Source organism: Protopterus annectens, chromosome 4.part0 (genome assembly GCF_019279795.1).
Source record: "Protopterus annectens isolate FY-2018-M chromosome 4.part0, PAN1.0, whole genome shotgun sequence".
NCBI lineage: Eukaryota > Metazoa > Chordata > Ceratodontiformes > Protopteridae > Protopterus > Protopterus annectens.
The window spans coordinates 1,934,356,718-1,934,500,896 of record NC_056733.1 but is presented as its reverse complement, the minus strand read 5'-3'; positions in this window follow the sequence as shown (position 1 = coordinate 1,934,500,896).

Genomic DNA, 144,179 nt, shown 5'->3' with positions numbered 1-144,179 from the left:
TTTGCATATACTACATGGTGTAAATGCTGTTTAGCACTACCTTACATTGCTTAACACAACAGCAATCATGCCTCAGGTGGTGCTGCAGGGCTGCCTATGTCGGATACACATACTACACTCCCTGCACATGTTTGAAAGCAGGTTGTGTCAACTTAGGCATCCCTTTCACTATATGTGGGAGTCAGAGAGAGGTATAATTTCCAGGGTTCCTACTGAGCCAGTGTATGTGCTATGTATTGCCTCTTTGCCAAGGCCAAGGCATACTGGGCACGCCTCCTTCTGCATACTGGGGCAGGCTCAGGTTGTTCCTCCTCCGAGTCACGCTCTGCCTGTGATGGCCTTGGCAATGGTGGGGGGGGCTGTTTGGCCCAGGCCTATGCTTGTCCTGCTGCAGCTGTTTTCGCAGAATCATATTATGTAGCATAGCACATACCATGACAATTTGGGTACATGTAGTTGGTGAGTATTGCAAGGCTCCACCAGATGTGTCCAGGCACCGGAACCGTGACTTGAGCAACCCAAACACATGCTCAATTACATTTCGTGTGTGTGCATGTGCCTCATTATGGCGTTCCTGTTCAGGTGTGTGCGGGTTTCTGATGGGTGTCATCAGCCACAGCTCCAATGCATAGCCAGCATCCCCCACTAAGTGACCATGTGGGATGTCCCCATTGGCAAATGTCTGGTACAGCTGTGTCCGATGCCAGCTATGAGAATCATGGTAGCTTCCAGGGCAACCAGCACACACATTCATTATTATGCCCTGGGCATCACACACGACCTGGCAGTTGATGGAGGGGAAGCTCTTGCAGTTAATGTAGGCCCTACCCCACTCACCGACTGGTGCTTTGATCCATTTATGCGTGCAGTCTATTGCACCCACTACCTCAGGGTATTCTGCCATTTGCTGGAAAAGACACATATTGCTGGCCAATACCTCACGGGAATTGGGGAAATACACATGATCACCGACATGTGCTGACATGGCATCCAGGAACTGGTGCAGTACCCTGGATGCTGATGCCTGTGATATCCCCATCATATCACCAGTTGGCCTCTGGAAGGTACCTGTTGCTAGTATTCTTAGGCCAACACATACCTTGGTTTCCACTGGGATGGGTTCTCCTCTGTTGGTTCTGTGTGTGAGGCGTGGCCTGCACAACTCAACAATTTGCTGCATGAGGTCTCTGTCCACTCAATAGCGCTCCACTATCTCCAGCTCATGTAACCCCTGGTAGGTGATCCTGGGCCTGTAAACTCTTCTCTGTCTCCTCACTGTGGGTTGTCCAGCAGCATTTACATTGTCACCACCCTCAGCATGTTGCATATGTTGCCTTATAACAGCAATGGCAGCCCCTAACATTTTTTGTCTGAGTGTAGCTTTTTCAGTTTTCACTTCTAGTAGCTTACTCCAGTGTTGCAGTGTCTCTTGAGAGTAACAAACTGCACTGTTGTTTGCAGAGTTTTAAGTGCTGGGCTGGGCTAGTGTTCTGCCTGTGTAATTGCCTGATTCTGATTGTTTTCACCTGCTAGCTCTACTAGTATTCCCTGGTAGCTTCACACAATTGTTGTGCTTCCTTTTTCCTTTCTGTTTCCTCAGGGGGGAGCAACGCGCATACAAGCGCAGACACACTCACAGCAGCTCACATGCATGCACACATGCTTAGACAGACTACAACTTGCTTATTTGGGTTAAAATGCACGCACACCAGTGCAAACGCACTTACAGGTCTTTAAACAGCCTTATACATGCTTACTCTGGCTTAAACACATGCACTCATGCTTTCACGCGTGCACTCTGTCTTACTCGGGTTTACAGGCACGCGCATACCTGCTCAGCAAGAAACATTGGTGTTATTCACAGTATACACCTTCCATTTCTTGGCTTTCCCTGGCCTACCTGTTGACACACCTTTTTCCATGATGTCTAACTGACAGCTGACACATGCCACTCTGCTCCTATGAGCTTCACTACTTTCATACATACCCCCCTTGCAATATCACCTATCTCCTACTCCATTACTCCCCATATCTTACTCCTACATTCCACTGACTGTGCTCTTTTTCTATGTAAAAGTGCGATTCACTATCCTAACACTCATTTACATAGGATTGCTTACTATTGCTTGGTTACATGTCTTAGACTGGGCTTCTCCCCTTAGCAACCCCTACTCGTTGGCCATGTTGTCTTCAGCCTGCTATTCCCTTACATTGTAATTTAACAGTTTTCATAGATTCTACATTTGTGGCTTTTATTTTCTTATTCCATGATTTTTTTTTGTGCACCCCATTTGCGCGGCGCTGCGCTATGCTTAAACATTGGAAATCGCTGAAAAAAAAAGTATTTTTATTTTAATTTTGCATCTGGGAACTGTTCCAATGGCCGTATATTTGGCCATTGGCATGCTTCCTCAACCATATGCAACCTTTATTTGGAGCTGACAAGGCTCCATTGTGCTATTTGCAGAACGGTACTCAGTTGTCAACTGAGTACATTTCTGCAGCTAACACGGCTCCTACTCGGACAGGTTTGTTCTTCCTGGATAGCAAATTTACCTCATTTGCATGCCTTTCGGCTGCAAGTGAGGTAATTTGCATATCCCAGCCCTGTCCGTGTAGGAGACGTTTTAGGAGCTCTCTTACATGCCCCTACAAGCTCTTCCTGGATCGCTCGTTGGACATGATGGCTGCATGGAGTCTTACTCTACTCGTACTCTCCATGCAAGCCATCGTGAATCTGGCAGAGAGTCTTTTTTTCCTCACATATATAAAAATATTTCAACAAAAATACACATAAAATCTCATCATTCCTATACTTGATTTATTATTTATCAGTCTGTGAACTGCTGTTTTACTTAAATCTGTGGTTTATCTATATATACAGGCAACACACAGATGTTCATATTGGCATATACTTTTACATATTTATACCTGCAGGCACATATAAACACTCAGTCACATATATGCTTTCATACATGCCACACATATGAACATGTATATGCAAGTACCTTAATACATGCACATATACCTACATACATGTATATATATGTGTGTGTATGTATGTATATATATATATATATATATATATATATATATATATATATATATATATATATATATATATATATACCCAGTGGTGTGAACATTGGCTCTAGTTAATTGTCATTGTTGGAAGTTGCCCCATGTGATGTGCAAAAATTGGAAAAGGGATTGTGGATGGATAGATAAATACACACGCACACGCGTGCTCTCACACACACACACACACACACACACACACACACACACACACACACACACACACACACACACAAAACCACATCTATACTCATACACTCGCTGATACACATATTTACTTAGATGTACTGTACATCAATACATGAATACCACATACAGGGCAAACATTTACACATGCATGTAATTATGCCTCCTTACATATGTATGCAAATATGCACTCACAGAAAGCATATGAAAAAGTTTGTGATAACATTGTTTATCATAGCAAGTGTCAGCATTCACCATATCAGGCAATAAAGCTATTGAAACTAGTGAAATGTAGTGAAGCAATGAGCAGTGCATACAATATGACTTACACACATACACAAGTGTACAGTTATTGGAATACATAAATGAGCCAAAACAATGAAGAGGACTGTTGTCCCTCCAATTCTGTAGGATATTGTCTTCCTCATCTTGACTAAAATCAGAGCAGATATTATCCCCATACTCATTATGCGACTTTAGATCTTCAAGTATAGTTATATTCTCATAATGTAAACTAAAGAAATGTTTATAAAGTGTCAAAATGCCACACAAAAGACCAAAAAAGGGTTATTAGTGTTCATATAATTCATATAGGTTCATAGGTTCATAGGTAGGTACTAGGCTACTGACCCTAGGGCCTATACAAGCCTAGCCAAAAAGGTACCCTGGCTTTCACCACCATTAGGATTATTATCTCATGTGGAGACCACTGGTGAGTGAATGGCAGGTCCAAATGTGAGCAGATTGTAAGTAGTTTAATTTCAACAGGTTATTCCCTTCTGCAACCTCCATGTCATCTTGTAATTATTGTATGTCTTTTGTCTTTAGAAACAAACAAACAAATAAATAAATTATTTGATTTTGTTTTTATTGGACAGTTTGGAGACTTATTCCATTTTTCCACCACCATATCAGTGAAACTGTTTTCTATAATATACACAATGAAGGTAAAGTGTTTTCCATAATATACATAATGAAGCTTAGCGCCTCAGTTTTAATCTCACAGCATGTCCTCCATACCTATCCCCTACTTTTCTGTTCTTTTTGCAATTCCTTTGCCCCAGGTATTTGAAAATTTCATTTAGTGACATCCCTCCTTTCCATTTTACCATCATAGTAGTTTCACTCTATATGTTGTTTAACATCATTTTTCATTATTTGAAATCAAAATGTTTAGTTTTATTTATTTTTATTTTTGTTAATGAGGTTGGTAGCTTGAACAGAACCAGCTTTCAGTAGATGTATAGGAAGAAAGGGTACTCAACAGTGCTCCAGCTTTTTAAACATAACGTTACATTTCAACACATGTAACAATAATTTCTATGGTAGATGTTACACATGAAATTATACAGCAATAACCCACAACTAGGTATGGGTAAATCCAGCATTACCCACTCCCAGCCATGGGTTATTGCTATTAAACAATGACATTATTTAAGGAAGAAATTACTTAGGTTTCTTAAATAATGTCTTTGTATAAGGACATTATGGTGTTCTTCACATTGTTTCCTGATTGTGCTGCTTTGTTGATGTATTCCACATGCGTAATGGTCTTCCATTCCCAGGTTTACAAAGTACATCAGTGCTTTGGAAAGCAAGCAACGGAGACAATAAGTTCTTAATTGTTTTTTTTTTGTTTGTTTGTTTGTTTTGTTCTGCAAAAGAAAAAAAGCTGTAACCTCCAGACAGTTTAACGTTACGAGAGATGAAGAAAATACAAGGAAATTCTGTTTCTTTAGTACCCGATTTGTATTGTGATTTCTCTGCTCTTGTAAGTACCTCTCCACCTCTTATTTTAAGAGATGTGGACTAAGTAAAGTAGGGGATTGATAATGTTGCTCTTATAAACTTTAATCATTTTGAGAAAGATTTACATTGTCTCAAGAAAAGAAAGTCTGAAACTGAAATGCAAGTCATTATTTAGTGACTTTGTTCTTCACTGATTTGTCGGAAAACCACAAATTTTATAATTAACAAGTCACTAAATAATGACACACATTTCAGTTTCAGACTTTATTTCCTTCAGACTAATGCATATCTACCACATAACAAGAGAAAAAAAAAGTCTGGCCACTCAATGATACTGTAGTGGCCGGACTTTTACTGTTGGTATATTTTCGATTTACAATGGGCATGCTGTTTGGGCTGACCAATAAACAAGCTCATTTTGAAATTCTAATGGTCAGTCATTGTATAATATTTGTTTTACACCTATACAAACTTGTGGCTTAATTTGTTGAAAGAAAATCTATCAACACATAAAATATCATATCAATTACTGAAAATTATTTAATAGCCTAAATGTTTGTGCTGAAATGTGCAACATGATAAACCTTACATTATAACTTAACATCTGAGTTAAATATTTTGGTTTTAAGTTATCTTATATTATCTTTTCCCAAACAAAGATCCCTAGCTAGTGAAACTAATAAGAAATATGTTGAGATAACATTGTTTATCATATCAAGTGTCAGCATTCACCATATCAGGCAATAAAGTTATTAAACTAGTGAAAGATAAGGAAGCAATGAGGAGTGGTATCTTCAGCAACACTTCGTAAGAAGATGCCAGAATATACATGGTGGGAGACTAAGGGACAATGTCTAACATGATATAGAAACCAGAATGCCAAGAATTTCAACATTAAGATTTAAGGTTTTCATTTCTGGCAGAGCATAGTGCTGCAGCAGTTAACATGGCAGCTTTACCGAGCTTGGTCCTTTTGTCTGCTTCACTGATGGAGTACTTGCTTTAAAGAGTCTACACATTCCTACTTTCTCTGTGTGGGTGTTTACCTGATTTACTATCAGCCTTAATCACCACAAACACACAATGTTAGAAAAGCAAATTTTCCTCCAAATTTTCTATAAGTGTGTGTGCAGTAGGGGTGTGAGTATATTTGTTTTACAAGGGACTGATGTCCTATCAAAGACTGGTTTCCTGTCTTGCATCCACTGCTCTGCTTGAAAAAGTAAGCACCAATTCTAAAGCACTTATTCAAAAGTGAACAAATAAATACATTAATAATTTATGCCACTTATTGGGTTTAGTGTCCATCTGCCTGAGAAAAGATTTGTGGTTTTATGAAGTGCTTTCCTTCTGACAGCCTAATTCTCTCTTTAATATACAAAAAATGCATGTTTTTATTTATTTTCGACAAAATCAGATTTTGTTGCTGACATCTTTCATAATTATGGGAGAATAATATGGTACCGGTAAAAGTGGCAATCATCAATATATGTAGCCTGAATGTGTAATGGTGTAAGTCTGAATCTTTGCTGTTGCTGGAGGATCTAGGAGAACATGTTGGAGCCTAGCCCAGCTCACAATTGTCCCAGAACACTGTCTGGTTGAGTGACTTATTCAGAGTCAAAGAACAGGTAAATGGAGGCTGGGGAAATCAAACCCTGGCCTTCAAGAAGCGACTTGTTAACAGCTCATAGCCTTAATTTTTTGCAGTAAGTGCTAAGCAGTGATAAAGAAAAGAAAAAAAAATGGTTCAAACAAACAGGTACAGTACCTCACATCATGTCATGCCTGACAGGTAGTTGGATTTCCATGCATGTGTGGGATGACAATATTTTGCAGCTAACTGATAATTAGGTAAAGGAAGGCAATGGGTACTAATTAGCATCACTGTAACTCTCACAGTATACTGTAACATAGATTGTTATAGTGGCCTGCCGTGTCACTTTAAACTCTTTTCTTGAAATTACTGTTATCATGGTTGATTTCATCTACACTGTTGTCAAGTAGGATAGGTAGAGTACTAACAAATTATATGCCAAGAAATTCATAGGCTGTAGCAATAAAAACAATTGAAACATGCTCAAGAATCTAGCCAATGAAACAGTATTTTCTGATTGTCTTTTTAACCAAAGTGGGCCTTGCCACATCTTATCCTTTTCCTTGTAAATCATGATACCTTCAAATTCAGATTTACTTGTAGAACTGAAACTAGCTTTGTTAAAATGAAATGACTTCTCCAGCCTTCTCAGTGACTGTGCAGGCCATGTGATAATGCCATTACCAAATAAGGAGAACAGCTAGGAGTTCATTACCCATGACAACACTATGACACACATAGTGAACTTGGATGACTTAAGCACGACGTGTGGTTTCTTACAGTCTGGAATCTACGTAGCAGATAACAAGACAGTCAGATTATGCATTGTGACTACAGTTCGAGATAGTGCAGACTGCTATGGACATACATTGAGACACATATCGGAGTAATGCTGCAAATCACATTACACCCCCCTGTAAACTTCTGTGGGTTGGTTGGTTGAAAAGTATTAGCTATTTGGAATTTATTTGGTTTAAAAAATGGACTATATAACATGTTACTGAAATCTGGCCAAAGGGCACAAAAGGGCAAATGGCATTAAGTTTGCAAGTGCTACCAATATCTCACTTCTGTAGATTGGAAAAACCGCCATCATCTTTCATTGCTGAACATAGCCATGCTGCTGTTTACCACTATTGTTACATATAAGCTTGAATGCTGAGGACAAGATACTAAAATTGTAGAAGAACACAGTAGGTTGTTGATGATGCCTTATAGGGTTTTACTTCTGCATGTGCCTTTGTGAACAGACTGTATACTTACTGCTTCCAGTTCAAAACCATAGAACCATTAAGATATGAGTCTCTGATGTATCAGAATTTTAGCTTGGGGTGCCCTTTGAAATTATCCTATCAAAGAAATCCTTAGACTTTTTTTGAAACCTTTATTTTTAGCCTCTTCTAAAGAGAACAAAAGCAGAAGGGTATTTCCATAACTGTGGTGTGAAAATTAACCAAGTTCTATTTTGTGATGGAATATTAGGATTATAGTATTCAATTCTGGTGAGTCACTGATCTACCTCACTGAATGTTTTGTATCTGATGTGATCCATCTGGTAATTTCTTCATATTGTCCCGAGCAGATCACTTGGATTTTTTTGCTGGAATTTGGAAGCCCATACCACAGGCTGAGTGACCATCCGTATGCTGCCCCTGAGGTTTTGTAAATGATGAAAATACCAATTTATACTTTTTTTGTAAAGTATTTTTTTTTTATTTTAGCATAATACTGGGAGTTGCTGTTAAAGTAAGCATGAACAAAAATCAGAAAAATATCCTTTCATTTGTACATATGCTCCATGTAAGGCTTGTTTTAATCCCAAGTTATTCTTTTTTCTCATAACAGTACAGTTTTGTTTCATAAAAGTCTGTGAGATATAGGACTGTAAACTATGTGGTCATAGCTATTACAGTAAGTGGTGCTGTATATATTAAACTCATGCTGATGATAGAATAATATTCCAATAAAAAGATGGCATATGTAATCAAAGCTAGGCAAGAGCAGAGTGAAAAGTTTAGTGAATAAGGCTTTCAGCCTCTGACCACCCAAGGCAGTTATTCTTAAATGGTGTGAGCATTTTTTTCAAGGATGGCCTTTTCTGCCACCTAGAGTATACATTTAGAGGAGAAAAAAAGTCTCTACATTTGGTAAGGATCGAAATAACTAAATATCTTTTAAACCATGTACATTATCTTAATAATGATATGCAAGTAAAGAAAAAGGCTCAGGTGTGACCTGAATTGCTAATAAAGGTTTATACTATGTTTTGTACTTTAATGGCTACACTACTTTAATGTAACCTACCCATGAGGTATAGAAGAGCCATTTTTAAATGGGACTAAAAATAAGGTATCACAAGCTCATTAGTTTGGAATCTCAGGCATTAAATCAGTCTATGAAGTTTGTTAGTGCTGGCAGGGGAAATGTAGAGGATTAGGTTTCTATGCATACTGATGAGTAATGAACCAGAAACCAGATGTTCTGTTACATGCAAATTAAAATAGGCTTCATGTAGCCAAACAAAACAAAGACATTATTGACATTTGTTCACTGATGAAGCATTTACATTTTTATAGTGAACCAACACATTGAAATAAATGTTTTTTTTAATAGGATTCAGCATTCTGTGGCATGATTTCTCAAATAATTGCATATTTAACACTTAAGCACAAAGTACATCTTGGAAATGATGACGTAAGTCTTTTCCATCTAGTATAAATTTTTAATGATCCATTAGATATTTCTTTATAGTATGCACTGCATTTCATTGCTGGTCTTTGGTTCCCTTTGTGTTCCACATGCTTGTACTGATTCAAGTATGTGGTGTCCTGCATCTGATATGCATGTATGGGAGCATCATGCTTCCAGACATAAAACATAATTTGTTTCATCAGTTACATCTTTCTTTTCTAGGCCTCTGGTAAAAAAAAAAAAAAAAAAAGTGGCTCTGTGTAGTTACAGAACTCACTCCGCAGCAAACTATAAATGTTTTCATTCATTCATGTATTCATGAATGGTTGCATAGCCTGTTCTCTACACTTGAAATATCGGTGTTGGATAGAGCTGTGTTACTCATAACATGTTGGTTACATTTTTCCGGCATACCATTCTAAAGTATGTCTCTTTGGATGCCAAGATGAAAGCAGCATATCTGAATAAAATAATATGATAGGGTCTCATTAGAAATAACCCAAAGCTTAACAGGCATAACTCCTTTAGCTTCAGTATACTGTTGAGGGGTTTGCTAGGAACATCTAACAAGGATATTTTATTAACAACACATCTCTTAGGATGTATGTCATTTCATCTAAAACTCAACGTGTCACGGTCCTAATAAAACACAAGCACCCAAAGACATTTGACGACCTTTATTGTAATGAAAATGAATAACAAACATCAAACTTTGAGGCATACAGAATCCAACATTGCAACAAATAAGATAGTAAACATAAGGGCAGTGCACCCGCTCACCCTGGATAAGCAGCATCGCCCACTTGCTCACTTATCCTAGTAATCCTGAAGGCAGTGTCCCTGCTCACCTTAAGATCATCATCAATTCCGTATTTCCATTCCAAGTCCTCTCCTTAATATCATCATCAATTCCATATTTCCATTCCAGTTAACCCACTATCAAATAAACAGCCCTTGCAGGTCTTGAACCCAGGACCCTACACACTATAGTCACCGCAGTTAACCAATAAGCCATCACAGCTGTACCACCATCTCAATTCCAAATATCCTACTGAGGGGGACAGAAGAGGGTCAATCCTGACCCTCTTTTCTGCCCTTCAAGCCATCACAAAAAATGGGAGGGCTGGGAGGGCAACAAGACCACACCAAAATGTGCTTAATCATACCAATTTCCCCTACAAAACCACTTAAGACCCACCCCCTTAACCTTACCTCACTTCCTCCCTCAGCTCCCACCTTAATTAACTCTTTCCTACCCGCTCCCTACCCAAACAGAACTAACTTACCTATCACCCTACTTCCAGCCCCTACCCCCCACTTTACTCATCCCAGGTTATCCCGTGACAAATTTGTCTGTTCCAAACTTCACTTGTTAAGGTCCTAATAAAACACAAACACCCAAAGACATTTGACAACCTTTATTGTAATGAAAATGAATAACAAACATCAAACTTTGAGGCACACAGAATCCAACATTGCAACAAATAAGATAGTAAACATTACGGCAGTGCACCTGCTCACCCTGGATAAGCAGCGTCCCCTACTTGCTCACTTATCCTAGTAATCCTGAAGGCAGCATCCCCACTCACCTTAACATCATCATCAATTCCAATTTCCATTCCAAGTCATATTATTCCTGAAGGCAACATCCCCACTCACCTTAATATCTTCATCAATTCCATATTTCCATTCCAAGTCATAATAATCCTGAAGGCAGCATCCCCATCAATTCCATATTTCCATTCCAATTCACTGACCATCAAATAAAGCCTCCCCTTGCAGGTCTTGAACCCAGGACCCTGTACAGTATAGTCACTACAGGTAACCACTAAGCCCTGCATCACCATTTCAATTCCAAATATCCTACTGAGGGGGACAGAAGAGGGTCACTCCTAACCCTCTTCTCTGCCCACCAGCCCAAAGGGCTGTTCCCTCTCAGACCATACTACCTTCCAATAGATCCTCCACCTTCAAACCCAGTTAAGGTTAAATAAATCCAGCCCATATTCTTTGAAATGAACTGCATCTGATCTGTACCATACAGGATCCCTGCCTTCAAACTCCACATGCCGCATTGTATGCACCCCAAATTCCTTCAAGTATTTCACCAAAGTAAAATTAACATACAACCAAGGTCACTCCACCACTACCAAAGACCTTGCCCCTCTCCAAACCAAACAGGAAATAAACTCAAGCCACCTTAAAACCCAAGGACAGATACATCCTCCTCAACACTAACACATCCTCCCAAATGTGATAACCCCAAATTTCATTCCGTTGCATCTAATTGCTGCATGCCTGGCTAACTAAAGATGAAAGAATGACCGAAGATGATGATCCTTCTAAGTATCAATTACCTGTAGCCTCATTGTGCACCACTCCACTGACTAGAACTTCCCCCCATCAGAATTCATTACCTTAGAATCCACTTCCTTTGAGCCAGTAGCTAACGCCCACTTAGTGTTTACCCAGGAATGACCACATCACTCATCTCTGTAGCAACTCAGACATCCAGTACTAACATACTTCCCCCATCTGCGACCTTGCTGAGTAACACTATTCAACTGAAACACCTATCAACACACCACCACCTGCACAGGGACAAAAGCAGAATGCATTAGCGAGTATACCAACTTTACCCATGTGGTACACATTATGGCAGTGGAGTACCACATCTTGGTAATGAAAAGAAAAACAGTCAGTTCAAAGAAAATTCTAAACCATTTCATACCCTAGCAGTATAGTAAATCATGGACCCTGTTGCAACATCTAAGAAAAGAAGAGGCCTACCTAAAGTCCCTCCCATAACTTTATCGTTCCTCCCACAGAACTCAGTATATACCCCACTGCAATTATTTAAACAAACTTAATCCAAACACACCCTCATGCATACAGTGCTTCATAAAACCCTACCTATGAAATTCCCTTAAGCATAAATGAAATGGCTCTTGAGAAACTCCCTCTCAACCTTAACCTAGTATATAACATTACCAATAGATACTCGAAGGACAAAATTGTCCCAAAATTACCACGCTTTATGAACAGTTACCATTTCCTATCACCAGAGCACTTCATGGCCCTCTACCAACACCATAAGGTAAATAGGTAACTGTACCCCAGACTTCCTCCCCTTCTGACATGCCTAACTTTATATTTACCAAATAAAAATTACCTGAAACTTCCTTACCAACTAATCCAGTGGTGAAATCAATTCCATCATAGCTACATCCCCCACTTTCACTGTATGGATCAATGTGACTTCAACAAGTACTAACCAACAACCTTGTGCACTCATCTACCCAAGTTAACCTAATAACAGAGTACCTATGCCTGTGGCAGAATTTAAAACGTAGGCAGTTTGTATGTACCTGCAATAACCTTATGGTGCTTAAAACAGGTAAAACACCACTTTAGGGAGAACCTCATCAGTACTAACTTTCACCAAACCAAACCCTTCATCCTTACCAGCTCTGTGGCCCCCTCCCATAAAAACTCGTATACCTATGCCCAATTCCTAATAATGACAGTAACAAAAAAAAAATAGTAATGTTCTGTTTCGGAAACTTAAGTGAAACCCATACAGTATGTACGACTGCATAACCTTTGCATGCAGTAGGTGATTAAAATGCAGCCTCTCTCTAAAAAGAACTCCAAACAGAGCACTGTCAGTCCTTCCCACTACAGCATAACCAAACCCAACCTCCCAGCTCCCCATGTATACGCAAACTACCTGCATACCTACCGTGCTCCTTTAAAGTCTACCACTCTTTTAAAAAGTCACACGTAAGGAACCACTTCCTATGAGTCTGAAAAGCCACTCAAGTGTACCCATGCACACCCACTGTAAACCCATAACCTGGTATGTAGCATTAAATAACACCTGCTTAAGAAACAGATTAGTCACCTGGAAAATACCACCTCTGGATCAACCCCCCTCCCCTTCATAAAAACTTCACTTGTTCTCTTCTAAACTATTGGAACAACTAGCTGGTTAACAGTAAATTCACCCCAGGGGTTCTCCCCATATCCCCCTTTCAACTAGGCGTAGGATATCAGGTGCTGCCCTTGCAATAAATAATGGCTAACTTGCCAAGCCTTAAACCATTAGTCTAGTCATTTTTTCTTTTGAGCATCCTTGTTAAAATTGTCAGTAACCCATGAAAAGTGATCCATCTTACCTAATTGCTCCACATTACATGATAGTTGATCATATTCCAATGAAATGTACCACCTTTGTTCAGCCAACTCCTGATCACCTTGGGCTCCCCTGCTGCTGGGCCGTACGTCTCTGTTGCCTTCTCTGCAAAGGAATAGAAGCTTCTTTTTTTATATAGATTCCCACCTACAAAAGAAAGAAACACTGTAAATTATATGCGCACAGTGGACCAAAAATTTTAATGACAGCATTAAACACTGTCTGAGGCTTACCATGTTTATCAACTGCCCAGCCACCAGACTGATCCACAGCTGCTTCCCCTTTGAGTTACTTTGCTCTACAATCCTATTTAACACAACCTGCACACAACAGCCACTGCTAAAATACCTAAATGTAAGTCAAACACCCCCATAACAGACCCATACCTCTCATATTTTACTATTGCTCTTCGGCACCTGGAACACAACAGAACACATCAAACTGCAGATCCTACTATTACCCTACCCCTATGACCATTACCCCACCCCATGCATGGACGAGGAACGACCATTACTCACAGTGCCCCATAACCCTTGACAACACCGAGACCATCAAAAGCCAGATCACCAGAATAAAAGAGCTCCCTAATAGCATGGTTACCTCTTCCCTGCAGGTCACAAGGGATTATGTCACCCAAAGTGCCCGAAGATGAAAGGAACTGACCTGTAAAAGAACTAACCACAAGTCCCCTACTGAACAAAGACTGGGACCTCTCAAATAAAACAAAAGAAGTTATTCATTCTGGCAATGCCTTTACAAAAACACATAGAGTACTGTCTGTCCTTAGGACCAATATCCTTGCCAAGTCTCAAACTCAGGGCCCTATCTACCACAGCACAATGCATTATCCCACTAAGCCACTCAACTCTGATTCCATATGCAAAAGAACAGTGTCCCACCAATCATAAATTAGAACTAATTTTCAGACATCATGACTGCTCTGCAAGTCTCCATAAAATGCACAACACTACCCCATACCAGAAAGGGGACATTCCTTCCCTAATCACTCATTCACTTTCAGCTTTGTCCTCGAGGACATTCAAAGCACAATCTCCTTGTTTCACTGTATAAATGTAAGCCAGGAACTTAGAAAAGAAAATCGCACCCAGCCATGCACAGTGACTGCAAACATTACATGCGGGTAACTGCAAGCCAGCAAATTAACATAACTGCTCTTCACATTGCTGTCCAAAATCTACTTCTAAACCATTATCTACCGACTGTAATTCAAAATTCAAGAGAATCACTGATGACCACTGGCTCCACAACACACAAGTCAAAACATGAGGCGAGTCACAAACCTCTGGTCAATAAAACAACAAAATTTCATGAACCACTCATGTTAAGCTACCCATTTTTTTTTTTTTGGAAGGATACCCTACTGTCCAGAGCGAAACGTGTGCACAGAAAAACTCAGCCTACACACAATCGTGTATTCTGCAGCTAACCAGCAAGTTTGGATTAAAAAATCCTGCACTATCCGTAACATCTAAATGATGTTAAACCCCTTCAGACTGCCGTAATATGTTCGTGCACTATCCATCACAGCTAAATTGCATGTCATTATTTCAGGACTTTAGTCTTCAGCTTATCCCAGTGATTTACCCTAAAATCTCAAAATGTTTGTGAGGAAACAGACCATACACATGCAATAGAAAATGGTTCCATTAGCACAAGTTTCCACAAGTCAAAACATGAGGCAAAGAATAAGCAGTCTGAACTGAATGTGCACCTCACAACAATCTTAGCTGATTTGGCCATCTCTTCAACAACAAACGGTGAGACATACATAATATGCGGCTGATATGAGATAAGACGTGGACATATCATGAACATCTATGCAGCCGAGAGGCCTGCTCCTTCTAATCTCGCTTCCCTGCTTGAAAAGCTTTACAAGTAAGTCACTCCACTGACAATTAGCCAACAAGGCTGCATGACAGGAAGCATACAAAGCCCCCAAGGTTAACACCATGAAAGCGACTCAGGTAATGAACAATCTGGCTCCACTCACCACTCTCACTGCAAACGTACCATCTAACTCATCTGAGCTGTTAATTAGACAGCCCTGAACAACCTTCCCAACCATGCATTGAGTATTTGCCTTTTTTTTTTTTTTTTTTTATAAGAAAGCAGTCTTACCTGCTGAACTGAGCATGCACCGAGTCTTCACAGCTGAGGAGCACTCAGTACCGGCTCCTCAGTCAGTAGCTGCATTTTTATATATATATATATATATATATATATATATATATATATATATATATATATATTTTTCTTTTTTTTCTTTATTTGCCCATAGCCCCAGGGATACCCACTAACCCCACCAGCGAAAGAAAACTAAAACCTCAGCCCGAATAAAAGACTTGTACCTTTAATTTATTTATTTATTTTTTGTGATCTTTAACGGCCAAACTCACTAGCAGGCAGGCGCGAATGACAACACCTGCCCAGTCAGCCAGCCCATGAAAACACCACTACTACCAATGGGCCTCCACCAAAGGACAAGGAAACAGTTGGACACTGTAAACCCATACTATCCCACCAATGAACCACTTCTCTGGACTGAGCCACACAAACCACACTAAATTCATCCTACCTACAGAAAAAGGCTTACTGCATGGACTGACCACCAGCTCGCCATCAATCCTATACCATGCAGCAGTCGACCAACCAGACATCAAGCCTCCAGGCTACTACCAGAAAGAAACAACCCCAGTAAGTAACTTAACTAATATCCTACCTCTAATGCTGACAGTAGCTACAGAAGCCACTTACTTCCATCACATTAACACCGTCCCCAACAGCCAACCTCACCTGACTGCTTCCCCCACTCTCAACCATCTCCCCTTCCTTCACTGCAAAAATGGGGTCAGCAAGGGAGAGAAAAAAATTCTCTTGCAGTTATGACCCCTTGCATGCCCACCCAAGAAGAAGTTGTACTTACTTGTATGTCAGGGAAACCACCCAAGGCCTACCTTTACCCACCTCAGGTCATCAGGACGTGATCTTGCTTCAACAACAAGACCACACCAAAATGTGCTTACTCATACCAATTTCCCTTACAAAACCCTTTAAGACCCACCCCTTAACCTTACCTCACTTCCTCCTTCAGCTCCCACCTTAATTAACTCTTTCCTACCCGCTCCCTATCCAAACAGACCTAACCTACCTATCACACTAAATACACCCCCCCCCCCCTTACTCAACCCAGGTCGTCCCATGACAAAATTGTCTGTTCCAAACTTTACTTATCAAAACACAACTTATCTAAACTAATTTCATCTCAACTAGCAAATCTAAAAAAAATTAATTTTTTTTCCAAGGTGCAGGCCCACTGCATCCCACATGTGGTAGGGTATGCACCTCCACACCTCCAACCTATAAATAATAACTCCATGGCCAAGCTACACTGGAGGTATGGGGAAAGACACTAGAAGTACAGCATCAGGTCACACAATCCTGCACACTGTAATAAAGCAAACTCCAGTTGTACTTATAAAGTTTTTATGAAAACTCATACCAGTGTTCAAAAAAATCATACATTTTCCTTATTTTCAGAGTTATAACAAGAAACATTTACTGAAAACTATCATTAGTTAAAATGTGAATAGGTATGTTTTTCTTTGACTTGTGTTTTGATAAAGTACCACATAAGTTGAATGACACCCATTTCTTAATATTGCAAATGACAAACTACAAACCAGAGTAGCAGCTACATTACCTGCAGTGCACAGTATGTGTGTGTGTGTGGGATTGCCTGATGCTATGATGCATAGTCTCACTTCAAAAGAGGTACTTCTGAATACAGAAGTTGTGATTTCTCAGTGCTAACAGCATCCAATATTCAATTTCTTCTGAACTTCATTTTATAAGATGTGCACAAAACAGATTATTCATAATTATTTATAATTCATTCAAAAGATTCACATACACATACTTATAAAATGCACTTTTAGCCCTACTGCCTGAGTCATAGTCTAGTTTTATAGCCCACTGACATATGGAAGTCTGTTCATAACATTTTGTTGCTTACATTTTCTAGCCCTTTCTAATTAATTTGTCTGCCAAGCTTATCCCACTTGTTGCTTGAGTTGAAATTCCTCAAGTGTCAGTAGCAGAAAGAAAAAAATGATGAAAAACATAAAGCCAAACACAGCTTTCCAAAGGAAATCATTGCTGGTGCAGTTTTTAAATATACTCGGGCAATGATTTATTTGTTTTAGGAGATTTCTCCCTTTATGGAGTTTTGTGTGTGTGTGTATATATATATATATATATATATATATATATAATGTGTGTGTGTGTGGGGGGGATGCTAGAAGCCCCCCCCCCACCCAAAAAAAAGAAAAAAAAAATGAAAATTGAATTTTGTTTACCTTTCTATGTTTGGGGCATCTTTTTTTCTCTCTTTTTTTTTTTGTCCATTTAGTTTGTTGGCCTTCAGGAAGTTGGCATTTCATAGAAAAAACGACTTTTGCTGATCACCCTTAAATTTCCTTTCAGGGACTGGAATTTTCCTTTTCAATCATTCTTTACCTTACTTGTTTGTGGGGCACATGTCTCTTGATTTATGAGACTGTTACTCTCCTTGCAGCTAATGGCTCTGGATTACAAATTCAAATCTAATCACTTTTGTTTCTCTTTAAGACAATGAATTTATTCTGGTCACAAATCCTCTTAAGCTTCTTATTTTCATTCTTTATTCTCTGTCCTTGATTGTTATGTTTTCAGAATGCTATTTTGAAAAGAATAACACCAAACGTAAAAACTAGGAGCAAAACAATGAAGGGTGAACACTCTTCTTTTTCAAGTAGCATAAATTCTGAGACAGCAAAAGATTCAGTCCGTAGTTCTTAAAATAGAACCAATTTTATTGCGTGCACATAAAACAACGGTGGTTAGCGCTTTCGCTTGTAGCTTCATCAGACCAATTGCATACACTCCATATAGCGTTTAAATATGATAAAAGGTGGGAACCAACATTGAAAGCTAAGAATCTTAAAGATATATGCAGAATTAATATCATTAAAACTTTAAAATATTGGAACCATGTATGTAAATGGATTAAGCACTCTACAGCATTGATTGTGAAAAAATGTGCCAATAGCTACGCCAACCTAGTGATAGCAGAGTGGGAAGTTAGAGAAATGTTTCGTAACCAATTATACAATAGGCACGTCCGCTTTTATAGGCGATTTGTGGATGATCTATTTTTTCTGTGGGATGGCCCTGCTATGGAGTTGGAGAAATTTGTTAGAGAGGTCAACGACACCACTGACTTCCTAATTTTTACAATGGAGTCATCAGTGACTAAAATTCCATTTTTGGATGTTTTTGTAGAAAAGTTAGAAGGAGGGATCATTAATACAGGGTTATACAGGAAACCCTGTTATAGGAATACCCTGCTCCACAGAACTAGTATGCACCCAGGTTATGTCTATAAGAACATTGTGCGAGGTCAAGTAATGCGTGCTTCTAGATATAATTCTGATAATTTATGTTTTAAGAACGAATATGAAGATTTATCAGTGAGGTTGAAAGAACGTGGTTACACTGACAATGACCTGGCCACTGTGTCACAAAATGTGGATGAGATTAGGAGCGGTAGAGCGGCTCCATACTTCTCTGAGAGACCTGGACACAAAGGTGACAACAATATAGGAGTGAAGGGTATGTTAGGCAGTGTAGCGTGTCCAATCTTCTACACTAGAGATGTAGGTTCCATCAAAGACATCATCAGAGCCCACTGGCATATTTTATCTGTAGATCCTGGTATGAAGAGAGTAGTAGGTGAGAAACCTAAGTTCTTATATAAGAACAAGATGTGTTTGAAAAAGCTACTATGTTACCCTAAGATCCCTGGGAACAATGGACCAGATGTAAGTAATCATACATCCCCTTGTGGCCGTTGTAATTTTTGCTCCTACATAGAATCCAATCCAATATTTGTACATCCAAGTGGTTATGGTTGTTTCAGAGCCAAGGCATGTGGAGATTGTATGTCGACCAATGTGGTCTATCTGGCCACATGTGATGTGTGTCCCGCATTCTATATAGGGAAGACGAACAGGAGTCTTAGGGATAGAATGCGGGAACACATATACCATATTAGAATGGGCAGTCCACACAATGCTCTGGCCAAACATGTAGGTGAGACGAGTCAGGCACACAGCTTCAAGTTTAGGATTCTTGAGAGATTATTTAGTACACATAGCGGAGGGGACATTTGTAATCTTACTGAAACTAAAGAAAGTAACTGGATCATTAAATTCAGATCCGATATGCCACCTGGTCTGAATGGGAAAGTACCCATCAGACCATATTTGAAAATGAGAAGACTGAGAACATAGATATATAATCACATATGTTAATACATATGTTTACAGATCTATATTCTAGAACAACAAAAAGATTTTTTGCATCTGTTTTTGTTCTGACATGGTTTGAGAAGTTGGTTTTTCCCCCTCTATGGTAGAGTGAGTATTTTGTATTATATATTTTAGTTTTGATTTTTAGTACATATCCATGTTTGTATTAACAATATACCTTTTGAAATAACAAAGTTTAGGGTTAGGTAAATTGCATACATGATGCTCTGAAGTTTGACAAAAAACCTCTCTTTTTACTGTTGACACGTCATGAACAATAGCGCAAGTGTTTATGTTTAGTTTAAGTGGTAGGAACTCAGAGGTATAAACACTATGATACAGTAGAGATTTGCTGTGACCAGATGTATTTTAAATATCTCTTTATATCTATGCCACAGAGAGTCATGTACGCTATCTGACATGTATTTTTTCACAATCAATGCTGTAGAGTGCTTAATCCATTTACATACATGGTTCCAATATTTTAAAGTTTTAATGATATTAATTCTGCATATATCTTTAAGATTCTTAGCTTTCAATGTTGGTTCCCGCCTTTTATCATATTTAAACGCTGTATGGAGTGTATGCAATTGGTCTGATGAAGCTACAAGCGAAAGCGCTAACCACCGTTGTTTTATGTGCACGCAATAAAATTGGTTCTATTTTAAGAACTATGGACTGAATCTTTTGCTGTCTCAGAATTTATGCTACTTGAAAAAGAAGAGTGTTTACCCTTCATTGTTTTGCTCCTAGTTTTTACGTTTGGTGTTATTCTACGGTGCTTGTTACTAGGGGCATTCACCCCACGTGGATCTAATTCGATATTTGTTATTTTAAAAAGAAGTTCAAAGTCCCTTCTGATCTCTGGACAGAAAATTTTATTCTGAGTGGAACTGAAGATGAAATTAATCCTTTTAGTCATATAATTCATAGTGAACATATGATGTATTTTGCTGTATGGAAAGCTGAGGACATCAAAAGGATGGCTTTGCTGGGCTTACTGAATATTGCAGTGAACTATTCAAATTCTCAATATGGTGTTGATATGGTTCAATTCCATGGTTGTTTAAAGTATTACCTTGTCTCATTCATTCCAAGGAGCTATTGAAAATAAATTTACTACAGCTGAATCCAGTTTGGCTTGATCAAGTATAATAAACACCTGCTTCAGCTTACGATGTTCTCGATTACACTTATTATATAATCTTATCACAGTAACAATGGTCGATGTTGCATCATATAATTAATTAGTGGTATTTAATGTGGTTTGTTTTTGAAACTGTCATTAAAGCTGTTATTCATTTTATATGGCGATGGTGTGATAAGTGACAGTTACATAAGAAGAAGAAAATGTGTTATGTTCTAATGATTACAAATTAAAGATGATATTCCAACTCAGGAATTCTAAGTATCATCCCTTTTAGTATTATCACAAATTTATGGTGCAAACGACCAAGGTGACAGAAAATTATTGATTTTTCCTAGGGAAATGGTTCTTAATGCTATTTTTTTCCACACTTTGTGTCCTGCTATATCATAACGTTCTGAAGATATTTGATTGCATTGCTCACACTTTGTACTGGGAAATTTTAACATAAAATAGGTCCAAGGATAAGGTTATTTGTTTCTTTCTGTAAATCTGTCCCTACTCAGACCACTCATTTTGCTTTGGTTAAAGTTATTTCACTGGATCCCGATCAGTTGATCAAGTTTTCAGAAATGCAAAGTTCATATCATTGAGACAATATGATCGAATTTCTGAAAACTCAAAACTTTTGAATGGAGATCGCAGTACAAGGAGGATCTGGAAATTTACCATTTTCCTGAATGTTGTACAATCTTGGAGTTTGCATATATAATTTGCAGGGAGTGAGGGGGTGCAAGGGGTGCTTGACCCTTGCAAAAACGTAAAGTAATGATAGATTTGTGAGGTTTTTTTTTTAATGTTCGACTTTTTAGAAATTCAATCATATTGTCTCGCCAACATGAATTTCGAGTTTATGAAAATTTGATCAACTGACGTAGATCCATTTCACTATAGTTGTCCCTCAGTGGCTTTTCCTTGAATTATGTACACCATCCTTTCTTAAGATACTGTTGCCTACTTATTTCTCTCTCATGAGGAAGATGCCATTCTGCTGATGAAAGATGTTGGAGGGGAGTCAATAAAGCCTACATGATAATTTTGACTCTGTGTATGTAGTGGTATAATGCACACTCATCCCCGAAATGTTTTAGATCCACTAAGCTTTGCATAGTGGCATGCACTCATGCACAAACATGGAAACTTCTGTGACATACAAATTACAGCATAAGGTGCTGATTTGTATGCTAATGAAGGAAATTGATACTGTAGAGCGATTCAATAAGCTGCAAAGTAATTGTGTAGACTTCGTACTCATGTTGACCATGTATTTGAAAGTTTTCCAAATACAACCACTCAAGGGAGTCTACACGGAAACAAGAACAAGTAAATGTCAGTACATTTGTACAGAACAGACCCTAATTTGTAACCCCAAACACATTATGACATTCTCAGACATGTTGGATGGTAGAAAATTATATTATCAATATCCACAATTCCTTATTAAGAGCCATAAATGCAGCTTTGTACCACCAACCCCAAATGAACAATGTACTCCTAACTAATGTAGACAGCTAAAAGTGTAAACACCATGAAACATAGAATCCAAAACCTGTATTTCTCTGTGCAGATATATACATGAGTAATAAACACTTGACACACTGGATACTGATAAAAACAAACACCGAATAGCTCCAGGGAAGTTTTAAGGCTTGATTGTATATGAAACAAAACTGTTTAACAAAACACTTAGCACTTTCACCCATTCAACATATCGGGCATCATCAGAGTGTTAACTCCGATGATGCCCGATATGTTGAACGGGTGAAAGCGCTAAGTGTTTTGTTAACCAGTTTTGTTTCGTATCCAATAAAGCCTTAAAACTTCCCTGGAGCTGGTCGGTGTTTGTTTTATCAATATACCTGAGTAATGCCCTCCCTTGACTGTACAACACTGGGCTCCCCTTCATTTTCCCTGCCTACACGGTTACCAGCTGTGTAGATTCAAGGCTGTCAGCATGGTGAAGATGCAAATTAGGTCAAAACTCATTAGAATTGCTGAATCCAAAAATCTTGTAACCATGTAGGGATTTTCACTTCATGTAGGCACTTCCACAGTGTCCATGTTAAATGCATGGTAAAAGTGAATGATGACATCAAAGGGGGTGTGTCAGGTTACACTTACAGAAGTGTACATGTAGCTCTGTGAAGTGTAAAAGTACATGTAACCAGTGCACAGTTCACAAATTTGGTGTCATCCTCTTTATTGTTTGCTATAATGTATTATATCTGTCTGCATTAATTTAATTTTCTTTTTAAATTTTCATGCTTTTTTGTGAAATGTGAAGCTTAGTGCAACCATGGGAAATAGAGCAATAAATGGCAAGTTTTTTGGTGCTTGTCATATAACTATTCCTATGGCAGCATGTGCATGTGTAGGGCTCGGGTATAGAAAGTCCTGGATTCTACTACAGGGTCTGCAATTGTTTGAGCTGCATGCTTCCATGATATCACAGGCATGGACAAAAGTAATAAGATCCATTGAGTTCACCTTATTTCAGCATTGGAGTGCACAGTGTTGGTGCACACAATGGCATGTAGGTGTGCAATATGCACTAATGGGCAGTAACAGAGTTCATATATTCAGTAAAGTAGCAGATGTTTTTCATTGCTGCTAATTACAGCATAAGCAGGTGATTTCCAGTATGGTGGAGCAATTCAACAAGCTATAAAGCATCCATGTAGCCTACATTATTTTTTTTTTTTTGCTGTTCTTTTGTCCTGTATACTTCCATACCAATACAATTGTCTCAACTGCTGCACTTGCAAGGTAAGTCCTAAACCTAGAATGCATTCTGTAATAATATTATGGAATATCCTTGTATATCTAAACTTGGTGTAGTAATGAAGTAAATAGTGTTGGATTTGTACATAAAGTTCCTTAACATGTGATAGCAGACACTTATTTTACTTATAAGTGTCCACTACTAAGGATTTATTTCTTATTCCTCTCATTTTTCATTTCACTTTTGTGTGATGCTCCACATAGAGCAACTAGTGCTAGCAGGTAATGGCTGTGTTTATTGGGTTTGTGCTAAGTGAGGTGGACCACCTTTGAAGCAGATGGCTAAAAATAGTAACTGGATACTTTCAATTAATTACCTTGGCCATCGTGAAAACCTGGTATAAATGTCAATGGGTCTCTTACTGAGTGTGCAACTTTTGTTTTACTGCTGTGACATTGCAGTTCACAACAATGAAGTGCAACACTGACATCTGGTTCCTCAACATTCTTGTGGCAGGGCTGGCATACACATGGTCCTGTGTTCGAATACACTATATGACATATAGTGTTATTTTTACTGATGTTAGCAATGTGGTTCATGTTTGTGTACCACTTACCAATGTGCAAACAGGCATAACACGCATCTGCATACACTTCATTAACCATCACCCAGATCTGCTGCTTACTGCACTATGGAACTGTATATCTGATGCTTTCTTATTTGTGTTTATTGTCCGTTTCCTTTCTATGACATAAAACTACATGTTTAAATGTTACAAATTCAGGGCACATTCAAAGTATATATCATATATTCACAATACATACATGTGTTGCCCCCCCCCCCACAACCAGTATAAACCTGGGGGCTCAGTATTTTTTACACACATATATCAACCACATTAAAAAGTGTAATCAGTAATGCTGTGTGCTCCCTTATGGACAAGGCCAGTTGGTGGTGTTGACAACCTTGCTTTGCTAAACTCAAACATCCAACTATGTTCAATAAGGGTACTTGTGTTTTTACACAGCTAGAATTCGACACACCTACGTTAGTAGCCTCATATAAATCTATGATTCTATGTGCCTATGCAGGCCTCCCAGCCTGTTGTTCCCCACATGGCCTGCTGATTTCATCTACCATAAGTTAACGTGCAGCCACTCAAAAATCAGACTTGTTCCTTGGCGCTTGTGTAAATTACCAAGTTCTGTAATCTGTATACTTAGGTAGGAGTTCTGTTCTCCCTACAGTCAACTGTGAATGTGTGGGTGTGTGTGTGTGTGTGTACAGCCAGAAGAGAAAGTGTGTATCCTGCAGTTACTGCCCCAATCCTATAAACTGGCAGTGTGTTGATACTTCTACCTGCCTACACATCCATTTCAGGCAGGCCTCCCAACTTCTTCTCTCCAACATGCACTGCTGATGTCATCCACTATAAGTTGACCTGCAGACATGTAAAAGTCAGACTTGCACTATGTTCTATAGTCTATGTACTTAGGGTCTCTGTTCTCACTGAAGTTAAGTGTGTGTGTGTGTGTGTGCGTGTGTGTCCATCAGCTTTTCCCCAATTACATACATTGACAGTATTTTGATACTTTCACTGCCTACACATCCATTTCAGGCAGGCCTCCAAACTTCTTATCTCCAACGTGCACTGCTGATGTCATCCAGTATAAGTAGACCTGCAGACATGTAAAAATCAGACTTGTACCATGGTGCTTGTGTAGAGTACTGTGTTCAATAGTCTGTGTACTAAGCTAGGTAGGGGGTCTGTTCTCACTGCAGTCCACTATTTGTGTGTGTGTGTGTGTGTGTGTGTGTGTGTGTGTGTGTGTGTGTGTGTGTGTGTGTGTGTGTGCGTGCATGTGTGTGCGTATGTGTGTCTGTATGTATGTGTGTGTGTGTGTGTGTGTGTGTGTGTGTGTGTGTGTGTGTGTGTGTCTGTGTGTGTGTGTCTCTACTTAGAAGAGTAGACAGGCTATGCTATGGCTACCTCTCCAATGGCATGACTTGCCAGTATTTTGATACCTGCATCTGCCTACATATCTATTTCTGGCAGGGCTTCCACCTTCTTCTCTCCAACATGCACAGCTGATGTCATCTACTATAATTGGACCTGCAAAGATGTAAAAGTCAGACTTGTACTGTGGCGCTTGTGTAGAAGACTGTGTTTTATGGTCTCTGCCCTTAGATGGGTAGGGGTTCTGTTCTCACTGCAGTCAACTAGGTATCTATGTCTCTACTCAGCAGAGTAGATGTGCTATCATATAGTTACTTCTCCAGTGGCATGACTTATTAGTCTTTTGATACTTGCACAAGCCTACACATACATTTCATGCAGCCCTCCCAATCTCTTCTCTCCCACATGGTCTGCTGATGAAATCAATTATAAGTTGACCTACAGAAATTTAAAAGTCAGACTGTGCTGTGGCGCTTGCCTATAGTACTGTGTTCTGTAGTCTGTGTACTTGGATAGGTAGAGGTTCTGTTTTCACTACAGTCAAGTGTGTGTGTGAGCTGTTACTTGATGTTACAGAGATCCTTTTACACCAGCATGTGGGATCACTGTTATCACCATATGCTTCTTAGACAATGCTGATATATCACCATATGCTCAACAGACAATACTGATGTAATCAGATATATCAGATTATTGCATATACAACCGTCCACTGAGGTAGGATCAAACACTTACCTGAAGCCCAGGCAGGCATCAGCTTAGGTTCATAGGAAGTTATTAGGCTATTGACACTAGGGCATTTAAACTCCTAGCCATGTTACACTGTTGTTCCCTTATTGACCATCTTGTATGGTCTACATTTGCAGTGTAAATGTATGATCAGCACTGACTGCCCTTATTCAAGAGGGACATGGTTGACACATCCAGGGTAAATTTATGGTCTCCCATCCAGTTGAGTAAGTTATGCTTAAATAGGGTCATTGAGGAGCTCTGTTTTATGGGATACATATCTGTCTCTCCAGCATGTCCTATTAATATGGCAAGCTAGATTAAGATCCCTGGGGTGAGTCAAGCATGTCCTATGTGATTTTTGGATGTGCAGCATTTTTATTAGGCCAGGGACTAAGACTGCTCTGTAGGCCAGGCACAGGTCACATCTCAGCAGCCTATAAGATACAGAGTACAGTGACAGGAACTTCAGTCTGTCCATGCAGGTCATGTGTTGCAGGCCCTAAATTGTCTTGGTGAGAAACCTCTGAGGTCTCTCCAGCTACTGCAGGTGTCTGGTGAGATATATAGAGAAAGGAGCATTGTACTCTATTAGTGGTCTGATGAGGGATGAGTACAGAGGAGTTATAACATCCTTAGCTATGGATGTGATTCCCCTATTTATGAGATGTTTAACACAGAAGGCCTTCCTTACCCCTGTGGTCGCATGGTGATCAAAGCTTAGGATGCTATCAACCTGTATTCTCAAATCTCTCACCTCAGGGTTTCAGCAAAGGGGGGTACTGTTAATATTGTAATGTGCATAGACATACCCTTGGCTGAAAGGAATGATAACACATTACTTTGCTTCTATGTTGAGTCCGTGGCTTTGGCACCAATCATTTGTCTGCGTAAGGCCTTTTATAGTATGTCAACAACATTGGGAGATTCAGGGATTGCACCCAGTTTGCAGTCATTGGAGAAGATGGTAAGGCACAGGCCATAGATTTTCCCCTGGACATCTGAGAAATGCATTCCAAATAGTAGGGAGCCCAGCACAGCACCTTGTGGTACACCACTGGTACCTGGTCTGCTGCTAGAGGTGCAATCCCCAAGTTTGACTGCATGTGTTTTGTTGGTGATCCAGTTGGATACCTATCTAGTGAGGTATGGGTTAATTCCCAGCTGTGTGAGTTTATCAATAATGCCTGAGTGGGTGATTCTGTCAAATGTCTTGGCTAAGTTCAGATAGGGGTGTTTGTTGTGTTTTTTCCATCGTCCAGGACTTTGGTGACATTCTCAAAGAAGTCCGCCAGACTTTAATAAGCATGATCTACCCTTAATGAAGCCAGATTGTGTAAGGACAAAACTTTGGAGGTCACCTATGTCTTTGTTGATAAGGTCCAGGATTATTCTCTGTATGGCCTGGCAGATATGGCTGGTTAGGCTTAGGAGTCTGTAGTTCCTAGTGTTGGTTGATAGACCCCTATTGTGCAAGAAAATTATTGTTTCTGAATTCAACTCTTCTGGGACAAAGCCATTATTTACTCTCTGTCGAAGAGAGTGTCAACTGGTTCTGCTAGGTCCTGTTTCAGTCATTTAGTAGGCAGCTTGGGATGTTATCCAGTCTCATAGAGGTTATGTTGTTGGCCATGAAGAGTGTGGTTATGAACAGGGGAGAGAGTGGAGTTTGCCCCAAACTGTCTAGTAGCAGGTTGGCGATGTCCTCAGGATCAGTATTAGTACCATCCACTACTAGTTCGGCTCACATCTGGTCCTTCAATTTTAGAATTCTGATGTAGTTAAAGAATGCCTCCTAATTGTCTTTAGCTAGGGATGGAAATTAGGTTCTTAGGCAGCTTTTCAGGACATTACAAGATAGCTAATTTGTATTCAAGCTGAGGAGTGTGTCCTTCCTTTGTTGAGTCAATTCCCTCTAGTTCTTAGACATTACTTTCTTCCACTTGTTGTATAACCCATTTATGCTTGAAGCTCACCAGGGTGGCTTGTTCTCTGTGAGGACCTAGTTTTGATCCATTCATGATCAGCTGACTCTATACATTTGTATAGGTGTTTATACAGGCCATTGGTGTACACCTCTGTATAGCAGGCATTGTTTACAGTGATAGCAGGAGGGGTTACAACTATTCATGGCATTGCTTAGGTGGCTATAGTTTGTTTTGGAGAAATGGTTTGTACTTCTTGTGCTTCTGAAGGGGTGTCAGGTATGATCATGAATATGAATGCAACTGACTCCTGATCCTACCTGACTGGGAGAAAACACACAGAAAGCTGAGTAGCCTAGTGAGCTAATACACTATGCTGTAGGGGTTCATGCGGAGACCCACTACATTGTTGAGTACTAACTCCCTTTGTGGTAATGCAGACTATCTGTTACAGAGCATGTGTATTAACAAAGTCCAGGAGCCTTATGGTGAGCATGTTTGTGCTCCTATATGACTCCAAATCAATGGAAGTATAGTTGAAACCACACATGACTAAATTGTTTGACTGTATAGTGAATGACTCAAGTAGGTTCAAGTAGGCAGAGTGGTACTCATGGTTCATGGTGGGGGACCTCTAGCTAACAATGGTATGGATGGGGGTTTTACTTACAATTTGTTGAATTTGGAGTAATGCTACGTAGTCATACTCTTTGACCAGTGTTGAGGAGTAGTTGTCTTTAATGAAGATGTATACACCACAGCCTTTGGTTCTTTCATGCTCATTTTGATGTCAGAACATGAAGAAGACATTATAGCTGTGCATGGCCAGGATGCTCTCATGGCCTTGAACTATGTCTGTGTGACTGCACAGACATGGGCATCTTCCAAAGTAAGGAGTGTTTCCAGTGAGTGCAATTGCTGATTTAAACTCCTTGCATTAAGCAGCATCACAATCAATTTGTCTCTAGTGTGTTCATTTACATTTTGAATTTAGTTGTTCTGACACTGCCTAAAATGGCCAGTATGTGGAGGCAATGACCTTTGCCAGTAACAGAAAGCCAAGAGGTGACAGGTGAAAACCATCTCTGGCAAAGCAGCAAGGTCTGCCAACTATATCTTTTCAGTCTGACAGATACTGGATCCCCCTGGACTGATCCCCCTGGACAGGCAACTGAAGTTAAGACAATTGTTGAAGTCAATCATGTTTTGTGTATATTGAGGCATCATCCTGGGTGAAGGTGCAATGCTGCTTAGGGTTAGGGACATACCTATCTGTGACAGATAATCTAAAAGTTCAGAGAGGTACGTCTCCAGTCATTCACTGCAACATGGACTATGACAGAGTCATAACAGTACTTGTTAAGAGACATGAGTGTGTGCATGATCTGATGGACCCTGGCACCTGACTGGCAACTGTCCATGACCTTCTCCTTGTCCAGCCTGGTGAGGGGGACATCTGTGTGTCTTAGTATGGAGACTCTTATGAGCAAGACATTTGGTTTTGAGGTGTTTTGCCTGAGGGGCTTATTGGCTGAGACAGTTTTATGAATATTATTATGTGTAGTGGATTCTGTTGGATCTGCAGTGTGTGCAGTAGGTTTGCACTCGGGAGGCCTCTGATCTTTAGTTAGGTTTCTAGCGAGTACCTATGTGTATGTGGGTTTATATGTTGTGAGCTTCTTATGTGCAAGAGGTGAAATGTGTGTTCTGACAACATGTTTAATATCTGGTTTGTTATTATGTGAGAGAATTGATTCCAAATTCACAGTACGGGTACAGCTCTGACATATTGTATTAGTTTGTTTTAGCAGTAACTGGTTGTCAGCATACATGAGGTAATTGCTATATTGCCGCAGGATGCCCATGTAAATCAGGCTGCCTGGACAATTTGTGGGAAACTGTTAGTCTGTTATGGAAGGTATACACTGTAGTAACTAGTGGGCTAGATGGACCAGATTTTGGTGTAAGACTAACAAAATGTGTCTATTCTATGGAGGGCTAGGGGTGGAAAAATGTGGCAGTGTTTCACTATACACAACTTAGTTGCTCCCAGGCCAGCAGTGCAAGCTGTGAGCAGCTCTGGTAAAATGAGCACAAACCTGGGCAAACACAACACTGGAATACAAGTGAAATTAAATGATTTTTAAAAAGTAAACAAAGGGAAAGGACAAGAGTGAGCCTTATTTAAGCAATCCCTGACTCAGATGGGTTCTTGGCTGCACCGTTCTACCACGAGGGTGCAGAGTGCCTTCTTACTGTAAAAGGGCTGTTTTTGTGCTCAAATGCTACCAAAAAGTCTAGATTCAGCAAGCCTGAATCAAGCCTGTCCTATAAAATGCAAAAGTACTAAAAATTCAAAATGCAGAAAATTTCAATAACAACAGAAGAAAAAAACAGTTTAAATAAAGCAGCAGTTTAGTAGAATACTCCAAGTGTGTAAACAACAAACCTTCTTAGGGTGAAATAAGTGGTCTGTAACTCAAGTGCTTAAACCATAACTAAGACACTTTCAGAATAACATACACAATAATCCTACAACCAGCAATTCCCAGCTCAGAAGGGTTAAGGCTATCCTCTACTGCCACAAGAGTATACACCGCAAACCTTCCTAATGTAAAATAACTGGTATGGAGGCCAAGTGCTTAATCCATAACAAAAGCACATAGAACAACAGGCACAATAAATATTCAACCAGCAAATCCCAGCTCAGAAGGACAGAGGCTACCATCTCCTCCAACAAGAGTGTAGACTACAAACCTTCTTAATGTAAGACAAGTGGCCTGAAACCCAAGTGCTTAAACCAAAAGTAATGGGCTTAGAATAACAGTAACAATTTAATGTGATAACAGACAGATGACAGTGACACATCTTTTAATTTATCCACTTACATCATGTCATGGTTAGGAGGCCCTGTGTTATCTTGATGAGAAAGCCCTGTGGTCTGTCCAGTTGCATTATGTTCAATAATAGCCTCGCATCAGGCTTTGTGCCCACTGAATGGCGCACAGCAACAGTTATCCCACTCCACAAAGGGGGAGCCACCACTGATCCTGGGAACTATTGACCTATTAGCCTGACGAGCCTGGTCTGCAAGGCCATGGAACGTATCATCATGGAACTCATAAACAAAGACATTGGTAATCTCCAAACTCTGGATCCTACCCAGTTCGGGTTTGTGAAAGGCAGATCATGCCTCCAGAACCTGATCGACTTCTTTGAGGCAGTCACCAAAGCCGTGGATGAGGGTAAGGTGGTTCACACAGCCTATCTTGACCTTGCCAAGGCATTCAACACCATCCCCCATTCTGGAATTATAGCTAAACTCACTAAACTAGGTATAAATCCCTATGTCACAAGATGGGTTGCCAACTGGCTCACTGACAGAACCCACACTGTAAAAGTTGCAGACTCCAAATCTGACCTCAATGCAGTGACAAGTGGGGTACCACAGGGTTCTGTCCTGGGACCTCTCCTGTTTGGTATCTACTTCTCTGAAGTACAAGCTAACACAGAAGGCTTCTGGCTAATGAAGTTTGCAGATGACTGCAAACTAGGAGCCATAATCAAGTCCCCAAATTATGCGGACATCCTACAGAAGGGCCTCACTGAGACAGATGCCTGGTGTCAGAGCCATGGCCTCAAGCTCATTGCCAAAAAGTGCAGTGTCATCCCCTTTAGTAAAAACTCTGTACCCATGAACTACCACATAGGCAGCAATCTACTTAGCACCAAATGCATGATAAGAGACCTTGGGACCCAGGTGGACAGTAGTCTCTCCTTTGATAGTCACATCGCCACAGTAGTCAGGAAGTCCTTCTACATGGCACACCTCATCATAAAAGGGTTCTCATCCAGGAAAAAAGAGGTCATTGTTTCCCTCTACTCGTCATTCATTAGACCCATTATAGAGTACAATGCCCCTTTTGGAATGTACCTCAGAAGACATCTGCAGTAGCTGGAAAGGCCAAAGTAGTACCTCACAAAGAGGATTACTGGCCTCAAACAAATGCCCTGCACTGACCGCCTCAAAAAACTCCAGCTTTACTCTGTAGCATATCGCCTACTCCAAGGTGATCTCTGCCTAACATATAAAGCTATGTCAAACCCAGAGCTGTTGGACATGCTACACCTAAAGAAATCCCAATACCTCCAAGTTACATGCTCTAGGGACCTAAACCTTGTCACCACAATAAACAGGACATGCTGGAGGGATAGATTCCTGTCCCAGAGACTTCCTATACTCTGGAACAAGCTACCCATCTATGTCAAGCAAAGTTCTTCATTAGCTCTCTTCAACAAAAATCTTGATGAGTGGATGGGAAATGGGAAATAGGAAATACACCCCGGGGATCACTTCTGTGTCTCTGCTGGACAGTGGCACAGGAAAATAACTTTCTTGGGTGGCGTAAGCTATGGAACCTTGCTGGCTAGGTTTACATAGGCCCTTGGGCCGATAGCCTAGTACCTACCTATGAACCTATGAGGTTCATGCAAAAGAGAGCATTATACTGTATTACTGTTCTGATGCCTTTGACTACAGTTCTATCATACAATCCTGAGATCTGAATGTGATGACATGTCTTATGATGTGTACAATACATATGTACTGGAAAACATTAAATACAAAAGTAACAAATATTGTAGTTACTGACTTCACAACCCTTACAAGATAATACACTAGAGAGTACTGACATGATGATGTTACCCACTGCGTATTTTGGCAAGGCAAATATAACTTACAGGTACAATCATCAGTTCAACTACACAGATGCAGATATACTAGGCACTAATGTAGCTATGTACCCTGTGCATCAGACAAAAAGCTTTTGTATCCCTGAATCCAAAAGAGAGAAAACAGGGACATGGCACAGTTATCATCACTTGCCCAGAATGATTGGGGGGCAGGAGGCCTAGGCTGACCCAAAAGGTTGGTGAGTGTGTTTTAGGGAGAAAGAGAAGCATGCAGGCTGTGTGTGTGTCTGTAGGGGTCCTCCATATGAAAGTGGTGTGTAAGAGTCTGCATGAACACAGCCAAGCTCAATGCTACTTCAATGTCTTGGTATGTTGTACAGGTGTGAGCCATGCATGGTAGAGGTGGCAGTTTATTGTTATCACCCACAACCATGAGAATGGCTCTGCCAGGAGTTGCACTGGAACCTCCACACCCAATGTCAAATGCAGTGCTGCTACCTGAGCATAACCAATGTCTGTTGAACATACTCCCTTCACAGGAACACCCAGGACCACAACCCCATGGCCTGCTATGTCTGGGTGTGAACTGCACACTTATAGATGGACCAGCGGAAAGCACTGCCACTATGGGAGAACGATTGAGCATAGCCACTTTGGCAATCTGCAGATGTTGTAGCTGACCTAGGTCCACAAGAATGCTGTTCCCCTACCAGCAGATGTTCCATGACATACACCCATCCATCCATCACAGACACTCCCAATTCCAATGTGTCATTCATCCGTTCAGGGAATTGGCGACATGCTGGAGGCAGTCATGCATTTCAGACCATGCTACATCCACAACCCTGAGCATTTGTCTGCAGTGACTTTCTGAATGTGCCTGGGCCTCCATGATGGCCCTAAACAAACAATGAGTAGCATGGGAAGAGACAGCTGCACCAGGTGGAGGAGGGACAGTAGGCCCCCTGTGAGCACCTCATCAATCCTCTTTTGTGGCACCTCACCAACACTTTGGCTATGGCCAGACTCAACAGGCACTGATGCCACAGTAGCCACACTTCCCTCCTCAACATCCTCACCCTCTACCTGTTGTATATCTGTTGGGTCATTCAACTGAGTCGACATAGGCCTACTGGCTGTATCTGGGGAAAAAGATGGAGGTAGCTGTATGAGAACCTCTGCGTCAGATTCAACCTCTGCACCTCTGGACTGTGCCTCATTTTCACTACCATCTTCAGTGTCTGATGAGACACTGCCATCAGGTAGCACATGACCCACACTCCCACTGCCATGATCACTTGTGATAAAAAGGGAGAAACACTGGCAAACAATGCCTACATGACTATGGTGTGATATATGCTAAACAACTAACAGTGCAGCTACTCTTACAGATACTACAGCAATACACACAAGGCTTAAAAATGGCACATTATGATATTTATATACATTGATCTGCAGTACTGAAATAACTTTATTTGGCTTACCATCTGCAGGAGGCATACGTCACTGGATTCCTGATGGTCTTGAAATAAGAGGTAAGGCCAACATCATCACATTTAACAGTAAGACAGGGGATACTACATGTCCTCCTCTCTATCTGCATGAAGTGTAAGTTCAACAAGAACATGGCTGACAACTCTAAACTGAGCTTATTACTTTACCAATCTTCAATCCACCACCACCCAAAATAAAGAAATGTGACACAGAACTAACTTTTATTTCAGTTGTTTTACTATACAACAGTATTCAACTGGTCATATAACAAAGCCTACCTGGAAGCTCTTCCCGGGACTAAGAAGGAGTGGCACCCACATCAATCACATGTTATGGGCCACTCTGCTGTGAGTTGTCCTGTTGTAGAAAATTTGCTAGGAATTCCTTATCGGGATGAGAGATGGTTCTGCGGCAGGCCCACCCCTGGCTACCCTCTGGTCTTGGGCAACAGCAGTTGCACACCTCTGTGCAGACGTTATGTCAGTGGCCTTGTGGTGCAACTGCTCATAAGTCTGGCTGTGGCTGCCCATAGAATTTATGTTTGCAATGACCTGCTGTCATACTCTCAGCCACTCTCACATATTGGGACGACCCCTTCTGAAAAGAAACTCCCCATGTTGATGAAGCTCGTCAACAAATATTGTATTCTCAGCTTCACCGACTGGGGGTTCTGTGCCTCATAGACATTTTCGGTGCTAAAAGACAAAAGAATAATAATACACATAAGTATCACTGTTACCAGATAAAACAGTTAAGGGAGGCAGTCAGTAGTACCCACTGGAACAACATAAAACCTTCTACAAATGTGAAATACTAACAACAGGCAGGATGCAAAACAAGGAGAGTAGCAAGAGCAACATATCCTTGTATGTGCCATAGCAGTAACTCAGCTGTGCTCCCCCAAAAGAACAGTTGATTCTAGTTTGTGACATAGCAGTAACTTTTCTTTGCTCCCCCCACCTACAAAAGAATAGGCACATGAAACATTTTGCTAATAAAACATATTTGAAATGCTAGCCATGCTTTCAAAGGACCTGTTCCTGAAACATCTGTACATATATATCACACAGCTTTCTATTTTCATGTATTGTCAATCATTTGTACCACTGAAATGGCTTGACAAACATAGCCATGCCATCAGTACACTTCTAATTAATGCATAGAGATAACAGTGCAAAAGGCTTTGCTTCACATTATTCACTAATATATTCCAGCATATGCATTTTGTAGGTAACAAAATGAGAGCATACCTGCTGGAGTTCAATACTCATCTGTAAAGATAGCTTGGGAAATATTTTGCTTTTCTGAACATGTAGTAAGTATACTCACAATCATTTTGGCTAGCTACACATTTTGCTTTTTATAATGGAGTAGATTATTAATGGATTGCATCTGTCTGAGGTGTGTACCAGAGATGCTAATTAAATCATAAGCCAATGAATTTCATGCTAATCAACCAATCTGGTGAAGCTATTCAACAAGTTATAAAGCAACCATGTAGACCCCATGCTGATTTTTCCTGAGGATTTCAAAAGTAGAGGAGTACAGATGCAATGTTTACACAGACAGAATGTTAGGAGCTGCTGCTGCTCAACTTCATTTGTTTGTGCTACAGGCTGCAGGCAATGCTGCTGCTGCCAATAGGCCTAGGCTGAGATGGAGAAGAGTTTTCAGGCCACATTTAATTAAATGACAACATACATGACATGTATATTGAAGAGTGCTACAAGGTGGACAGGGAAACAATACAGGAACCCTGTGACCTCTGCCGGGTTCAACTCAGAGCCATACCCTTTACCTCCACATGTATTGGCTGTGTACTGCATGCACCACAGTCAGCCCTGAACTAACACTATGACCACTGTCCTGAACATATACTGTATTGTATAATATTATTATGACTTGTCCTTGTATTTCATCACTTGGTACAGTAAGCAACTATATTGTGGGATATTTGTACAGAAATGAATGTAATGTGACAGAAGAGAGTTATTTGACTTGTATGTGCCCATTAGGAAGTAGTAGGCCTAAGGCCTCAAAGATTTAGACATTGATACCTCCCCAAAGTACTGATGATCACTGCATGCCCTCAGTTTAGCACCATGTGTTTTTAATGGGAAATCATAACAGAGAGAAGTTAGAAAGTAATGAGATACATAGTTTATGGCTTCACCACACTCACAACATCAAATAGGCAGGATGCAAAACAAGGAGAATAACAAGACCAATATATCTTTCTTTGTGTCATAAGAGTAGCTCAGCCTGGAGGGGGGGATCTTTATCACATCATCAAAAGTACTATTTATTGAACCCTTATTAGTCGAACACTAATAAGCAAAAACAGTAAATAGTGAACATTCATTTAAGTGAAATGTTTTACTGGGTTAAAAACCAGTTGGCCAACCCAGAAATCCAGAGAAAAACATCACCAAACAAAAGCCATCATAGTGGGAGGCTATGACCCCCAAACCCCTTTAACTAAATATACCAACTCCAAGATCACACTACAGTGGAGAAGAGGGCAAATCTCTGATGATGAATGACCAGTTGTTTTCCCAGCAAAATGTTTTGCTTAGATAAATGTTTGCTATTTAGTGTTTTCGCTTATTAGTGTTAAACTAATAAGCGTTCGCCAAACAGTATGTTCGATGATATGATATAGACCCCAATCTGGGTCCACCCCCTCGAAAGAACATTATACTCTTGCATGTGCCATGGCAGGAACCCATCTTTGCCCCCCACCTGCAAAACAGCAGTCTACGGTTGTTTGTGACATCCAACCTTCCCTTACTTTGATGGTAACGGCATATCAAAGTGTTCCCAGTTAATATTCTCACGCATTTTAAGGTAAATGATATAGACTGGCTTACACACTGCATGTTTCTGAGTACTGGTCAGATAATTTATGAATGACCAAGAAACATAGAAAGTAGGACACGGCTGTATATTTGCAAGCAATAACCATAACAGGATGTGTGATCTCTAAGTGCACTACATTCAAATATGTAAAATATAATCCATTTACAAATAACACATCATACCTTGATGTCAGTATACATTCAGTTGCACTTGGTTGTGTGAGAAACTACAGCCTGTATTTGCTGCAAAGCTGTTTGTGGGGCAAAGTTGGATAAGCCACCCTTATGTTTTCTGACAGTGCTTTGCAGTGAGTATTGGGATCTAGACCTATGTAGTCATATCTCAAGTGTACTAACATTTTCTACTGTGTATATCATAGATTGATTTTCTGCATTTCAACTAATTCTCAATTTGTTATACCTTTTTTACATTTTTTTGGGGGACGGCTGTTTCGGTGATGAGCTGCTTAGCACAAACAGCTTTAACTATGCTCTTCTCATTTGGATGTAGAGCAGCAGTGCGCAAACCAGATGAATGGGACACCCAGGTGGTAGACAGGACCCAGACAGCCACAAACATATACCAGATGCATCCAATTAATAAAATTGGCCATTGCTCAAATACATTTCCCAGCAGTCTGCACTCTCACACAATGTATTTACGCAGTGGTAAGCGATGCACAACACTTTCAAATGTTGCAAAATCAGAAAGTGTGCAGTCCCAGTAAATGTGATGCCTGCAGTTGGTGGGAAACATCATTCTACATTGGTGTTGATCCATGATTGGCATGGCAGGTGCTCCTGGAGAGGTTCTGAGATTTTGTGCTCAAAGATGGGGTGTCCAGGAGTCCAAAGTGTTTGTTGGACTCCTAGTGAATGAACATGGGTCCATGCTTTTGCAGAGTGACTATCGCGGTTCAGATTACAAAGCAGAAGCATGGAATAGTCTGGACTAGGCTATGACCAATGTTACTGGTATCCTCTGCACTGGGTAGCAATGTAGGAATCACTACAGAGACATCAGGATTAGGAAGAGAGATACCTTCTACTGTTGGATCGAGGAAGGTAGGATGGACACACCTCACAGATGTGTAAGTATGACTTACAGATAATACTTGTAAGAGATAAAAGCTGGATATAGTCAGGATTGGTATGCTTAATGGCATTCTGTTCTGTTTTATTTTTCTGCAGCCATCACAGACAGAGAACTGAATGTGTGAACCTATGCCTCTAGATTGGCTTGAGTGTGAAAAGGATGTGGTATGTATACATCAGAACAGTACTGTTATTTTAGAATTAAAGGGAAAGGTGCCTTTATTGGTTTATTATAAAGTTGTATCAAATTGAGCAATCATCTCTCAACTGTAACAGGCAAGTATTCATGCATTAGTTTGGAGGATAAAACAACAGTTCACTATTACAGAGTAGTTATAGGTTGTGCCTTCAAAATCCACACTACCCAAATATACAGTACTGTTTTCATCGATATAGCAATGTAATGTCAGAAATCTAAAGCAGTGTCATAATTGGCCTGCTGTAAACTGTAATCAGTCCAACTGGAACATGCATATTTGCAATATATATGCACACATCAAGGATTGCTTGCTGAAATCCGTAGTATATTGTTACACTGTTAAGACCTGGGTAGTCTTAACAGTAAACAAGCTATGTTATGTGTTAGTAGTATTAAAAACAAAGGTAACAGAACAGAGTCAAATAATTGTATCAATACTTTGTATGTCACATATGAAGTTGCTAATGTTCTCCCTTTTTTTCTCTTATCCCAACCCTTTTCTCTCTTTTTTTTTTTTAATTTATTTTTGTTTTCCCCAAAGCACAGTGGGGTAGCCTATCACATAGGATCCTCCTGCCCCCACTCTATCAGCTGCAGCACTGCTGCATGACCTGGTAGCACCCCCTCTGCTGCCCCTGCACTACCTGGCCCCTTAAAACTGCTGAAAACAGCCACTAAGAACCAAATACACCAAACTCCACAACAATGGCAATAACAGCACAGACTGAGAATAAATAAAATTTAATTGTGATTCTGGTACCTCGGCCTTCACCTTCAAATGGAATAGTTTACTAACTCAAAAACAAGCCTATAAGAACCACCTTGTATTTCATTAATTGAAATCAATTAACATTGTTTCAAAAATTTAAAGCCACATTTACAAAACTTCTACTACACACTTTTAACTATATTTATTACATGTTAAATACTTTTACATTAAATAGTAAATAACACAATAATTTCCATTAAACATCCACCAATATTATCCATATTTCCAAATTCATATCATTAGGATAGAGAGTATTGAAGTTAATAATATATTTAGAGTTCATATTTAATAACCTCCTGTGAAAACTATGGTTTGCCCCCCCATCCCATAAGGTTTGGCTATAACACTAAAAATTAAATCTCTCACCGAACCTCCATGTTCTTCATGAAAATGAGTAGCCACTGGACTATCAAGCCTTATATTTCTAATGTCTCCTAGATGTTCTAGTATTCTTAATTTTACTTTACGCTTGGTTTGTCCCAAATACCATTTTTGTACAGGACAATTACACCCAATAGCATAAATAACCCCAAATGAGTTACAATCAAAATGATCTATGGCATTATATAAAATGCCACTGATCCTAGTACCATCTAAATTTCTAATCTTATCACATACCTTACATCTACCACATGCATATGCACCTGCGTTGGCCAACTTTTTCCTTCTGCCTTTGTTTCTTACTAGCTCCTTTAAATTTTGAAACCTACCATATATATATATATAAAACAAATGGGAGATTGTCCAGATTTTTGCAGAATGTCCAGATGTTTCTACATATTTTTGGCCTGTTCCTTGTAAAATGTGTGGTTTACTGGGAAATCACAGAATATTGAAGTTACTACATAATGACATACATTTCAGTTTCATACTTCATATCCTTCAGAACATGCATGCTAACACAAATCCTATTATTCTACCTACCTTCTATGATTAACAGACAAATATAGTAAATCTGTCCATATTTTTGGCCATTTGTTCCCCCATTATTTTAGTCTTTGCCTGGATTTCTTGAACAAAAGGTTGGGTGATTTGATCCACATTCTCATTCTAGAGGTGCTGCGGCCAGCAACACTGGTGCAGGCCTCAAAACCTTACTTACGCTTGCCAAGCAGCAGTAATATTCATGGTGCTATGCCATGTGATGAGCAGTATCTCATACACAAAAACACTTTGTGTAGGCTCTGAGTGCATCCTACGCAGAGTTTATTGAATTCTGCAGGTTGTCTAAACATTGAATGCAATTCACAGTATATGCGATTGCTAGAACTCCAGATTAATCTAATGAAAGGTATTGGATTTGGTCAATCATGTGCTATTCAAGGTATTTTTTTTTTTCTTTATACACATTTTTATTCTTGCTATGCAGTTTGGTTTGTATGATGATTATCTTTTGTTAAAAATTCCAAACGGAACTCTGTGACAGAATTGATAAGAAATGGAGCTTACCTAGATTCTTTTTTGAGAAGAATCTTTATCCTTTTATCACATGATTAAGGAATAATTTTTGATTATTTACCTGATGCAGTTTGTTCACCTACTTGTTAAAAGTGGTCTGTCATTATGTTTTTCTTAAATTTGGGGTCTGACATTAACCCCATAAAATAGTATTATTTATAATTCTATATGCAGATTTTAATTTGGTGTGAAAGGGTAGGCTGTGTCTTTTGAAATCTTTTGACTATCCGGCTTCTTAATTTATTTTTTTATGTTTTCAACACTATTTCTTCTAATGCCACATATTTTCTGGAGTGTGTTTTGATGTTTTTTACTTTCTTTTTAGGTCTCCAGCACTTCTCTAAAGCTTAAGAGAGCAGTGGACTTAGTTTTAGTTCTGATTATATTTGGTTGCTATAGCTTTACATAATATATATCACAATAAGTGTGATGGCTAGGGGAGCATGCATAGTATGTTCCTGTAATGAAGATTTTTCTTTGATCATGGGAGAAAACTGCCTCATGAGTTTTGTCAGATTTCATTGACAGCAAATTAGATTTCATGCACTCCTTGAAGTTCCTGAATGGAATGACTCCCTTTGGAGACTTATGTTGGAAAACATCTGTTAAGTTGGTCTTAAAATTGCAAACAGCATAACATTTTTGATCAGTGACATGACAGACTATGATGTTGCAGGGATCTTGTCCCTTTTTTTAATAATAGGGTGCAAGGTTTTTAGGCTCTAGTTCATTTTTACATATTAGGTGATAGTACTTTAATTAGAAAGTTGAACATGATTATGTATAATTACTAATGTATTATATAACATCCCCACTGAAAATAATCTTGATAAATATTTTTTCTTTTTTATTATTTGGAATGGACAATATAGATATCTTCCATGGAATCAAAAATAGGATTATAATATAACATTGAACACATTTTTCTATTATTTTTGACATTATTTGGGGGTTGATGTTCAACTATTTCAACTTATTTCTTATTGTTTCTTTTGTGCTAAATGTGTTTTAAATGCTTGTGCTTTTTTGTATTTTCTGTAATTTAATACATCTGTGTGATCTACTATAACCACCTGAACTATCACCAGGTCAAGTAGGTGAGATTTGGGTTAAACATCTCATGTAAAGCAAACTCAAGTGTATAGCATGCTTTATATACTCCACTTTAGTGTTAGTACAGGAAAAAATATAAACTAAGCAGCTGGGGGTAGGAATAGAACTACAGGTTTTCTGATTTTGCTACATCAAATGAATGGGTATTATCTGTTAAGTAGGTAACTTTTTTTTTCTTTTAGTTACTGGAGAATAGGGAATGGAAAAAGTTTCACATGTTTCATTAGGCTACCTAGACATATTTGACACTATCAGAGAAATTTAATTACAACTTTAATATTAGGAGGTGTGCCTGAAATTCTACGATAAGTATTGTTTATTAAGTCTTTTTTTTTTTTTGCTTGTTTTGTTGAATGGGCAACATTGTATACATATAGTACCTTTGTGAATCATAGCAGTAGTCAATAAACCGGCAACTCCATTACGTACTGAAGTGTATAATAACCAAATAATTTTATGTGAAGTGAATCAAATTACATCATAACTATGTAATGAGTAGCTTCAAAAGACAGCAACACAGACAACTATAGAGGTCATAGTTTATATTCACAATAATAAGCCTGTTTATACTCACTCTACATAGTAGGTATTTTCCTGTTTATTTTTCTTTTTGTTTTGGGACTTCCTTTTGAAACCAAGCTCAGAGGATAGTCAATGCATGAAACCAATAATGTAGTTTATCTTTTGGAAAAGCATTTAACTCTTCTCCAAATGTTTGTGTGAGTTAATATATAACAAGAAAACATTTTATTCTTTCTAAATTAACTTCTATCCTTTTTTCTACTTGTCTTTCTTCTTCAGAAATTAAAAGTACCTGTGCTCTCCACCATCCTAGGTATAAATTATGATGTTTATTCCAACAATAATGTGACTTTCATATTATATGAAATGTTTTCATTAAATTTCAGTGGAATAATCAATATAAGGTCATGAAATTTTTGCAAAATGAAGGAATCCAATTTTGCTCCTCGTGAAGACATATTCAACTGATGCACAGTTGGTACAAGTAAAGCATAAATACTCCTGGATGTCTGCATTCTTTCATAATCCAACTAATAATATAATTGTAGACATTGCAATTATTTTAAACATAACATTTGCCTTGATATATTGTGGTATTTTACAGGCATACAAGGCAGAATTGTTTTACTTCTTATAAAGACTCAGATTAAGGTGTTCGTTGTTGGATTTGTATATACACCATTTACTTCCTATGATTACTTTTTTATTATCTTTGTTATGGTTTACATTACTTTGACTGTCTAATTCATTGATGTGGTTACTGGAATCTTATACTTGTTTCTTCCTGAAACAAACATAGAATAACTTCTCAATCGACATATTACATAAGGCATGAAAAATGTTTACAGGTCTTTAAGGGTCACAGATTCTACTTCCACATTTGCTAATTATAGCATCATATTATTTAAGAATTTACAGCTATTTCACATGAACAGAAACTTTCTACATGAATACCCTTTTCTCTTTTTATGTTTGGTAAAAATATTCATAACTATGCATATTATTTTGTATAAGACAAGTCCACATTTAGATCATTTTTCAATCATTTTATCTTTATAAAATAATTTCTAACAGTACAAGATCTGAAAAACATTGTGCTATGACTAGAGAAGCATAAATTTATAAAATATTTTAGTAAAGTAATTAATAATTTTTGGGTAACATATCACTCAGATGTTCTCTCTTTCAGTAATAAATAAGATTCTCGTAAAGCTTACTTAAGTTATTGCATTAACACTTATAAAGTTTTTAAGCATACATTTCTTTCTAAGCTAATTTAAGAATGAGAAGAAGTTCTGGAAATAAACTGTTAATCTTAGCAGATAGGTAGATAGCTAGATAGATAGATAGATAGATAGATAGATAGATAGATAGATAGATAGATAGTAACACAAAAACTGTGCAGCACCGAAATAATAGCTGTAATTAACTTTTTAATATACAAATCATGTTTTGTGGAACACAAAGACACAAACCAGGTTTCCTTCCTCAAAGAAGAGCATTTTCAGTGTTAAATTACAGTCTATGACATCATTAACTTATGTAGCTTTTCTGGTGGGAAATTCTAATTTTTTTCAAATGAAATTCAGTTTATAAACAGCAATAAATCAGCAGAATCCATAGATAACCACTAAACATATGGCCAATAAATATAAAATAATAAAAATAAGGCATTTATATACAAACACATTTTTTTTAAATACAGTGACACTAAGTGGTAAAACAGCACTGCATGCAACTATAACATACAAAGTAGTGCATATATGCTTAGTGACATTAAGTTGTAAAGAACAGAATCACTTGTCTTTATTTACTGCAAATTTTGAATAGGAAACATAATATTACCTATACATAACACCACTAATGGCAAAGTATTTGCACATGCATAATTATTTTTTAAGTTTTTGCAACAGAAAGATAACTACCTGTAGGATTTGCTGCCCAGTACAGACTATCATGAAATGAGGAGTACAAACAAACAGATTTCTGTTTATAAGCCAGTTCTGGTCATATGCATGACGTGCACATTTTATTTTTTGACAAGATCAAAAGTGTGAAATGTTTTTTAAGACTGCTAAAATGGGGAGGAAGAAGACATTATAAAACTGGTGGGTTAATTGAAAAATAAGCATGGTAGTGTTGGGAGAGGGCCATATCTATCCACATATTCATGGGTAAGATTGTATATCTAAAAAATAATTCAACATTTGTGCACAATGCTGGATTCAAACACCTGCCTACCTCACTCCACATTGTGTGGACTGGTGTACTAGCTGCTTATACCACTGACAAGTCATAGCCCACTAATCAGAAATCACACATTTGAACAAGACCATGACTAATGGATGGAGGAATGGATAATGTGCTTTGTGAAACAGACACCATCAATGTGTGGATCAGACTTCACAATAATGTATGGAGTATATATCTATTTGTTTGCCAGTTTAAAAATGTGAAATGGGATTGATAGACCTGTGGTGAAAATGGTTTGCAAGCAGATGATAGAGCAGTGGGGAAATAATTAAGGAATGTGCAGGATGGTGTTGGGAGAGTACCATAGCTGTCCAGTTCTTTACAAGTTAAAATTCCATTTGTACAAAGAAGCCATATCATAAAATCTGTATAACAACAATATAACAATTTTATTTGGCCAGAACTACACACATATGTGAAGTGGAGAGTTATGTATGGCATGTAGTTTTTTTTTTGGGTGCGGGGGCAGATGCCATTTTCATTTTTTTAATAGAGAGGGATATTTGGGAAGGTATTTAGGAATAAGAGGGGTAGGCATATAAGGCAGGTTAGGTAGCAGGTGTAGACATACATGACATACATGGTAAAGGTTCGCTGCTCTAGTGTTGGAGTAAGAACTCACTGGTTCTTTTGAGCTTTTTTAAAGTTGTTTCAGGTTGTACCTTCTGGTATTTAAGCCCTACCTTTGAGAGGATTTCCATCTATACACACTGAGCTGAGCAGAGGAGGGGCACTGTCCACAACTCTGATCTGTGACATATAACAAAAGTATCCTTTTTTTTGCTTATTTTTACTAGTTATTGCTCATTCTAGCCATTTATAGCACTTTTTATTGTCTGCTGCATATGTTTTACTGTATTGTGTTGCTATAAACTAATCTGCATGGCTGTACTAAAATTGTTTGCCTTACAGGCCCTCTTAAATCATGTTTGTTAATGTCACACTATTTGTAAAGCTTTTTTAGCTAGTTTCACTGTGTGAAAGGTATTGATTGAAACTTTTCTCCATTTGTTAAGCATCTGTTTATTTGTTTTGGTTTCCTGTCAAGGAGTGGATCATATAACTGATATGTTTGCAGTTAAAAGCATTCTCTAGAGTCTCTTTCCTCCTTTATCTGTTTAAAACTTTCATTTAGTGGCTCACTGCTGTTTTTTTCTGCTGTGTTAAACATTTCTGTAGTGTTTTCTGTCTAAAATGGTATAGCAAGTAGAGGTAGCACCGCCCATTTCAGGTTTGCTTTCTCTGGGCCCTGGTTATTTGTTTGAAGTGCTTGTTCTGAGCACATGGTCCAGGCCATCTTGGCTTAACAGAAGCCTTCACTTTAGTGAGAGTAATTGTTGTTGATTGGCTACTGGCTGGTAAAGATTTGCTGGTCTAGGGCTTGGAGTAAGCACTTGTTCTTTCTTTTGAGATTTATTTAAGTTATTTCAGGTTGCACCTTCTGGTAAATAAGCCCTACCTTTAAGAGGATTTCTGTCTATACACACTGAGCTGAGCAGAGGAGGGGCACTGACCACAACTCTGATCTGTGATATATAACAATAAGTATCCTCTTCTTGCTTATTTTACTAGTTATTGCTTATTCTAACAATTTATAACAATTTTTATTGTCTGCTGCATACTTTATACTATATTTTATTGCCTTAAACTAATCTGCATGGTTGTACTAAAATCGTCTGCCTTACAGGCCCTGTTAAATCACTCTTGTTACTGTCACACTCTTGGTAAAGCCTTTTTAGCTAGTTTCACTGTGTGAAAGGTATTAACTGGAAATTTTCTCTATTTGTTAAGCATCTGTTTGTTCTAATTTTTTGCAAAGGAGTGTATCATATAACTGATTTGTTTGCAGTTAAAAGCATTCTCTAGAGTCTCCTTGCTCCTTTCTCTGTTTCAAACTTTCATTTAGTGGCTCACTGATGTTTTTCTGCTGTGATAAACATTCCTGTAGTATTTCTGCCTAAAATAGTGTAGCTAGTAGTTGTAGCATAGTTCTATACCCCTAGATGGGTGTTATTTACATAGTAACACACACCATGGAGGGAAGTATTGCAATTAGAGAATAGGCTATCTGTCAAATTGTATTGTATTTGTCTTTTTTTTCTTAATATGTATGTATGCATGTGTGTGTGTGTGTATATATATATCTATATATATATATATATATATATATATATATATATATATATATACATACATATACATATAACACATTTTTGATGTAAAATAGTTTCTCTGCCTACTGTTTCAATCTTGCTGTAGTATATCCTGGTAAATCATTGGGGGATTGAAGTCACTGAATAATGAGTTACACTTGAGTTTAAAACTTTTTCATAGCTCTTAACTAATCAGGGACAAATCTCAACAGAATCAGGGACAAATCCAGAAGTAATACACTTGAGATTAAGACTTTTTCATAGCTCTTAACTAATCAGGGACAAACCTCAGCAGAATTAGGGACAAATCCAGAAGTAATCAGGGACACTTTTAAAATATTAGCACTGCTAGCTTGAGGCATTGACAGAGTAAGAGAATGTGAATTAATATACATTTTCTGAAGTAAAAAAACATCTACAACTCTATTTATTGTCATCATTTATTACTAGTAACTCATCACCTTTTCTCCGAAAGTCACCAGTTTTAGCAGGGATTAAAAGAGGCAGAACTAAAATTGAGTCAAAATAAGGGGTGTCCCTGAGGTGACAAGTATGGATTTCATATCCTGCAAAAAATGCATAATAAAATAAATGCTGCCATTATAGCAACTTTGTAATTTTGTAAAAGCAATATTTAAAATCTGTCTCTATTTCAGACTTTTTCCCCACGCTATTTTAGGATTCATCTGCTTTTATTGAGCTAAGAGGTTCAGATGTAATCATACCTTTTAATTTTAAATGAGTTGTGGCCACTGCTCGATCGATTTCTCTCTCTCTCTCACACACATACACACATACACACTCACACACACACACACACACACACACACACACACACACACACACACACACACACACACACACACACACACTCTCTTCTGCTTTCATGTTGCAAGTACACATATACTCACTCATGACAATAATATAAACAAACTCGTACACATACACACACACACACACACACACACACACACACACACACACACACTCACACACACATGGGTCTATATCATTTCATCAAACATACACGTCATCAAATGTAATTTCATCAGAAATGCCAACATTCATCAAACCTCTCTCATGTGGGTGTCTGTGGCCCCCACATCTATCGCTAATTATATATGAACTCTGAGATCACACTACAGTGGGAAAAGGACACATTTCCTGATCCCCATAATTCGATCTCATTCAGAACTGTTTGATGAATGGCATGTTCAACAAAATGTTCTGCATTAATAAAGGCTCTTCGGGCTGAAACTGGTCTGTTTCTAGTCTTGATAAAGGCTTGGATTCCTCTATTTGTGCTGGTTGTTTCATTTTGGCTAATGGATTATTTTGGCCTCTGCACTTGCTGTCCGTGCATGGATCTTTTGGACTGAAGCATGTTCAACAAAATGCCATCTGATGATGTAAAGTTTCGATAAAATAATAGGGAATCACACACACACACACACACACACACACACACACACACACACACACACACACACACACAAACATTTTCTATTTTTTTTAATTATTGATTTGTTTTATTTTGTAATCGCTAAACAGCAAAACTGCAGTTTAGCAAGTGTAAAATAAAGGCTCATTCAATCTCTCTCTCTCTCTCTCACTTTCATGCAGGCATACACATGCACAATGACATAAATAGACATGCACTTTTCTTTCTTTTTTCTTTCTAATTTATTGTTTGTTTTAATTTTACACTCATTAAACATCAAAAGAACTGCTTACTGAGCGTAAAATAATGGCTGACATTACCTCTGTTACAGTCTGAAGCTGTTGTGAAATTGGGGGGGTTGTTCATTTTTCAGTGGGCATTACATGTACATTAACACCCTGCTGGAGAATAAGAAGTTATGTACCTACCATAATGTTCCATGTTAGTTGTCTTCTTCTCACCTTCTTTCTTGCTGGTTGGGTATGGAGCCGATCTTCAGCTCTTACTTGGCCATTTTCTAAAGCTCAAGAGCTACTTACTGGCTTGAGGCCTCCTTATATCCCACAATGCCTGGCGCTAGATCCGCAGATCTCATTTGGAAGACCTAACACCATCACAATACAAGAGGACAACCATCCCAATAGCAAGACTTCAGCTATAGAGCTAAAGAAAAGGTAGAGGACATAAATCGGTTAAGGCTCAGCCAGTGACAAGACTCGTAGGAGACCTCTTCTCGGTCCTTCTAGGCTAGGGGGATAGAGGGTGGGACGCAAGAAAGAAGGCGAGAAGAAGACAACTAACATGGAACGTTATGGTAGGTACATAACTTCTTAATGTTAAGTTGTCTCTCTCGCCTTCATTCTTGCTGGTTGGGACAGCATCCCTAGCACCTTAGTCCTGGGTGGCTCATCGGAACAGACTTTTGAGGACAGTGGAACCAAAACCAGCTCTACTCCTAGAGGCCACATCCAATTTATAATGTGAAATGAAGGTATGAGGGGTGGCCCATGTGGCCGCCGCACAAATGGCTTCCACTGGTAGTCTTGCTTGAAAGGCTACCGACGTAGCTAAAGCCCTAGTAGAGTGGCCTTTAGGTTTAGCAGGGAGTTCTTTATTTCTCAACTGATAAACAAGGGTAATAATAGAGGACAACCACCTGGATAAGGTTACTTTAGACACTGGTCGACCCTGCTTACCCTACGCATAGGACAAGAAGAGTTGGTCTGATTTCCTTATTTGCTCAGTCCTATGCAAATAGAAACATCCAACTGGTGTAATTTGTGTTCAGCCTTGTTGGAATAATTTGGAAAAAAAATCTGGCAGATCAATGGATTGATTCAAATTATTTTGGGAAGGGACCTTAGGAAGGAATGAAGGATTAGTAAAGAGTGAAACCCTATCCTTATGGAAAATTAGGTAAGGAGGATGAACACATAGGGTTTGAAGTTCAGAAACTCTCCTCGCTGAAGTAATGGCCACCAAAAAGAGGGTTTTCCAAGAAAGCAATTTCAAGGAACAGGAAGCTGCTGGTTCAAAAGGAGGCAGTATCAAGGAAGCTAGGATCAAATTCAAGTCCCACAGAGGCGGGGGATCTCTCACTGGAGGCCTGAGCAAGATTGTTCCTTTAAGAAAGGCTTTGCAAAGCTTATGGGACATGATGCTGGTTTCTGAAAGGCCCGTATGGAAATTAGAGATTGCCGCTAATTGAGCTTTAATGGTGGCAGAAGAGTAGCCCGCTTGAAAAAGTTCTGCTAAAAGTCTAGAACGTTATGGACAGGGGCCGTGAAGGGATCTATATTTCTAGCCTCTGCCCAGAAAGAGAAACATTTCCACTTGCTAGCATAAGTCTTCCTGGTTGTAGGTTTGTGCGAAGAAAGGATAATCTCACGCACTGAACTGGAAATACTGGGAAGCCTGGCTAAGGTTGGAAGTGGAGCAACCAAGCAGTGAGATTGAGAGACTGAAGAGATTGATGCAGCCTGCCCAACTGATGGATCAGGAGGTCCAGAACTGGGTCCAGATTCCAAGGCTGCTCTAGAAGGTGATGATGCAGGAATGGGAACCAGATTTGTTGAGGCCAGTAGGGGACAATGAGGATCATCCTGCAACCCAGCATGGTAGCTTTCTGAATTAGTTTGGGAATTAGGGGAACGGGTGGGAATGCATACAGAAGTCCCTGGGGCCAATCGTGAACTAGAGCATCTCTGGGGGAGTGTCTGAGAAGAGGGAAGAGAGTGAAGAAATTGTCGCACTTGCTGTTGAGAGGAGTTGCGAAAAGATCGCAGCAAGTCTGACCCCATTTGCGGAAGATTTTGTCCGCTACTGTCCTATTGAGAGACCACTCATGAGGCATGAGAATAGCTCTGCTTAGCCTGTCCGCTATGATGTTGGACTTCTCAGGGATGTGCGTTGCTGTCAGAAACCATTGAGAGGAGATCACCCACTGCCATAGTCTGAGTGCTTCTCGACATAAGGGATATGACTTGGTTCCGCCCTGCTTGTTGATGTACCATACTACAGACATATTGTCTGTCTGAATTGCAATGGTCCCAGTGGGTAGAGAGTTCTGAAGAGCTTGCAACGCTAAAAGCACCGCCCTCATCTCCAAGACATTTATGTGCAAGTGATACTCGTGGGGTTGCCAGGTGCCCTGGACAGTCTTGCCCTGAAAATGCCCCCCCACCCGATCAGGGAGGCATCCGTAGTCACCTTGGCAACTGGAGGAGGAAGGACAAATGGTCTGCCCTGGGGTACTGATGAGGAGACCATCCACCAAGCTAAGTGGTCTTTGCACGACTGTGTGATTAATATCTTGTGAGACAAAGGGAGTTGTTGAAAGGACCATTGGGTGAAAAGCATCCACTGGAGAATCCTCATGTGAAAGCGAGCCAGAGGAACTAATATGATTGCTGCTGCCATGAGACCCAAGGTTTTTAGGATGAATCTGGCCTGAATCTTTCTGCATCCTAATAATACCTGTACGTGTTGGCGAATGTCTGCCACTCTGTCTATTGGAAGTCTTGCAGACAGATCTTTCATATTTAATCTTGCGCCTATAAAGGTTAAAGACTGACAAGGAGACAATGCAGACTTTTTTAAATTTATTGAGATACCTAGGTTGGAGCATGTTTGGATGGTATAATCCCTGGCTCTCAGCAATTGATGCCTGGTAGTAGCAGTAAGGAGCCAGTCGTCTAGATATGGAAACACTTGGAATCCTTGCCATCTCAGGTGAGCGGTAACCACTGCCATGCATTTGGTGAACACCCTGGGGGCTGTGGTGAGACCAAAGGGCAGGGCTCTGAACTGGTAATGACTGGCTCCCAGCCGGAAGTGGAGAAACCTTCTGGAACGCCTGTCCATTTTGATGTGGTAGTACGCATCCTAAAGATCTATAGAGCACATCCAATTGTGCGGACCCAAAAAGGGTAGAATGGACTGAAGCATGACCATCCGGAACTTCGTTCTTTGAACAGACTTGTTTAGTCTGCTGAGATCCAAAATGGGTCTCCAGTCCCCTGTCTTTTTTGGTACCAAAAAGAACTTTGAGTAAATTCCGGATCCTTGCTGGTCTGCTGGGACTTGTTGGATGGCCCTTTTTTTAGCAGTTTTGAAATTTCTTGTACTGCCTGTTCCCTTAGACTGGGTGGAACATCTGGGATGGGGTTGTTTGATTGTAAGGCGGTGTGGACAAAAGGGATATTGTAACCTCCGGATATGATAGACCATACCCATCTGTCTCGAGTGATGAGACGCCAGGCTTCTGGGTACAGAGACAACCTTCCCTCAACTGCCTTTGAAGGCGGGCAGCTGGGCATTCCCTCATGGGTGCTGGAAGGGCTTGTCAGAGAAGGATTCTCTGCTGCCCTGATTCTGCGGACCCCTTCTGCCCAGCGGGCGGCATCTATTGTTGTTCCCTCCTCTGCCTCTGGAGGGAAACTCACCATGTGTGTCAGGCATGGCTCCTTGGGGTTTCTGGAACCACATCTTTCCACTCTTCTGACCTTTAGGGTATGGTCTAGAGGGAGTGGAAAAACGGACTCCCACCTCAGAGAGAGTCTTGCCTTCCTCCTCACACCTGGTAAGGGTATCTTTCACCTGAGGTCCAAACAGAGCTGAACCATCAAAAGGGGTGTTGGTGAAGGACACCTTGAAGGGATCAGTGAAGTTACATAACCGCATCCAAGTATGTCTTCTCAAAGCCACGCCTGTGCCTGCGGCCCTACTCGCCCCATCAGCCGCATATGAAATGAGCCACATGGAGGAGTTGACAATTGAATTAAGAGTCGCCAGCTGGGAGTTAATCTTGTCTTGAGCCCTTGCAGCTGTTGGATCTTGTAGGGTATCTCCTAGCTCCTTGAGGAGATCCCTCTGAAGTCGGGTGAAGTGGCACAAGTAATTCAGCGACCGCATGGAGAAGGTCGCTGAGGAAAACATCTACTTCCCATATCTGTCCATCGTCCTAGACTCTTTATTAGGGGGATGGACAGGTACAGAAGTGTCAGCCAACTCCTTTTTCGTGGCAGCTGCTACCACCATGGCATCAACAGGGTCACCCTTTGTCAAAAACTGTTTATCTTGAGGGGCCGTAATAAACTTAGTGGGCCTGTGGGGGGTTGGTTCCAGTGTGTCCGGGGCTGACCACACCTTCTGTGCCACTACTTCCATCAATGGATCGAAAGGCGGAGACACCCAGGAGGTGGAGGGGCAAGAACCAAACGCATCCAAGTATAGCGACTCGTCTTCAGAAGGGTTAAGGGCAGTCCAGTTCCCCCTCTGCTTAAGGATCTCAAGGATGTCTGAAAAAGATACATCCTCAGAGGGGGATCTTGGGGACCCTTCCGAATCTTTGAAGTCAGTATCAGATGTGACAAACTCGGGGGAGTCGACATGTTTCCTCTTACATTTCCTCTTTTGAAGGGGCTCCTCTGAAATCTCAGGGGAGGCCTCGGAAGAGGAAGATACACCAAGTGGGGTGACCTGGAGCATTTGATCCCCTCACTTGGGGTCTGGAGGAGGGGCAGAGACTGAAGCAGGCACCCTGGGGGGAGGAGCTGAAGGGTCTGATCGAGGTGCAGACTCAGAAGTCAGCACGCTCCTCATGACCTCAAAGGCACCCCTGTCCAGCAGAGAAGAGAGCCTCCACTCTGAAGAGACAGGAATCCTCTCCGGCACCGAAAGGGATGGATCCGAGGCCGATGTAGGAGCCAAGCTTACCTGCGCCGAGGCTCCGAGAGGGAGAATGGTGTCGGACAAGGGTCCGATGCCACTCACCCCCTCGGAGCCGACGAGGAAGTCCCGGCGCCCAGATCCCTCCAAGGATGAAACCATTGAAGAAATTGGAGCAGATGACGGAGCCAAAAGGGGAAGCATCGGCACCGACGTTTCCAAGATCCGAGCCCCAACAAGCTCAGGCTCTGAACTGACAGGAGGAGTCAGAGGAGGAACTACTTCAGAAACAGGAACAGCCACAGCCTGATGAGGAGGGCTAGCTAACATTTTAGCCAGGGCCTGCAATTTGAGGAGTCTACTAACCACTCTCTCCAAGTCATGAGGACCGAGAAGAGTGGGACCGATGTCTCCGTTCAGACTGTAGCAAAGGTGACCCCGGAGCTGAGTGAATTGACTCTAGGGATGGTGACCTAGATTGCTTACGGCTCCCTGATGGCTCTGAAACCAAGGTCAGAGCCGAGTGAGATTTAGATACTTCAGTTCCGGCTGGAACTGAAATGGAACCAGACACTCCACCTGGCGACGGCTCCGTGCTGGGAGCCGACGGCTTGGTAGGCTTAGGGGTTTTTGCTAGCTGAGTATTCACCGGAGACCCCTCGGGTTTTAGTAACCCCCTGAGAATCAGCTTGTTCATACGCTCCTGCAGGGCTCTCGGACTAAAGGTATAACATACCGAGCAAGAGTCCTGCAGGTGTAGGGCACCCAAACAATAAACACAAGAAGTGTGACCGTCTGTCAGAGACATTTTCTGACAGCACGAGTCACTCTTCTTGAACCCTGATACCTTGGTATCCTTTGACATGGCAAAGAAAAAGGGATACCAGTAGAGGAATGTTAGACTAGTGCAAAACACACACAGTCACACACACACACACTAGTCCCACACCTTCACACAAAAAATTAACAAAACTAAGAGAATTTTATCTTAAACTACAAAGGCTAAACACTACTTCCTACTGGAAAAGGGATTAAAAAGGGAAGGGGATAGCCTCTAATTTAAACAGCCTACTTAGGGAGATAGAGGGGGGAGGGGAGAAACTCTCTAAGTAAAACAAGTTTCCTAAAGGGCAGAAACACAGGAATACTAAGACTAATCTAACAGTACTACTCTACTTAAACAAAAAAAAAAGGTTTGAAATATACACTAGGGAAGCTAGTAGCTGAAGCGGCAAACGAGATCTGGGGATCTAGCTCCAGGCATTGTGGGATATAGGGAGGCCTCGAGCCAGTAAGTAGCTCTCGAGCTTTAGAAAATGGCTGAGTCGGAGCCGAAGATCGGCTCCGAACCCAACCAGCAAGAATGAAGGAGAGAGAGACAACTTAACATCTTTTGTTCTCCAATCAGAGTGGTGATGTACAGGTTGTTTATTCTCTAAGTATATTTAAAGGTAGAACCTGATAACACTGGTGATCTCTGTTCATCATTTCAAAAGCTGGATGATTTTCTTACCATTATTATTAAGAAATCTAGACTTACCAATGGCAATTGTCCTTGTGCAATTGGCATAGCTTGGAGAACTGTTGCAACATATATTAACACCTGGACAGATGAGATAAATAATGATCTGATGTTGTCAATCTTCATTTATTCTTGATGTATGGGACTTGATTCCGATTCTCGGAACCAGCTTGACCATTATACAGCTTTCATCAGCCAAAAAAAAATTCTTGAGCTATGACTCTGCCCACAATGCCCCTCTCTCTATTACCTCAGATCTCATTTGCCACTGTCAGCAAGATGCTTCAGCCATTATTTTCCAGCTAAGTTAAAATTGTACTTGTTTCTAAGTGATTTCTTATAAGATTCCTCTCATTATTATTATTGTTATTCTTGCTATTATTGTAATTGCTTTTATTACAGTTTTTCTGTCATAACTTTGAGTATATTAATTTTTTCTTCCCCATTACTTCTTGGTATACTTTCATTACCATCATTGGTAGCCCCCCTCCCTTTTCGTACCTGGTAAGGTAGCCCTAATTACCAGTGCTGGTATGTTTTTTTCTATTCTTTTACCATTTTTGTATCATTCTACCTACCATCATTGGTAGTATTTCTTACTTTTTTTTAACTGCGTGTAAGTGTGTGTGAGTGCTGAGCGATTCCTTTTCATTTTTATCTTGATTCCATTATGGCAGAAAAACACAAAGGCATTTCAGGGTTTAAACAGTGCCAAGATGGTGGACAAAAGATGCCCAATTCAGATGGGCATCTTTCTTGTGTTTGTTGTTTAGGTTCCTCTCATTTAGACCAAACCTGTGTGATTTACCAGGCCTTTAATAACAGGGCCTTGGTAAAACATTCAAATAAGTTGATTTTAAAAGGAATGTTGAAATCACTTTTTGGAGAAGCCTTGTCCAAGTCTGACTACTCATCTTCAAATCTGAACAGCCCAAAGAGAGAAGCCACTTTGTGCTAGTTTCCCTGTGGCACAGGTGGGTATCAGTTCCATCTGTTTCTTTGGAACTCAAAAGAAAGATGCCAAAGCTATCAGAACAAGAGTCTTCAGCACTGACCACACTAACCATGGCACCATTGGCATAGGCACTGGCTTCTTTAGTTTCCAGATTGGTGGACACCTCACCATCTGCACCACAGTAGGCTCTGTCCACCACTTCAATGCCAAAGTCTGAAATTATATACATTCCCAGGACACATTATTCCACTTCCATAAAACCCTTTGTGGGTTGACTACCCAGTCATTTTTTATACAGGCCAGGGTCTCCCTAGAGGTTATCTGCTCAATCCCCCAGAAGTCTCTCTGAGGTAGACATTGTGAGGTTGGATCAGCTTTTGCAGCCAGAGGTATCTCTGCCCCTTTTCAGGCCCCTTTCCCTTCTGGAGTTGGGGTATCTTCTCCTAGGACTCCTCCAGATTTTCCTCCTCTGACCTCCTTGGGATGTCTGGAGCCTACCACTTCAATTTCCCCAGTTCCGGTTGTCCCAATGCCATCAGGCACTGCCTCCTAGGCAACAGGCTCTACTCTGACATTTTTAGTTCCCTTGGGACTGAGAGATTCATGGGACTGTGGCTCAGCTGTTGGTTCCGAGGGTTTAGGATCAGCTCCTGTTTTTTATTCGGAAATTACCTGAGCTCTGGGAGCCCTGACAGTTGTGTGTTCTACCCCGGCTCCTGCTTCAGAGGGCAGTCTCTCGGAACGGGCTATGACCTCTTTTCTGAGGTTGTCTTTCTCCGTTCTGGGCTCACATTCCTCTTTGGGTGACCTGCCTTTCAAGTCATGGAGAGTTTACTAGCCTCAGCAGGCTCTCAGCTGGCCCCTTCTATATTAGAGTGTCAGATATATGTACATTCTGGTCCAGAGATACAACCATCCTCCACATCTGGACAGCAAGCACCAAAGCTGCAAGTTACCCCTGTACAGGGCCCCTCTTCTTCAAAGTATTCCTCAGAGATCCCCACTGAGGAAGCACACTGAAAAAAAGAAGTGCAAGAGGAAGCATCTAGATCCTCGGAAGAATCTGTCACTGAAGACATGGACTTCGATGAAGGGCAAGGTTCCCCCCAGTCTCCCCCTGAAGATGTCTCCTTTGGAGACATGCTGGAGATTCTCAAGCAGAGGGGTAAGTGGAAGCCCCAAGGTCCAAACTCTGAAGAATCTGTGTACTTGCAAGCTTTTGGTGCTTGCAAATCTACTTCCTGGGTGGCCCTGCCCATTGACAATCTTATTAAACTGATTGCACAGTGGGAGTGGAAGGCCCCTGATTCTATAGAGCCAATCCCCTGGAGACCAGACAAAATCTTATCAGCTCCTGAAGGCCACCAATATTGGGACAAAGGTTTAGCAGTAGATGGCATGATGGTGGCTGCTGCCACTAAAAAGGAATTCACCAATGAGTGTCTCACTGTCCATCCTCCTAGCTGAAAGTCTAGAATGATGGACAGATTTGGAAATCGGGTATATGTTTCATCAAACTTCACTCTAAGGTCCTTGAACTTCATGGCACATTTTACTAGACTCCAGAGGGATCTGATTAAGGAGTTGTCAAATACTCTTGCTGGAACATTATCTGATGAGGTGCAGGATAAGGTCCCACTCTCAACTAGCCACCCTGAAGTCTATATCAACCTCCATGCAGCTCATTGCACATGCAGCCAAAGGTATGACCAGAGCAGAGGGTTCAGGCATTACCATTAGGCATCAAACCTGGGTATGTTTATGTGACTTCGTGGAGCCCTTTAAGTCTTCCTTTGTCAATTCCCCCTTTGAAGGTTCATCCTTATTTGGTCCCAAAGTTAAGGCCACAATAGCCAGGTGTGAGAAAGATGGAAAGACCCTTGCTGCTGCGGGCATTTATTTTTCTACCCCGTGGAAAGATGTGGTTCAAGAAGTCCCAAGGGCCTTTCCAGGACACATGTGATGGTAGCTCCCCTTGGGGCAGAATGGGGACCTCAAATAGAAGACAATGACCCCGCAGTAGAGGTGGCACATGAAAACAGGTCTCCAGAGACTCCTTTTCTGGACAATTCTACTAGTGCTCCTGAAAGGAGGCCTGATTGCTTACCTATGGAAGCAGCTGTGGGAAGACTTTCACAACACTTGACAGCATGTTGGCAAATAACCTCTGATACATAGGTACAGAGCGTCATTACCAGAGGCTACCATATCTCCTTTACTCTTTTCAAGATCACTAAGAAAAATCCCCAGTGTTCCACCCAATTAGAGAGATCAAGCAGCTGTGGAGATTCCAAAGCTGCTAGAAAAAAAGAGTGATCCAAGAAGTCTCATCAGACCAGATAGGATCTGGATTCTACTCTAGGATTGTTTTAGTGCCAAAAAAGACAGGGGACTGGAGACCAATTATGGACCTCAGTCTTTTGAACAAGTTTGTTCAGCAAATTAAATTCTGGATGGTCCTGGTTCAGTCTATACTTCCCTTCCTAGATGAAAATGGTTGGATGTACACTATAGACCTTCAAGATATGTATTACCACATAAAAATGGACAAGAGTTCCAGAAGGTATCTCTTCTTTTGCTTGGGAACAAGTCTCACCGCAGGTCCCAGGGTGTTCATCAAATGCATGGCAGCAGTTATGATCCAAGTGACACTAAACAGATTTTAGGTGTTTCCTTATATAGATGACTGGCTCCTCACCCCACCCATCCCCAACACCAGGCATCTACTGCTTCAAATATTATCATGCATCTATTCAATTATTTGTGCATCACAGTCAACAAAGAAAAGTCACAGCTGACTCCCACTCAAGACCTAGAATTTATATGAGCCCACCTAAACACAATTTCCTGTCTAGCTTCTCTTTCACTTCACAGACTACAAAAGATAAGGTCTGAAGAACATCTCATTTTATCCAAAGACAATGTTCCTGCTCTTCTTGCTCTACAAGCCCTGGCATCCATGACAGTGGCCATCACCTTCGTACTTTTGGCAAGATTTCACATGAGGATACTTTAATGGTTTTTGGCTTCCCAATGGTCCATTCTAACTCATCTGATGGCTTACCCAAGCCTAATAACAGGTTGTTGAAAAAAGGATATATCTAGGTTGATGCAATCAGAGGAAACTATCCTTGTACTCCCCTTCAGTCCTCTTTAGCACAAGGCCATAGTGACAGCAGACACTTCCTAATCTGGGGGGGGGGGCATTATCTGGGAAGAACAGTCCAAAACACTTGGTCCCCGCAAGAGGACAATTTACACATCAATGTACTGGAATTGAGAGCAGTGCTCTTAGCATTGCAAGCATTTCAATCTCCCCTCCCTCTGGGGACAGTCACAGTACAATCAGACAACATGTCAGTGGTATGGTTCATCAACAAACAGGATGGAACCAGATTGTACGCTCTGTTCCAGGAAACTCTCAGAGTTTGGCAATGGGTGATACCTCCAATTGATTTCTAGTGGCAATGCATATCCCAGGGAGCTCCAACGCAATAGCGGACAAGCTGAGTAAATGCGTTCTACTGCCTTATGAGTGATCTCTTAATCCCAAAATGGTGAAGGACATTTTTCGTCAATGGGGCCAGCCTTGCTGTGGCCTCTTTACTTCCCCAAATAGCAATAGATGCAACAACTATATTGCTCTAATCTCCTCCAGGGTTAGTCCTCGAGTGATGGTCTCCTTCTCAATTGGCCTCCGCGTTTTCTCTACTCATTTCCCCTCATTCCCCTCTTCCTGAAGAAAGCCCAAAGGTTGAGAAGCAAAGCAATCCTCATTGCACCCTTCTGCCCCTGGCAAATCTGGTTTCCCTTTCTTTGGGCTCATCTGATTCACCATCCATGGATTTGGGATCCAGGTCCGAACCTGCTGTCTCTCCTGCAGGGATTTGTGCATCCCAGCTTTCATACTATCAATCTGATGGTTTGGTATCTCCAGTTCCATTAGTCACCAGGCAGAATAACATAACTTCCCAGGTGCAACAGATTCTTCTAGCTTCCCATAGACCATCCACCATGAAACGTTATCTTAATAAATGGAAGAGATTTTCAATTTGGGCCTGTAAAAAAACAATTTATACCACTTCTTGGTACCTGTGGAGAAAGTGTTGGAATTTTAGCTTCCTTTTTGATCAAGGAGCTTCTCCCTCCATCATTAAAGTTCAGTTAGTGACCATTTCAAATTTCCACAATGGCTACAATGACCATTCTTTAATTTTCCATCGCTTTTGGAAAGTTTTTCTTAAAGGTGCCTTACGTCTAAAGCCCCCATTCAAGAATCCCATAGCTCTGTAGGATCTGACATTGGTTTTGCAGTCTTTAGTATTTCCTCTCTTTGAACCAGGTGTGACTTGCCATCTCAACTTTTATTGTGGAAAACTCTCTGTCTAGTAGTCATCACTTCTGCCAGGAGAGTCTCTGAAATTGAAGCATTATGTGGGAATCACCCATTTCTTATTTTTCATAAAGATAGGGTTCCACTGAGGACTAACTCTTCCTTTCTTCCTAAGGTGGTCTCACAATCTAATCTTTTCTTTCCCATGTTTTCCAAAAAAGGTGAATATTGTTTGCACTTACAGGATGTTCATAGACAATTGCTTTTATACCTCAACAGTACTAAAGAGTGTAGAAAATCGAACCAGTTATTTGTTTCCTTTTCTGGCTCAACATTGGAGATATCTGCCTCAAACGTTACCTTGTCAAGATGGCTAAGAGATTGTGTTGCCTTCATTTATAATCATAACCAAAAGTTATCTGCACCTGTAAGAGCACAGTCTACCAGATCAATTACCACATCAGCTCTTTTTCATTCAAAAATTTCCATGGATGATATATGCACAGCTGCAACATAGGTTATGCCTCATACCTTTATCACTCATTACAAATTGGATACGGTCTCCAGGAGAAGAGCATCCTTTGGCTCTATCATTCTCAGAAATATCCTTCCATAAAGCTTCCCAGGACTTAAAGAAGCTGGTGCCTCTGTGTCCCATTCATTAGGAATGATTGAAGATTGGCAACACCATAATGTTCCATCTGGGTTGTCGATCTTTATTCATTCTTGACATCCCACCCTCCTTCCCCATCCTGTAGATTTCCTGGGGTATCGAACCCTTGTCCTGGGTTCTTATAGGTTTGACCTTTGACATTGTTCTTCCTTGGTTTATATCTATTATAATTTTGCCTTTGGCGGCAAACTCAATCTGAGGAGCATTGTGAATAGACTCTTAGCTGAAGAGTTTTTTTTGGCTGACGTGAGCTGTATAATGGCTGAGCCGGTTCCTAGGATTGGAACCAAGTCCCATACATCAAGAATGAATGAAGATCGACAGCACAGATGGAATGTTATGGTGATTATATGACTTCTTTTTAGTCAAAGAGCAAGTAGAATGCATTTAGGAAATGAAGTGTCTATTATCAGTAAATATCTCTCAACCCCTATTGAACAAGATAATGCCGATAACATTTTTGAAATTCTGGATACAAGCACTTAGCAGTCTGAAGACTGAAAGCATACAGAAGAAGAAAAAACAAAGGACAAAGTTCACAACAAATAACAGGGAAGAAAAATGAATTAACTGATGTCTATAAAGCAAAGAGAATACATACTGAAAAGGATGCTGCTTTGTTATATAACACACTGATCACAGGGAATGAATTTATTTTCTACCAGAAAACCTTCCATCTTCAGAAAAAGGCATCATTTTCCAAAATAGAATGTAGAAAAAGAGGCAAGGTGCAGGTGAAAAGGAAGAAAGCAAACCTCATTGTGGCAAGATTGAAGAACATTACTATAAGACAACATGAGGAGAAAAATAATATTTGGCAACATGGCTCAAGCTGTGGATATGCATAGCCAGCTGGATGAGAATGGTATGTCTGCAAATTTGATAAGCAATGAAAATGCTGGGATCTGTAAGACTAACAGTGATGAAGGCAACTGCTTTGTAATGATTGACTGAACAGATATTATGAACTGGAAGTTGAAGTTTCTTATTTTTCAGATCTGGTTAGAAAATATATTCTTGTAATTGTAAATGCAATTATTAGAGGAACTGATACTTACACTTGCAAAAAAGACTATTAACATAGTGTTATGCTTGCCATGAGCAAAAGTAGAGGATGTGAAAAAGGCCTTAGAATGCCCTAATGTTAGGAAGTATAGATATGTGTTTGTTTGTGTTGGTACAAATGATCTCATTCACAAGGACTGTCTGACTGCTAGTAGGGAACTTACAGTCCTCTTATGTAGCATAGCATAGCTTGTACAGGTGTTAGGAACATACTTTTCACAAATCATACATAGACAGGTCACTGTGAATGAAAAGATTTTTGGGTAAATATCTACATGAAAAAAATGTCCCGTTTTAAAAATGGAAATGTGTAAAATATCCAAGCCTAATTTTGGGCACATTTGTTTAGCCAGGGTGGTGTGCACTTGTCATAGGATCATAGGAGGTTACTAGGCTATTGGCCCTGAGGCCCTTATAAGCCTTGTCAAGAGTTTATCCCATGTTTAGATAAGTCAGCACCCAAAGCCCCTGTCAAGATCAGGCAAGAGAATTTTTGCAACATATATTTTGCATCATTTGACAAACACATGCCGTGATTTTTGCCTCGTCCAAAATTTAACAGCTCACAGAAATCAACACGTGATGCATCTCGGATGGCTGTTAATACTAGGAGCATAAATATGTTATTTTTTTATTGGAAGATTTGCTACATTATCACTAGATTGATGTTGTTATTGTTTGTGAAACATGGTAAAAGAGCAATAACTAAAACCAGTACTGTTAGCATAAATATGTTTTACTATAACTGACATTCTAACAAAAATCAGGTGGAGGTTTTTATGAAAGATATTAAATATTGTTATGAGACCTGTGATTATTATATGTTCAGTGATAACACCAATACTGTAGATTGTGTAACTGTGACAATAAAGACATCCCTAGAATATATAACAAATGCTGGCTTGTACAGACCACAAAAGTCAAGTGCTGATGACATAGATGAATTCATGCATTTCTTGCTTGAAACAACAGAGAATAATAGTAGTGGCTGAGGACTCAAATTTACCTGAAACAGACTGGAATAATATTGATTCAACAACATTAGTAAGGAAATTGTTTACAGCATATGTTCAGGAACAGCAATCACATCAGATTGTAAAAAAGCCTGCCATTAAGAAATTACTGTTACTTCATGCCAGGTTTTACCACTGTAATGTGCATTTATCAGGGGTTTACAAAAGTTAATTTGTCACTGATAATTCTTCCAAACTGAAATCTGAACCAGTGCATAGTCGTTTTGTAACAGATTGCATGGAAACAAAATGATCACTGTATAAAACTAATTGGAGTGATGCAATCAGTGGAAAAACTGCCGAAAGAATGTGAAAATATTTAAAAGCGAAATTGTTTGAATACAAGAAAAATCATAAAAAAATGCTTAACATCAGAATCTAGTTACAGAACTTCAGGATGTATTTCCATAAGAACAAGATACTTGATTAACTTGTGAGACAAAAAATATAACAAATGGAAAAGAGATCAAGTTACGACTTGTAAAGTAAAATAATTAAGCTGGACAGTCAAATTCAACATAGTGTGATACAAAATCAAGAAAATTTTGAAAACAATTAATATAACGATATTGAACATAATAGGAAACAATTTATATAACGATGTTGAGTATAATAGAAAACCATTTTATATATATATAAGGTGGTAGAAGTAAAGGCACACAAACTGAATTGATAAACTGTGTAGATTTAAAATTTATCTCAGACACAACAGATTATAGATATATTTACAAAATCATATGCAAAGCAGTTTGGCTCAACATGGGGTATGATAAGTTGTTTTAATGGCATCCAGGTAACCTCAAATACCAAAACCAAATTAGATTATGTTGCAAAGAACTATGCAAGTTGGATCCAAACAAAGCACAAGGAGGAGTTGGAATTAATAATTCTGGCCTGAGAACACTTTGGCATGAACTTATATTAGGGTCCAAATGGAGAGATAATACTTATGCAAGCAAAGGAGAGTATACTATATTGCTGGAACTGAATTCATCTTCAAGTCTCGGTGAGTACCTTCAAAGGGTGGACCCTTTCCTTCAGAAAATCTCACCAAGACAACACTGATATATAGACTGTATTTTATATAGCATATATCATGGACTGAAGTAGGTTAAAAATAAAAAAAAGATAGCTGGGTGCACATGATAAAAACTGCCCAATCCTGGTAGGTGCGTTGGTGCCAGGAATGGAATAAATGACAGTGTAGAATCCTCAAGACATGGAAACATTCCTACAATGGGGCTAGGCCAGGCCCAGGGAGAGAATGGCTCCACTTTTGTAGAAGGAAGTAGCAGCCTACAAGAATCACAAAAGCTGATAGGCCAATACAGAGCTATAAAGGCAATAGAGTGGACTATTGAGGATAAGTAAGAAATGATGTACTGTTATAACTATGCAAGAAGGCCAGAATTTCCAGACAGAAGATATACAAAAAGATTAAGAGAAAAATTAGAGGAAAGAAAAATACTTCCATAAGAAAAACTGTCAGAAGCTTCAAATAAAAAGTATGTTCATTAATCCAACAGATTTATGAAAAACATTATATAAACCAGGAAACCTTGGGATGTTTAGAAAAAGAAGCAACTGATGAAGTGTGAAAATATAAAGAACAAAATCTAGAGACTTTTGAAAGGTATAATAAAGGAATATGGACATTGGAAAGAAAGAGATATCTGATATGGGACAATATTTATGTAAAGGTGAAAGATAAATTAATCAACAGAAACAAAGCATCCTCAAAGCTAATCAAAGCGAAATACAGACAAAGGCATCCAGATATGGACAGATTCACAATAAAAAAATAAGATCACAAAGAGAGAACATAGAACAGAAGATTAGTAAAATAGAAGTTAAAAAATAGAAGATGAAGTTCTGGAATATTTGAGAAGCAAAATATTTAGTGCAGAACGTCTAACACAAATGGCCTCACAGCACAATGAAAAAATGAGCCCCCAAAATAAAGAGAAAGAGGAGAAGCAGGAGACATCTGAAGAAGAAATATGGACATGGGAAAGAAATAAATTTAATATGGTACAATATCTATGCAAAGGAGAAAGCAAAACTAATCAATACAAAAAGAGCAGTGTCAAAGATATTTGAAGAGAAATATATGCAAGGGCATCTGGGCATGGAAATTTCTAACAAACAAAAAATAAGAAAACAAAGAGGAAAAGTAGCAAAGAGGATAAGTAATGGAGAATTTAAAGAAACAGAAACTGAGGTTATGGATTCCCTGAGAAGTGAAAGATTTGGTGGCTGGTGACTTCAAATCAAAGGGGAACTGCAAGAGAGAGTTAAATGGGTGGGGCCAACAGGAAGGGGTGTGACCAACTAGAAAGGTGCGAAACTATGCTCAAAACCACAAAAACTGGGACTTTAATTAAATATGCTAACCTGGGTACCAAACCATCATTATGAAAGTTCAATCAAGACAAAATGAAGTGTAGATGAAAAAAATATTTCAATGCATTGGCTACATGACAGCTTACTTAATATCTAGATGGAAACACAAAGGTTGTGAGGCATGAAAAAATAAATTACTTTTTAAATACATTACTGGAATGCCAGTCAAAATCAAGTATAAGAAAACAAGCAACACTCAGCTCAAACCACTTCTCCTTGCACTGCAGTTCTAATTATAATTTATATTCAGCTTTATATAAGTACCAAGTAATGTGCTGAAAGTAGCAATAATCCCACTTGTAAAAATGTTTCTTATCCACAAAAGACCTGTTGCCTGACAACTATCTACTTGTTTCATGTAAAAAATGAAAAGCAAACAAGAAATATGCTCAAGATAAATTCCTTAAAGGATTACTGCACAGGTTATGGACCAGACATGATAGACTGGCATTCTGTTTAGTTTACGGATAAAGCCTGCAAAGATGACTGCAAGTCTCCAACAAATGTAATGAGATTCTAAACATACTGTAATCATGTCCTTTATTACAAATACTGTCATATACATTTCAATAACTAAGGCTTATATGTAAACATTCTCTGCATGGCAACAACAACAAGGTTTTCACTGTTGGTAATTCTTTAATAGTATGCTTATTAAAGCTTACTTGCATCTTACAATCTCAGTTAAGCTTACCTGGTGGTCATTAAAACATTGCTACTTAAACACAGAGCAGCAGATATTGCAACAACATGCATTTTCTGACTAATAAGAAGCATAAATCAACAGTATAAAAATATGACAGAAAAACAGAACATTCTGCAAAATCAAGGACAGATGAAAAGCCACTGTAGTACTTGTGTTTACCTTCGATGGGGGATACTCTGGATACTTACATTGCATAACTGCTCCTTGCCTTGCTTGGACACATCCAGAGTCATTACATGGGGGAGTGGGGTGCAACAAGTATGTCACAATTTGAAATGTCTCTGACTGACGGTGATGGCCCTGACACATTTGTCATACCTCTCAACCTCAGAGCAAGAAATCTGGACAAAGCCATAAAAATAAGTGGGACAAATGCCCAAAAATCAGGATAATTTTTAAATATTGCTCTTTTAAATTTGAAAGATAATAGAATACTAGGTCTTGCATTAGTATGAAATTTCTGAAGGGTATGAAATCTGAAACTCAAATGTCAGTCATTATTTTCTAACTTCAATCTTTAAAGATTTGTCACTAATTTACTAGAAAACCAAAATTGTATGAAAAATGGAAAGAAAATGAGATGAAAAAATATAAAATAACCACCCAATACAGCTGGGAACCTGTCAAAGAAGGGACACTTTTAATATTAGTACTGTTAAGATGAGCAGCTGACAAAATAAGAGAATCTGCATGCATTTCTGAAATTAAAGTAATCTATAACTCTGATCATTACAATTATTTATCAATTGTAAACCCTCCACATTTTCTTCCATAATTGCCATTTGCAGACGGATTATTAGGGGAAGAGCAACATTTTGAGCAAAAGTCATGGACAGTTGAGATGTTTGGATATACCTTATTCTATAAAGTGATTTATTTGCATGTACCTCTCAATCTCTTAATACAGAAAATCTGGACATGGCCAAATATATTGGGGGAACATACAGACAGTACTAAAAATTGTTCTTGCATAGACTTAGACAATTGACAGAATAACAGGTCTTGTTTTAGCATGCGTTTTTCTGAAGGGTATGAAAGTTGAAACTCAATGTCTGTCATTATTTAGTGACTTCATTCCTAAATGATTTGCCAGAAAACCACACATTTTGAGAGGAACAAAGCAAAAATAAGAAGCAAAAATCTATTAATTCTGTGAAAATCTGAACAGGGGAGAGGTATAGTTCAGCCGGGGCTGTCTTTGTGTTTGCCGCCCTTCCCTCCCTCACAAAATCATGGTTGAATGGGGCGTCCCCCCTGCAGCCATTCCAATGTTCCATTACTTGGCTATGTCATGCCATATACCATAAACACTGTAATGTGCATACTGCTTTACTTCTGTGATGATTTGGATTTCATTTAAAAGTTTTATTTTACATTTTACAGCAAACACTAATAGACATCTGCTAAACAAAGCAATGCAGTCTCAAAATGAAAAAAAAAAAAAGACTTAGCATTAAAACTTCCCTGCCCTTGAAACTCACATTCACTGAAACAGCATTGAAACCCACATTCAAAGAAAATACATCTGGCCAGTGGCAGATAAAGATTAACTATAGGCTGCTTTCAAATCATAGGCCTCTTGCACATAAAACATGCATGTGATTTTTGATACACCTTCCTGATTGTATTAAATTATTTTCTTTGTATAATACAGTACAGTTGTTAGAGGGAGTTTTAAATTTATAGTTTTTAACATTTTTCCTGTAAACAGCGAATCAAAATTCATGCACCAATAATGACAATATGCCTACTTTAGAACATTTCCATCATAAAAGTCTACTTAAACTTCTACAATCCACCAGTATCAGTAAATATGCACAATCTCTGCAGAAGTAAAAGTCATTTAAATAATTCCACATTAATGAGATCTGTAACTAATTAAGAGGTTGTTGCTAGCAAACAACTTTATATTTCATTGTTTCATCTACATATAAAGTGCCTGTTGCCCTTGAGGAATAAATTACCCATGTTACATTAAAAAATGATAAGCTAGTAATATTGCAATAGGGAATGGATAGCAAACTGATAACAGGTTGATAGTTACTAGGTATCTCTGCCAATGAGGACATTCTCAGGACTGTAGCATCCACCCCCTTTAAAACTACAACACAGTACAGTATCAGCAATGCATCTACATACTGTGGGAGTAGAGCCCACAGCTTTCTGCATCAAATCAAGTACACTACCTGCTGTGCTATTAACAATGCAAGCAGACTCAGCATAAGCAACACTAAACTTCTCTTCCCCTGAAGCTCTTAGCTCCTTGTAATATCCACTTGACACTCAACTGTATCTCTCAACTTTGCAGCACATGAGCACAAGAAATCTGGAAAAAGCCAAACTTTATTGGGGGGGGGGGCAAAAGCCCAAAAACCAGGGACACATTTAAACATTGCTTGTATAACCTTGGAAAGTTGCTAGAATAAAATGCTATGCTACCACCATGCATTTCACTGCCAAGTCTTGAATCCAGGACCCTGTGCACTACAGTCAGAGCAACATGCCACTATACCAAATTGGCTGTTTCTGGAAAGACAGGAAGACTGAAACTTAAATGGCTAACATTTAATGAATTCATTTCTCACCATAGCTCTCCACGTCTTAGCACAAAACACAGGGATAAAGCCAATAATGGGGGAATACAGCCTCCAAACATATTCAGTGAATTCAGTTCTCATCATAGCTCTCAACCTTTTAGCACAAAAAAATGCACAAAGCCAATAATGGAAGAATACAGTCCCAAAAAATAGGGACAAATTTCAAATATTGATCTTATAAACTTAGAAAATTGCTAGAATAAAATGTTTTGTGTTACCATGTACTTTCTGAAGAATATGAAGTCTGAAATTCAAATGTGTGTCATTATTTAGTGAATTCAAAATGAGGAACAGAACAGAAGAAAAATATGAGGCAAACATCTAAATGCTTTTCATAAGTGGTGGTGGGTAGGGAATTCACGCTGTTGCTACCTGTACCTAAGGTTGTGGGTTTGAGCCTGGGTTACTCTCTCTAGCCACCAGTTATATTTAACTGGGCCATTACACACACACAGACACACACACAAAAAAAAAAAATCCTCCACACACCAGAATACATAAAATCCTCCAGACACCAGAATAGATAAAATCATCCACACACCTGAGTAAATACAGAATGCATGCCCATGGACCAAAACATCAAGTTTCCCGGTGCTGACATCTGGGTCCTGTTCATCCACAGCTCCCTCCCTTAATAAGCTAAGATAGCCAAAATAAATCCTCCATGGAATAGTTCAGCCTCTATTCAAAACAAAAGCAGCAGCTATTGTTTCTCGGCGCCCGAATGCCATGAGCTTGTTCATTTTTAACATGCACAGACTTCAGACCTTGCAGTCCAATCCCCTTCCACTCTATGAGGTTCTAACCGCATAGACTTCTGAGGCATTTATAGCCTGCTGGCTTCTTTCTGAATCTGGACTGGTTAAACAGCAGTCTGGATTCAAGTTTCCCAAGCAGGCATGCATGAGTTCTGGGATTTTTGGTTACAGCTGGGGATTTGGTTTACAGCTGGGGTGGCTGCAGTCCTGCAGTCTAATATCACGAGCCGCCACTGCAGCTGGATAGAGCAATGGATCCCCAAATTAAGGAGAAATCAGTGGAGCGGGAAACATCTGATAAGTTGCCATATGAAGATATTTTGGTGCCTTTCATACGAAACCAGTACAAATGTTCAGCTGAAGCTGCACAGCAAGAGAAGGAACAGGAAACTGTGGCAACTCTGACACAGTCAATGTTGTGGAGTGGTAGGCCAGTGATCTCAGATATTAAAGAGCAATGGATGACACAGGGTGAAACTGAAGAGAATGTGATGCAGGAAGATGCTCTGGAACTTTCTTTAGAATGCCCAAAGGAAATGCAGAACAAAGAATGCACCAACAGTTTAGAAGAAAAGGATGTAAGGGAAGAGCTACTTGATTTAATAGAAATGGACAGACATAATTATTTATTTATTTATTTTTATTTAACATTTGTTTACCGGGAAAGTCCAAATACGACAGATCCCGTTTTCAGCTGAAGTTGTCTAATTAACAGATTAGGTCATGAATATAATTTGGCTCCCAGAAAACAACAAAGTGTAAAGACGTCTCATCTTCTTTTTCCAGATGATTTAAAACTCTATAGGTCATCAGATGAGGAACTGAATATATAATTGCAAGTTGTTAAACTTTGTCAGATGATATACGAATATCATTTGGTCTTGATAAATGTGCCTAAGCAACCTTTAAAGCAGGAAAGCTGCAGCCCTAAGAAAACATCAGTTTGGGACAGGAATGTGATATTAACGAACTTGAGCAAGAGGGAGTGTATAGATATTTGGGAATTGATGAAGGATCAATAATAAAGTATGAACAAATGCAAACAAAACTTAGGAATATTTTAGAACACTTAAATTAATACTGAAAACAGTGTTAACATCTAGGAACAAAGTCCAAGCTATAAATCAATTTGCTCTTCCTGTCCTAACTTACAGTTTTGGAGTGATTGACTGGCCGTAAAAGGTGTTTGATAGGCTGGACTGGAAAACAAGAAGAATGTTTCATACTTATTAAATGATTTATAAAAATCAAGGCACACCAAGATTATTTATTCCCCATTCTGAAGGAGGTATAGGCCTCCTCAAAATTGAGTACATGCATAGATCTGCATTTATGGGACTACATAAATGTCTGCTGATCTCACAAGATCCAAATGTAGTGTAAGTTTTGAAACATGAGGAGAATAAGTCTAAGATGACTTTCCTAGCAGAAGCATGTTGGCATCAAGCAGGAATGGAAATCAAACTAGACATAGATAAAAATCATGCAGGAACTGAATGTACCAAAAAAGAATATAAGGTGAAGGATCAGATGAGAAGGCAAGAAATGTGAGTGGGAAGCACATAAATATAGTTGCAAGTATAGAAAACTCTTGGAGCAACCTCATGTTTATCACAATCGAATGCAGGAATAGTTAAGGAGAGGTGAATTTAAACCAAAAGACGAAAGGTTAATATTGGCGGCCCAAGATAGCGGACTACGTACACATTGGTTTACAAAGTCCATTGAACATGTGGGAGAAACAGACAAATATAGGTTTTGTAAAACAGAATTAGAAATAGTTACACAGCTTATTGCTGGTTGTGATAAACTACTGGCAGAAGGAGTATATACTGAAATATTGAAGTAGCTGAAAAACACTGGAAAAATGAGCCACAAAGCATCATAGAAAATGATGACATTTATATCACATGGGATCAATCATTACCAACAGTTCAAAAAATAGATGCAAGAAAACCAGATATAGTAGTCCATGAAAAGAAGACAAAAGAAGCATTGACCACTGAAACTGCTACAACCAGTGACTGCAGTGTCTTATCTACAGAGAGACACAAAGTCATAAAATACCAGGATTTGTAGGCAGAAGCGAGTGCAATGTGGAAGAAACATATCCAGACAGTTCCAGTAGTAGTAAGAGAAATGAGTATTATTAAAAGAATTTACAGTCATACTTAGAAATGTTACAGATACATTTAACTCTGTACGATTTGCAGAATTAGTCAGTACTGGGCACTTTGCGGGTGCTGCAAAGAATACTTTTGGCTAACATCAAAGATTGAAACAACAAGTCTATATTAAATTCTCGAAAGCCAACAATGTCGAATCTGACATTGTCAACACGAGAATAGCGAAACTGCAGAACATTGAACAAGTAAATGGAAATCTCTGTAAGGGGAGATTTCCATTTACTTCAATGTAGTGCGGTCTCGGAGTTGGTATATTTAAGTAGCAGGGGGTGTAGGGGGGATTGTCCCCCTGCCTACACCATTTAGATTTTTTTTTTTGTTTTATTTTTTTTTTGAACATTCGATGTTTTAACAGTTCGATCACTAAAGGTCGACCTTTTGTGATTCAAACTGTTAAATATTAGATGTTCTAAAATAGACCCAAAATAACACTAATTTCATGAACTTTAATCATACTTTGACTTAGGAGCGGAGTCAATTTCCATCATAGTATTAGAAACCGAAAAGACTTGGAAAAATTAAAAACAGGAGTAGATCATTATATATGTTATTTACAAGGTCATATTCATATGGGGAGATTCCTCAAGACTGGAGACATGCACTTGTTAAACTTGCATTTAAAGGAAAGTGGCAGGACAAACCTAGAGTCATACAGACCCATAAGTTAACATTCCTATTGTGGAAAAATAATGTACAAGGTTATGTTGGATAAATATTTGTCATACCTGGAAAGGTTGGAATTTAAACCATATATCAACATGCATATGTTGAAAAAAGATCTGTTACCACCTGGAACATGACGTTCTATAATAATATAATAACAGCTATGAATGAAAAATGTACTGTGATATGAATTATATAGATTTAATGTAAGCATTTGATAGGGTTATGTGCAAAACATTGTTTAATAAATTGGAACAACTAGGTACTGATGTACTCTTCATAAGGTGGATAGCTGCATGGCTTGCAAATAGGACATGGCAAGTATCATGCAACAAATGATCAGATGAAGTTCAAGGTTACAGTCAGGGTATCCCACAGGGCTATATAGCAGGCCAGTACTTGTGCAGATTGTTTTTTTTCAGATCTTTTTCATCTGAGGAATTCTGCAGTCTGTATGTAGATTGACTAGAAAATGAGTAAACTAATTACATGTGTTACAGATAGGGCATGCCTGCAAAAGAACTTGACTAAATTCACCATTTGGGCAAAGAAGAATAATTTGCTGATAAATGCATCAAAAATTAAGCATATGAAATGTGGGTGACATAAGACAGAATATATGTGTGTGAATGAGAGGGAGGATAGAGGAATGGTGAGGATGCAGGGAGTAGAGGTGGCGAAGGTGGATGAGTTTAAGTACTTGGGATCAACAGTTCAGAGTAATGGTGAGTGTGGAAGAGAGGTGAAGAAGAGAGTACAGGCAGGATAGAGTGGGTGGAGAAGAGTGTCAGGAGTGATTTGTGACAGACGAGTACCAGTAAGAGTGAAAGGGAAGGTCTACAAGAGGGTAGTGAGACCAGCTATGTTATATGGGTTGGAGACAGTGGCATTGACAAAAAGGCAGGAGTCAGAGCTTGACGTTGCAGAGCTGAAGATGTTAAAATTTGCACTGGGTGTGACGAGGATGGACAGGATTAGGAATAAGTATATTAGATGGTCAGCCCAGGTTGGAAGGTTTGAAGACAAAGCCAGAGAGGCAAGATTACTTTGGTTTGGACATGTGCTGAGGAGGGATGCAGAGGATATTGGGAAAAAGATGATAAGGATGAAGCTGCCAGGTAACAGGAAAAGAGTGAGGCCTAAGATAAGGTTTATGGATGTAGTGAGAGAGGACATGCAGGTGGTTGGTGTGACAGAGCAAGATGCAGAGGACAGGAAGAAATGGAAACAGTTGATCTGCTGTGGTGACCCCCTTTTCAACACAGTACACTGTGATTAAAACTGTAGATTAGTTTAAGGATGAGGGTATATGGGTAGATACAGCTTTGATTTTCTCTAATCATGTTAACCAACTGGTTAATGGCAGTTATAGAACTATGGGATATATAAAAAGTTATATAAAGTCATCAGAAATAATGCAATCACTGTTTGTTAGTTACATTAGACACAAACTTGAGTATAGAGTAACAATATGGGAACCTTATAAGGAAACAAGTATGAATAAACTGGAAAAAGTACAGCGAAAATGTACCAAGGTCACCCATAGGTATGAAATTATAAGTTATTCTGAAAGACTAAAATATTAAAAATTTTAGAGTTTGTCATATAAATATTTAAGAGGAGACCTTATTCAAGTATGTAGAGCATTTAGAAACAACTATCACTAAGAGTGTTTGAGGTTATCAAAAAGTAGTAGAGAATCATCAGACAACCTATGTAGGAGATTCTATAGGAATGAGAAGTGTAGTAATTGGTTTTCTGAGACAGTAGCTGATACATGGAATAGACTATCAAATTACATTAAGGTGAGCACTAGTTTCGATATTTTTAAGAACACCCTGGGCAGTTATTATGGTAACAACTGTTTTTTTTTTTAAATTGGCAGGCTAGAAGGTCATTATTGTCCATGCTTGAAATACTTGTATGTATGTATATCTAAGTATTCAAGAAAAAACAGAATCACCACTCCAAGTAGCCAAGAACCAGACTTGGTAGTATCAAATAAAAATGTTTAATTCCACAAAAAGAAAGACTCAGTAGTAACACAGTAAGTCAAGCGCTTTTGTCATCCAAGACTTCCTCAGAACTGTGTAATACATCATTGACACTCCTTAAATAAGCAGTCCCCCTGCCCCACTTAACAGATGAATTAAACTTTAAAAAAGTACATCCTAAAAAAAAATTGTAAAACAGCAATACATAATAAATAAATAAACTTTTGAACTAGTACAAAGTGTTTGACAAGTATGGTGTATAATAACACCCATACTATAACTTAATAGCCCTATGTTTCAACTCTGGCTTGATACAAATGTGGTCATTAATACCAGGGGTTACAGTGGCATTCAAACAAATTTGCCATCGTATTTCAGCCCTGTCCAGTTTGTTGGTCCAATCACCCCCTCTAATGTCCGTACCTACCACCTTCAGAATACCAAAATGGATAAAGTGGTCAGGATTGAGGTTAATATGCCTGAATAGTGCATTATTGTCATCCCTTTTCCTACTACTATATAGGTGTTCATAAATTATTCTCCAAAACCTCCTTTCTGTTTTACCTCTATAAAAATTGTGACAATCTTGGCATACAGCAATATAGACTACACCATTGGTGTTACAAGTTCCTGTGGCCAACCTAACTTCAAAGTCATTGGAACCTAAGTAAACAGTAGGGCATGGGATAATATATTTACAATACTCGCATGCCACACATTTGGTAGTTCCCTTAATATTCTTGTTCTTACCCGTCGGACACTGTGGTTACCATTAGCAAGCAAGTCACAAGTGAATGGGGTAATAGGTATAGACCTCTACTTGGGGTTAGCCAGAATAAGGAAGTTGAAGTCACTCACCAACAAAATAATAACTTCTCTTATTCTATGGTTCTGACTTTTGGGGACACTTCAAACCTCATTAGAGAGATAATAAAGAAAAATTGGGTTTTACTTAAAGTGAACCAAGAATTGATGGCTGTTTTAGGCGAGGTACCCATTTTCTCCTATAGAACCAATAGGAATTTGAAAAACTTGTTAGAACATCCTATTGAGAGTAAGAACAAGACTATTAAGGGAACTACTAAATGTGGGGCATGCGAGTATTGTAAATATATTATCTCATGCTCTACTGTTTACTTAGGTTCCAATGACTTTGAAGTTAGGTTGGCCACAGGAACTTGTAACACCAACAGTGTAGTCTATATTGATGTATACCAGGGTTGTCATAATTTCTATATAGGTAAAATGGAAAGGAGGTTTCGGAGAAGAATTTATGAACACCTATATAGTATTAGGAAAAGATATGACAATAATGCACTATTCAGGCATATTAACCTTAATCCTGACCACTTTTTCCATTTTGGTATTTTGGAGAAGGTAGGTATGGACATTAGAGGAGGTGAATGGACCAACAAATTGGACAGGGCTGAAATGCGATCTCAAATGTGTTTGAATGCCACTGTAACCCCTGGTATTAATGACCACATTTGTAACAAGCCAGAGTTGAAACATAGGGCTACTAAGATATAGTATGGGTGTTATTATACACCATACTTGTCAAACACTTTGTACTAGTTCAACATTTTATTTATTTATTATGTATTGCTGTTTTACAATGATTTTTTAGGGTGTATGTTTTTAAAGTTTAATTAGTGTGTTAAGTGGGGCAGGGGGGGTGCTTATTTAAGGAGTGTCAATGATGTATTACACAGTTCTGAAGAAGTCTTGGATGATGAAAGCACTTGACTGACTGTGTTACTACTTAGTCTTTCTTGTTGTGGAATTAAACATTTTTATTTGATACTACCGAGTCTGGTTCCTGGCTACTTGGAGTGATTATTCTGTTTTTTTCTTGGTGCATTTTTTCCACTCCATACACCATTTTGTTGTTCTATATCTAAGTATTCCCTATAGGGCATTTCTAACCGGCACCGATATGCAATGCCAACTGTCGCACAAAGGCTGAAGACAAGAAAGAAACTTATTCACATATTAGTGTAATAATTTCTCAGATTTGTGGGTTTATATAATTAAAATGCTTACAGAAAGGATCTGTAATTTCACAAACATGACACCTTCACAAGATTTGAACAATGCACAAATGTCATTACTGACAAGATTGACATATTGCACTATGTGAACATTTAAATAAAAAAGGAGAAATGCAAGCACAAATGCTGAGCATTATATTTCTGCAATGTGCATTTGTTTTGCACTAAAGCTATGTTATCAGATTGTTATTATTTTTCCTTTCACAGTACAATTGTGTGACAGTGATAACTGAAAACTTGAGGATGATAAAGGGTGTGATGGTTGAAATAGCTGTCTGTAAAGCAAGAGTTACTGATAACAGTTATACGTTTGTGCAAGGAACGTCTTAAAGGCTGTAATAAGTATAACTGATATTTTTTTCAGCTTACATATACTGTAGGTTTCATCCATACTGTTAGCAATCTTCATTCCATGTGTGAGATGTAGGTACAGGCACCTCACCATACCTCTCAACCTCTTAACACAAGAAATCTGGACAATGCCTGATATAAGGCCCAAAAATAAAAATAGATTTTAAATATTGCTCTTATAAATTCAGAAAGTTGGTAGAATGACAAGATTTGTCTTAGCATGAATTATTCTGAATGTTATGAAGTCTGAAACTCACACGTATGCCATTATTTAGTGACTTCAATCCTCAGATCATCCCAGTGATTTGAGAGAAAACTACAGATTTTATGAGAAACAGACCAAAAATATAAACCAAAAATGTGGACATTCTGCAAAATTATGAACAGTTGAGAGGTATACACCTCACATATATTTTTAAATGTTGACAAATATGTGCATCAAGGTTCAGTCATAAGTAAATAAATATGACTTAAAATGTGTAAGTCTTTTCTGTGTGATACACCCTATCTGAGTGTGCTTCTCATTAACAGGGATGCTTAACACATCGTAGACTGACCGGTACTGCCAATGAGACACAGTTAGGAGGCTTTAGCTAGCCAAAACTCTTAATCCCTTCTCTTTTTGCTCAGGCATACATACATCATTGTGTAAGAATCAGTAACATGTTTATGTCTTCAGCACTTCAAGCAAATTGAGCAATTCAGAAATGATAATGAGTTGAGAACTAGTTAACATATTCCACACGCCCAGGGGGAGTTAATCTATACCTAAAAAACAGGATGTGAGTCTATAAAACTTCCATTATGCTATCGCAGACTGCCTTGGTTTTCCAAGTACTGCTTAACAAATAACTGACAACAGTTTCAAACAGAAATACATAGGGAAGTGATGTCTTTCAATGTATATATTCTTCCATTCATTTTATGTTGATAGATTTTTGCAATGAGTGCAGGTACCTGCAGTGTTTTTGAAAACTCTGTTCAGGTCATTTGAATTGCATTTCATGAGGGTCATACAGCTCACATAATCATGAGTTAAGAGTTTTTTAATACTATTTTAACATCCTTAAAAGTTACATTTTTCCTGAGTTGAATGAGTTCTGTAGGTTTTTGTTACATAAACTACTGTTTCACTGCTTATGATGTTTTCTCTGCTTATTAGTTGCACATGCTTGCATCTGCTGTTGTTTGTTGCTTACTATAGTTTATAACTGTCTTATTTGTATGGGGGTGAATGCATATGGCATACTACAATGCTTGCATTATTGTTTAGATTGTTCTTTCTAGAATGCTAATCACTAACTGCATATTGTTATATTATGCTGCATAAGTATAACAGCCAATGCTACTCTCCAGGTGTGTGTGTTTGAGAAATATAATTTTTTTCTCCCGTCACAAGAGGGATATGGCTCCAAAATCTAAAAATAAGTTGGGGTTACTGTCACAGAAGCCTCCTTTCTCAGATGCTGAGAATGAATTTATAATACAGGCCCTCCATCTTGATGAAAGATGCCTCCTTGATACACATATTGCTTAAAAACCCTTCTGTGACCATGTCTGGTGGCAGGTGATTGACAGTGTCAATGCTGTTACTGGGCAGGGCCTGGTATACCATATGGTCTGATGTAGGGCCAATAATATAATAAAAAGATTACTAACAGAGCAAAGGCTGTGCAACAGGAGTGAAGGGCTACTGGAGGTGGATTGTTTACAGAACCAACACTCACTAAGACAAAAGAGTTCCTGTCAGCTATTAGGGAATCTGGCAACTCAGAAGATTTTCATAGGGCAAGGGTTGACCAACCCCAGAGGATTTCTACTGATGATGCCACAAGTATGCCATTCAAATGTTTTTTCACATTAACCTTTAGTTTAATAGTAACAGTACTAGATCTAGGTGTAGTAATAGTAGTGGTAGTAGTACTAATAATAGTAACAGTACTAGTAATAATACTAGTGCAAGTATTACTAGTAGTAAAAGCAATAGTAGTAGTAGCAGCAGTAGTACTAGTAGTAGTTGTAGTAGTAGTAGAGTTAGTGGTAGTAGCAGTAGTAGTAGTAATGCTAGTAATAATAGTAGTTGTAGTCATAGTAGTAGTAGAAGCAGCAGTAGTAGACTTTGTAGAAGTAGTAGTAATAGCAGTAGTTGTATTAGTAGAAATTAATGTTGTGTAGCAAAGCATGCTGACTCCCTTGTGCAGATAATGCTGGCAGTGCCTTGCCTTCTTGGGGGGGGGGGGTGGTTCTGTCTTTGACTGCTAATGTTTTATGCACATAGTAAGCAGGCAATGAAAGGTTTAGGCAAAAGTGTTTCTTTATACCATACAAATGAAGGTTGTTATTTGTGTCTTAGTTTATTTGCTTACATTGCATACTTGTAAAGTTGAATGGATATCTTTCTCATCCACCTTTACAGATGTTACTGATATTGCTCTACTACCCTGTGGGATTGTTTGATATGTCTAATGCATAGGGTGACTATAAACTGCATAGGGAATTAATAGTCTATCATGTTTGAATGCATCATTGATGGGGGTCTGTATTTGCCGGATATATCACTTACTGTTATGATATTCCTGTATACGTATCATTAGTTTTACTTACTTCTGTTTAAGTATTGTAGAATTTCTTTAGAACAGATTCATCACACTTCTGCTACTTCTACTGAGAACATCCTAACCTGGTGTTGTATATGTCTGATACTATCCAGCCAATCCATGGTTAGCAAAGTTTGGTTTGTTTGTATGTAACAGTGTTACTTTCTGTATCTGCCTAGCTATTCATTTAATTAAGTGGTGTGTGTGTGTGTGTGTGTGTGTGTGTGTGTGTGTGTGTGTGTGTGTGTGTGTGTGTGTGTGTGTGTGTGTGTGTGTGTGTGCAGTTTGCTGCACCTTAGCCAGTACCATGACATATTGTGCCCACTTCCATCTGCAAGATCATCCCCTGCAGCTAGTTTTGCATCTGACCCCACATCTGTGTCAGTTGCCCCTACCAGCAGTGATGCTGGGAACTACAGTCCCTGTCTTGGGTACCCTGCTACAACTGTTTTCTAAGTATAATGTTACTTAAGATAACACACACCATCATAATCTTGGCTGACGTTGCAGGGTCATATTGCAGGGCCAATCCATATGTATCCAGACAGAAGAACCGTGATTTGAGCAGCCCAAATACATACTCTGTGACATCTCTGTTCTGTGCATGTGCAGTGCTATAATCTTATTCAGAGGGATTGTGTAGGTTCATATAGGAGTCATGAGCCAATGTTCTAGTGCATATCTTGCATCTCCCATTAGATGTCCTTGTGGGATATTGGTCACAGGTGAGCTTCATGATTGAATCATGGAAACTGTCTGGGGGGCATGCACACACATTACAGATGATACCTTGGGCTTTACCGACCACCTGACAGTTTATGGAAAGATGTCCATTTCTCTTCGCATACCTCCTTCCCAGTTCACCAGGTGGGTCTTTTACTTCAATGTGGGTGCAGTCTATTGCCCAAAGTACCTCAGGGAAATGAGCTTTCATAATGGTAACATTCTCCTCTGGAGTATGTGGAAACCAGATATGGTCTCCCAGCTTTGCTTTCAGGAACTGGTGGATTATCCTTAAGGCAGTGTTCTGTAAAACTCCAACTACGTTCTCTGTAGATCACTAAAATGTTCCTGTGGCTAAAATAGATAACAACACACATTTCTTAGTAGCCACTGGTGTGGGTTCTCCACAATTTTCATGTGTCCTCAGATGGGACCAGCAGATGTCTACAATTTCCTTCCATGGTGTTCTCTTCCACCCTGTAGCAGTCAATTATTTCATTTTAATGTAGCCTGTGGTAGGTCAAACATAGTTTAAAACCCTCTGACTTTGAAGGCAATGTCTAGTAGCAGCACCTTATATGACAGCCTGCTGCAGATAAAGGTCTACTATGGCTGTGGAAACTGCTAACATTTTTTTTTTTTATAATTTTTCTGTGGATGTATTGCTGCATTTGTTGGAGTTCAGAGCTAAAGCGAGCACATCATATCTGTGCAAGTTTATATGATCACTAGCACATTCTGCTGCTAATCCTTGTTTTGCAGCTAAGTGTAATGTGTTCTATTCTTTTCTGAATTGCAAACTGCTTAGCACAATAAGACGAATTTCATGAATCCAAGCACCAGCTTTATTATATTTAGGGAATATCTCCCAAAGTTTGCCTGCATATACAGTATTTTAAAATCTCATTATTAGCCTGTAGTCCATTTAATTTTATTTTAAAAATATTTAAACATCCTCTCCAATTGCCAGGTATGTATTTGTTGAAATGTAATCAATCATGGGTTTTCAGAAATTATCTCATTGTATTCTCTATTTTTCTGCAAGCATTTCTTTTTAACAGGACTATAGGTGTTATTCAGAATTTTATATTTTCCAGTTTATTTTATCTCATTGTTTGAGTACGCAAAACATGCATGTAATACACATTCTGCAGAAAAGTTTATTTATTTATTTATTTGATATTTAATAAAGTTTATTCAGGTCAATATTTTCTCTGATTTGTAGAGTTGATATTTTATTGTCTGTTTTAGAATAGATTCATTTACATACACTGAATTTTTTTTTTTTTTTTTTTTTTTAGGAGATGGACTTACATTGTATACCATTCTATACCATTAAAGATAAATGTGCAGGGGTTGGAAGAAATCAAGTCCATGGCAGCATATTGCAGCATAGTGTTTTTTTATTCTAAATGTGATATGCACAATATAGCTCAACCTTTTCATACACACATGAAAAAAATATGGTTTACATAACATTATTCCTTTTGAATGGAGATTGATTTGAGGGCATTCCCTGTCTACACTCATACACGCACACACACACACACACACATATATATATATATATATATATATATATATATATATATATATATATATATATATTTATATATATATATATAAATATATAGTCTAGTATATGAACATCTTCTATTGTGAAAAAATATAAGAAAATGCAGCTCTTTCAGGCCGCTTGCTAAGATTTTTTTTTAAAGCAGTACTTTCAATTTTAATGTGTGAGGGTGAAACCCTTCAGTGTCTGAAATGTAGAAAATTTGAAGTAATTATCACCAACAGTATCACATATGTTAGAAATGTTTACGACTTATTGAGAATTCCTGGCAGAATTCCATGAGTTGTAAAGAACTGTTAGTGAAGCTAATACTTGGTCAAAATAAACTGTATAAAGCACCAGAGAGAGAAAAAAAAACACAGTGATACCCTTTAAAGTGTTCATGTTAAGCAAAAATACAAAATGATATTATACAACAAAGCACGCAACATAACATGGCTTCTCATCATGAGATCAACTGAAAAAGGCAGCAGAAAACTGCTGATATGTAAGCTCATCAACCACCATGAGGAGTGGTAACACCAAAATGAATGGTTTGACTGAGATGCCTTAGTACCCTATTTGATGTTTGTTACAAGGGAGGTACACTGGTTATCCCCAAGAGTCAGCTGTTTTGAGTTATTTAACAGCAGACATCCCAGAGTTGTTTGAGGAGCATTTACGTTTTTTGTAGGCATCCAACACAATTTTTTTTTAATAAACAATAATTAGCAGCAGCTGAGGACAACCCACACTCTGCAGGAGGATTTCAAGGCTTTTACTGAATGAACAGAATGAGTAAATGCTCCAAAGTTGGAGGACCCAGGCGATTATACCAAATTGCTTCCAGCAGAAAATTAACCTTTTTTATGTATATCCTATTGGTTAGCTTTTGAGACAGCACCCAAATGTGAAGTATGGCCATTTAACAAATGGAGACGGTTGGTGGCTTCATTCCTGACTGCTGAGTCTCAAAAAGTATACTTTTATTTAAAGACAGGGCAGTTATTACAAATTTTAAAGAAATGGATTACTGCCTACTCTGAATTCCTGACTAAGCTATGGAACCAAAAGATGGATTTGAACTTACACCTCAGACAAATCAGTCTGTTCCCAAATATTTGATCTGACATATCATGAGATGAAATAGAAAATCATATCTCTGGATGTTAAAAAACTGCTATTTTTAATTTCTCCAAGTCTTTTGGGTTTCTAATACCATGACGGGAAACAGCCAAAAGTGCTGTTCGCAGCACCCACAACGTGCCCAGTAATGACTCCTTCTGCAATTTGTACGGTGTTACATGAATTGGTAACATATCTAAATACGATTGTAAATTCTTTTTTATAAGACCTGTTGCCACTGTAATGGATTTTCAATGGCTTTTCATGACACTTATCATAACTGATACTACTATTAACATAACAGTCATATTCTTTTAATTAAGATTTCCAAGGGATGCTGTCATATCCAGCTGCACTTGTCCTTTTCCAAGGCTGAAGCACAATTCATAACTATAGCGAAAACCATTGAAAAAGAAAGAATGCTTATGTTTATTCGGGTAGGTATGGCAAAGGAAATCTAACACTATTCTAATAGAAACTTTTGTGAAGCTTGTGATTCATACTGTGCACTCTAGTTTCTGCAACTAGTTAGGTTGGCGGTTCAGCTCTTTCAGTCCTGAACTTGTTTGTGTATTGTTTAGTGCCAGGTAAATAAAGCTTCAACAACAGATGTTCTGTGTCCACTTCCACTTTGGAGAAAACTTTAACTGTGGGGACATATCCCTCTGCATGTTAGACTTCAGCTGTGGCATTTGCAATTTATACTGTGTACTCTAGATTGTGTAACTAGTTAAGTAGGTGGTTTGAATCTGGCAGTGGTGAACTTGTGTGTGTGTGTGTGTGTGTGTGTGTGTGTGTGTGTGTGTGTGTGTGTGTGTGTGTGTGTGTGTGTGTGTGTGTGTGTGTGTGTGTCTGTGTATGGTTCTAGTGTCATGTAACTAAAATGTCAACAACAGATTTGATGTGTCCATTTCAGCTCAGGAGAAAACTTTAACTATGGGGATTGGCATAATGGTTAAACTGTTACCTCCCACCAAGAGGCATAAGGTTTGACTCACACCAATGGAAGAATGGAAGTTGGCTAAGCTTAAAATGACCTACAATGGCAGCTAGCCTAATACAGGGAATGTCCTTTCACATCCAAGCTTATATACATATATATATATATATATATATATATATATATATATATATATATATATATATAAAACTATCACAGACTAAACAAATCATCATTTCAATGGTTCACACCAAAATGAATGGTTTTGACTGAGACACTTTAGTACCCTATGTGGTTTGTTACAAGGGAGGTGCACTGGTTATCACCAAGAGTCAGCTGTTTTGAGTTATTTAACAGGGGACATCCCAGAGTTTTTTTTCAGACATAAAAGAAACATGGCAGTAAGATACTATTCCCTTCCCAGGGTGCCCTTGACCATGTGACTCAGATGAAGGAAAGACTGCCTTTTGTGAGGGAGGATATGAAATGGTACCGGAGATCACAATAGGTGACAGCAAATTCACTCCTGGGGTGGTGCCCATGTCCCTCCAGGACAGAGGATGTAAGTATTAACTACCATATACAGTTACTTCTGTGAACTTCACCCACCTAACCACTGACATGTGGGGCAACTCAGGATAAATATGGCTAGGTCTTTAAGTGCTTTAGGGCCATTAGCATAGTAACCTCCTATGATCTTATGAATCTATGAACAAAGCTACAATAGAAAAGCTAATATGAGGCTCCATCAACGTACAGATAAGGTCTTAATCCTTATACCTACAATATTGAACACATTTTTGCAACTTTGTAAGAGCCATACAGAATAAATGAGACAGGGTATATGTAGGCAATACAAGAGAAAATTTGAACAAATATATTACGGAAATAATTTGAAGACATAGGAAGACTGAGAGATTCTGAAAACCTTCCTGAAGACATGATTGATACAAACCTGGAAATCTGACTTGGATGCTTTGATAACCAACACCATATTTGTTAACAGTAAGAAATGAAGATATTTGAGTTAAAAAAACTAAGTAGTTTTTCAAGCATTCCTCTGAGAACTAACTTGATTAAACATGCTAATTACGAAACCAGAAGAAGTTTAGTATAAAGCACACATATAATGATACAAGGCTTAAACAGCATGTTCTACATGGACTGACTCAAAGCCCTGTCACTATACTTGGTATCCTACATACTGCTAAAGGATGATCTGTGTCTGGCACACAAAGCATCCTCTGACAGGCTATTGATTGATTTACTGCACATCAGACAGTCAAATGACATATTCAAGTGCAACTTGGACCTATTGATCGGAAACCAGAAAATCTACCCCAGGACTGTCCCTTGTACTACAAGTGGACAGAGGCATCTCCTTAATGCTTGGGTCCCCTCACATTATCTATGGTATGATTCAATTAATATATAATTATCAACCATGCAATGGGTAAGACCAATGTCTAACCATATGGGTTAGGTTAATTTAAGAACAAAAATGGAAATCGGTTACAATTAAAATGGTCCACAAGGACCACAATGCTAATACTTACCTATGAACCTATAAAACTTATGGGATTCCTGAAGGAAGGTTATCAGTAAAAAAAGGCAAAAATGTCGGAGCTGGGAGGTAGTTATTAATATGATAGTGTCTGTAATAGCATTGCATTGCAGTGCTGGCACATGCACTGAAAGACATAATTCAGTTTTGTAATAATTGTGATAAACTTAAGAAAATGTCAAAATGTGGTGCCCACTTTGAGCTTTGAGTAGATAAATATAGAGAATGACTAGAAAATTCTGCTACTTCAGTACCGTAGACCTAAAGCTGAGATACTGACAGAAGTTCATTTATCTATGCCAGATTGGCTGTTTCAATGCAAGGTATTACTTTCTTGTGTAAATTAATCCCTAGCCATGTTCCAAAGACTAATCGACAGAACCATGTTACTACTGCTGCTGTATATTTTGACAATGACATGATCTGCAAAGAAGATTGGAAAATATACCTTTTTTAGGGTTCAAGCCATCATGGATTCTATCTGAATAGCACATTTGAAATGTAACCTCACCAAATTAGAACATAGGAAGACAAATATTAAAGTTAATACATAGGATGGGGCATTCGCATTGAGGAAACTTTAAGGCCATGTAGACTGCATGCAAAAATGATGTCAGTGTGTTCCTATATCTTGCCAATTATTTTATATAATTCATTCCAGAATTTGCAAAGCATAGCATACCCACTGACAGACCTAACTAAATAAGCATTCCCATACAGGCTCAGTGGTCTGATGTATTTAAGAAGGCTTTCAAAAATTCAAAAAGTGCTTTGTGTGCACAACCTATATTAGCCAACTATGATTTTAGTTAGGAATTCATAGTGAAGGCTTATGACACTGAGGTTGGAAGTGCGGTGGTGTTGTTTCAAGGATCTCTTACTTGAGGGAAAAGCTCTTGCCATAAAATGGGACATCACTCCAGCTTGATACTATCTTCTACCAGGCACTTTACATATATAATAGATCATACCATCCTAATGTGAATGAGGCAAAATAAAGAGAACTCCAGAGTCACATGTTTTCTTAGTCTGCAGCTTTTCTTCTTTTGTTTTTGGAACACTAACTGAGTTCTACACATAGTAATGCAGACGGCTTCATCAGAAAATGAACTTTTGTTGCACAAGTTGAACATTGGGTTTTATCTGGGGGTAGGGTTTGGAATGAATAACACAGAGCATAGCCGGTGGTCTCTCTGGTATGTGTAACTCTGAGTGCATGCACCCCCCTCATACCCCCCTTCTTATCTTACTCCCCCCATGCCAGCACAGCTAATCAAACCCATTCACCTGGGACACAGTCAGGGCTTTATCCCCCTGCACCATGGAGCATAGCTAACTTACCCATTCTATGACACTGAGCACAAAAAAAAATGTCACTATGTTGCTTAACATACATGGACTTGTGCCTTACCTGCTGTATTTACACTGATGGAAATTAAAGATTATAGCAGCACCTGTCTCACACTATACACAATAATATTTAAACCTCTTTGAACATGGGCTGTCAAACGCAAGTCTGAGGTTCCTCTTCCCTATTTACTTTTTTTATATTTTCTTTATGTCATTTCTGCTCTGTCCTCCCCTTTTATTTCCCTTTTACTTTTGTTTTGTTGTTGATGTTTTGTCAGTTTGTAGAGTATAATTGTTTTGTATTCTTCTTTCACCCATGACAATTATAACTGTTTTATATTAATCTATATTCATCCTTTTTCTAAGCCACATCTGATTGAAAAGTAGGTACATCCAGCCAAAATCTAGACATCTAAGTAGCATAAAATACTAAATAACACAGCTCTTTCGAATTCAAGTAGCAATGTGGATTAATACTAAGAAACACTTAAAAAAGAGTGACAAAACTGATGAAAAATATAAATGCATTATCAAAGAGAAGGTGTAAAACCTGTAGATTTTATTGAACAGTATCTTCTGAAATAGGTGGATGTAAAATGTGCATCTTCTTTCTTTAAATAATTGAATCCACTAGTATGTTGGCCACACAGTTTGGATTTGTGTGTATTAGACACAGTTGATGAGGGGGATTCAGAAAATTGTGTGAAGGTATAATCAATCCCTGAAATTGGGGCATACCTCCAAAAATAGCTACATCATATGCAGGGGTAAATCAGGCCTGATAATTGGGACATTCCTCCAAAACAGGGATAGATAAAAGGTCTGAGATAGAGTAATCATCAGAACAACTTCTCTGTGCATTACCACCATAGTCCAGCAAAGTGTCTGCAGTATTGTTACCACTGCAACCATCTGGTGTCAGTCTCCCCAGCCACCATAGCTTCACTCAAAAATAAAATTGCAGATGTTTAATCTGATTGAGACAGCTGCTTTTCTTTACATGCAGAAAACAGTGTACTTTCACTAGAAAATAACCTTCCCATCTAAGTCTGTAGATCACAATCATAGATATTTATTTATTTATTTATTTATTGACATTTGTTAACCGGGTTTGTCCAACTGGGCGTGTGGCCCATTTTCAGTGGAGACCCGAGGACAAAAGCTCCAGTAGTACATTTTAAACAAGTACAATTTTAAACAATATTGATATAATAGCAGTTATAGCAAACAGATTCACATATGTTGGGTTACATGCATAAAGTTAAAGTTGCATTAAAAAGAACCTAACAATTTTACATTGATATAGTTCAATAGGTCAACAATAAACATTTTTTTGTTTGTATAAAATTATGCAAATGCATAGTAGACACATTGGAGAGAGAGGTGTAATGAGGTACTAAGCACGGTCCTTTTGAGGGTACATAAAGGGAAGGAAGACTAGGAAGGGTCATGGCAAGGACAGGTTTTGGAATTGAGAAAATAAGATTTTAGTTAATTTTTAAAGTGTGAGGTGTGGGAGATTGAACGTAAGTCAAGAGGAAGTTTGTTCCAAGCATGGGCAAGGGAGTGTTTTTACAGTGGTTTGCCTACTGACCTTTTTGGGTGATAGATCTCAAGTAATTGTTGGTTAGAAGTACGGAAGATCCGGGATAGGATGTAGATGGAGACTAAGGAAGATAGAGATGGACAGAAGAAGGGTTTATAAAGAATAGAGTGTAGCATATGAAATTGATAAGATAGTAGAAATTGGGGAAATTCGAGCCATTGAAGAGAGTTTAAAGAAATGCAGTGGTGTGAGTTGTATGGGGAGTTAGTAATGAATCTGGCTATTTTATGGTAAGTCTGTTGGAGTTTGTTTAGAGTGGAGGCCTGGATATTGGGAAGAACTGGGGCGGCGTATAAGAGGGAGGAGAGGAGGAGTGCCTGGCCCAGGGTAAGTCTAGATTCAGGGGGTAGGAATTTTTTGTTACGATATAGCAGACCTAGTTTCTGGTTTGTTTTTTTTTTATACATTGGAGTATGTGTAGGTTGAACTTTAGTTCATCATCGATAATGACCCCTAGGAGTTTTGTGTGGGTGTCATGTTGGATAGTTGTACTGTTAGAAGATGTAATAAAAAGGAAGTTTTGTGATGAGAAAGAGAACAGGGAAGGAAAAGTAGGAGTTTGGTCTTTTTGGGATTTAGGATCAATAGGTTGTGAGAGAACCATTGTTCAGTGGACAGTAGGGCCTGTTGGGTCAGGGAGTGTAGTTCAGGAATGTTATTTGAGATGGATATAAGTGTGGAGTCGGCATACTGAATAAGGGAGGATTCTTTGCATGAGATGTAAAGATCATTGGTGAAGATGTTAAACAAAAGAGGTCCCAAGAGGGAGCCTTGGGGAACACCAGTGGAGATGGGAAGGAATGGTGAGGAGGATGAGAGCCATTTGACAGATTGTTCCCTGCCAGATAGGTAACTATTAAACCAGGCAAATGTGGAGGGGGATATGTGGAGATTTGCGAGTTTGGATAGTAGTAGAGGATGAGAGACAGTGTTGAAGGCTTTGGGGAGATCTAGGAAGAGACAGGAAATGAGTTTATTGTTGTCTATTGCCTCTGCAATGATATGAGTGAAGGAGAAGAGGGCAGTGGTGGTGCTGTGGTGAAGACGAAATACATGTTGGGTAGGGGTAAGTAAGTGGTGTGTGAGGAGGTGATTGAGAAGCTGTGAGTGAATACATTTGTCTAATATCTTGGAGAGGGGGGACAGAAAGGCAATGGGTCGGTAGTTTGAAAGGTCAGTAGAGTTTCCACCTTTATGAAGACCGATAGTGAAGAAAGACTTCCAAAGGGTGGGGACAGTTGATTCCAGAATAGATTGATTAATTAGTATAGATATAGGATAGGCAATTGAGTCAGCAGCAAGTTTGAGGAATGTAGGAGATAGTTTGTCAGTGGAAGGAGAGCAAGGTGTTAGCTTGAGTAGTAGAGATTTGATGTAAGTAATGGGAACTGGCTCAAAAGAAAACAAAGTTGTGTTAGTGGGACTTGGAGGGGTGGGTGTTGAAGTAGAGTTTGGCTTAGAAGTTACCAGATTTTGGATGGAAGAGATAAAGTGTTTATTCAGGAGGGTAGCTGTTTCCTGAAAGGAAGAGTTAGGGTATGGGGAGGGATTAGAGGGCTTTCCAGGATAGAGGATGTTATTGAGAGTTGACCAAAATGTTTGAGGATTGGATTTGTTGTTAAGCTGACCAGAGCTATAGTATAACTTTTTGTCATTAGTTGTATGTTTTTTTGCAAGGTTCCTCAGTTGCCTGTATTTTTGAAGAAAAGGTGGTTGTTTAGTTTTAGTCCAGGTTTTCCAAGCATGATCTCTTTGTTTCATAAGGGACCTAGTCTCTTTGGAGAGCCATGGAGCATGATTTGATTTTACTCTGATCTTCCTAGAGGGAGCTAAGAAGTTTAGAGTATTTGTGAAGATGCTATTGTAAGTGCTTACAGCATCGTTTATGGGGAGGTGTTTTAGGATGGACCAATCTATGTTGTGGAGAATGGAGATAAATTGGGATGGATTGAACGTCCATAGTTTTTGACAGTCTTTGATAAGGTGGGGTTTAGGAATATGGGAGTAGTGTCTTAAGATGGTGGTAGGGAGATGATCACTGAGGGAGTCAGGTAAGGGGGTGGGATTGTGGTATTGGTGGAGGGAATTGGTAAGGATCCAGTCTATGATGGAGCTGGAAGTAGAATTTTTATGGAAGCAAGTGGGAGATGTTATAATATGGTGGAAGCCGTGTAGGTGGATACTGAGATGGGGGGAGTCAGTTGTGAGTTTGGACCAATCAATGTTGACATCACCAAGGATAAGTGCCTCATATGGTATGTTGTGGGAGAACCAGGATAGGATATTTTCAAGATTCAGATTGTTACCTGGAGGAAGGTAGATAGAGGCAATTGCAAGTATGTTGTGGGGATTCAGATGGAAGTTAAGGATGATGATTTCAGCTGGGAGGAAGTCAGGAATTGGGGAAGGGTATGGTGAGAGGTTAAGGTTGTTTGAGTAGAGGATGGACATGCACCACCTTTTTTTACAGGTCTATTAGATCAGAAGATATTATAACCTGGTGGGAGTATTTCACTATTTGAGATTTGTAGCCTGAGCCAGGTTTCAGACGGGGAGAGGATGTGAGGGGTATTGAGAGCTATCCATGAGTGCAGCTCAGTGACTTTATTTGCTAGACTCTGAATATTCAATGAGTAAATAGTTAAGTATTTGGATGGAGATGATTGTTGTGACTAAGGTTGGTGACTGTTAGAGGAGTAAGATGGGGGCAGTGTGGAGGTAGTTTTGGGGAGAGAAGAGGGGCCAGGGTTGGGATGGATATCTCCAGAACAAAGTAGGTTTTTAGTGAGGAGAGAGTGTGTAGTAGATGCTAGATAGAGTTTGTATAGTTTTGAATTAGCTTTGTGGGAAGGTTTAAAAACCTGTATTATGGATAGTTTATATAGACTTGAGGAAGAGGTAGTAAAGAGATTAGAGGGGATAGTTAAATATGAAGTAGTTGGATATATGTTGTATGAGTGAGAAGCTGATAAACATAGGAGTGGGTCAGAGAGATTGGAGTGGTAAGAGGTGAAGGTAGAGAGAATAAGGAGTGGTGTAGAAGATATTAGAAAATAATATATGCTGGAATAAAATATGGTCAGATAGAGTAGGTAGAGACAGTGGTATAGAGGAAGTGGTGTTGACAAGACTGATAGATTAGTAAGATGGCTGTGGCAATAGGCAGGAAGTGGAATTGTAGTGGCTAGTGGGACAGGAAGGGGAGGGACAGTTAGGTATAAAGGTAATTGTAATGGGGTGGGTGGAAATGGGGGTAGGGTAAGGGAGTGAATGGAGTGGGGCCAGCACCCTGGTCAAGATGAAGTCATAGAAACAATCAGAAAAAGATAGTGAAACACTAGCTTGAGAGACAAGGATATAAAGTTTCTAAAGGTATAGTCACCAGAAATAAAATAAAAAGAAATAAAATATGAGCAGAAGTAAGCTTACAAAAGGACACTGGCCTCAAGCTACACAAGTAGATTTACTTGAAGCAAACCCAGTGCTGTATGGTTAAAATAAGCTACAATAGAGAGGGGCTTTGGAGGGGGAGAGAGAGGTATTACTAGCAGCTAAAAGCAGGGCAAAAAATTAAAAAAAACATTAATATATAAGAGTCTGAAGTCAGTAAAATAGGGCAGGTGCACTAGGAAAAGCAGTTATGAGGGACGCTAGAAATGAATTCAGGGAAGGGTAAAGTACAGAACAGGAGAATATACACAGAAACAGTATGAGGATAGTGGGTAACCAACGAGAAAGGATATGAGCAGCTGGCATCTGCTTTTCGTGGTGACTAGCAAAAAAAAAAAAACACTGTAAATTCTTGTTGTGCTTATAACATCTAGCATTGATTAAAAGATTAGCTTATGCAGTAGTTATTTACTGGGACACATACTTCAGTGGTATTATTTTAAGCTTTAAAATAGTGACTTCCAGACCGATGGTTAGAGTTGCAGGGTATCTGTTAGGGTACTCAAACCTGTGTTGCCTGTACTGTGGCCGGGAGAGAACTGCAGGGAAAAATCCACTAGGGCTATAAAAATAGAGAGAAGGGGGATTAGTTATGAACAAGTAATTCAGGAAAAGAAGAGACAAAAATACCATGGGTAGAGATAAAAAAATTAATACAGGTAGGCAGAGGCAGTATACCTAGCATTAATTTCCATTGAATGAGTGTCTTACACACATAGCTAGCTAAGAACACAGCAGTGTTTACACCTATGCATAAAGTAATGCAGAACAACAGTAGTTAACAACAGCACAGTGTAGACATACACAAGGCAATAATTCACAAAGCAGGAAAACAGAAATTCAGGCTACTGAGGACAAGAACAATTGGTACACTTTAAGACAATAGTTCTTCCTTTTACTTTAGTACTACACCAAGAAATTACAGTGAAATACTACAGATACATCTAAATGTGAAGTTAATGTACTGGTGCTCCTTGCAGCAAGTAATTTATTTGGTAAATATTCACATTTACAGTTTTCTTTTATGCAAAAACAAGAAATAAGATAAGTACAATTCAAATGCTGAGCTGCCTGTGATCGTAAGGTGCTGGAGCTCCTTGTGACAGGGAAAATAGACATTAAATATTCACAAAACTGGAGCCGCGAGAAAAAGTACACCAGAGACTGCATATGCAAGCAATATTCATCTCAATATAATCACAAAATACTATATGACCTAAAGCAGATAAAGCAACAGAATAATCACCAAATATTGTATGATTTAAAGTAGTTAAGGCAACAGAAAGGACATCACAAAACAGTTAATGCCAAATAATCAAAATTTTACCTTACACAGAGCAGCAGATGTTCAGCAGCATGAAGGGGAAAAAAGGTTTCAAAATGGCTCCTGCTGTTGTGAGGCACCTATGAAGACTAGGAAGAGGAAGTGAGGTGAGGGGGAGCTAGCACCCTGATCAAGATGATGTCATAGAAACAATCAGAAAAATATAGTGAAAAACTAGCTTGAGAGCCAAGGATATAATGTTTCTAAAGGTATAGTCACCAGAAATAAAATAAAAACAAATAAAATATGAGCAGATAGTTTCATAGATAGGTTCATAGGTTCATAGATTAATACTAGGCATTGAAGCTAAGAGGGCAAAATCATTTACAAACAACCAAGATGTAATTCTAACATTACTAAATGGATACTGTCCAGATTTTGTCTATATGTTGAAATTTCCTCCATGAAAATCATGAACGGGAGAGAAAATACCATACACCTTTGGTTATAGTTCTACTCTCATCTTGAATGCATTTGCTTTGATGCTGAGAATTTATAAGTGCTTCTCAAGTAATGATAGGGTCCCAGTATTCCAAATATAGGTAGACCAATTTCTATGTCTTAGGTGAGGAAAAGGAGTCTTTGTCTTATATGCAAACCACTGACATAGAAATAGAAATTCAAATTCCATAATTATCATGAACTCCCATTTTCCAATTTTCTACATGGTGTTGGGGTGTTGTGCCACCTGTCATCATTTCTCCCTTCAGTACCCCTTTTCTAACTTTTTCGACACAACTGTCTGACTGTCACAGGTCTTCTCTTACACAATCCATCCACCTCTTTCCTGGATGATGTAATTTCCTCTTGCCTTCTTCCTATCTGTCCCAAATCTTCTTCACCAGATTGATCTTCTGCTTTTCTACACATGTACTTGAATCAACATAATCTATTCTGTTTTAATATCTCTGTAATTGACTCAACGTTGGCCTCTGTTCTGATATCTTCATTTCTTCATTTGTCCAACAGTGTACATCCTACTACTTATCTCAGGCACTTCATCTACATGACTTCTAACCTCCTCAACTATTGTGCCTTCATTTGTACTGGTCGCACCGCTGTTTTGTACACCTTACTTTTCAGTATATATGGCATTCTTCTGTAATATACTGTCCTGACACTCTGCACCAGTTGGATGCAACTCTTCATTCAAACTTCCCTTCTCCTCAACCACCCCTCACAGATAGCTGTTAACCAATTCCACTGTTTTTCCTTCTATCTCAATCTTCGTCTTCTTCTTATTTTCTTCATTTGCTGCCATTATAGCTGTTCTATCTCTATCCAGTCTCATCCCATGTACTTTCAGTTTGCATTCTAGTCCTCTACCCTTTGTTGCATTTCTTGCTCAAAGTCTGCCTCTCTGCATACTGCAACTTTGTTGGCCTTTTTTCTCCACGCTGTTTTCCATCACCAGTATGACAACCGTTGGATCAACTACTGCCAGTTGGTCCTTGTACAGCTTGCACTAATTCTGCCACTGTTTCTGAGGCATAAAACAACTACATGTCCCAGCTTTCTTGGGACCTTGTCATATGCTAGTCTAACTTGCATGTTATCAACTTTTGATTATGACTGCCTCTCTTTCTGAACCATTTCTTCTTTTTTATTCCTGTTATGTTCTAGTATTAACACCACCTCATGTTGTTCTGTTTTATCTAGTAGGTTTTGCAGTTGCTGTCTGAATGCACTCTTTTCATCACAGCCCTGCTGTGGGGCATACTAGGCTTTATAGCAGGGGTGCACACTTGCCAAAGGGGGCACACCTTGGTGTATCATCTGCCCACTTATCACCAGTCACCAACACATACCAAGGTTGATTTTGGGGACAGTAGTCAATAGGAGTAGATCACCTAGAGCCATATTTTCACACCATCATGTGGCTATCCCTGCCAGAGCAAATGCTCACTTGTTTTGTAGATATTACACACTACAGTAGATGGCCAAAGCAATTGGTCCATACAACTTCCCCCCTATAGGACACCATCTAGTGTCTGTGCTGCTACTCAAATCTCCATTCTTAAGTGAGTTCATGTTTTACAGCAGTGGGAGGTGCAGGAAGAATATGCAAACTCCAAACAGGCACTGGTCAGAGATCAGGATCAAATCTTGTACATTGTGCATGGGAGACACAGACCTTAACCATTATGCCAACTGCTCTCTCTCTCTCTCTCTCTCTCTCTCTCTCTCTCACTCTCTCTCTCTCTGTCAAATGCAATCCATACACTAGAACAGTTGTTTGACTCTTTCCCTGGACAGATAATGGAAATGCTATAAAAGATCACTGATACTATGTTTATATACTTTGTGGAGCTATAGAAGGTATGTGATTGTATATACAATAATATCTTGTGCAATGTAATACAAGAATAAAGAGTTCTATGGCCACTGTTGCTTGCCATTCACTCCTTGTGTTTGACGAACAAGAGTTGCGTTTACATTCTCAGTGTCAGATGAATATGTTTAAAGTGGAAATGCTATTTAAGGTGGACATACAACTTAAAAAACACACCAGTAAATACATACATGCAACTTCACCAAGGGGTATTCTTGTCTTCACTCTTGTATTTGGTTTTCATCTACAAACAATTACAGTGCAGCTAACATCACCAATGTATACAGGCATATGAACTGCATCTTTATTGTTTATAACTATTTTCCTCTCAGCTTCAAGTAACCATGAACCTCATCATGCAGTAGAGCAGTTTAGAGTGAAAAACTGTTGGATGAAAAACAGCACCTGCAAATCAGAAATCATGGCTTATTTTATTTTAATTTATTTTATACATTTGTTAACCTTGCTTAAGCTGACCAGAGGTGTCCTGATTCAGGAGTGATGTAGGAACACTCTCTGGCTAAATAACCTGCTTACAGTCCCAAAGAGTAGAAATGGAGGCAGAAGGAATTTAACCCTAAACCTTGAGTATAGAACGCATATTGTTAATACCTCAGAGCATTGTAACTCCATGGTAACTGCCAGACATTTCTGTTTGAGTATTGCTTGTAGGTTCATAGGTGGTTACAAGACTATGGCATAAGACTCATTTTAATCCTAGCCAAGCTTTGACCAAGTTTACCAAAATATTGCTAACTTGTCAATACCCCGAGGAATTTTATGATTATGATATATGCTTAAACACATCAAGCATTCACAGAATGACCCTCTCTATAGGTGTCAAACTAGGGGTAAATTAGTGATTTCCCATCCCTTGGTCCAGTTTGCTTTTAAATAGGGTAAGACTTGAGCTTTGCTTCACATGGATGGGAAGCCTGTTCCAGAGTACGGGTAATCTTTGAGACACATACTTTTCCTCCAACATGTCCTGTTCATGTCTCAGATGAAGTTTGTGTCTTAGATTAGTTATTTTTTATGCTAATTGTTTTAGCACCTTGAAAAGAGTGGATTGCTTGTTGTAGACAATGAGGTGGAGGCATGTCATGCAGAAGAGCTTAAGTATCTTGAGATTTTATATAGCTGTTCAAATGCATGGGGGGATGCAGAGATTGCTCAGTGGCTGGCTGCACTTCTCTGGCTTGGAATTGAAGCAATAAGTTATAGTAAAGGTCTTAGTTTATCTGTCTGTTTGTGTCTCCATCTGCACCTGTAGAAATGAGCTTTGAGTTAATCACTGAAAGGATTAGAAAACAGACAAAATTAGCTGAACTGAATCTCCTTGCATGATAGATAGACTCACTCACTGTCTCAGATTGAAAAGATTAGCAACCAAGAAGGATCACACTGCTTCTCCAAACTAATATGAATCAGTTGATGTAGTTGTAGTCATTAGTATGGATACACTTCAGGTGTCTCTCTCATGAGGTTCTCCAAGTACATCCATCTTGGCAAAAGCCCCAGGTGATATCCTGGACATGATAAAAGGATTATACATGTCTTGGGTTATGGATATGATAGGAGAGTTTGGGGACTGTTGCTGGAAATCTGATGAACATTACTCAGCTTGCAATCATCAGGATGAAAAGTTGGTGGTGTAAACATAAAGGGATGTGAGCAAGAGGTGTGGGTAGAGTGACATTTAAGAATTATAAAGGGCATGGGTAATGGCAACAGAATGAGGCATGATGGTGAGGAAAAAGGATGTAAGTGAATACTGAAGAAAAATCAAAGAAATAGAAAAGAAGAAGTGAAGGACAGGGTGTTTGAAAGGTCTAAGAGACATGGGGTAGAAGTTCAAAGAAAGCGGGTGCACAAACACTCACACACACACACACACACACACACACACACACACACACACACACACACACACACACACACACACACACTGGAAAGGGAAGTAGGGCTTGTTACTTTCTACCTACTTTAATTAATATCATCTAATACAATGTCACTGGGAAACTGAAAAAAATACCAACCATTATGCCTTGTTTCTCCATGAGCTGAATGCTGTTATAGAACTTTCATGAATCTGAACCCGAAGCTGCAAAACACCACAACAGATGCATTTCTATTTTCAGCAACTTTTATTTAGTACACAATTTTTTAGTTGCAAATCATGTAAAAATATAATATATTTAAATACAGACAAAGAAACTGCAAGTCAGTATGCATGCATTAAGTAAATATGTAAGAGTATTCATTGTTCACAGGGTTGCACTACAGAGAGTTTTGGCATTATGTTGGAAGAACTAACTTGGGTAGCAAGGTTTCTGTTGTATGATTTTTCCTCAAAACTTGATGACCGGGTGGTTTCAGAATGCATACCCCTCAACCTCTTGGCCCGAGAAATCTGGACAAAGCCAAAAATAATGGTGGGACAAAGGCTGAAAAATAGGGACAGATTTTAACTATTGTTATTAACTTAGAAAGTTGATAGGATAAAATGTTTTGTGTTAATGTGCATTTTATAAAGGATATGACATCTGAAACTCAAATTTCTGTCATTATTTAATGACTTCTGTACCTCACTGATTTGCAGAAAACCACAAATCTTGTTACGAACAGAGCAAAAATGTCAGGCAAAAATGTAGACATTCTGTGAAAATCTGGGCAACTGATAAGTATGTCAGAATGCTCTCTTTTCACTCTGTAGCATTTACATGTTTTTCCCATATGGATTTACTCTGCTCACCTTCCAGAGATGCTCATGTAGACTGATTACTCGAAACTGCTATTTCTGTATTGTATTTGCCCATGCTCTTGGGCACATGTTGTGACTTAAAGTGCGATACACAATCCACTTAAAAAAATAATAAATTAAATCAAATTAATATACAAAAATTAACTACTAATGTTTAAACAAAGTGAACCTTATGAACAGTCCACTATAATAAGAAAGTAGTAAACTGTTAATTAATTGACCATGACAGCAATGATCACTGTTAGTCTGAGAAAAAACAGCCTTATGAAGACAATTTTTGTCTTATATTTCCATTTTATTGTAACAGTTTGTGAGTATAACTTTGTTGTCATAAATTTAATTATGTGTAGCTCATCTTTCCTGTTTCATAGTCATAATTAAAACCTGTACTATTTTGTTATAGCAGCAATAAAATATAATTGAAAGTAAAGGGAAAGCTGCTCTTCATTTTTATTGGTAGTAATAAACTTTAAGATTCTAAGCAGTCATGCTTTATAACAATGCAGACTACTGGGTACTACAACAGCAGCTATGCAGGCACTAATAAGTCTGATCCAGTTCAAAAAATATCTAAGACCCATCGAGCAGAACCAGCAATCTCTATATTGTTTCCTACTAACACACTACATTTCAGGAGTCACAAGAGAGTCAGACTGAAATCATTTTTAATGTTCAAGCTTCTCAATACAGATTTGAAGACAGCAAGCATATCTTTGGGCAAAGGAAGAAAATATGCAAAACATCAAAATTTATGGTTAATACAGTTGTTTTGTCTTTGCCTCTAGACAAATGAGCATGGTGTATACATACTATACTACAAATATCTAAGAAGATGTTTTGGCGTTAGAGTAATACTCCTAGAGTTTGGAGTTTACTGTTAGGTAATATTTCTGGTGGCAAGAAGTGTTTTTCAGCTTGTTCCAGTTCCATGGCATCAGTGGCATAGCAAAGGTCTGAATACAAGACTAGTATTAAGCAGCTGAGTGTAAATTTGTGAGCCTTTTGGAGTAAAGACCAAAAAGGAATTGGAAGTAGTATAGGAAAGAAACCCTTTGTTGTATTACTCGTTTGTCATGTGACTGTTGCATCCACATGACATACACATGCAGATACTATACACTTACATGATGAGTTATAGGTTCATAGGTTCATAGGTAGGTACTAGGCTATTGGCTCAAGGGCTTATGTAAGCCTAGCCAACAAGGCTTTTGCCACCCAAGAAAGTTCTTTTCCTGTGCCCCTGCTGAGCAGGACCACAGAAGTGATTCCCAGGGTGAATTTTCTATTTCCCATCCACTCATAGGTTCATAGGTTCATAGGTAGGTACTAGGCTATCGGCCCAAGGGCCTATGTAAGCTAGCCAACAAGGTTCCCTGGCTTACGCCATCCAAGAAAGTTATTTTCCTGTACCTCTGTCGAGCAGAGTCACAAAAGTGATCCCCGGGGTGTATTTCCTATTTCCCATCCACTCATCAAGATTTTTCTTGAAGAGTGCTAAAGAGGAACTTTGCTTGACATAGATGGGTAGCTTGTTCCAGAGTATGGGAAGTCTCTGGGACAGGAATCTATCCCCCCAGCATGTCCTGTTTACTGTGGTGACAATGTTTAGGTTCCTAGAGCATGTAGCTTGGAGGGATTGGGATTTCTTTAGGTGTAGCATGTCCAACAGCTCTGATTTGACATAGCTTTTTATGTTAGGCAGAGATCACCTCGGAGTAGGTGATATGCTATGGAGTAAAGCTGGAGTTTTTTGAGACAGTCAGTGTAGGTCATCTGTTTGAGACCAGTAATCCTCTTTGTGAGGTACTTCTGTGGCCTTTCCAGCTGCTGCAGATGTCTTGTGAGGTACATTCCAAAAAGGGCATTGTACTCTATTAGCGGGGTCTAATGAGTGTTGAGTAGAGGGGAACAATTACCTCTTTTTTTCCTGGACGAGAACCCTTTTGTGATGAGGTGTGCCATGTAGAAAGATTTCCAACTACTGTGGTGATTATCAAAGGAGGGACTACTGTCCACCTGGGTCCCAAGGTCTCTTATCACACATTCGGCATTAAGTAGACTGCCACCTATGTGGTAGTTCATGGGTACAGAGTTTTTACCAAAGGGGATGACAATGCACTTTTTGGCATTGAGCTTGAGGCCATGGCTCTGACACCAGGCATCTGTCTCAGTGAGGCCCTTCTGTTGGATATCCACATCATTTGGGGACACAACTATGGCTCCTAATTTGCAGTCATCTGCGAACTTTATTAGTCAAAGGCATTCTGTGTTAGCCTGTACTTTAGAGAAGCAGATACCAAACAGGGAGGTCCCAGGACTGAACCCTGTGGTATTCCACTTGTCGTTAGTTTGAAGTCAGATTTGGAGTCTGCAACTTTTACAGTGTGGGTTCTGTCAGTGAGCCAGTTGGCAACCCATCTTGTGACATAGGGATTTATACCTAGTTTAGTGAGTTTAGCTATAATTCCAGAATGGAGGATGGTGTCGAAAGCCTTGATGAGGTCAAGATAGACTGTGTGAACCACCTTACAGTCATCTATGGCTTTCATGACTGCCTCAAAGAAGTCAATCAGGTTCAGGAGGCACACTCTGCCTTTCACAAACCTGAAATGGGTGGGGTCCAGAGTTTGGAGGTTACAATGTCTTTGTTTATGAGTTCCATGATGATATGTTCCATGGCTTTACAGACCAGGCTCATCAGGCTAATAGGGAAATAGTTCCTGGGATCAGTGGTGGCCCCCCTTTGTGGAGTGGGATAACTGTTGCTGTGCACCATTCATCGGACACAAAGCATGACATGAGGCTATGATTGAACATGGTGCTTAGGTGGGGAGCTAGTTCATTCTGAAGTTAGTGTAAAACACAGCCTGGGATGTTGTCTGGTCCCATGGATGCTGTATTTGTGTCTTTAGAGAGTGCAGCTTTTACCTGCATAGTTGTGATTACAGGGACTCTGCATTCTTCCTGTATAGATATAGGCCCATTAGGGGTTGAGAGGGGAGGGGTAAAGTTAGCACTGAACCTGTCTGCCAGGATGTTGGCAATATCAGTTGGTTCTGTAATTTTCATGCCATTGAGCTGTAACTGAGCACAGATCTGGGGGATGCCATTGCGAATATTGGCATAGCTACAGAATGCTTTGTGGTTGTCCCTAGAATCAGTGGTGATTTTTTTTTCGTAGCTAGCTTTGGAGGATCTTATAAGAGATCTCAGCTTCTTACTAAGGCTGACCAGGGAGCTCCTCCACTCGTGGGATTTTACTCTCTTTTGCAACAGTTTCTTCCTTCTGTTGTAGAGTTTATTTATGGCAGGGGACCACCAGAATGGCTTAGTTTTTTGGAAGGTAGTGTCTTGGTTCTGTTTTGGATAGCACAATTCATGCACTTATGTAAGTAGTTATAGAGTGCATTTGTATAGGATTCAGCAGTCATAACTGTATTGCCCATCTGCATGGTTGTCATGAAGTTCACCACTTCTGTCTTAAGAAGCATGAAGCTGGTTTTTGAGAAATGTTTTTCCATGGCTTCCTTAATGGGGGGTTGGGGGTGGGATGTAGATATCTAGGGTGATTAGCTTATGGTCAGATCTGACCAACGAGGAGTTGACTTCAGGTGTGGAACACCGGTCACTCATGTTGGTAATGACTAGGTCTAGGATATTGTTACCCCTGGTGGGGGTGTGGATAAGTTGATCCAGGACATTGGAATTTATGAATTTCAGAAAGAGTTGAGCAAAGGAGTTGGTACATGAGTAGTTTTCCCAGTTAATGGTGGGGTAGTTGAAATTGCCCATTATTAGAGTATTTGGTTGAACCCTAATATTTTCCAGTATGTCAAGAAAAGAGGAGTGGGAATCCTGGGGCATGGTGAGGGATCTGCAGCAAGCTACAATTTGGATTGCAGTTTTGCCCAGAGTTACTTGCACTTGGATAACCTCGGATACATTATGCTGAGCAACTAGCCTGGAGGTGTGGATATCCTTAATGAATATGGACACACCTCTGCCTTTGGTGTTCCCGTCCAGGTTAGATGGCAGAAAAATGTGGCATGAGTTATAGCCTGGTAATGCAGGGGTGCTCTCTGGAGCCTTGAACCAAGTCTCAGTCACTGCACAGATATCGATGTTCTCCATTTTAATGAGTGCCTCGAGGGAGTGCATTTTGAGATTTAGACTTCTAGCATTGAGTAGCATTACCCTTAGTTTTTGCTTGTCTGTTCGTGTTATGGTGGTGAATTTATCATTTGAACCTTGCCTAAAAAAGCCACTATAGGGGCGGCAAGAGCCTTACCCAGTATCTGGAATCGCAGGGGTGACAGGTGCAGACACTCTCTGGCAAAGCATTTTGCACAGTTGACCAAGTTGTCCCAGGCAGACAGATACTGGATCCTCTTAGAATGACACCAGAAGCTTAGCCAATTGTTGAAGTCAATCATTTTGTCACTGTACTGCGGTATCATTCTCGGTGAAGGCAGGATGCTACTCAGGCTAGGGTCATACCTGCCTGGGCTACAAGATTGGAGAGTTCTTCCATGTCTCTTTTCATGTAGTCCAGGGAGGTACATCTCAGGTCATTCACACCAGCATGGGCAATGACAGCGTCATATTTGTACTTGTTGTTGAGTGAGTTGAGTGTGTCGGTTATGTGGTGTATCCTAGCACCTGACAAGCAGCTGACAGTAACCTTCTCCTTATTTAGCCTGGTGAGTGGGACATCAGTGTGCCTGACCATAGAGTCATATATGACTAGTGTGTTGGGTATGTTGTTTTACCTTATGGTCAGTGGTTGAGTAGCACATGGAGTCTGTGGGCGATGTGTCATTTGTGTTGTGTTCGGGGGGGGGTGAAGGTTGCTTGCCTTTCTGCTTTGGAGGTCTCCGTTGCTTGAGCAGATTATTATTGACAGCCTCCGTGAATGTTTTTGTGTTTCTATGTGTGGATTTCAGTGGTATAGGTATAGTGGGACTATGTGATGAGTGTGGTATGGTGCAAGTGTTTGCCTTCTCCTCTTGACTGTCAAGTTCTGTCTTGGTTGGAGAGAGTTTTACCTCCAATTTGGCTAGATAAGTGCATCTCTCACAGGTTGTAGTGTTGGGTGGTAGGAGGAGAGGGTTGTCTGTGTACATGAGGCAATTGCTACATTGCCGCAAGATGCCCAGGTTCATCAGATAGACAGGAGAGAACACTAGGAGCTGCCCTTGGACATGCCTGGATAAAAAACTATTTTTCTCAAGACCAGTGAGGAAAGTGAGTACAAGAGATGTTTCTCTCTAAGCAAGTAAGGAACATAAGTACAAAAACTGTTTTCCTCTAGGTAATGAGGAAGGCTGAGTGCTCTAGTAATTTGTATCTTATTAAGTGCTTACAACAAGTTCTCACCAAGTGATGAGCACAAATAAGCAAATTCAAGTACTAAAACTAAGAATCTGTATCTGAACTAGACTAGTTACAGGAAAGAAACAAGTGCAAATGTGGGCTTTTAAATAAGAAAGTTGAGAGAGATGGAAAATTTGCCTAATCGGCCAATAACTACAATTTCTGGGCCAGAAGCCACTCCTTATGTGGTAGGTAGGTTACCTAGTGCTTACCACTCCCACTGATAAGCTAGCAGGCTTCCCTCCAACACAGAAAGGCTTGGGGGGCCTCAGGACCTTACAAACAGTCCTGGATTCATCAAATCTCTGTCTGGACTAGACTAGTTACAGGAAAGGGGGAAACAAGTGCAAATGTGGGCTTTTAAATCAGAAAGTTGAGAGAGATGGATAAACTGCCCAAATGGCCAATAACTACAATTTCTGGGCCAGAACCACTCCTTATGTGGTAGATAGGCTACCTAGTACTTAGCACTCCCACTGATAAACTAGAGGGCTTCCCTCCAACACAGAAAGGCTTGAGGGGCTCAGGAGCTTACAAACAGTCCTTGATACAGCAAATATATATCTGGACTAGACTAGTTACAGGAAGGGGGGGGGGAGCAAGTGCAAATGTGGGCTTTTAAATCAGGAAGTTGAGAGAAATTGAAAAAATGCCCAAATGGCCAGTAACTACAATTTCTGGGCCAGAACCACTCCTTATGTGGTAGATAGGTTATCTAGTGCTTACCACTCCTACTGATAAGCTAGTAGGCCTTCCTCTAACACAGACAGGCTTGGGGGGCTCAGAAGCTTACAAACAGTCCTGGATATAGCAAATCTGTATCTGGACTAGACTAGTTACAGGAAAGGCAGGAAACAAGCATATTTTTTGTTTTTACAGTTAAGCAGAACACAAGGAGATTCAAGCAATTTCTTTTTTTTGTAAAGGAGAAGGAGAGAGGAGAAGCAGAAGATAATTCAAGGTTAGGAACTAAGTGGGTTGGCCTTCTCAAATGTTCTCTCTGTATTAGTTAGAATGAGCTAATGACACTAGACTGGGAGGAGTGTCCCAGATCAAATTTACAGTAGGGGCAGGCAACTGCAAAACCACCAAGTATAACACCAAAACACCAATACACCAACAAGGAGGGAGGGTGGAGAACAATACTACAGCTACTAGCCTACACACTTTTAGACAGTAAACACTACAGAAATATTTATCACAGCAGAAGAACAGCAGTGAACCACAAAATGAAAGTTTTTAAACAGATAAAGGCGCAAGGAAACTCTACAGAATGCTTTTAACTGCAAACAAATCAAGTATATGATACACTCCTTGGCAGGAAAAGATAACCTCCTTTGAGCCGGAATTGAACCAGTGGCCTAAGGATGACTTGGGAAATCACTACAGTTTTCCACACTACCAGCTGAACTATTGAAGGGATAACTTTTTTTTTCCTATCAAAGACTACAACAGAAATGGATGGTATCCACCATGCATGTAACACATTTTTATTAACCATGTAGGCCCAATAGAGAGACACAGCCCCTTTTCTGAGGCAAATCAGGAACAATGTCTGGTAAAGTGGTGAACTTGTTCAAGGTCACACAGCAGGCAATTGAGGGGTGAGTGAGTCAAACCCTGTGCTACAGGAACTACAGTTAATAGCCTTAACCCTCTGAGACAACTGCCAGGCATACATGCATTAATGACACTCTGTAAGAGATAGCATCAGTGCCTTTCTTCAATATTTGTAAATGATTTATCATGTCAGACAGGAGCTGCTTCACTGAAGTATACTATGGCTGGTGGAAGACAAGAGTAAGGAATGCAAACCCTCACATCATAGGGTTATTTCTGGCTCACTCTGGAAATGCACTTTACCTAGCACTTACAAATAGTGGTGACAATTTTATCATTATATACTAGCACTGCCTAAATTCCTGGACCACATAAAAAAATTAATAAACATGTTACCAAAGCACGTTGAATGCAATTGTTAATATATTTAGAATGATTGATTCCACTGATTTATTTAATGATAATGCAGTTTGCATTATGCAATGTAGATGTGTTTTAACTTGCTGTTTTTTTTTTTTTTTTTTTTTTTTTTTTGTGGAGGGGTCGGGGGGGGTAATGCTAATGGTTAAAGCAAAAATTAAACTTAGAAGCAAAAGCAAAACATACAAGGATAGAGGAGGGTCAATCAGCACTGCTGGTTTGATGATCTGACTTGCAAACCAGTTTGGCATCTATCTAATATTTCCAGAAATTTGACAATACTAAATAAAAGAAATCAGCTTGAAAGAATTAAACAAGAATAAAAAAAATGGCCCCAGTGATCCTGAAAGAATTTGGCTAAGTTTACATTGACCTTTTACATGTACCGACTTTATACACAGACAGGCACACACATGTGCTGGCATGCACAAACACATGGACGTGCACACAAGTGTATATTCATGAACATGAACATTCATCCTTGGCTGCCTCCTCAAGTATAGTATAATCCAGTCTTCTAAAATCTGACATTATGCTCTTTGTCTTTCTATTTTTACCCTTCTGTTCTACTCAAAATCATACAGTAGCTTGATCGTTTCTGGATAATAATGACTTCACCAGGACATTGATTACACCTTCTTCACTAGATAGTACCATGCCCTGATTTCTTTCCTACCTGTTACAGCCCTGCACCAGATGGCCAGACTCCTCATAATCCTTCTTCTATTCCATTCCCCATTCATTCTCTACACTGCAGATTGGAATCTCCCAGTCTGTTTCTGTCAGAATCATATCCCCCCAGCAATATTACCCTCTTCCTATTACCTCACGCCGTTGCTCTCTTCTGCACCCTATCATTCATTGTGTCTGGTAGATTTTATTCTCTTAACCCACCAGCTCCACCTTCTTGTTCTACATCAAATGCTAGGGCATATTACCTAGCTTTTGATCCTAGGTGCACATTTGCCACATTCCAGAATTGGGTGTTTTTACTCCTTTCTAACCTTATATTGGATATCCCTTATGTAGACTTCTACTCTATCCATATCTTTCCTTTGTTTGTCATTCCTGAACAACCTATAGGCAGACAGATGAATGTCCTATCCCCTTTTGACATTGGCCCATGTTTTTTGATACCAGCAATATGCACCCTACCCTCAGGCATCATTGTTTGCAGATTTCCCATCTCACTACCTATTATCTTTGCATTACAAAGCACAACTACTCAGCTATTCTCTTGGTTACCCATCTTTTTTGCTCAGCTGTGTCCTGTATCTCTTTCTTTCCTTCCGTCTGTTGCCTTAACATCTACTCTGCTCTTCTGCATCTGTCAAACTTCCATCCCTTTCCATCTTAGATGAAAGGAAAGATCTTTGTAGCAAACCTTTCATACCCAAAACTAAGCACTGCCTTCCCTAATGGATTAAGATGGATCCTACTACTTGCATATAGATGATTTCAGTGCTTGGTCTCCCACCTAAGCATGTCTCTCTTTCCCTGTGTGCAGCTTGCTGAAAAAAGACAAGTCTTTTGAGAATGCTACCTAAGACCTCCTCTCTTTTCGCTTTGCCAGTTCTCTGACATTAGTTGGTACTACCTAACCTGTATTCTCTGATACATCATTGGTGCCTACACACCCCACAACATGCATTCCTCTCACCCATTTGTGATCAGTTTGGTAATCCCCTCCCAAGTTTTCTGCAGTGTAACCCCTGAAACCATTCTCAGTTAAATCTTATGTCTCCTTTCTTGCTTTTTTGCATTCCTATTTCTATTTTACATTGAGTCTTCAGTCATCAAAACACTGATCACAATTTACACAGTCTTTCTTCTCCTTTGCTTCCAGACCCAGATAACAACTCTGCTTACCTGAAACTCTACCATTTTAACTTTCACTATTCTCAGACTTTATCTATGTTTGCTCTGACTGCTCCTGTCACAGTGGTGCATGTTAATTCTTCCCTATTACATCTGTGAACTTCTTATAAAACTAATTCTGTGTTCTTGTTTTGCACTCTGCCCGCTCTTCTGTTTGATTGCCCATTCCTTCTATTTTTTTTTTTTTTTACTTTCAACATCCATTATTGGTCCCTATCCTGACATCTCTGCATCTGTCTCCTTATTCCCACTTGCCACTACTTTTTTTTATATGTCCTTCCACAGCTGCTTCCTCTGTCTTCCCCTCCCATTCATGGCATCTATCACTTTCTCCATTAATGTTCCCCATGCCACCTCACTTGCCTATAGTTCTTGGCAATCTCTATCCATTTTCTCTTCACTTCTGAATTCCCCACATAATGTTATCTGCAGTCCCTCTCATTCCTTTTTTGCCTGGCTGGCTAGTTCACTTTTTTGTTGTTGTGTCTTTTGGCTTTTCCCGGTTAGGGGTTGCCACAGCAGAACTCCAGTCCGCTAATGATTGGCAGTAGATTTTTACGTGCGAGTTGCCGATTTCTAATTCCCATGTTCTGCAATGAAGCTCTCTTGTTCTCCTGCAGATTTCACATCTTCTGCCATCCCAAAACTTCTTCAGCCAAATAGCTGCTCCATACTCTGAGTACTTCACAAAACCCTCCCATCACTATCCTTATCCAGTCTGTATTATTCCTTTCATGTCTCATTCTTTTATCCTTTAGTATATTTTTCTCCACAGTGGAAACCTTTCTTTTAAATCTAGCCGGTTGGACTAACAAGAGTGCTTCAAGATTTCAGTCTAAATATGTTATCTGCACTAAAAACACTATATTTACTGCATAGCATGATTTGATCTGAAGCTTCTAGTTAATACCTATACAACTAAAGGTATAGGGGAAAGTGACACACTTCTATTTCTCAACCTAATTCTTATAAATATTCCCCTTGGGAATACCATTGTTGCGAAGTTCTCTGATTTTCTGACTTAGTATTACTGAATTATATCCTACTGATTACTTAAGGCACTTTAAATATAAAAACAGTTTTTATAATAGATTGCCTTGCCCTACAGTCCAAGGAACAAAACTTATGTCTAGCAATAACTGTTTCATCTGCACTCTGTGGGCAAATCACTTCTGAAAAAAGGTGAAGGTGCATTACTTGCAAACTATTCTCAATATACAAGATTATATTTATTCTGTATCCAAAATGCAGAATTCATAGCACCCATTGACCATGTTTTCCAAAGAGCTCAAACATGAATTAAGGGCAAGATATAAAGCACATCATGCACAGAAATGATCCAATTTCCGCAAAAATGTCTTAGGCTTTAAACACATAGTTAAAAACAAAGTTAAAGCAGCAAAGTCTGTTTACTTCAGAACAAAAATAAAATGTGACTGCACACTTGAACCATTTAGTGGATAATGCAAATTAGCAAAAATATTTATTGCCAGTCTTCTTAATGCCAAATCTGCTCATCAAAAAACCTGTTCCAACTTCTCTAGCCCTCTTATCTCACACAAGGTGCATTCCGATTTAACTTCAAAATTCATTTCGGTAGAAGACTGCACACTTGTTCCCAACCTACCATTAAAGAAGCACATACTGAAGGAAAGATACACTCTACATTCTTTATAGTTTCAACTCTCACTAAGACAAACCATTAGCTTATGTGTGTGTATATACTTTATTTGTTTATAGCTATTTGATAATGGTTTAAGTGAAGAAGTCATTTAATCCTTTTTAGCCATGAACCAGGCTCATACAGCCGATATCTATCTATAAATGTGTGTGTGTGTGTGTGTGTGTGTGTGTGTGTGTGTGTGTGTGTGTGTGTGTGTGTGTGTGTGTGTGTGTGTTTGTGCGAGTGTGTGTATCTATATACATATATATGGTTCCACTTCATAACATCGAAAGCTCATAACATCTAATTGTAAAACAGAGAGACCAAATGATCGAAAATTCAAAACATCTAAAACCCATAACATTGAATCTCACAACATTAACAACTACAAAGCAAATACAAATAACATCCCACACACTTTTTACTACATTTCTGCAAGGGGGCAAGCCCTGCTGCATGCCTGAACTAGGAAGCTCTGTCCCCCACACCCCCAGTAAATTAAATATACCAACTCCGAGATCGCACTACAGTGGGGAAAAAGTTAATTTCCTAACCTCACTGTATTGCGATCAGCATAAAGAATGTACACATAATGTCTAAATCCCCACCTGTATGGCCTAAACACACGTGCAGAGTGAGATAATAAACACTATATACAGATTAACAGAATAAACTACAACATTTACATTTTGATTATACACTACTCAATTTTACACATTTTCAATGTTGTGAGATTTAATAAGTTTTAGAAGATTTGAATTTTCGATCATTTGGTCTCGCTGTTTTGCAATTAGATGTTATGAGCTTTCTATGTTATGAAGTGAAACCGTATATATAGATATATATATATATATATATATATATATATATATATATATATATGTATAAACTCACTGAACTGCTTTTATTGTGTTTGTAAATGTGCACTTGTGAATAAGCAGCTTGTCTCCCTGCATCTCTCCATGAGTCTGGGTCATGGTTGAAAAGTGTTAAACAAGAAACTCACTTGCCGCATTATAAAGTAGCAATAACATATGTATAAAGTGTATATATATATATATATATATATATATATATATATATATATATATATATATATATATATATATATATATATGTGTATACATATAATATATGTATATATATATATATATATATATATATATATATATATATATATATATATATATAATATATATATATATATATATATATAGATATATATAGATATATACATATATATATATATATATATATATATATATATATATATATATATATATATATATATATATATATATATGGGATACGGACACATGCTTGACTAGCATATGTACAAATCACAAGACATCGAACACACATACACGAAAGCGCTTAATATCGACAGGCGCTTCTGTGTATGTGTACCTGTTTCGTAGATTGGACTACAGTGCGGGTATGGGAAAATTCCCTTTTCCCCACTGTAGTGTGATCTCAGCATGAGAATAATAAAGTAGGGGGGTGGGGGTGCAGGGGGGCAATGCCCCCCTGCAGAAACATAGATTTTTTTTTTTGAACTACACATACACGGAAGTGATTTTTGATGTTAAGCGCTTTCGTGTATGTGTGTTCGATGTTTTGTGATTCGGACATATGCTAGTCGAGCATGTGTCCTAGACCCATATATATATATATATATATATATATATATATATATATATATATATATATATATATATATATATATACATACACATGTACATATATACATACACATGCAGACACACACACACACACACACACACACACACACACACACACACACACACACACACACACACACACACACACACACACACACATTTGTATTTCCAATGTGTATATGTGTATATATGATATATAGGTCATAGATTGATAAGTAAGTGCTAGGCTAGCTGCCATTGAGTGTCATTTTAAACCTAGCCAATTTTCCTTTTTGTACTCTGATTAACCTTTCCCATTTGTTTAGAGATTTTCCTTTCCCATCCCATTGTCAATAATTATATATTACTCCTGATGAAAATAACTGGGATCACACCACAGATAATTTGAGGGTACCCATGTACAGGACATAGGATTTAGGAGCTACTACTGTCCATTAGTAGTATAGGAGACAGTCTTGGGGTAACGTTTTGTTTCCCATTGATAGAGACAAACTGCACTTCAATATGGACAGAAATTAACTCTGTTTTATGTGGATGGGGAGTCTGTTTCAGAGAAGCAGTATTATCTTTGAAATATACCGGTTTCCCCAAACCATTCTGTTGATTTTGCAGAAGATGTTTAGATCCTCAGACTGAAGATTTATGATACTAACTGACTTGCTGATGTGCAGTAAATTTATCTGTATTGGGTTAGATGATGCCTTGTATACCTGAACAGGTAACCTCTTAGCAGTCCGTAGGATGCCGAGTATAGTGACAGATATTTGAGTAGGTCCAAGGTGGACAAATTATTTAGGCCTTTTATCCATTTAGTAAGGTATCCCTGTGAGTGTTTTGGTCATTGCATGTGTCTGGACAGATACATTCCAAAGGTGGCATTATATTCAACGACTGGCCTAATGAGGGCTTAGAAAAAGGAGACAATGACATCCCTTAATCTAGACACAGTCCCTTTGTTTATAAGCTGTGCCAATATAGAAGGACTTTCTTACAACTACAGACAAATTTTAATCAAAAGTTGGGTCACTGTCTACATAAATTCCCAATTATGAACAACTGGTTAAACTCTTAGAGGCATGTTGTACTTGTTAACTTTGTTGATATTTGCTTTGTAATAATTGTATATGGAATTTTTCTCCCCAGGCCTCTATTGAAAATGGGCTCATTCTGGCCCAATGGACTTTCCCATTTAACAAACTGCAAATAAACAAACTGTAAATAAATAAATAAAACAAATATTGTTAATGTGGTAGTTTCCCTGGATCAGTGACTTCCGAAATGATACAATAATGCATGTTCTGGCATTTAGTTTCTGTCCATGATTTTGACACCAGTTATTTATTTATGACAAACTTTCCTGCAAGATTTCTAAGTCATTTGGGGATTTAGTGACTGCTCTTAGATTGCAGTCATCTGTAAACCTAGTAAGTCATATCTCTTTGTTATTGGCTTTTACTTCAGAAAAGTAGATGTCAAACAGGAAATGTCCCAGCAAAGAGTGCTGGGGGACTCTATTGGTGACTGTTCTCTTTGTGGACATAACTGTTAGACTGAGTGTATTCTTAGTAAATTCACTTTAGTATATTAAGGTTGAATAATAAGCCTGAAAATATAAAGTCAGACTTGTGTTTTCATGTATGCATTCAGTTCCAGGGAAAGACAGTTCATTTGAAAGGAAAAGATAATCTTGCTGGCTAAGCATGAGATGTGCAAAAATACAGAATGTTCCTTTCTCAGTGGAAATATGTGTGTGCATGCAATGAAAGGCTAGATAAAGAAGCACATTCAATACAAGGCTTGGAATCCAAGACTAAATAGGAGGGTAAAGCATTACAGAGTTTTTGGTATTATTAAGATATATTTCAGACATAGTCAGAGAAGTTAGTAAGTTAGATTTTGGACTGATCATAGGATCATAGAAGGTTACTAGGCTAATGGCCCCAAGGTCCTTACAAGTCTAGCCAACTTAAACCCATGTTCCCAATGGTGTCTGGCTCAAGCAGACACTAACATCAGCAACTATTACCCCTGTCCAAGAACGACATGGGTGAAAACTCCCGGGTGAATTTCTGTTTATCCATCCAATCATTCAAATTGTGCTTAAATAGGGGCAATGAGGGGCTTTGTTTAATATTAATAGGACATTTGTTCCAAAGCTGGGGCAACCTCTGTTCGACAAATCTGTCTGTCCAGAAAGTTGTGTTGACGTCACATACCAGGTTAAGGTCCTTTGAGTGAGTGACCCATGTGCCATTTGACTTGCAAATGTGCAGCATTTCCAATAAATCTGGGTCAAAGATTGCTGCATATGCAATGATTTCAGTCTGTCTGCTTAAAACAGATCTTGAAGATCCTGAATTTTCTTTGTAAGGAACCTTTTTGGTCTCTCCAATTGCTGCAGGTGTTTGGAAAGGAACATAACAAAGTGAGCATTGTACTCTATTATTGGCCTGATGAGGGAAGAGTACAGGGGGCGTATAACCTCTTTTTTCTTGAGGCAATGCCCTTACTTATGAGATGAGCAATATAAAATGCCCTTCTTACCATGTGGAGACATGGTGATTAAATTTAAGGTTGCTGTCCACCTGTGTGCCAAATCTCCCACAACTGATTGTGTGGTTAGGGTATTGGTTTTGATGTGGTAGTTTTCAGGAACATCACACTTGCCAAAGGGGATGATAATGCATTTTTTTTGTGTTAAGATGAATTTGGCACCAATCATTAGTCTGCGTAAGATGTGCTTGCAGGATGTTGACATCACTAGTGGTTTCAATGATAACTCCCAGTTTGCTCTCATCAGCAAACTTTGTCAGCCAAAATCCTTTAGTTTTATCCTGCACTTTGGAGAAGTAGAATCCAAACAAAAGGGTTCCCAGAACCAATCCCTGTGGAACACCACTGGTTACAGGTCTTCTAGAGCTTATGGAGTCCCCTATTTTGACTGTATGAGTTCTATCAATGAGCCAGTTTACAACCCACCTGACAATATGTGGGTTGATACCCAGCTGGGTGAGTTTAGCAATGATGCCTAAGTGAGGGATTGTGTCAAAGGCCTTGTTTAAGTCTAGGTAGGCCATATGCACAGATTTGCCCTCATCTAGGGCTTTGATGACTGTCTCAAAAAAGGCTGTCCTTGACAAAGCCAAATTGGGTGGGGCTGAGCATTTAGAGATTTCCTATTTCTTTGTTAATAATGTCCATGATGATTTTTTCCATAGTCTTGCAAATAAGGCTGGTCAAGTTAATGGGTCTATAGTTCCCAGGGTCCATGGATGCACCCCCTTTGTGCAAAGGGATGACAGTAGCTGTTTTCTACTCCATTGGGATGAAGCCAGTGCTAAGGCTGTGATTGAAAAGTCTGTTAATTGAACATGCTAATTCCTGTTTTAAACCATGTAGAACAAAGCCTAGGATGTTATCTAGTCCCATAGAGGCTGTGTTTTTAGCCTTGGAGAGGGCATTTATTTAAGACCTGCTCCTTAGAGATACTAGGTGGGGGACAGCATTTAGGGATGCTTTGGGGTATATGTGGCAGGGACAGGGAAGTGAAGTTTTCACTGAACCTGTCAGCCAGCAGGTTTGCTATATCCACAGGTTCTATATATATGCTACCATGAACTAAGAGTTCAGCACAAATCAGGACCTTACCTTTGATGTTACGGATGTATCAAAATAATTCCTTGTGGTTATCATTAGTTAGGGATGCTAATTTGGATTTGTAGTTAGCTTTGGAGAACTTTACTAGGAGTCCTATTTGCTTGTTTAAGTTGAGGAGGGAGTGTTTCCAGTTTTGAGACCATTCCTTCCTACTTTTAGGATATGTAAAAGGGTCTTTACAGTACAGACATTTGAGCTTGAGTACAGAAGTCAGGCCAGATATCCATACTATTTAGGAGGAAAAGGCTGTTTCAGTTGATATTATTCAGGACAATCAGAATATCTGTGTAGAAACATTGGATATATTTATCAGCAATGTTATTGTTATCCAGCATTCCAGAATTTCTACAGACTGCTATTGTTTATCAGCACTGTTATTGAAGACAGTATTCAGATACTGTTAACATCTAATAAAGCATTATTAACTGAACTACAGTGTTTTCAGACTTTATTGAGAAAGCTCCAAAAGACTTGACCCATAAAGTAGAGACTGGCACCTGTTCAGCACAAGTTTGGGTAATTAACAGGTGATAACTTTCACTCCAGTCTCATTTCATTTGTTTCCAGTTAATTCCATTATAATACAGTCTTATCAATTCTTTCAATGATGAGCCTACCATCAATGGGGAGGGACAACAGTTAAAGTAAGTCCCAAAACCCCATAGCAAACTTGCATCAGCAGTGTTTTCTACAGAGTAATCTACAGAAGAGCAGTGTTTCATTCAAAGCAACCTTATCAGCAGTCAGACTACATGCACCAGTGTTCATTCTGAATACTTCTTCCAAACTTCAGCAGAGACAGCTATATTTACAGTAACACTTTTTTTCCAGTCTACCAGTAACTACAGCAAAAGTTTCATAACAGATATTTCAGCAGTACATCAGTGTTTTTTCCAGATAGGAAACTGTAAAATCCATACAAAATAAGGCCATAGCCAATGACACCACAGTTACTCCTTACAGAGCAGACCATTTGGTAAGACACCACCAATATTCCAAACATAAACTTCATATAGAAGACATCCATAGAAAATGCTTCCTACATACAGTAATTGCAGCTATTAGACCAACTGCAGAGGACTAGTGTTCAAACACTACTTTGGGAAAATCCCAAAAGTACATCGACAGACCAGTACTATTTCAGAAAATTTACAACCTTCAGCAGTGTTCCTTCAGAACATAAAAAAATACATTATCCAGTTAACACCAACATACTTAACCAGCTCCATAATCTTTCAAGTTTCCAGTGTGATGTCACGCAGCCAAGAAGCAAAAAAAGGTTTAAAAAGCTGCAGATGACAGAAAATGTTCTTCCAGACTCATAAAGTTATATAAGGGTTTATATGCACTTTTTAGCTAAAAAAAAAAAAAAAAAAGTTTAAATACATTAGTAAAAGTCACTTACCTACCTTTTGTATAAACATGTCAAGTAATACTTCTACAGTTAAGATACAAGTAAATGTTTGATTTACAATTTAAACTTGGGTAAACCAGTCTAAAAAACATGTTCCAGAAATGTTCATTTAAAGTTAAAATTTATTGGTTCAAAAATGTTAAATCACAGAAGCATACTGCAACAGATGCAAAATGGAGGTGCTGTGGCTTACCAAGTTTGCGAATGACTGCAAATTAGATGCTATCATTGAATCCCCTGGCAATGTCAGTGTATTTCAAAAGGGGCTTACAAAGACCAATGATTGGTGCCAAAGCCATGTTCCTAAACAAAACAGTAAAAAATGCATCATCATACCCTTTGGTAAAAATAATATCCCTGCTGATTATAAAATAAAGAATAATAGCCTAAGTACCAATTCAGTAGTGAGAGAGCTGAGAACATAAGCTGACTGTGACCTCAGCTTTGACAAACATGTGTTTTACTGTGGTGAAGAAGACATTCTACATCACTCACATGAGAAGCAAAGACATCTCCTCAAGAGCAAAAGAGGTTATAACTCCCATGTACTTGTCCCTCATCAGGCCTATTATTGAATATCAATGTTCCTTTGATATATACCATATCAACACCTGCAGAAACTTGAGAGATCTCAGAGATTTCTAAGAAAATTCAGCATCTCCAGCACATATCTTATTCAGACAGACCAAAGTCATTGTCACTGGACTCAGTAGCATATAGACTACTTAGATGCAACTTGTGTCTGGTGTACAGGACTATCTGTGACCCAAATCTAATGGAAATGCACATCTGTAAGTCAAATGGGACCTCAATCTAGCCTGTGACAGATACAGAACCTGCTGGAGAGACAGATACTTCCTTCCAAGGATGCCACTCCTCTGGAATAGGCTTCCAATCCATATCAAGCAGTGCATCTTCATGACCTTGTATTAGTTCAACTTGGAAGATTGGATGGGAAACTTTAACTTTCTGCTGAGGATTGCCACAGCTTCTCTCCTGGACATGGATAGTACTTGTAGAAAAACCTGGGCATAGACAAGATCGCTCATCTAGTATTATATTGGTTTTTAATGGCTAGGCTTGTAAAGACCCTCAGGTCAATAAACTAGTAACATCCTATGAACCTATGAATCTATAAGAATTTGCATGTAGTAGACTGTGCAAATGTACAGATTAAAAAAATGGTTATGACAGGCACATGCAGGTTTATGGTTTAAAGATAAAATAAATATAAGTTCAGCTGATACAGCTAAAGTGCTCAGAAAGACTTACTGACAGTAGTCAGTGAGAAAAAAACGGGTAACTGTATGCATGTGTGTTGTGTAGGGTATACCAGAAATGACAGTCAAGTTAATTCACAGAATAAAGGGTTTACAGTTACAGATTTGGCAAACTCTTTTTTTTTGTGTTATTGTCTTGTTTAGCAGAGGTTGTTATTATGGTAGTAAAGTTTTATTTTACATTTGTTGACCGGGATAGTCTGACTGGACATATGTCCATTTTCAGCAGAGGCCTGGGGAGAAAAGCCCCAAAGGAAAAACAAATACAATTTCATATAAGCAGAGATAGGAATATAATTACATAGGAAAACAGTGAAAATTGATACAATACAATATAAATATTTACAGTATATCAGAAATCAACAGTTACTTAGAAGTTACTTACTAAAGTGTTGCAATGCATAAATAACATCTTGATACAGAGACAAAAAGGCATTCACAGATATTAAATAATGTTTTGCTAATTTACAGAATGTAAAATTTAAAATCAATGCCACATTTTAGAAGTGACAGTACTGTTTAATGTTTAGTTTCCATACAAGAGAATAGTGCATCATACATATTATGTGTCATTAAAACTATAGGTTCAACTTCCATCAGTTCAACTCTAGTAATAAATTTGTTTAATATATTAAAAAAAAATTATATACTTGTATAAAGGACAGACAAGTAAGCTTCCAAAATTAGCTAAGTTCATACAATATAAAGGTTGCAGATCTTTCATGAAGAAAGTGTAGTTTATCACATTACAGGAGAGCTCAGTGAGCTAAATTAAAGATGGTACTATATGCCAAAAAAAAAACAGTATGGCAAAGATCAATGTAATATTCTTAGTGACAGTTTATGCAGTTACAGTTCTAACTATTTAATGCTTGCAGCATTCAATAGTACTGAAAAGTTAAATAATGCTAGCTAAAGAAATTGTGCTATGGTAAGACAGTGATTGGAGTTTCACACACAGAACAGTATGGTAGGACCTGAGAGTCATGAGAGTAAATGTTTAAAGTTCAGTGGTTAAGATTAATTTTATAGAGGTGCAGAAATGCAAACAATGTTGCAATTGTAATACAGTGTTACATTACTACTTTAGTTTCATTTGAGGTTATGACAGGAAAAACAATACCACTGAGGGTTCAGTTTGATTTAATAATAAAGTTACAGCCTTTCCATTTCACTGCAGTACATTATCAGTTCAGTTACAGACTTGCAAGAATAAATTTACTGGTAAGAATAGTTTAGTTGCTTACAGATTTACAAGAATTTATGTTTATTCCATGCAGAAAATGTAAATAAACTCAGGGCAACAATCAATGCTATCAATTTATAATTGTTAAATTTACAAATGTTATTATTTTAAGGACCTGATACTGTTTTTTTTTTTTTTTTTTTTTGTACTTTGCAGGTCATGACGCAGACTACATTGCCAACCTTGGATTTGTGAATATTTTGACAGCATGTCCTTGCACAGGAGATGGGGAAAGGGGAGTTTGGAAGGCCTAATTGTAGAAGGAACAAAGCAAAGGACTTTAGAACTCTAAGGGTTCTTCCAATACCTCATCACTGACTGGGACAATACAGAGTAAGGCCTAAATTTGGCAAGAGCTGTGGTGCGCAAGTCAACTATGTACAGAAAATGTATTTCAGTTATTTCTATTTGTGTAAATGTTCTCATGTTTTCAGGCAATTTTATAACAGTACCAGTTTTCAGTTATGCTTTTATCTGCATTTAGGTAATTCTGGCAAAAAAAATATTCTTTTAGTACTTGTCTAGTTAGTTTCCAGAATATACACAGCTATTTTAAATAACAACGTAATGTAAAGTTCAATCAAGGTTCAGAATATGACATTCATACTCAGTTATGAGTTCAGTGTAGTACATTTCAGTCAGATTTCAGACTCAGATACAACATGCATTCACATGATTTAGTCATTAGTTTTAAGGGTAAAGTGACATTATTTTTAACAGGTGTATTAACATAAGTTATCTAAAGAATAGGTAAAAATAGTTATTCAATATACTCCAAGGCATGACAGCACAGGATTAATTTAATTAATTTACAGATTACAGTGCACTTTGCATACATTAGACATAAATTTAAAATAACACTGTCAGAATATGCAATGTTATATATCTGAAAAATAGAAAGCATAGGTTTTGGAAAAACTATTATAGCTCATAAATATTTACAGGATATTTATGTCACAAATTAGAAGGCAAATATATTACAGCACATAGAAATTAAAAATGTAAATAGAATATTTATCAAATCTAGCTGAAAATTTACAGACACAAGTTAATGAAGTATATTGTAATTTTGATTCAGGACCAGTTGTAAAGGTATCCATCTAGTGCTGATTTCAATTAGTCTTCAGAAAATAGCCATCATGCTTGATAGGCTATATAACAAAAAATGGACTAAACAGTACAATGTTTGAGTATTTCCGTCTATGGACAACAGGGGAAGGTTTTTATTTGCTACGAGAGAGAGAGACATTACACAATAAGGCCCCAGTTCATAAGGCAAGAAACATAGGCAATAGACAGTGAAATTTTACCGTTACAGCATAGAGAGACAGGGAAGAAAAATAGGCAGGGTTAGCTGTTCATGCTTTGTCTAACTAAACTGAAGACTCATAGAGACAGGTTAAGGATGTATGTGGCATTCTCGCCATAATTTTTCTGTAACAGCAGGGCTAAAAGAATTACCTGGTTGAATCAGTTTTAGAAACTACATAAATAAAAGAGACTGATTTTCAGAATAATTTTCAGGTTTTAAATATATCATGCATACATCAGAATGTAGATTTAAAGACTCTAAAGAATATGGATCTAGGTAATTGGGTAATCACTGGAGCAGGTATATTTTCTGCATATGGAGCTGTTAATGCTATTCAGCAATTACATAAATTAGCCAAGTTGCTGATGGTATTAGCTAATAATACCTTTGAGACCATAAAGGACATCACTAACTATCAGGACACATCTGCAGATTATAAGTGAGGTGGCATAAAGTCCGTATATTCAAACCAGATTACAGTAGCTAGTAATACAGATATGGGGTAACTACAAAAGTAAGTCCCTGCAAAACTTTCATCAGGGACCACAAGGGGAACTGTTAGACTGAGGGTATTCTTAGTAAATTCAGTATAGTACATTAAGATAGGATAATAGGCCTGAAAATATAGAGTCAGACGTGTTTTCGTGTATGCATTCAGTTTCAGGGAAAGACAGTTCATTAGAAAAGAAAAGATAATCTTGCTGGCTAAGCATGAGATGTGCAAAAATACAGAATGTTCCTTTCTGAAAGGAAAGATATATGTACTTGCAATGGAATGTTAGTTAAAGAGGCACATGCAAGACAAGGCTTGGAAGCCAAGGCTAAAGAGGCATGTAAATCATTAAAGGGTTTTTAGTATTATTAGGCTATACGTCAGACATAGTCAGAGAAGTCACTAAGTTAGCTTTAGAACTGATACATAAAGGGTCTTTACAGTACAGATACTTGATCATGAGTGCAGAAGTCTAGCTAAATATCCATACTATTCAATAAAAAAGACTTTCAGTTAATATTATTCAGGAGAATCAGAATATCTGTGCATAAACTTTGGATATATTTATCAGCACTGTTATTATTATCCAGTATTCCAGAATTTCTACAGACTGCTATTGTTTATCAGCACTATTATTGAAGACAGTATTCAGGTATTATCATCTAATAAAGCATTATGAACCAGTTTGCAGCTTTTGCAGACTTTATTGAGAAAGTGCAAAAAGATGTGGCTCATAAATGGAGGCTGGCACCTGTTCAGCTTAAGGTTGGGTAATTAATAGATAGACTTTTACTCCAGTCTCATTCAGTTGTTTCCTGTTAATTCCAGTATAACACAGTCTTATCAATTCTTTCAGTAACTTCCCTTATTTTTATTTCATTCATCCTGTATGTGAGCCAGCTGGCAACCCAGCAAGTGATATAGTGGGTTTATTTAACTTTCCTACTATGCATGGATGGAGAATTTTGTCAAAAACTTTGGCCAGGTGAAGGTATTCAGTATATATATATATAGAGAGACAAGTTGTACTATAGCATAAAGTGTGGGACATTCCAACAACAGATAGCTAGAAAACAAGGTTTAGATTAGAAACAGGGGTGGTATCTAAGGACGAAACATGAAAATAACAAATCAGTTTTTTTACCTGCAAAATCATTGGAAGGAAGTCCCTGAAAGCACAGAGTGGGAAAATTCAATCAAAGTTAACTTACAGAGTGCACCTTGTGAAAATTCTTGCTCATAGATCTTGAAGCAGAGCTGGGACAGATTTGTAGTCATGAACTTTTGTTTTAAGGGCTGTATGAAGTTATGAAGTGAGAATCTTGCTAGGCCAAGTGATGTATATTTTTTTTGTTTGTTTTTTCTTATGAAAATATTTTTTTATTGTGTGTTTTATATATATATATATATATATATATATATATATATATATATATATATATATATATATATATATATATATATATATATATATATATATATATATATATATATATATATATATATATATATATATATATATGTGTGTGTGTGTGTGTGTGTGTGTGTGTGCATATTTATCAGACAAATTGGTGCCTGGTGTTATGGGGGCATTTTAGTGTAAACATCCAGAAAGGAACTTTTTTCCTTTTTAATGTTTCACTCCTTTGATGTTTAATTCATTTGATGTTATATATGTTCAATCTTATTTTTGTCTGAATGTTTTGTTCGACATTATGTAAGTTTGATCATAAGCAACAAAATTGTTCTGTGATAAAGAAATAACCATCCTGAAAAGTGAAGTTAAACAGACCCTCAAAAGACATATTAACAAGCTGCAGGAAGTAAAACAGTTATAGATGTTAAAAAATTTGTTAGAAATTTGAATCTAGCATATTTGATGCACGACATACCTCAATCCAAAAAAGCATTAATAAAACCATCAAGTTTTGTACCTAGATTACAACACACTATGGAAGTGTTTGAACAAATATGCATTGAGGATATTAGAAAAGTGTTTTTTTGACTGGATCAACATTATTGGTGCTACTTAAAATAATTTTTCTTTTCGTTTTGCCACTCGGATTGAACTGACTTGTTTTGTGGAGTTCATTTTTCTTTTAAGCTGCAGGAAGTGATGGAATTTCAGACTAATTGTTTTAAATCATGCAATATTTTGCTTTTACCGTCTTACACAGTACCTGCCAAGAAATTTGGAAAACACAACAGTTGTTATTCCACAGGAAAACAACAATTTATATTTGAATTCCAAAAAATGTCCATGTTAAAAAGTGTTCCAATTATCAGGTAGTTGTTTCCCATGCTATTATAACAATTACCAAGATCCTGCATGCTTAACTCCAGCAAACCATGGTCCAAAAACAGCAATATATGCCTTGAAAACAAGTGGCAGATTTTATGACTTACATGGCTGAAAGTGAAGAAGTGCTGGATAGTCAGTTGATGACGGTGAAAGCTGGTTTGCTACTCATCATCAAAACTCATGCCATCTGGCCCTGTCAATTCGTTGCAAATACACCATGAAGAAGTAGAAACAATAACAGATTTTATTCTCCAAAGTTCAAAGTTTTCTGCAAATGGTGATGGCAGTCATGCATTGTCAAAGATTGTAGCATCTTGCAAAGAAAGCTAAGGGAAATCTGAATAGCATATTAACAAATAAGGGCATATTGCAAGCAAAGGAAATTCCGATAGCAAAAATAAAGCAAAAATACTTTGGACAGACAATATGAGAATAAGGTTCATGGAAGAAGACAGTGATGCTGGAAAAATAAAAAACAGAGGGAAAATAAGGGGGGGGGGCAGCAGAGAGTAAGATGAATATATAGAATTAATGAAATAATGGGTATAAATTTGCAAGAAAATAAAATGCATTTCTTGACTGAAAGCCTTTGTGTGTTAAAGTCTTTGCTGCCATGAAGTCATCATTCACTAAATGAATAAACATCATGCTTTGTGATAATATTTGCACAGCTGAAAAAAAATACTGTAAGATCTTCTTAAATCATGTCCTGGCATTTTTATCCAAAGATTTAACAAATAAATAAATAAATAAATAATATCATGTTACTTCCAAATGAAACATAATCAGACAACAAAAAACTGTTTACAATTACATCAATCAATAATATTCTGACTGAAGTAGCCACTCACAGAATTACTGGGTATCATAAATTAAAATCTTAATTTTGACCAACACTTTCAAAATGCCATTAAACACTCAAAACTGGGGCTGTTGCATGAACTCAAGCCTTTTTTTCATTGAAAATGTGAGACAAAGTATAACCTTTGACTACTTGTTCCCAAGAATTCTCTATGAATCCTCCAATTTCACAAATGTACAAGCTATGCAGTTAACAAGACAGAACAACGTTACAACAAAATGATAAATCTGCAACCAATAAATCAAATTGCATCACTGAACAACAGTTAAACTGGATGGAACTGCCATACTCAGAACTAACAGAAGCCCATAGCATTTCATACCAACCTGAAAAGTGCTTTTGCCTAAGTAACCTTTTCCAGCGATACTGCTTTAACAGGCAATTTGTCTCCAAAAACGGTCTTGCCTCTGCTACCAAATCTCACAATAATGCTGGAGAGGCCTGGATGCTTTCTAAATATCCATATTATGGAACACTTACTCTAGTAACTATCAGACAGCTAGCAAACCACCACTCCTTTAAACACAATTGAAGTTTCATCTCAAAGACTCATGGTTGTTCTCCTGCATTTCTGTCCCAGGATAAGCCCAGAATAATTTCCATCCACTGTCCCTCACACATACCCCAGTCTTTTAACACCAGTTCTTCTTATCTGCCTACAAGACCAAGGTGATTATGCTGAATTAGTCCTTCTTTTGCTAGTTGGTTTGTCTGTACCCCTTTAATTAATCTCCTCCTCCTTTTTCTCTCTAACTTTTCTCATTCTCCTTTCTTAGCCATTGTACTTTATCTGATAATTCCTTTATATACTTATACTTACATACTGTTTCACACTACCTTTTCTTTTCTTCTAACCATTTATTTTCCAATCCACCTGTTGTGATATCAGCATCCTAGCACTCTCTAGATAGCTCGCAGTAATATTGCAGTACTCCCACTGCTCCTCCCATCCTTTCGTACCACATGAGTATTACTTTTTTCTTTCTGTTCTGTCTCTCTACATCTTTTTTTGCCATCATACTCTATCATCAACATTCCATACTTATTCTATATATCCTTAATTACCTTCAGACAAATTTTTGTCCTTCCTAACAATCATCTGTTTCATCTTCCTAATTTTCTTTTCTTACCTTCACATCCTTCCTTTGTTTTTCCATCTACTTCCACTGGAACTCCATACTAAATTTCAGATTAATTTTATAATCACTCTACTTTTTTTGCAAAATCTTAAACGTCATCCTTTTAGAATTTGCAGTTATATGTATATACCTTACTTTGCAGATTTTGTAACAGCATTGACCTGGACTCATTTTGTTATTACTGATATTTTTTTTTGTTTTGCTTTAATACTTTCAAAAAGCTTAATAGTGTTTTAAAGCTTCTCTCTTGTTATTGTGTTTAATGTATTTTTTCCTTTCGTGTTTTGTTATTGTTATTATTATTATTATTATTATTACTGTAATGGGGCTTTTCTCCCCATGCCTCTGTTAAAAATGATTACTTGTTACTCAGGTAGACATTCATGATAAACAAATGGAAATTAATAAATAAGTAAGTCTATTTATTTGCACCCTAGTAAAGCTAAGTGGATAAATAATTTGCAATTTAAAGATAATTAATTTCTCTGTAAAGTCCTACTTAAAACTTCCACTGACACTGTGTCCTACCCTTTACATACCCTGTACTAAATGTGATAGCATTTCCTTGTAATAAAATATTGTGTTCCACTTTCTCCAGTCCTAGTCACTATGAACAAACACTGAGTCTATTCTTACATATCCCTTTCTTCAAAGGTGCATTCTTCAATCTAAATTATATCACATACAACCTACTCTAACCCCCTTCACTCCCTCAAACCTCGTTTTCCTACCTTGTCTAGCAATCTTAATAATAACACCCCCCCATTCAGTTGCACTTATTCTACCTCACCCTTACTCAACCCCTACAATAACCTATCCCACGTCTCAAAAAGCACACCCTAAAAATAGCTCACACTATCTAGACCCCCAAATTTCTACATTTTACAATGCATCTTATGGCTGTTATTAATATTCTTTGCATCCACTGTTATATCAAAACTCGCCCAGGTCCACACCACTTTCTTTACAGTTATGTAAGACAAAATCCTTATAAAAATAAAACATAATATTTATTCTTAAGGCATGAAATATAACAACATAGTGAAACAGCTTGAGACCTTTCTCTCATGAGCAGTCTAGGAATAAATTAATTATAAGTTAAGAATCATACCCCTAACTTCCATCACTGTTTTTTTTTGGCTAATCTATCCTTTTAATTCTCACATTGACCAAAAAAAAAAAAAAAACAAACAGTGACAGAGTTTTTTTTTTTTTTTCAAAATGAAAAAATAAATAAAAATAAAAAAATAATGCTGGCATCTTTCCTTTCTAGACAACTTATGTCTTCCTGTAACACATATCCAGATCCATTGGCAACTGAACATAATTTCAACAACTCCTACACAATACTTCTTGCCCATTTCTAACCTCTGCAGCAACTATGAAATATTCAATCTTCAACAGGATCAAATTCTTTTATAAACAAAATCATTTGACTATGTTATTTCTCTAAGATATTTTAATGGCAATCTAAGCAGAGCCATCAAAATTTTACTTCAAGACTATTTAACCAACCTAGGCCTCACATAGTTTGTATAAGGGTGAAATATATTCAATTTCACATTATGAAATCACTCTTTTATTGACCTTATAGTTAGTAACCCCCCCAAAATATCTCTTACACTACCACCATTCAATCAACATCTCTATGTGATGACTACATTATCAGTTTCTTACTTCAAATCCACTCACAGAATCCCTCTTCCAAATTATTCTCATTTAACCAAAAACAAAAACAAATACTACAGCCTCAAACAATGGCCTAGTCAGACCCAGCTGATCTCTTATGTCTGCAATTACTGATGCCAAACTAATAATCAACATCCTTGCCAATCTGTGAAGAAAACAATTTCCAAAAGAAGGGTGCATGTTTAATTTATGCCAGGAAAAAAAAACAACAAACAACTTAAAAAATGCAAACAGTATTTAACTCAGTGAAACCATATGGAAACAATAGAAGAGGACCCCTTCCACAGGAAATAAACAATAGATAATTGTCCTTAGATATCTAGCCAAAAAGACACAAAAGTGTGAGCCCTCATTCTTCATAAATGCCCTACCTAACAACAATAAAATATTTCTAGAACTTCAAAGGTTTCAACCTATGATCAACCACTGAAGCACTTGAGCTGATTTCCCTTTTATGTCAAAGCTATTAAAACAAGCTAATAAAAAAGCTATTAAAACAAGTTATTAAAAAGGTATTAGAAACAGATTAACCAAATTCCTCCTGATTATCATACAGGTCCATATGGTATATGCACCTACTTTATCTCTCTGCTATAACCTCTCAAGCTCCTTTACAACTCAAGCCTTTGCCAAAACATCATGCCTGATCCATGGAAAGAAGACATCAATCTCATCCTTAAAGTTTGTACTCCTGTTTCTACAGATGACTTCAGACCTAACACTATTGTACTCCTCATTGCTAAGATATTTAAAAAAAACTGAAGACTTGTAACTCTGCAGATTCATACAAAACCAAAGTGTGATGCCTTACAACCAGCAAGTTTCTTGGTCAGCAGGAATCATCTTGACTGCTTTATACACTCTCCATGATAACATTCATCAAAACATGGACAGAGGCAATTTAATAGGCTCTATTTTCACATAACTGACAAAGACCTTCTAACTGGTTGACATCACCCCCATGCTATTTAAGTCTCTGATGGAAACTGGCAGAAGTAGCTAAGCTCTCCTATCATTTAGAAGTTTCTTGAGAAACAGAAATGTCACAAAGTTTCTGTCTTATCTTCTGTTCCCAGTATTACGTCTGGCCAAAAATCCATACATTTACCAGAAGTGTTATTCATGTTTATAAACCAGCTGCCAGCTGAGTTACTATACAGCCTTATCATTTTACACACTGACAATATGGTGATCTGCAGGTCTATCTACTCAAATAAAATTATCAAAAGTAAACTTGAGGAAGATTTCCTATAGATTACCTGTCTGATTAACTGTTAACAAACTCATTCTAAACACCAAAAAGCTAAAGCACTGATATTTGGAATCCTATACAAAGCTTTCCTCAGTTCTTCCTTGACAAAAGATGCATTACAGCAAACAAATACCATGAGTACACCAAACACTTTACATACTTAGACATCTGGTTGTACTAACATCATTATGTCTAGCAGTATGTAAAAATCACCACTATCCTAGTTTAGGCAAGGACAACCTCTCATTTCATCTCTACAGAAACCAGGATGGTAACTGGTAAAGGAATAATCCTCATCCAGTTGGAATATATGCTACTTATAACTCCTTCTTGTTCAACAAATAACCTCTTAGATTTAGATACGTCAATCAATGTCATCTGCATTTTCATTATGTTTCAACTTGGAAAAGATCATCATTGCCTGGCACTCTCAAAAGATAAATGACTACAATTATCCTATAAAGGTATTTGTTTCTGTTTACTTATCTTTAAAGTAGTTAGTATGATATCTTCCCCATATTCTTCAGAAGATAACTTATTAATATACTTCAAATTATAGCCTCAGATAATTTATTTAATCGATGCACACTCTCATATACTGAGAACCACAACACAATTTCCCTGCGGTGGCACTACAAACTGAAGAATGTCTCACAGCAGCCTGAACACATGCTACCTACTATCCTAAATTTAGAGACAGACAAAAAAGTCATACACAAAGATCTCCCATTTAAATGGTCTAATACAATACCATAACTTGACAGAAACAAAATACATCATTCTCTATACCTTTCCATGACTATGTCTCCAGGTGGCCAAAGTTAAAGTCCCCAGCTGTCAGTTGACTAGATTATAAGGCATAGAAGAGCACACCATCAGTCATTGTTTTTCATAAAATCATTGCACTGTAGGGTCTGTGTGCAGTAATTCCCTCTTTTTGTCAGATTTCTACATTCTCCAAGATTTATTTATTTATTTTACATTTGTTGACCAGGATAGTCTGTCTGGATGTGAGCCCATTTTCAGTGGAGGCCTGGGGAGAAAAGCTCCAATAAAACAAGAACAACATTGACAGGTACAATGTTGGTTTTACATAGAATCTAACAGAAATATCTAGAGGCAATAAAGAAAGTGCAATATACAAAGGAGAAAGTAAAAAAAAATATAGTAAAGTCATATATATATATATATATATATATATATATATATATATATATATATATATATATATATATGCACAGCTAACCTAAACCTCTCACCCTCTTCCCTCAAATGGTTTACCAGCTATCTCTCCAATAGGCAACAAGCAGTCAAATGGAAAAAGGCCACCTCCTCCTTCCTGAACACCCCCACAGGTGTCCCTCAAGGTTCCATACTGGGACCCCTTCTCTTCAATATTTTCATTAATGACTTTTACCACTCCATCCCTCTTACTAGCGTTATCCAATATGCAGATGATTCCACAATCATCTGTGCTGCCCCATCCATCCCAACTCTTTTAAAACTAACTCAAGATGCCTTCTCTACCACAGAGCAATGGATGAAAGACAACCATCTTGCACTTAATGCTGGTAAAACTAAACTTATGACTTTTACCTCCTCTAAAACCAAGAACTTCGATCAAAATTTATTCTCCATCACCAGCCAAAATTCAACACCTCTTGAACTGGTATCCGAAGCCAAACTACTAGGAGTTCAAATCGACAACAGGCTTAAATTCATCTCCCATCTACTACTAAACATAAAAAAACCCACCAAAAAATTTGTATGCTCTACCGACAAAATCGGTTTCTCACCTCAACTACCAAATTTACTTTCTCTACTACATTTCTCTTACCCTCCCTTTTCTATGGAGCCCCCCTTCTAACAAATCTACAATCATCTCTCAAAACCAAACTGTCTTCTTGCTACAATAAAATTGCTAGATACGCCACTAGCAACAAATCATCAACACATCACTGTGAATCTTTCCACAAACTAAACTGGCTAGAACTACCTAACTACCTATCCTACATTCAGCTCACCTATGCCCATAAACTCATATTCCAGCCTTCCTTCTGTCCCTCTCTCTCCACTACCTTTAAAATGCACCACACACAAAGATTTCTCAGATCTAATAATAAAAACCTTATAGAAGTTTACCGACCCCTCCACCCCCCAGGACAATACCTCCTGTCACACTCTTTAGCTCGCTTAGGGAACTCCCTTCCCCCCTCCATTCGTACCACTACTAGCCTCCAATCCTTTAAAAAATCACTCCACTCTCATCTAACTTCCACATGGGAATGCTCATGCTCCCATCCCTCATAACCAACACTCTACTTCATTCACCCTTTCCCTTCCTTCTCTCAAATTCCAGATAACAAATTCTTGCCTGCCTCTAGTACATAGTAACTCCTGACCCTACTCCATCTAACTACCTATCCTCATTCCAACTGGAAAAAAAAACATTTTGATATCATTTCTTTTGATTGAAATACTTTTGATCAGTCTGTTTACCTCTGTAATGAACCTGCAATCTATGTGTATATATTAAGCTTAGTTTTTTTATCTCTGTAACCTTCATGCAATCTATGTGTGTATATTAATCTTTGTGTAACATGTATTTAGGAGCTTTTAGGAGTACATTAAGCGTAGTTTGTTTACCTCTGTAATCTACACACAATATATGTGTGTATATTAATCTTTGTGTAATATGTATTTAGGAGCTTTTCTCCCCAGGACTCCATTGAAAACGGGTTCATTAGGCCCAATGGACTATCCTGGTTAAACAACTGCAAATAAATAAATAAATAATATATATATATATATATATATATATATATATATATATATACATATATATATATATATTTTTTTTTTTTTTTGAGGGCAGGGGCCCATCTTTAGTAGATCACTTGAGTATACTTTAATACGTGTACATATGTATACCCTTACAAAAAAAAAAAAAAAAAGAAATTATCAAATTATACTCTTATTGTAGATAGCTGATAGGTGGTGTTAACAAGTGGGAGTGGGGTAGTAAGATAGCCTGGCCATGAAGCTAACTTTTTTCCCTTCTGTATTTTAGACATTAGTGTTGGGCATTTTTGATGCTTGGGTTTTTGCATTCAATGTTTCATGGTGGAACTCTCCTAATACAATATATTGGGGGTAAACTTACCTTCATCTTGACATATGTATTTCTTTGTATGCAGGGGGACATTAGAAACCCATTTTCCTCATTCTAACTCTCCCTCCCTCTCTTTCTTTTTTCCTTTTCTTTCTATTTTTTGTGTTTTAAGAATTTTAAATAACCCACAGAAAGTGCAGCTATATACTGTTTTTCCCACAAAAGCAGCAATTTCTTTCATAAACAAAACACTCTGAACATTATCTACATTATTACTATGGAATATTTTAATAGTAATCTGTTTAGATACATCAAAATTAGTCATCAAGATTAGTGTCTGCTGTCATAGTGATTTAGCTTTTTATTTATATTTAATGTAATCTAGTATTGCTTGTTTATCTGCAATTAACAGATAGTTCCATTTTTGTACTGTCTCTTTACAAAGCGATCAGCAGGATGATCACATCTGATCTTAACATTCCAGTGTCATGGATCTCTAAATGAAAGGTGCTTGCTTTTGATTTTTTTTGGTTTATTATACAGGTACATCTACACTTGATCCAAACAAAGTTAAAAATATTGTCTAATTAGTAATCCTGGTGAAACTCACATTGCCTGCTCCAATAACTGTACAACAAATAACTAATCTTATAGAATTTTTCCTGGTATCATTTTTGAAGCATTTATCTTATGCATAAATGGGACTTTAAACATATTTTCCTAGTTCTTTTTCACTCTGTTGCCATATAACCTTCAGTTCCATGTCAGGTATTTATTTTCTATCAACCTCCCCTACTCCTCCCCAGCATCGCTTGCAAGTATCCATCAGTACCAGACACATTCTTATGCACATACCTATGTTAGACCTACCTCTACTTGTTAGGTGCATACATTAATGGACTCTGCTGTCACTGTGCAAACAGCTATAGCAGCAGATGGACAACTTGGCAGTACCTTTGCCAACAGTAGTACAAGCAGTAGAAAGGATGGTTGGAAGTCATGTGAGAAACATGCAGTAGTAGTATCATCAGAGCTGAGATAGATGTAGCTGCAAAACACTGTTGTACTAGCAAAGATGTGGTGGCTGTTCCACAACTATAGGCCATGACACATCATATTCAGGCAATAGCAGGCTTTGCATGGACATGACATGTTATTTATCAGACATGATGACACCCACAGAGATTAGGCATGGACAGGGGATAGCCACCATCACTTGTACAGGTAAGTTAAGGCACATAGTGACAGGGAACTACAACACTAAGAGATGGAGGTAGGGTCATGTAATGTCAGTACAAAAGCTATATGCTCATAGACTTTGCAGGATGTCAGGGAACACATTCTCCAGTGGTGGGGTTGATATGCCATGAAGTGGCCATTGCTGTTTACTGCATTTTACTTACAGTGTCAAGAGTTATTATGGTTCATGAAAGTAAAGGTTACAAACTAAAAGGTAGTAAGAATTCACACTAATGGGGTATAGCATGTGCTGATCCTAATAACTGTAATTGCCACAAAGTAGTCATTGACCATATGCAGGGGACAGGCTGTGTGCAGCTCGGTGATAGGGAATGGGTAGAACTGTGCAGGCACAGTATACATGAACACCTGATGAGGTATTTCAGGTGTTGAGCCAGATGAGGGCTGCTAGTCATGAAGTGGACAATTTCCATGAAAGCATATGGCAGACTGTGCCACACGTAACAGTGATGCAATCTTTCTAATAGTTTGAGTAGTCGGACTTGTACAGTTTGTGTCTGACCATCCCACAGTCTGACCCTCTCATGTGCATGGAACACTTGAGGTCTTTACCAAGACTCGATGGCAATTGAAATTTGTCTCATGAAAGTAACAATGGAAGTAATATATGCCAGCAGTTATTTTGATGCCAGCAACACTGTCTGCTTCATATCCCTCTACAACCTTTCACTGCACACATTTTGCATGACATGTTAACTGGAGACAGGACACTCACCATCTCTAGGGTGTGGTAGGTAATAGCTGATTATGCGTAGCTCACTGACCTGCATATTTCTTTATTAATGTTATGTTTTGTAACCATATACGTGATAATCCAGAAGTCATACTGTTGCCTACCACCCCACCCAATATCTTTTCCCTATATTGTCTATGCACACCTTAAAGCAGTGTGCATTTCAGGTGCTATGTGTTGTGGAGATACAGGAGGAGACTATGAGAGGCTGCCAGATACAAACTGTTGCTCATTCTATGGTGAGGCTAGGTGCTGATGCTATACCTCTACAAGGATCTCTTTAATGGTGCATATGGTTGACTCCTACCTCTGTAGTGTTGCAATGTCACCATATCTTTTTAAACCTAGGTGCCCCTCGGACATCAGTCCATAATTATCACTTCAGTAATGTGTTCTACTGTAGCGCTGCTCTAGTTTTTAAGCAGTCTAATACATCTTCTCCCTTCAGAATTATACTTCTCTTTAATTCTATGTGCATTTTCTCAGTCTGTCAGTACTGTTCAATGCATCATGAATGACTAATTAGCTATTCTGTACTTTATGCAGTGACCCATTGAAGATAAGCTGATTAGGAGCAGCAGAAAGGCTCTGGGCCTAGGTATAGCAAAATCCTAACAATGTGGGTTCAAAACCTGAAAGATATGCTGTTAGTACTTATGAACATACTTCCTTGCTCTGCTAGTCTCTGCATAATTTTTGCAGAAAATATAAGGAGTAATAACTTCTATGGAAGTCAATCACCTAATAAGTACCTATGACCACTGAACCTATGGACTACTGCTGCACCTATGAATGAAAATAAGTAAGTAGTTCGATTTGATGATGACATTTTATTTTTACACTAGTATTCTCTTAATACAAAAACATTATCTGAAAAGATCAAGAGATGGTTCTTCCTATGGAGTTACAGAGTTACAGCAATTCCATTTTCAGCATTTTTTAACATAAAATTTATGTTTATTATTTTTTGGCAATATTTATTCCTGTTTCTTTTCAACCATGACTTACATGCATCAATTCTTGTGAACATCTATGTATATTAGGACTGCTGGACAGATTAATAAAAAAGGTGACTGACTTGTGTTTTAAAACTACCATTTGGAAACAATGCTTCACCATAAAGATTCTGAGTATAACACTTGCTTTCACTTCTTCCCAGAGAAACTAACTGAATTAAAAAGGTGCCCATGTAGGGGTCAGTCTTGAAGAATGTAGCAGTTAGTAGAAGAAACCTTATTGGTGGATGCAGTTTGCTGACCCTTACCATGGCTTCTGGGTTGCCAATGGCTGGGATATGCTTAACAGAGTATCTCTACCTGCTGCTATGATCCCTGATACCACTAGTTATTACCAATGGAAATAAAGATCATACCACAGTTCATTCAATATAGAACTGTAAGTGCCTTAGAGTAAGGCTGAGACATAGAAATTTTTTTAAGAAAAATACAGACAGACTCAGTAAAATACAAAGATCCATATTGAGTGATATAATTTTTTTTTTAAGTAGAGTTAATAAAGTTATGGAGTAAGTAAGTTCTTTGCACTGCTTATTTCATTTATGTCATTTCATTCTGGTTATGGTTTCTTTCAGTTTCATCAAGATCAAAATTCAAAAATGGACACAGAAGATGATTAACTTTGTGTGTATGAGAAAAGAGGCAATAAGAACATTCTACAAACAAAATATAGATAAAATGATCTCTGTTAAAAGGCACTTGAAATTATTTTTTAGGCTTTGTGTATGTCTCTGAGAGCAAAAAGCTGAAATACTTTACTATAACAATTATTTATTTAATTTTCATCACAAACATTAGCAACATACAGGAGGTCATTATATTTGCATGATTGGGGCTACCTATTTATTATTCAGGGACTCATTAATTTGAGTCCAGGAATAGCAAGACTGAATATACAAAAATATGAACTTACGTTTATTAAGTCTGAGATGTATGCAGTATGCAGTATTCTCTTTTCCCTGTTCTCTAAGATATGCTGATATATGGTAAATACTGAGTTAGCATGTATTAGTAGCTTAGTTATACTGCGTGCAGTGGGGTTGCCTTGTTGTACAATGCAACTTTAATGGAGAACAGCAATAGTCAATTTTCATGTTCACCTGTAACTTTGTAGTTTTTGCTTTGTTTTCTTATCGTCGCAGTCACAATTATGAGCTTTGGAATTACAATAGGAAGCTGTGTTTGGGTACAGCACTTGGGCTGTGTGTGAAAACAAAGAGCAGTCATATGGTCACTACTAAATGATCAATCATATGATTTGTTGGATAGCAATTCATGCATCTAACAGCAACAAGATGAACTACTTCACCATGGCCATTGTTTCTTTCACTTTCTAAACAAACAATACTAGTGCATAGTGGAGATAGGTATGTGTGTGTGTGTGCGTGTGTGTGTGTGTGTGTGTGTGTGCGCGCACGCACGTGCATGCGCGTGTGTGTGTGTGTGTGTGCGTGCGCGCACGCGTGTGTGTGTATATGTGTGTGTGTGTGTGTGTGTGTGTGTGTGTGTGTGTGTGTGTGTGTGTGTGTGTGTGTGTGTGTGCATGTGTGTGCTTGCATGCGGTGTATGTGTCTGTGCATTCTCTGTCTCATTGCTAGAAGATTTAAAACAATATTTCTGTGGTACACAACTACTGTATTTTTCAAATTACCTGAGTCTTTTTAGCATCAAATGCAAAAGCTAATGGAGATAGTAAATTATGTTGATTATTTATTTTTATTATTTATTTTACATTTGTTGACTGGAATAGTCCATCTGGGTGTGAGCCCATTTTCAGCAGAGGCCCAGGGAGAAAAGCTTCAATAAAACAAGAACAACATTGACAGGTACAGTGTTGGTTTTACACAGAATTTAACAGAAATATTTAGAGGCAACAAAGAAAATACAATATACAATAGGCACTTTAGTGAAAAGGAGAAATTTATTACAATATTGTAAAGTCATATATATATATATATATATATATATATATATATATATATATATATATATATACTCTTATTGTAGGTAGCTAATAGGTGTTGTTAACAAGTGAGAGTGGGGTATACGTGGAGACTATAAAATTTTGGGGATGAAATTTGATGTGGGCTTATGTGGCATTAGTCTGGCTTGGTGCAGGAGCAGAGCCAGTTGTTAGTGAGGTGTTCTTAGAGCAGAGTTTTGAATTGGTGTAGGTTGGTAGCATTTAGGATGTGTTGGGGGATTGAGTTCCAAGGTTTGGAAATGTAGTGAGAGTAGAGGGCACCCCCAGCTTTGCTGTTGCTTTTGGATACTTGGAGGACTGTTTTGTGTGAGGATCGTAGTTGCTGAATGTTGGCACATGGTTGGAGTAATTATTGTAGGGCTGGGGTTCTGTTTGGCTGGTATATTAGTTGGTGAGTAAAGACAAGTTGGGTATAGGTTAGTTGTGGAAATTTTAGCCAATTTATTTATTGTAGGGCAGAGCAGTGGTGGGACCTATATGGGGAGCTAGTGGCAAACTTGGCTATTTTATTGTAGTCTGATTCAAGTTTGGTAAGGTCAGTTTTATGGTTTGTAAAGATGGGAGAAGCATAGCATACAGTAGATAAGAGATGAGTCTTGGCAATGCTTAGTCTAGACTGTCTAGTTAGGAAAGTATTAATTCGGTAAAGAGAGCCTAGTTTGATGTGTATTTTTTAATGGTTTGAGAGAGGTGTAGGTCAATTTTTAATTTGCTGTCAATTGTGACACTTAGTAATTTGGTATGTGAGCTGGTGTTTATGATTATGTTGTTGGAGGAGTAGATTTGAAAAATGGGTGAGAGATTGGGTGTTTTGGTGGGGAGAAAGAGCATGAGTTTGGTCTTGTTTGGGTTCAGTATGAGGTTAGTGTTAGTCAGGATTCTACTTCTAGGAAGGATTGTTGTGTTAAAGCCTGTAGTTGTGTTAGAGAGGGGGTGGAGCATATCAGGATAGAGTCAGCTGCATATTGGATGACAGAGGCGGGAGATGGGGATTTATGGAGTTGATTTGTGAAGATGGTAAAAAGTTGTTGTTATTTGTCTTTTCAGCTTTTCCTAGTTAGGGGTCACCACAGTGGAACTCTGGTCCGCTAATGATTGGCAGTAGATTTTTATAGTGCCAAGTTGCCAGCCCGACGCCCAACCTTCAGCGAAGGCACGCCCATTCACACATGTCTTTCGGAGGCCACTCGACCGTGGGGAGGACATGCAGACTCCACACAGAAGGCACTCCAGCCGAGAATCAAACAGGAGAACCTCTTGCTGTGAGGCAACAATGCTACCGCTGTACATGGAGCCTTGTGGAACTCCTATGTTAACAGGGAGCAAAGATTGTAGCTCCTGTTGCCATCTAACAGCCTGCAGGTGTTTGGTTAGATAGCTGTGTAACCAAGCTAGGGAAGAATGACTGAGATGTAATGTAGCCAGTCCAGATGCAGTTTTTGGTTTGAAACTGTGTCGAATGCCTTTGAGAGATCTAGAAAGATGGATGAGACATATTTATTCTGATTTCTGTGCTCATTTATTATGTTAGTAAAACTGAGGAGGGTAGTTACACCATAAGTGATACCACCCTCAAAATACATAATATCATAAGAGATCAGTGTTCATTCTTGGACTTTGAGCTCTCTTTTGACATCTATATATCAATAATCATTAGAAAATCCTTTACTTGCCTTTGCAATTAATAAATAAAGGCATTACCTCCAGTTCAAAAGATGTTTTGTCACTCTCTAATGCTCATTTATTAAAACAGTAATAGAATATAATGTCTCTTTTAGGATTATCTGTCCAGGCATACTGACCTGCTGTGAAAATAATCAATACTTCCCCTTAAAGGACACAATGTTTAAAAAAAAATAGGAATAAGAAGAATATCAAAAAAAAAAACAAAAAAAAAACAAAAAAAAAGTGTTTCCTGCCTTTCCTGGAACAAGTGTGGTCCAAATACAGATTTGCTGTATCCAGGACTGTTAGCGAGCTTCTGAGCAGTGCCAGAAAGTCTGCTCTTCAAATTTTCCCTTAGATCTGCTAGTTCTCTCCTCTCCTGCACTTTTACTAGCTTATTAGTGTAGCACTTTATTAAACTTCTTGTAGCAATTATTGTAGCACACAAAAGTGCTACGTTCTACAAGGAAACAGCTCCAGTACTTATTATTAATGCCCACCCCCTACAGGCATGTCTAAAGGTCAGTTCCCTGTGGTTTCTCCTATTAACCTGGTGGGCTTGGGCATCTTGAGGCAATGAAGCAACTGCCTCATGTAGACTGGCAACCCTCTCCTCTTATCTCCCAACACTCAGACTTGTGAGAGATGCACTTATATATCCAAATTGGAAGCCACACACTCTCCAGCCAAGACCAGAATAGCTAGTCAAGAGGAAAATGTCAACACTTGCACCACACCACATGGAACACATAGCCTTCCAGAATGCACACCAGCACTGCCTTCACATAAAAAGACAAACCACACACCCACCTTCGCGGAGGCTCGCAATAAGAATCTACCCAAACAGCAGAAACTTCCAAGGCAGAAACTCACTTGACCACCACAACACAACACTAATCACAAGACACATAACTCTCCTAAACAGTGTACCACTCAACCAAAGCCCCTAATGCAAAACAGCATGCCCAACACACTACTCATAGGTGACTTGATAGTGAGGCACGCTGATGTCCCACTCACTAGGTTGAATAAGGAGAAATTAACAGCTGTCTGTCAGGTGGCAGGATCTGCAACATAACGCACACACTCAGGTTCCTCAATAACAGGTACAAATATGACTCTGTCATTGTATATGTGAGTGTGAATGACCTGAGTTGTATCTCCCTGGACTACATGAAAAGAGACATGGAGGAGTTCTTGGATTATGTACCCCAGGCAGGTATGACCCTAGCCTTGAGCAGCCTCCTACCATCACTAAGAATGATACCACAGTACAAGCAGAAAATGATTGATTTCAACAATTGGCTAAGTTTCTGGTGTCATTCTAAGGGGATCCAATATCTGTCTGCCAGCTCATTCTTACCCCCACTAGAGGTAGCAACATCCTTGACCTGGTCATTACTATCATGGGCAACCGTTGCTCTATGCCAATAGTCAACTCCTCCTTTGTTAGATCTGACCACAAACTGATCACCTTGGAAATCCACCCCCCCCCCCTCCAGCAAAGGTAACCACCATGAAAAACTTCTCCAAAGCTAACTTTGGGCTCCTAAAAACAGAGGTGGCTAACTTCATGGTACCCATGCAATTGGAGAACAGTTGCATGACCGCCGAATCATACACTAATGCCCTGTACGAACAAGTACACAAATGCATGGATCTCGCCATACCCAGTAGAACCAAGACGCTCTCCTCCAAAAAAAGGAAGCCAATCTGGTGGTCCCCTGCCATAAACAAACTATAATAGAAGGAGGAAACTGATACGAAATAAGGTGAAGTCCCAAGACTTGAAAACTCCCTTATCAGCCTCAACAAAAAGTTGAGATCCTTCATCAAATCCTCTAAAGCTAGCTATGAAAACAGAATTGCAGAAGAAAGTAAAGACAACCACAAAGCCTTCTATAGTTATGTAAAGAATCTCCACAGCAATTCCCAAATTTGCTCAGAGCTGTTGCACAATGGGACCTCCTATACAGAGCCAACGGATATTACCAATATACTGGCTGACAGATTCAGTACCAACTTTACCCCCCCCCCCCAAAGGACCAATCACAATACCAGTAGATTACCAGGCACCCAGTATTACTGCTGCACAGGTTAAAGCAACACTGTCCAAGTCCAAGAATACAGCTTCTATGGGAACTGACAATATCCCTGGCTGTGTTCTACATGAACTACAGAGTGAACTGGCACCTCACCTGTGTGCCCTGTTCAATCACAGCCTCATCTCAGGCTTTGTACCTGCCGAATGGTGCACTACTACAGTCATTTTTCTCCACAAAGAAGGAGGACTACAGACCCTGGGAACTATCATCCCATTAGCCTGATGAGTCTGATATGCAAAGCTATGGAACGCATCATCATGGACCTAATAAACAAGAAAATAGGGAATCTCCAAACTCTGGATCCCACACAGTTTGGTTTTGTGAAGGGTAGATCATGCCTGCTCAACCTGGTTGACTTCTTTGAGTCAGTCACCAGAACCTTGGATGAAGGCAAGGTGGTTCATACAGCCTACCTTGATCTGGTCAAGGCCTTTGATACCATTACCCACTCAGGAATCATAGAAAAACTCTCTAAGCTAGGCATCAACCCCTGATATCACTAGGTGGGTTGCCAACTGGCTCACAGATAGAACCTGCAGTGTGAAAGTAGCTGACTCCAAGTCAGACTGTTGACCAGTCATGAGTGGTGTCCCACAGGGTTCGGTCCTAGGTCCTCTCCTGTTTGGTATCTACTTCTCTGAAGTCCAGCCCAACATAGATGGACTCTGGCTGACAAAGTTCACAGACAATTGCAAGTTGAGAGCCATAATTAACTCTCCAAGTGATGTTGACATCCTACAGAAAGACCTCACTGAGTCCAATGACTGGTGTCAGAACCATGGCCTTAAGCTCAGTGCTAAATAATGTGTCATCATCCCCTTTGAGAAACACCCAGTTCCCACGAATTACCATATCAATGGTAGTCCACTGGACACTGAAGGCGTCATAAGTGATCTGGGAACACAGGTTAACAGCAACCTCTATTTTGAGCACTACATTGCCACTGTGGTCAGAAAGTCCTACTATGTGGCACATGTTATTATTAAGGGTTTTGCATCCAGGAAGAAAGAGGTCATTGTCTTCCTCTACTCTTCCCTCATTAGGCCAATCATCGAGTACAATGCCCCATTTGGCATGTACCTCACTAGACACCTGCAACAACTGGAGAGGCTGCAAAAGTACCTCACAAAGAGGATTCTAGGCCTTTAGCACTTGTCCTATATGGACAGACTCAAAAACCTCCAACTATTCCCTGTCTCATATCACCTACTTAGAGGCGATCTCTGCTTGACTTACAAAGCCATATCTGACCTAGCTCTGTTAGAAATGCTACATCTAAAGAAATCCCAATCCCTCCACACTACATGCTCCATAGACCTCAACCTCATTACCACAATCAACAGAACAAGCTGGAGGGACAGGTTCATAACCCAGAGACTGCCCATGCTATGGAATTGACTTCCCATACATGTCAAGTGGAGTGCCTCACTGGCCCTCTTCAAGAGAAATCTTGATAGGTTGATGGGCAATAGAAAATTCACCCTGGGGATCACTCCAGTGACTCTACTTGACAGAGGCAATGGGAACTAAGGTCGGGTGGCATGATCCCAGGGTAATCCTATAGGTAGGCTTCTAAAGGCTCCAGGGCCATTAGACTAGTACACACCTATGAACCTATGAACCTAAAAGTCCTCTCTCTTTACTTTGTTTCATACCAATTTTTACATGCAACTTCTGCTTAACTTTCAAAGTTACAAAGAACCACATCCTGCTTGACTTTTTAAATGCTTATGAATCTCATAGTAGCACCAGTACCCATTCTTGTGATCTAAATGTATGTTCATATGGACAGAGGGAGCAAGTAGTTGGAATTTCTGTGGCTATGTTCATAATGATCCACTCACCGGATAGTTCAGTACACACACATATTACCCTATAATTATATGAAAAAAATAAAATCACAATCCCAAATGTATGTATTCCCAAATGTACAACAGATGCATATTCTAATGTCTAGTGTATCCTTAAGCTTAATCACTAGTTGGAATGTAAATAGTTTAAGTTAATTCAGAAAAGGACTAAGTTGTTGCCTGATTGTTCTGCATGAATTATCTGTTTAGACTTAAAAACAGTCCCAATCCATCTTTTTTTTTCTTTAAATCACTATTAAAAAAAAAAACTAAAAAAAAGCACAGAAATGTCAAACATACAGTTTGACCCATTTCCATTTTAGCAATGCATCAATTTCCTGGTTGCACCATAAAGACATCATGCATTCGGACACAATGTAGGAACACACCTTGGCCACAGATGTTTCAGTATCATTGAGTAATCCATTATTACAATAGTTAACAACAAGATGGCAAGACATTTGCTTTGACACTTCCAAGTACAATGAATGTTCTTTATTCATTTTAAAGGTTGAGGTTAAAACACGCACAGTCTGGTACCGTATGGAGAAACAATGGGGATTTCCTGTTTCATGCACAACTCACCGTTCTGGGCTCTTTTATATTCTGTTCATCCACAACCTCCCTCTCAGTTTGAATAAATGTCTCATTTTGTTAAATCTGCAAGTTAGAAAATAAAAAAATTATTGTACTGGAAATTGGAAACATTTAATGGATACTTTTGCTAAGACTATGCAACTATTTCATAATCCATTTCAGCTTAATATGGAAAAGGGAGAAAAGAGACCTTTCCTGTTCAAGAGCCACGTTTTTTTTCTTTGTCACATAGATGTGTCTGCACCTAAGAAAATGAAGCATTTTCATTACTACAAAAAAAATGCCCTAAAATTATACAAAAAGTACAAAACTACATAAATATTGTTGTGTTCAATAAGAGACGGCTAGAGGTGAAGTGTCCATGGGTAAGTGGGGAAAAACGGGCCCAGTATTAAACATAATTTATTATCCTGCACTACTAGTATTTAACTATTTTAGGTCATAGTTATTTTCTTCAGTAATAGTCACAATGTTTCTGGGATTCCTCTTGTTATACAGTGTCTTCTACCGCAAACTGCCTAAGCACTTTTTGGTACCATTTTAATCTTGTCTATTTTGTTACTACCTCCTCCAGCATTTATATAAGATTTGAATTATTAAGCATATCAAAATACATAAAGGAGTTGCTAAATTCAGTCATTCACATACATGCACATTTATTTATTATTTGTTTGATTATTTAACCATTATGTTTCTTGCTCCTGACATCATAGGCCATTTTAAATTTTGACCTTGTCCTGGATATAAAACAAGGACAGTTGGATCATAACACTATGGGCTGGACTCATTAACAACTGCACTATGTTCAGCTATTCCACTCTGCACATATGAGAGTGTGATATTTCATATACATGAAATGGCTCTATACTTAGTATAGAGCCATCAAACAAAACAAACAAAAAAAAAAAAACAGCAGAATATGCTAATGAAACAATCAGTCATAGGATCATAGGAGGTTACTAGGCTATTGACCCTGTTGCCCTTATAAGCCTAGCCAAGAGTGCAGCCCATATTTAGACAAATCAGCACCCAATGCACCTGTCCAGCAGGGATATGGGTAGAATACCAGGGGTATATTTTCTGCTTCCCATCCAGTTATCTGGGTTCTGCTAAAAAAGGGGTAAAAGGGTACTCTGTTTGATGTGGAGAGGGAGTCTATTCCACAGATGGGGAAGTCTCTGGAACACAAATCTGTCCCATCACAAGTCTTGTTGATGTCACAGACCAAGTTGAAGCCGCACATGCAGGTTACTCGAGTGGAGCTTGACTTGCGGATATGCAGCAGTCCCATCAAGGTGGAGTCCATGATCTGCTTGTATGCTGGACAGAGGTCACCTCTGAAGAGTCTGTGTGAAACTGAGTAGAGGGATAGGGCTTTTAGCCTATCTGTGCATGGTAGATGTTTGAGGCCCTGGATTCTCCTGGTGAGGAACTTCTGTGATCTCTCCAGCTGCTGTATGTACTTTGCGAGGTACATGCCAAAGGGGGTGTTTTACTCAATAATAGGCCTTATAAGGAAAGAATACAGGTATGTTATGACCTCCTTGCCCCTGGATGAGATACTCTTACTTATAAAGTGGGTCATCTATAAGGCTTTCCGTACAATGGAAGCAACATTGTAGTCAAAAGTCAGGTTGCTATCAACTTGGGTGCCCAAATCCCTCATGATAGATTGCGTACTTAGCACATTGTTACTAATGTGATAATTTGTGGGGATATTACTCTCCACAAAGGGGATGATGATGCATTTTTTAATATTTAGCTTGAGGCCATGTTTCTCTCATCAGTCATTTGTGTAAGAGAGACCCTCTTGGAGAATGTCTACATCACTTGGGGAATTGATGACAGCACTCAGCTTGCAGTCATCTGCACACTTGGTCAGCCATAGCCACTGGGTAAATATATTAACAGAGAGAGAGCGTTTGCTTCAAACTAAATTGCAATGCGAATTACAGAATATGCATTCTAGGTTATTAGAAATGATAGGTGAACGTAAGGTTAATGACATTTTTTTAAGTTTGAAAGACAAGTTGAATAATTTTGAAAATGAGTTAGTACATATGAAATCCACTTGAATCAAAAGAGACATATGGGATTATAATAATGGGCGAGCCTTCTTATGGAAATCTACATATAATGTACGACCTAAACAGTCGGGACAGAGAAATAATTGAAATAAAAAACAACTATCCATTTCTTTTGCCTCTTCAGAAGGTTTAGGTTTTACTACTGATTCTGAAGGTGATTTGTCAGAGTTTCCTCCATTGCCTGATGCGCAAAATCCTCAGGCCCATAAATAGCGCTTTCGAGCCAACGCAGACAATCACAAAAGAGGCAATAAGAAGAAAGGAGTTAATGGGGGTTCTCCACTGGGTGAAGGACAATTTAAACAGAACTCTAAACGTAGCAGATGGAAGTAATTTATTTTTGACTTGTAGTTCGAATGTTGTTAATTTATCTGGTCTTTCTTTGTCA